This window comes from Giraffa tippelskirchi, chromosome 8, assembly GCF_054371585.1.
Source record: "Giraffa tippelskirchi isolate mGirTip1 chromosome 8, T2T-mGirTip1v1.2.pri, whole genome shotgun sequence".
NCBI lineage: Eukaryota > Metazoa > Chordata > Mammalia > Artiodactyla > Giraffidae > Giraffa > Giraffa tippelskirchi.
The window spans coordinates 3368169-3487435 of NC_137282.1; the positions used below are offsets into that span (position 1 = coordinate 3368169).

At 45.9% G+C, this 119267-nt stretch overlaps 3 protein-coding genes and 1 long non-coding RNA gene across 12 annotated transcripts; 3 read left to right on the forward strand and 1 right to left on the reverse strand.

Moving 5' to 3' along the window:
* The first annotated feature begins 16693 nt into the window (after window positions 1-16693).
* On the forward strand, window positions 16694-79418 carry LOC145517824 (ubiquitin-conjugating enzyme E2 E1). 4 transcript variants are annotated; one of them, XM_081521001.1, is made up of 6 exons: window positions 16694-16787; window positions 17674-17858; window positions 21405-21455; window positions 75847-75979; window positions 77513-77660; window positions 78625-79418. In XM_081521001.1, the coding sequence occupies exons 2-6, from the start codon at window positions 17707-17709 to the stop codon at window positions 78720-78722; spliced, it is 582 nt and encodes a 193-aa protein (XP_081377127.1). In that variant the 5' UTR covers window positions 16694-16787; window positions 17674-17706; the 3' UTR covers window positions 78723-79418. The 4 variants fall into 4 exon arrangements, with proteins under 4 accessions (XP_081377127.1, XP_081377128.1, XP_081377129.1 ...); XM_081521002.1 differs by lacking the exon at window positions 21405-21455; XM_081521003.1 differs by lacking the exons at window positions 16694-16787; window positions 17674-17858 and adding an exon at window positions 20397-20666.
* Window positions 79419-83026: 3608 nt separating this feature from the next.
* Window positions 83027-104973, reverse strand: NKIRAS1 (NFKB inhibitor interacting Ras like 1). 5 transcript variants are annotated; one of them, XM_081520999.1, is made up of 6 exons: window positions 104530-104973; window positions 104317-104424; window positions 101200-101238; window positions 96748-96858; window positions 89307-89548; window positions 83027-83539 (listed from the first exon to the last, which is right to left on the reverse strand). In XM_081520999.1, exons 4-6 carry the CDS (start codon window positions 96839-96841, stop codon window positions 83297-83299), a joined length of 579 nt encoding a protein of 192 aa, XP_081377125.1. In that variant the 5' UTR covers window positions 96842-96858; window positions 101200-101238; window positions 104317-104424; window positions 104530-104973; the 3' UTR covers window positions 83027-83296. The 5 variants fall into 5 exon arrangements, with proteins under 5 accessions (XP_081377125.1, XP_081377122.1, XP_081377123.1 ...); XM_081520996.1 differs by lacking the exons at window positions 101200-101238; window positions 104317-104424 and having other exon boundaries at window positions 104916-104973; XM_081520997.1 differs by lacking the exons at window positions 101200-101238; window positions 104317-104424 and having other exon boundaries at window positions 104912-104973.
* Window positions 98163-101095, forward strand: LOC145517825 (uncharacterized). Its single transcript, XR_014062362.1, has 2 exons — window positions 98163-98223; window positions 98902-101095. It is a non-coding gene; the product is annotated as an uncharacterized LOC145517825 (long non-coding RNA).
* Window positions 104974-105170: 197 nt separating the features above from the next.
* Window positions 105171-109071, forward strand: RPL15 (ribosomal protein L15). Of its 2 annotated transcripts, none has more exons than XM_081520994.1 (4): window positions 105171-105312; window positions 105613-105795; window positions 105922-106058; window positions 107207-109071. In XM_081520994.1, exons 2-4 carry the CDS (start codon window positions 105624-105626, stop codon window positions 107510-107512), a joined length of 615 nt encoding a protein of 204 aa, XP_081377120.1. In that variant the 5' UTR covers window positions 105171-105312; window positions 105613-105623; the 3' UTR covers window positions 107513-109071. The 2 variants fall into 2 exon arrangements, with proteins under 2 accessions (XP_081377120.1, XP_081377119.1); XM_081520993.1 differs by having other exon boundaries at window positions 105171-105196.
* Window positions 109072-119267: the final 10196 nt, after the last annotated feature.

A 119267-nucleotide genomic window follows, 5' to 3' on the forward strand; every position in this document is an offset into this window, starting at 1 on the left:
ATGACACAATATCCTGTGCACATGAAAAAGAATATATATTTCTGTACAGTGAAAATTAACACAACATTGTAAATCAACTATACTTCAATAAAATTTACAAAAACAAACAAAACTAGGTAGAAAGAACTTTCTGACCCAGAGTCTTTGCCCTGGAAGGTAGTTTTTGTATTCATGAGCTTAAAGTAATTTTTAAGTGCTCATCATGTAAATGTGAAGAGAAAAAAATTCAGGATATGAAGGTATACATATAGAATGATCCCTATTTGGTAAAAATAATATATTTAATCACAAACATATACATGGAGAGAAAATACTGGGAAGAAAGTCAACTAAATGTTTCCGTGGTTATCTCAGGATTGTGGATTTACGGGAGAATTTTATGTTTTCTCTGTCTTTATTTTCCAAATCTCCTATACTGAGTGTGTATTACTTCTATTGTCATTCAAATATAGCTTTTTGAAAATCAGGTTTTAATTATTGCTGCCATTTGCGTAGTGCCATTTACTCAAACTTCAAAAATGCTACGCAGAAACCTTTAGAAAGCGGCTGCTAAGTCCCACTGAATCCTCCACGACAATCGTGAGCCCATCTTCTTGTTAGGGATGAGTAACTGAGCTTTCTGAGGACCCAGGAGGGTCATAATAAGAACTGGGCTCAGCGCCAGAGGGGAAGGTGTAGGCGGATCGCCCTGGGGGGCTTGTGTAAACACAGATTACAAATACTGCTGCCACAGGACCACACAGGAGAGGCAGGGCCTGGGGGCAGAGGCCCATGTCAGGACCCCTGCTCTAAGACTGGATCCCTTGCTTCTCTGTGTCTCCGTTTCCTCACGTGTAGATCAGGAAGATTCATTTCTGCCTCGTGGGGTGGTTATGAAGGTCAAACAGGAAGCTCGTGTCTATGGGTTCCCCAGACTGCAGTGGTAAAAGAACCCGCCTGCCAAGGCAGGATTCGCAAGAGACGCAGGATTGATCCCTGAGTCAAAAAGATCTCCTGGAGCAGGAAATGGCAACCCACCCTGGTATTCTTGCCTGGAGAATCCCAAGGAAGAGGAGCCTGGCGGGCGCAGTCCACGGGGTCGCAGAGTCGGACACGACTGAACGACAGAGCACACGCACCCACGCAAGGCACTTGGCACAGGGCGTGGTCCTCGTGCACACACAACTGTGCGATCTTTCTCACAGCTCAGGGCTTGCTCCCTGGGTTACACCATCCTCACGCCTCAATACCCGGCAGCCTTACTGGGAGCTCTCAAAGCCTCTCTTATTCAAAGCGCCCCAGCACAGTCTCCACTCACCCACACGTAGATGTAAATATTGTCTAAGGGGCCTCTGTTTGCAAGAAAGCTTGGGAAAATACTAGGTCTTTCTTTGCTGGAGAAACTTACTTGGCACTCTTTTTTTAAAAAAGGTAAGAGGATCTTTGGTTGAAATGTTTGCTTGGGGGCTGAGAATTAAAACTTATGTTCCTGAACCCACCGAAATCATGTTCTGTGACAATTTCAGTCTTGAAAAGGAGTGCCAGGAACCTTAGAGGAAGAAGACAGCCTTGTGGGTTTTTTGTTTGTTTCACAGATGCTTCAAGGGGTTTCCTCTGACACAGATGGATGCAGAGGGTGGTGACAGGGAGCACGGGGCGGGGACGGGGTTGCAGGGAGGGTAAAGAAGACCCAAGGGAGAGGCAGCGTTTATTCACAAGCTCCCTGCTCCCTGGACTCTCCTTTCTCTAAGCTCTGCCGGTCAGAGCCGAAGCTCGGGGGGGGGGGGGGGGGGGGGGTCACACGTGTTCAGGTAAACCCAGCCAGGAGGAAAGCGTCTTAGGATGGGAGCCATCTGAGTCTTGTTTTCCCTTTTGCTCTATGAGGATGGAATTACCCTAGGTGAGAAAGATGCCCAGTGCAAGTTCGATGCATGAAGCAGGGCACCCAAAGCCGGTGCTCTGGGTCAACCCAGAGGGATGGGGTACAGGGGGAGGTGGGGGGGAGGGGGGTTCAGGAGGAGGGGGACACATGTATACCCGTGGCTGATTCATGTCAATGTGTGGCAAAAAACAGCACAGTATTGTAATTATCCTCCAATTAAACTAAGTTAACTAAATACATTTTTTTAAAAAGGATGGATGGGGAGGAGAAGGTGGGGCGCTGCGTCCCCGTGGCTCCTGGACTGCCCACCTGGGCAGGTGCTGCGCTGGAACCCAGCGTTTCTCTCAGCCTTTGCTGTCTCCAGGGTGACCGCACGGCTTAATTACACAGTCGGGTTGTTGGCTCCATCTAGACAGCGAGGGTGGCTAAGGCTGAGATGGAGACGAGGAAGAGCAAGGGGACTCCGAGGCCTCTGAGGCTTCCAGGCGCCGCTTTCTGGGCCCCCTCCAGGTGTGAGCAGGCTCCTTTGCTCCTGGACGCACACACAGGGCCTGGCTTCAGGGACGTCCTTCTCTGGCCCCAGTCAGTTTTGCTCTGGTGAGTGGCATCAGGGAGCCCTGAATTCTCTCTGAGGCACCGCCCCCCTGGCAGACAGGTTGCCCACCTCCCCGAAAGCACAAAGGCTGCAGAGGGCGGGGGACCGGGAAACACAGGACAGCGTCAGAGCGCCGCCCCACGCGCCCTTATGGGATCACCGGGACAATCTGGGGAGGATAACTTGTTTCTACCATAAATGGTTTATTTGCTTTTTTTAATATTATTATGGAAATATTGGAGATACAGATAAAAAGTAAATAAGTCACAGTTAAAGACAATGGCATCATTATCTTGGTATTTATGATTCCAGATATTTTTAATATTACAATGTGCATTTTTTTAAAGCAGGGTGTTTTTTTTTTAATTTTTGGGAAGGATAACTTAATAGCATCATTTTAGGGGACCTCCTTGGCAGTCCAATGGTTAAGACTCAGCTTCCAACGCAAGAGGTGAGAGTTCGGTCCCTGCTCAGGGAACTAAGATCCCACAAGCCGTGTGGCACAGCCAAGAAAATATTTTAAAAAACAATAATCATAACATCATTTTATAACTGAGAAAACAAGGAGGAGAGGTTAAGTGTCTGGACCCAATTCCCTCGTGGTCCAGTGGTTAAGAATCCACGTTGCGATGCAAGGGACACTGGCTCGATCCCTGGTCAGGGAAGGTCCCGCATGCGGCGGAGCTACTAAGCTTGTGCATCACAGCTACTGAGCCAGCGCTCCAGAGCCCGGGAGAAATACTGAGCCCACCGGTCACGACGACGGAAACCCGAGCGCCCTAGAGCCTGTGCCCCAAAACGAGAGGAGCCACTTCAGTGAGAAGCCCACACGCTGCAACTAGAGAGGAGCCCTCACTCACTGCGACTAGGGCAGCCCTGGTACAGCAACGAAGACCCAGCGCAGCCAGTAAATAATGAAATCAAAAAAGAATAACACCGAGGCAGCCAAGTATGCAATGTGAGTAAATAATACGATATCTAATAAAGAATAAATTAATGTTGCCCAACTTCATATGAAGTTTAGTTAAGTCTATACTCTGGTCTTCAGTTGGTAACGAATCCGCCTGCAGTGCAAGAGACCTGGGTTCGATCCCTGGGTTGGGAAGATCCCCCAGAGGAGGGCATGACAACCTACTCCAGAATTCTTGTCTGGAGAATCCCCACGGACAGAGGAGCCGGGCGGGCTACAGTCTACGGGGTCCCAAAGAGTCGGACGTGACTGAGCGACTAAGCACCTACTCTGGTCAGACTGGGGCTGTTTTATACCGACAGCTTGCAATGTATGAACCTCTGTGAGCTTTCCCACTTGCGGCTGGTTTGACAGCTGTTTGTCCATTCACTCATTCATTCATTCACTCTATTTATTGATGGGCTGCTGGGGGAAACCCGAGAGGGTGGCAGAAGAAGGCACAGCACCCACTCGAGCTTTGAGGGGGAGGCAGAAAGGGGCGGGCACTGCAGACACCCTGGTGGCTCTGGGTCCTCGGGGAGAAAGCCTACCGGGGCTGCGGAGGTCAGAAGGCAGACCCCCCACCATGCACACACCCCGACAGTGCTGAGAGAACTCCATACAGGGAGCGTGAATCTAAGTCCAGCTTCTAAAGCTTTGTTTCACAACTCAGTTCCTTGTGCAGAGTTGTTCTGGGTTCAGCACTGGGTACTCTGTTAGAACTGGGCACATTCCTAGGGGTTGAAATTTAGCTGACAAAAACTGTAGTCACTACTGTCATCCACCGGCGGCCAGGGACACGGAGTTCTGGAGTCAGTCCTGAGTCTGACTTCTGGCTCTGCCACTGAATGGCTGTGTGACTGCGCAAGTTACTTAATCTTCCTTAGTCTCAGTTGCCTCATCTGTAAATGGGGGTTAATAAAGGAAGCTGCCTTAAAGGGCTGTTGTAAAGATTAAGTCAAGGAATGCAGGTATAAAGTGCTTGGCACATAGTCAGCAATCAATACACCCCGGCTGGTATTAATAACACCATGGGTACGTGTGTTCTAAGGCACTTCAGTCGTGTCTGACTCTGTGCGACCCCATGGACTGTAGCCCACCAGGCTCCTCTATCCATGGGATTCCCCAGGCAGGAATACTGGAGTGGGTTGGCATGCCCTCCTCCAGGGGATCTTCCTGACCCAGGGATCGAACCCTCTTGATTCAAAAATCCTGGCGAAGAAAAACCTAAACATCTTTTATAGAAACAGCAGAACAGATCCTTCCAAAAACCCACATGGTCTGTCAATATTGTTTTAGGACCATGTGAAGCTATTTGGAAATCAATATTTAAATGTTTTTATGAAGTGAGCCATATGTCAAATGAGAGAGGACAAAAGGAACAGAATCACGAAGAAGAAAATACAGTGTCTGTTTATGGCCCCGCTTAATATGTCTGTTTTCCTCTAGGCAAAGTTTCTTTATTATTGTTGATGTGATTCTTTTCATTCCATTCTCTGTACCATGAGCAGAGTGCAGGTAAGTAAGAAGTGATTCTGATTGTTATCTTATATCCATGCTGTATGTCTTCCTCTGTAAATACCTATTCATACTGTGGTTATACAAGTAATAGGATAACATCAATGAAAGTCTGAAAAAAAGAAAGAAACAAACAAAAACAGAAAAACATCTTCTCCATCTGCTAATGCAACACCTAATGGTATTTTTGGTCACTGCTTCGCTCTTACATGGTCCTTTCATATGGTGACTTCCTACCTGGGCCTTGCGGTCAGGCTGGTTGAGTTTGCACTCATCTCCCCTTTTCACCAGCAGTTTAACCACAGCTAATCTGAGTTTGAGCAAGCTCTAGGAGATGGTGAAGGACAGGGAAGCCTGGCGTGCTGCAGTCCCTGGGGTCGCAGAGTCAGACACGAGTGAGCAAGTAAAGGGAAATTGCTTAAATTTTTTGTGCCTCAGGTTCTCAGCTATACAACGGAGATGATGAGAATAGTACCTCTTGGGTTTTGAATCAGGGGATTCAACCAAGTGCAGAACAGAAATATTGGGGGAAAAAAGATTCCAAAAAGCAAAACCTGATGGATGGACACCAAGGAAGTGGGGGAGGGGTGGGAGGATGAACTGGAAGACTGGGATTGACTTATATACACAGACGATTGATATTATGTATAAAATAGATGACTGATGAGAACCTACCGCATAGCACAGGGAACTCTACTGGATGCTCTGTGGTGACCTGAATGGGAAGGAAATTCAGAAAAGAGGGGATATGTGTACTGCTGCTGCTGCTAAGTTGCTTTAGTCGTGTCCAACTCTGTGCGACCCCATAGACGGCAGCCCACCAGCCTCCCCCGTCCCTGGGATTCTCCAGGCAAGAACACTGGAGTGGGTTGCCATTTTGCCAATTCACTTTGCTGTACACCTGAAACTATCCAACATTGTAAAGCAACTACACTCCAATAAAAGATAATTTAAAAAAAAAGCCTAAATACTAGGTGAAAATTTTAAAAATTAAAAAAAAATGTTTTAAAAAACTTGAATTTGCTGTATCCTGGCAATTATTTACATAGCATTTACAAGTATATAGCATTTATTTATTATTTATATAGCATTTACATTGCATCAGGTATTACAAGTAATCTAGAGATGATTTCAAGTGTTCGAGAGGATGTGTAGGTTATACGTATATACTACGTCATTTTACATAAAGAGACTTGCGCATCCTTGGATTTTGGCATCAGTGGGGGTTCTGGAACCAATCCCCCAGCCATACCGAGTGCCAAATGTATTGGCTTTGTCTCTTGAAAGAAATCTGAAGATCAGAGAGGCCAAATGACCTTCGCAGCTCTGCATTCAGGTCCAGAGGTGTTTTTTAAGACACATGAGAAACGGTACATGTTTCAGCTGCTCCAGAGATGCCTTTGAAGGAAGAAATCTTTGCCTCCTGATGTCACACAGCACGAAGGATCCAGTGTCACCCAGGTCTGGACTGTCTCACTCCCCATGTTTAACTGGAATGAATCGCACCTTTCTAGGGAAACTCAGGTTTACAAGATACAGAAGAGATAAAGGAGTCATGTAAACAGTACCACGAGAAAAACAATCAAGCAAATCTAAAACACGGGACATTCTGCCAAACAAACTGGCTGAGTCTTTTCAACAAGCCAATGCTGCGGTTGAGGAAAGGCAGGAGAGGTGGAACAGCTGGGCGTGGTTCTGGGTTAAAACAGACAAAACAAACCCAGAACGTGTGGTCTTGAATAGGACTGTGATTTGACCCTAAAGGGAAATCAGAGAATTGAACATATACAGAATATTTAGACAAAACTAGAGAATTATTGCTAGTTAATAATGAAAGTAAAAGTGGCTCAGTCGTGTCTGACTCTTTGTGACCCTATGGACTATACACCATGGAATTCTCTAGGCCAGAATACTAGGGTGGGTTGCCTTTCCCTTCTCTAGGGGATCTTCCCAACTCAGGAATCAAACTCAGGTCTCCCGCATTGCCGGCAGATTCTTTACCAGCTGAGCCACCAGGGAAGCCCAAGAATACTGGAGTGGGTAGCCTATCCCTTCTCCAGCGGATCTTCCTGACCCAGGAATTGAACCGAGATCTCCTGCATCACAGGTGGATTCTTTACCAACTGAGCTACCAGGTTAATAATGTATAACTGTAAGTGTAATAATGGTATGTGGGGTTTTTTTGTTTTTTTTTAAGAAGCAGTTTGAAGAATTTAGGGTAAATCGTCTTGACATCGGTTTACTTTAAACTATCTTAGTATATTAAAAAATAAATATGACCAATATTATCAATTCTTGAATGTAGGTGTTGAAGTGAGTGTAGAAGGATCCTTGTACTATGCTTTCTACTTTTATGAATGTTTCAAATTTTTCATAATAAAAAGGAAACAAATGAAACAGACAAAAAAGGACTTTTCTAGAAAGCAGAAGTTGTGTGTTAGAGATGTTGCAGAGACGGCCTGGCACCGCCCATGACCAGATGTGCACCACGCGGTAATGGCGACCCACGCAGCTCTGCCTCCACGTCTTCCACGTCACGTGTATTCCTTCCACACTTTCCACATCACGTGTATTCCTTCCACGTCTTCCACGTCACGTGTATTCCAGAAGTGCTGCTTGCTCAGTCCTGTCCGACTCTGTGCAACCCCATGGACTGTAACCCGCCAGGCTCCTCCGTCCGTGGGATTCTCCAGGCAAGAATACTGGAATGGGTATTCCCTTCTCCAGGGGATCTTTCCAACCCAGGGAAGGTTTCATAAGGAGAGGACACAGAAGTCCCATTTAAAAAACTAAACTAAAACACCCTATACTCCTAAGGAAAGCCTCTCCAGCCATTCCTATAAAGGGCCAAACCTAAATATCTGTGTAGCATTTATGTGCAGTAAATAAACAATGGGGTGGTATTACGATATGTGTTCATAATGCAAATATATTGGAGTACCAATAATTATTTCTTTAAATAAGAGGATGACGGACAATTTTGGTAACGATGGATCCATAAATGGGGACAGAACTAAGAAAATATCTATAGAATTTGAGCTACCGATTCTGGGCTCTGCTCTAAGCCATTAATTTACAAGTTAGAAAGTCTGAGCAGAGTACATGTATTCACCCCCAACTTCATAAAATCTTGATCTTACTCTCAAGCCAAGTTCAAGGAAAATCACAAGTTTTCATTTCATTCTCTAGCAGTTTCCAAAAATAACATCTTAAATATATACCTCTTTAGACCAACCACCATCCCAAGGATTTATTTTAAGCTAAGACACAACTGGAACTAAATAAACTCCAAATATCGGAACATAAATCTCAGGCTTAGAAAGGATCCTTCTCATTTTCCTGCCTCTGTCGCTGAAGGACACAGCAGTGCCGAGGGGTGACCCAGAGTTGTGAGTAACCAGCTTTTCCACTGTTGAAGGGTTTCCAAATACAAATTTCTATACAACTATATAAAAAAAAAAATCTGTTTTCAAAAAATGTTATGCTCTCAACTCCATAATATAGTAAACATTTAGAACTCGAAGAGGACAAATATTCCCCCCAGTTACCCAGTTCTAAATCTCTCTTTTAGAACAGATGGAACCTAAATAGCCCATAGAAGGTGCAAAAAATGACCTTTTCAAACCCAAAATGCTACTGCTGATGGTGTAATTGCTTCTGGGAATCCAGTGTGCAAATCTGACAGCAGAGAAGCATGTAAGCAGTGACACGGTTTCACCACCATTTTCCACACTCGTCCACACTGTGATCCACAGACTGCCCAGAGACACTTCCTCGAGTTTCAAGCTTCTTTGAAAACCCCAGCTTGCCCACCACCAGTTTCCTTTCAGACCTTGATTTGACACTTTGAAGAGGCCGGACTAACCTGTCATCTACAGAGAAAGAGAATGAATTCTGCGTAAGAGACACAAATCCTCTGGAATGATCCTTCACCTGACAGTTCTCCAAACAATTGAAGCAAAAGAGTCACATACTCAGGCCATTCTGATTCACTCACGAGAGAGACGAGCGCTTCTGGGCAAACTCAGATGATTTCTGACTTACCTGTTTGTTCAGCCTCTCAGACACTCTCGTACTATGATGACCCCCACTCAGCAGGTGGCCACGCGGCTCCCTGGACGTGGCCTTGGGCTTGAGCTAGAATGGGGCAGAGGTCCCCCCGGCAATGTCTCCTGGTGACAGGAAGCAACCAAAATAGTGTACAAGTACAGGGTTGGCTGTGTGTGCTTCTAATTTATTAACTCTGGAACAGCCAAAGGAAGTCTGAGGTTGCTGGATTAAGTCCTGAAAAATACTAATTAGACCAAAATAATGTGTTAAATTCAATGATGATAGCTCTGGTCATGCCAGGCCCTGGACTAAGCAGTTTACAGACGTTTCTCGTTTAATCTTTTTAAAAAAATCTTATGTGGACAAGCAACAAGGTCCTACTGTATAGCACAGGGAGCTATATTCAAGATCCTATGATAAACCATCATGAAAAAGAATATGAAAAAGAATGTGTATAACTGAATCACTTTGCTGTACAGCAGAAAGTAACCCATTATAAATCAACTATGCTATTGTTCAGTCGCTCAGTCATATCCGACTCTCTGCGACCCCATGGACTGCAGCACGCCAGGCTTCCCTGTCCTTCACCATCTCCTGGAGTTTGCTCAAACTCATGTCCATTGAGTCGGTGATGCCATCTAACCATCTCATCCCCTTCTCCTCCTGTCCTCAATCTTTCCCAGCATCAGGATCTTTTCTAACCATCAACTATACATCTATAAAAAAATGAAAAAAAAAAAAAAGAAATCAGTTTTATGATCCCAGTTTTACCTAGGCAGCAGCAAAAGTTGGGCAGGTTGAAGAACTTTCCAGACGTCACTGTCTGTCAGAGGGAGTGTGGGTCTGGAAAGAGGCCTGCTTGTTCCCTAAGTGTGTTCCTCCCCGGGGGGGAGAAGTGGGGAAGGTTGGGGCCGTGGAGAACCTGGCATGGCTGATTTACAGTGCTGTGGTTATTACTGCTGTATGGAACAGTGATTCAGGCACTCATACACACATTCCTTTTTTAAGAAATACATTCTTTTCTATGATGGTTTATCATAGGACTTCCCTGGTGGCTCAGATGGTAAAGAGTCTGCCTGCAATGCAGGAGACCCGGGTTCAACCCCTGGGTTAGGAAGATCCCCTGGAGGAGGCATGGCAGCCCACTCCAGTATTCTTGCCTGGAGAATCCCATGGACAGGGGAGCCTGGAAGGCTATAGTCTATGGGGTCACAACGAGTTGGACACGACTGAGCGACTAACACACACATAGGACTTTGAAGATTCCCTGTGCTATCCAGCAGATCTTGTTGTTCAGCCATCCTACATGTTAAAACTTACATCTGCTGACCCCAACTTCCCACTCCATCCCTCTGGGCAACCACAAGTCTGTTCCTAAAGAGACTTTTCAAGGAGACTGAAGTCAGGGATGGGGAAGGGCTTCTAGCCTCACAGTCACGTGGGGCCAACATCCGTCCCCACTCCACCATGAGATTAAAGATTGCCTTCCATTCCATGAGTGGAATTCAGGAAGCAAGGGGTGTGTGTGGGCACGCACACGCGCTGGAGAGGTGAGTCTGTGCCTGGCCTGATGGCCATGGCAGAGGGTCTGTGAAGAGGATGACCCAGCCCGGTCCATGGAGAGCGGAGCCGGCCGGCTAGGACGAGGGCACGCTCACTCCTTGGAGGTTCCTTCTGGCTGTGGGTGTCCCCACGGGCACCCCACGTTTGAGGCGTGGCGATGTGGACGCCACCAGACCCCACAGTCCACTTGGATTCCTTCGAGGGAAAGTTCTGCGGCTAACCAGTTGCCTGACCTTAGAAAACTCATCCAGCACTTCCGGACTTCAGCTTCTTCATGTGCTAATAAAACGTTGAGGGATGCTCTCGAGGCCTCTTCCAGCCTGGAATTCTCTAACCCTGAGGTCAAGACTTGAGATTCCTTTCCATGCGGGGCGGTGGCGGGGGGTGGTGGCTAGGAGTTGTTTCAGGCCTCACCTTGGGGCCACGCATGCTTTCCTGGGAATAGCAATACAGACCCCACATGTCCCTTATTGAGAGCTTGATGGTATCATCCCACACCTGTGAACCATGGGCCACTGGAGGAGGTGGGAGAACAGAAAGAGGGCACTATCGATGCCAAGGATGATGTCCATCCCCTGCCTTCTATGACTGCGTCAGCTCAGTTCAGTGGCTCAGGTGTCTCTGACTCTTTCCGACCCCATGGACTGCAGCAGCCAGGCTTCCCTGTCCATCACCAACTCCCGGAGCTTGCTCAGTCCATCGAGTCAGTGATGCCATCCAACCATCTCCCGGTCGTCCCCTCCTCCCACGGCTGTGTACTGCTCACCTACTAAGTGCCAGGCACTGTTCTAGAACACTTCTAAGCAGAAATGTTCTCGGCTATCGCGGGCTTTAAATTCCCAGAGCTTCAGCATTAAACGTGATTAATTAAAATGAACACAGAGAACTAGGGCTCAGGAGCAGCTTCCCTAAGCCCAGACTCCCCCAGTGGCTTCCTCCTGCTTTGCGGACTTATTCCTCTTCTTCCTGGCTTTTCTGTCGAACTAATCTTCTTAAGATGCCCCTTAGGCCAAAAGGCCCCTAGCGTCTTTCTCTTGTACTTTTATCCTGCAATGAAGGCTTCTCAGCTCACCGTGGAGCCCTCTGCAAATGCCAGGCGACTTCTTTTCACCTTTCCAGCCACCACTCACTTCTTTTGAACAAATGTGTCTACTTGTAGTCTCTCCAGTAACTTCTGGAGTTTTTCTGCCTGCATATATTGTTTTTGTTATTTAAAGATATAGCGGTTTGATTTTTTAAATGTACTAAGAGAAGGCAAGGGCTTCTCAGGTGGCTCATTGGTAAAGATTCCGCCTGCCAAGCAGGAAACTGGGATTTGATTCCCCGGGTCGGGAAGATCCCCTGCAGGAGGAAATGGCAACCCACTCCAGTGTTCCTGCCTGGAGAAAGAACCCCGCGAACAGAAGGGCCTGGCGAGCCACAGTCCAGGGTATCTCAGAGGCAACACAACTGAGGCACACGGAGAATCTCTCAGACTTTATTTCTGCCACAACCCCTGGCACTGTGCTTAGCATACACAGGGCAGTTGATACATATTTGTTGTTTAGTTGATTTGGGGCTGAGACCTTGAGTCCTGTCTGCTGCCAAGACAGAACTCATGAAGTAGGCTTAGCAAGTCAACATTGGTATCTTTGCTGCCACCCGCTTCTGGGCCTTGCAGTTACTGAGGTAACTTTTGGATTCAAAACTGGATCCCTGACTCGAGATTTGCTACCCCAGGGAACTGAGGGGAAGTTGATCTTTTTTAAAAAGTTTCACAATAGCTACTTAAGAGAGTGAAATAAAAGTAATTTTCCATACATTTTCATCCCTCCAAATTTTAGGAAACTGAAAATGTGTTCTGTTCAAGAAAAGGTTTCAGAAACGAATGGACCAAACTGCTCAAGCTGCAATCCAGTGTGTTCGAATACAGTGTGTCCTTACGTTATCAATGTATAGGAGGCTGAAGGCGAGTGCATTTCGAGAACAGGTCCCTCAGAGGAGATGCTAAATTACAAACTGGGAAGAATGCTTCCATACTAAGTACCAGTCATTTGTCAACATCAAACCCACCTTTTGCTATTGCCTGAGAAACCTTTCGACTCTTATCAAGTCTTGGTAAATTTTGAAAATCACATGGTTGTTCAATGCCTCCATGTGGTAGAAAAAATAATTTAGCTCTGTCCTAGCTTTGTGACAGCAACCTTCAGGACAATAGAGTTGGACAATGCTTAGAGTCCTTTAAAGGGATCAGTGTTTTTTGGAAAAAAAAAAAAGCCTGTGGAAAAAAACAACCCAAATTGAAGATAAAACCCCAGATCTCATTAGGCTTCATGGAGTTGATCCTTCTTTGCAAACCTTCTTTATCCTTCTATCCTTCTGTATAGAGAATGACTTTTTCAAGCAAAGGAGCAACATAAAATAAAACAAGTTGAATGAAACCTGCAGTGAGTCCATCTTTTCGGAAAAGCTTTATAGAAATTCTTTTTACATTCCCAATATAAGGGCTTTTTTCTTTAGACCAAAAAAAAAAAAAAAAAGAAGTCTTTCTATCAAGTCATAAGCTAGCTTTAAAAAGTCGTAGTAACAAATATTAATTTACTTGACAATCCTTTGGATGTGAAACTGGCCAAAGAGAACGATCAGCTTCATGAAATATTTGAAGTTCCGTGCAAGCAACAAACCAAAAACAGGAGTGCTTGAAAGTTAGATGGGGTCTCTTTCTTTTGAATCAACTATGTCATTTCACCTCCTAGGGATCAGTCAATACATTGAACTTCAAGTGCTTCTATTTAAACATACTTGATACTCTAAAGATGGCTTGAGGAAGAGAATTGGATCATTTTGAGAATCAGGAAGAGGTATTACTAAAAACTGGAGCCCAATTTTTCAAAGCCCAGGGATGGCAGAGTGCTGCACCACGTGGGCCTTTTGGCTGAATGCATCTTTTAAATGTAGATTGAGCCTTCTTATCAAAGCAGCCACTATGTATATGCGCATTTGCCTGCCCTTGACTTTCAGAGTTGGGGGGAGGGGTGGAGGGAGATTTTCCTGGCACACCCTTTGGTTTCTTCAGGGTAATATAGCATGAGAATGTAGTATCTACTTAAAATACGCCCGTCAATATGAAATAAAGAAATAATAAGGATTATTCTCAGAGTGGGGAGCAGGGAACTTCCATAGTGATCATTAATTGGTTGAAGTACAGTATGTGTTATAAATTCAGCGATTCCCTTCACTTGCTTCCATTTTTTCCACTTTCCCAACTATGCTGATTGTTAATGTTTTTTAAAATATTATCAGAGTTCTTTATATATTTATATATATATAAAGAGTTCTTTATATATGTTCTTTAACATAACTGAGACTCTCCCTTTTTCCCCCTACCAAACATTGCCAGAAGAAACAAAATCATCTCCAGACACCATGGACCACAGCCGTGATTCTGCCACGAGTTTCTGCTTGACCTTTGATAGGACACTGGGTTTCTTGGCCTGAATTTCTTCATCTACAACATGAGGAGTTTGAACTCAACGATATTATATCTTAGGCCCCATTTGGTAAATAAAATCCTTTGATTCTGCCACTCTTATCGTTCTCCTGAGGAGGTTTCTTATCCTGTCATCAATTCTGAGTCATAAAGACCCCGTGTCCTAACAAAATTCCTGAGAAGTAAGATCAGGGTGGGATTATGAATACTTTACTTTGAGTAACAGTTAATAAACCATCTAATTATAGATACACATTTGTTGTTTCTTACAACTCACCACTCACTATGGCACAGGTATGGCCCTTCATAGATAAGGAAAGGGAGGTTTAGAGAGGTCAATTTGGCTCCTTAGGCCTTGCAGCTAATAAGCTGAAGAGCTAGAAGGTTACAAATGAATTATTATTATTTTTTTTACGACAGAGACAACTGTCAATTTAAAATAACCTGACATAAAGAATAGTCTTCCGAGAGCAGCAGATTTCTTTTCTTAACATTTTGAGGTTTTTATTCCCCTCTCCGCAGGCAGGTCATTCCTGAACCATAAAGCACTAACCAGGGTTAGAGATAAGATAGACTAGGACACAAAAGACAGCTAGTGTCCCTCCAGACTGGTGGTTGGGAAAGCACTCCCCTAGAGAGGAGGGGCCCTTCCATTTCATGATTGATTTCCCCAGGGACCAGTCTAATTCAAGCATCAATGAAATGCAAAATACCACGTTCGGTTTTTTTTAAGAAAATATTATTATAGTTAGTATCCAAACATATGATTTATGCAAACCAAAATTAAAGAAAAAATTCAGCCACCATCCTAGTCATATGAGCAAATCAAACCTTTTCTTTTCCTGCATTCTTTACTGGTTGTACTCACACTGTTCAGTTCAGTTCAGTCGCTCAGTCGTGTCTGACTCTGAAACCCCGTGGACTACAGAACGCCAGACCTCCATGTCCATTACCAAAACTCTCAGAACTTGCTCAAACACATGTCCATCGAGCGATGACACTGAGAGTGTAGACATGTATTTTAAAGAATCAGGAACCCAAATTTTTGTAAGAAGAATTCTTAATTTTAATAACTGTCTTCAGATTATTTTTTTTCATCCCTACTGAGTTCATGTTTGTTTATTGTTTTCTCTTGAATTTATATCTTTTACATCCAAAGTACATGTATACAACCTGGTTTTAAGCAGATTCTTTTGGGTTGTTTTCATATAACATACAGCAGAGAATGTTATTATTTTTATATGCTCTACTAGGACTCCTGAAATCAAACACACATCTGGGATCTTTTCAAAATTTCTAAGCATCTGAGTGACTGAGGGATTAATCTGTCTGGAGAAAGGAGGCTGAAATGATGACCTACATATATTTTCTTTCTCAGCTTTTAGACCCTTTGATTCCATGACAGTTCTTGGTAGGTATATGTTTCCTGGTAAGGACTGAGCAAGAAGTCTGCACAATTACTTTATGAATCTTAATAAAGTTGGAGTTTCATGTTGAGGGTTAGGAGGGGTTTAGGTGGGTAGTTAGAATGCTTGTTTTCAGGGCTAGTGAATATGCCACGGGCTTTATAAATTGTGTTGTACTGTGGTAACTGAAGCCACACTGTTGCCATGGAAAAGGATGGCAATTTGAACGAGATAATTTAGAGTGGCCCATGGAAATCTGACTGGACAGTCCGATTAATGTACTACACCTAGTATGTGTAACATCATACGTATTTCTTCAATTTCCTTCAATCAAAATGAGGAATAAGCAAGAAACGTATCTGTAATTTGGTGGCTTAATCTTAAAAAAAATTAATCTTGGTAAGAATACTAAATGAACAATTCAGAATTAGAGGGACTTTTATAAAAACAGTATGATTATTTGAATGGCATTTCTATTGTAGCTGAAGAAGGTACAGCGGTCCCCCAAACTTTTAATCCAAATTCTGATACCAAAAATTCTAAATCCAGTCTAATGCAGTAATACAGAGTTTATTCCCATTGATTTCTCACATTCCTGAGACTGTCGCAGGTTGGTTGGTTTTACCTGTCACGAAATCCTTTGTATCACTTAAAGACAACACCACCTCCGTCTATAAAAATGACTGGAAATATCTAAAATTGTAAAATGGCACGTGTCTGGGCAGAAAAGTCCCGTTTCTCACAGGCGAGCCTGCCCCGACCTCTGCTCCTAGCTGGTAAACCGTCCGAGGGAGAGGCCAGGTCAGCCCACAGGAAAGCCCGTCGTGGGATTTCTCATTTCCCCTTAGGCTGGCCACTTTTTAGGAGCACTTCCCGGGGGCATTCTCTCGTCCAAAGTCCTGGCTACCGGAGCACCTTTTTTTTCTTTTTTTTAAACCAGTCGGCCACCCTCGGGTCTCCCTGGTAAAAGCCCTTTGCGGGAGGACTTCCTCAGGTCATCTCCCCACTCCGGGCAGTTCTCGGCGCCCCCACCCCCTCCCAGCGCGGGCGGGGGCGGGGGCGGGGTCCCCAGGCCACGCGAGACCTCGGCCCCCGGCCCGGCGCCCGAGGTGCTGAGGTGCGCGCTGGGGGGGGAGGGCGCGCGTGCGGGGGGAGGGGCGCGGGCGGGGGCGGGGCCTGCGCGGGGCGGGGCCTGCGCGGGGTGGGGCGGGGCGCGGGCGAGCGTGTGTGGCGGGGGAAGCCATTGCCTGTTTAATAGTTGCTGCTGCTGCACTTCCGCTTCTCTCCCGGCGAGAGAGAGACACGAGTGGCCAGGCCCAGCCGCAGCCGCAGCAGCAGCCGCCGCGGCGGCACGGAGCAGCCAGACACAAAGAGAGGTACGGGGATCCCCCCCGCCGCCCGGCGGCCCCCGGCCGCGCCGCCGGGCCTCGGGGCCGCCCCTTGCCGCCCGGGCGGCCGCCGGGCGCGGGGCCGGGGCTGGGGGGCGGCGGGGGGCCGGGCCCGCCCGCGGGGGGATGGGCGGGGACCCCGGGCCGCGTGGGCCGCCCGCAGCGGGGGCGGGGGGGGCGCCGGGGCTCGAACTGTCAGCGCGGCCCCGGGAGCCCCCCGTGGCCGCCGAGGCCCGCGGAGGGGGAGGGGAGGGGCGCTCCGTGCCCCCGGGGCGGGGGCCCGCGGGGCTAGCCCCCCGGGGCGGCCGCGCTCATTGTTACCCCTCCGCCGGGGAGGCCCCGCACCCCCACCCCGGCGGCGCCCGCGCGAGTGCTGGGACCCCCGCCCGGCCGCGCCCCCGGGGGCCGGCCCGGGGCTGGGGGGGGGCCCGGTCTCGGCGCCCCCGCCCGCCGCCCGCTCCCCGCCCCCACCGGCGCCCGCTCCCCGCCCCCGTCCCCCCTTTCGGCTTCCTCCCTCGCCCCTCCCCGGCCTCCCCGCCCCGCCGCTTCGCCGAACTCCGCTCCCGGCCCCCGCGACCCCCGGGGGCCGCCACACACCGCCCGAGGCCGGCCGGCCCGGCCCCCGCCCGCAGGGGAGCCTCGGGGGCGGCGGAGGGGCGGCGCGCCGCGCTCCCGGCCGGTCCCCACCGCGGCCCCCACTCGGGGCCGGGAATACAGACAAACAGCCCGCGTCCGACTCGCGGAGGCCGTGATGGGCCTGGAGACTCGGGAAAGCGCGTGGAGGGCGGGGGGCGGCCGGGGCCCGAGCCCTCCTGACAGCGCCCGAGTTCCGTGTCTACACCGGCCTTTCTGTTTTGTCTCCCTCCCCCTGCAGGGGCTGTTTGCGGGGTGGGGCGGGGGGTTCGCTATGTCGGATGACGATTCGAGGGCCAGCACCAGCTCCTCCTCGTCTTCGTCCTCCAACCAGCAAACCGAGAAAGAAGCAAACACCCCCAAGAAGAAGGAGAGCAAAGTCAGCATGAGCAAAAACTCCAAACTCCTCTCCACCAGCGCCAAGAGGTACCGAACCCCACCCCCGCCCCCCAAAGCAGGCTTCCTATTGCCCGCACGGCCTCCGGCTGCATTGGGTTCACCTCCAGTGACGGTAGCTTATACGCTCCTCAGGGCTTCTGTGTTCATAAAAAGGGGAAAAAGGACCTTGAAAGCCCGAATTATTTCTCTCTGTTGCTGCTTCTGTTTTTTCTTCTGATCATTGTCTCCATGCAGCTGTTGTGGCTTGCCTTCGCCGTATCTTGCTGCAGTTTGTAAGAATCCGCATGAGTGTTACTAGTGACCCCCAAATCTGATTTGAAATTATTTGTCCTGTTAGTCACTAATCTGTGACCCTCCCCAGGACTGTCAACCCACTTAATTACTAATACCTGCCCGGACAGCTCTATCACAACGATTTCTATCACCCTCTTACTTCCTTTTCACCTGTTGCACATAGGATCTGTCTTTGAATAGTGCTTTCTCCACAAATTGCATAAGGAATAACTAACTCACATTAGCAGAGTAAAAATTTAATAGGTGGAGATGGATGTTTTCAGATGGGATTTGAAGAGATTTTTCTGATTTAGAGAGTTGAGGCAAATTAATGAACCAATAAATGATGTAAATTAGTTATTCTAGGCTGTTTTGGGGATTCTTTGTTCTTTTTGAGAACTTCCACTTAAATTTCAGGGAAGCTCAAATTTTTTTTCATGCTGTTTTCTTTTATGCTGTAAACAAAAAAACAAAAACACTTTTTTTCAACACAAGTTGAATTCAAGCAGTAGCTCTTTTTCTTTTTTCTCTCCCTCTTATGTCTCTGATAGAAACTGCTTTTAATCTCCATCATCGTTCAGTAGTACCCTGTGATCCCCACGAGCCTTAAAGTAGTGTACAGCAGATTCCTTGGAGCCCCCATTCCTTTTCATAAATCCTGCTGTCCAGTGTACAGTCATTAAACTTTAAAGTGGCAAACCAGGAAGATTGTAAGGAATGGAAATGGTGGCTTAGATAGAGATGTCTGTCTTAAACAAACGTAAAAAAGATGGAACAGGAGGCTTCAGGTCTCTCCACTGAGTAGTGAGCCAAAACTCTTAGTTAGAAAGTTTGTTCTGTCTTTCTCCCTGGCTTGAAATTTGATAAAATGCTTTGGTGACCTAAGCACAGGAGATGAAGGAGAGACTCTGGCTTACTATAAACAGTGTAGAGGTGTAGAGTTAAGTGGCAAGGTGCCTTGGCAAGATTCTCATTTTCAGAGAGGTCGTTTGATTGCATCTCAGCTTCCCAGGAGTCCTGAGCAGCCCTCCGTGGTCAGCCCTGTGCTGGTCCTCCCCGAGCCTGGCGTCTACCCTGCCCACTTTGGATGGAGCCTTCCCTTCATTCCCCCTCCCATTCTCTGGGCACTCTGATCCAAGCTGAGGGCAGCTTTTGGCCTGACCTAAGGCAGAATATTTGCTTTAGCTCAGTAGCATTTTTATATTTTGCTAGATTATCCTGGTGTACAGGAACATATTTGGGGATAAAGGCACAGGTGTCAAATATAAAATTGTCTGCTTTATGTCAGCAAATTAGACTTTTTTTCATTCATTAGACACAATTTGTCCATTTACACTAAGGAAGTTAAAAACTCATTTGCAAATGCCTGGGAAAGAGATGGTAAGTGTAGAATAAATGAAAGGTGGGAAGCTCCCAACAGTAATTTTATCTATCAGGTTAACATCAGCTTTAGCTCGCTGGTAATCTTGCTGAAAGAGTGGCTGTTACCATAAAGCAGAGCTGTGGTTAATTGTAAAGGTGAAAAAACGGGGGCCTCCTATTCACAAAAGAACAAGGGGAAAAGAGGTCACTGGGACCCTGTAGATGCTGCTCTGGGAAATTGATTTGGAAGGTAGGAACAGAATTGGGAAGGGCACATACACTAGGAGATAGAATGAAAGAGAAGCCTGAGTTGACCGACAGAAGGTTACTTAACTGCATATTAGAAGGAAACTGCTTGCTGGTTTTTAGTCCACAGCTGAAGGGAAAGCCCCCATTGCAGGTGGACTGGATAAGAAATACTCTGGAACATGTGTGGATTACTCTTACAAATCTTCCCAGTACTCGAGAAGTAGTGTGATTGTTTGCTGTAGAAATTAAGTGGATAAAGCTGTCTGGTATTATCTTTTTTAGGTATTAAAGAAACAGCTCCCTTCTCAGTGAATATTTTATCAAAGAGATTGGATTGACAAGGAGAATTTATACCAGTTGTGCTTAGGGGGAGGTGATTTTTGCCCCTGTACATAGGCCTTAACATACACAGCCGTTCTAGTAGATGCAGGCAAAGAATCCAGAAGCCGGCGATCCAAACTTTGCCTAACATACAGTAATGAGTCAAACACCGGGGATGCCAAGGTCCCAGAGCTGATAGGATGATCGATAGCAAAAGAATTGAGCAGGACACAGATAAGTAGATATCGGAGATAGCAGAGCCCTTTCTACAGTTAACCAGATTCGAAGGGGACAAGAAATGTCCTCCAATCGGAAAGTTGAAGGAACATCCCTAATCACCGCCCCAATCCGAAGTAAATTTCTCTTATAAATGAAAAAAACTGCCTTCATAAAACCTTTTGCAATCGCAGCTAGCTAGTCCTGAGCATCCATTGGGATTGATTGCTTTTAGACTGTGTGTGTGTGAGTTTTTTACTCCTGTACTGTCTAGGTGGGATTTTTAAGTTGTAACATAGCCCTTTAGGGCTTGATACGATAGGAAAGGCGATAAAGACAGCAGGCGAGGTCTGGAAGGTGGCGGAGGCTTCACGGCCGCAAACTTTGGTCTGAGCTGATGCTCTGGGCGCCTAGGTAGGCCGAAGACAAAGGCCGGGCTCGGCGTGAAGGCCGGGAGGCGTCGGCCCGGGGTGGGGGGGATGGGCTCCGTGCAGTGGCGGGGCGCTGCGGGCAGGGGAGGCGGGGGTGGGGGTCCCGGGTTCAGAGCTCGTGCGGGGTGCTGGCCGGGGCCGCCAGGGAGTGCGGGGGCCGCCAGGGTGTGCGGGAGAGCGGGGCCGGGCCGGGGGCCGGGCGGCCGGTGCACCTTGCGGGCCGCGGGCGGGGTGTCCGGGCGGGGGGCGGGGGTGGGCCGCCGGGTCCCCGGCCGGACCCGAGGCTTCGTCCGCCGCGGGCGGGGTCCCTCCCGGGGGCGCCGCGCGGCCTGCGCCGCCCCCGCCCGACGGTCAGGCGGCAGGGCGGTCAGTGCCCGCGGGGCCGCGCGGGGAGCGGCCATGTTGGCTGCGTCCCGGGGACGCGGGCGGCCTGAGGGGGGCGCCGTGCGGGGCGGGGGAGACGCGGGGCGGCGGGCCCTCAGCCCGGGCGGGTGGGCGGGCTGCGCCCCGCGCGGTCTGAAGCGGGTCAGGAAACCGACCGCGAGCGAGGCGCTCCGGGAGGGTCGCGACGGCGGCGCCGAGCGGGAGCCGTGCGGCGGAGCGCGAGACGGGCCTCGAACCCGGGCGGGGGGAGGGGGATGGCGGGGGGAGGGGGGGTGTCCGCCCTGCGCGCGGCCGCCCTGACGCGCTGTCTTTCTCTCCCCTCGCCTCCCGACTCCAGGATTCAGAAGGAGCTGGCGGACATCACTCTAGACCCTCCGCCCAACTGCAGGTGAGCGCCTCTCCCTTGTTTTCCTTTCTGAACTGTAGGTTTCTTCTCGTTGTTGCAAACTTTTGCTTTTGTTGTTTGGTCAGCGATGGTTTGGGCGCTGACACCAAGCTCACAGCTGGCAGCAGGCCTGAGCTAACGCTCTGGCCGTCGTGTGGTGGGTTGTCCGAGGCGGACGCTTGTCCGCGCGCTTGTCTGGGACACCCCCTTTATGGCTCGTGAGGGTGCTGTGAGACCTTTTAGATGCTCGGGTGCATTTTAGTTCAGAAAACTGCTGTCTTTGTTCTTCAAGCTAATGGAGCCGTAACACTGCATCTTCACAAGTTACGTTATATACATTTTTGTGTTGGACTTTGGGCTGACCTATTCAGGATATAGTTTGTGGTTTTGATAAAAAGGTTTTTACTTTAAATTATTTTATAGATTTAAACTCTTCCGTAGAGATGTTTTTCCTCAAAACTGCTTTACTCGAACTGTGTGTATATAATGTGTGTTTCAGTTTCAAAACAATTTGATACACGCTTTTGAAAGATTTGGTGATGACTTGATTTTATTTAAAATAGCCATTTGGCTTTTGTTGGGTCAAGGTGGAAGACTGGATGATTTTACTAAATCAACGTGAAGTGAGAAAGGATTTACATACTACAATAGTGCCATTTGAGAGAGATTAATTATTCCATTCTGTTACTCCCACACTCTGAAAATTAAGCTAATTCTTAGTTCTCAGGATTGATAATTGGAATAGGATGTGGTATTTTAAAGAAGTGTACTAAACTTATATAGTATAGGAAGAAATTGTTACTAGCAAGTAACAGTGGTGATAAACACAGAATTTAAGATGTGCCTGTGGAAATATTAAGGTTGGAAAACTAAGGGGAATATTTTGCTTATGAACACTGAACTTTCTAAGCTGTGGTTAATGGATTCAGTGGAGGAAGCTCTAATACTGCCTGCCATTTTCGTAACATGGTCTCACTGTCGGTCAAGTGTGGGGTGTTCCTTGGTAATATCTTGTCCTGTTTTCTGAGTTTGAAATGCCCCCAAACTATAGTTTGTAGCCAGTTAATCGTTCTGGAGTGTTTCTCTGTTGGCTATTAAGAATCTTTTCAGACTGTTCTGAAGAGTTGAGAAATGGGCCAGGCTTAGGGCTGGGATATTTTCCTTTTTCATCTCGGTGGCATCCTTGTTCGGATGGAGGCCTGTGGCTCCCCTTGGTTGGTTGTATTGAACCCATGGGCATTCCCCGAGGTACGTCTGCTCCCTATCCTTATTACCCGCATATTTGGTATCACGTCTCTTCCACGTTTGTCTTGTGGGTTCAGACAGCTTTAGCTGATCTAGGTACCAAGTTTTTAAAGCATAGTTTCAAAACTAATAATGTTTATCAAGGCATAAACTGCTTTCTTAAATTTACAGTTTAAAATTGTAAACAATTTGAAGGTTTTCATGAGATTAATCATTTTCTTTAAAAAATAAGTTCTCAGTACACTGTAGTTTCCTACTATTTTAGCTGCGTTCTCGTGTGAGAGATTTGTGTTGCTCAACATGTAGAACTTACCCTTGGAAAACCGTCCTAAAGACCCTTCAAGTTAAAACTTCTGACCGTCAATCACCTGGGGGATGGCTGTTGGGCTGTGGACAGTGGGGAGACAAGCTGTGACACACTTAGAGCGTGTTGGAAAACTTTCTCTTCAGTTTCAGAGAAAACACAAGACATTTTTATTTGGGGAGGAAAATGTGTATTATGTTTACTTTTAAAAGTAAAGACTGCTTTATTTTTCTGAAGACATTTTTCAGTAGGGCTGTTTAAGTACTGTGAACTGTGATTTCGACTTTTGGTTGGTTTACAAGCGTTACTGACAGAATGTTATACAGTACCCCAATAGTCAGCTAACTTAAACGAGTTTGGTTTTATGTTTTGTGTTGGTGCCATTTACTCTTTTAATGTACATTGTTATTTGAGATGGAAATGGATAATTTGAAGCTACTATTTGAAGTTCGTGTCCAACTCTTTGGGATCCCATGGACTGTAGCTCACCAGGCTCCTCTGTCCATGGGATTCTCCAGGCTAGAATACTGGAGTGGGTAGCCTTTCTCCTCTCCAGGGAATCTTCCCCACCCAGGGACTGAACCCAGGTCTCCCACGTTGCAGGCCGATTCTTTACCTTCTGAGCCACCAGGGAAGCTAGCTTCCAATTAAAATGTGTGAATTAAGTGATGCATTGACTGTATGCATGTTTATTTCTTTATAATTTTCTAAATGTTACTCAGCATGAGAGCTTGATTGCTTGGTTCTTACGAATTTTTAATTTTGACAATTGTAAACTGTATTTTGAGTGAGTTAAATAATTAGCTTTCAATTAATGTATATTAAGCTTTTGTAGAACTGCCATTCTTCAGTCACTATTGAGTGTGGCTTTAAATTTAGCTACATTACTTTATTAAAGTATAGTAGTTGGCACATAGTAATCTCTCAGTAAACCATTGATTATTGCAAATCAATGGGAGAATTGCTTCTCCTGAAGGTGCACTGAATGTGTTGAGTAATTTTAGCACTTGACAAATGTATGTGAACTTACTGAACTTCCAAACTTGTATGAAATGTAATTTCTAACAAAGTTATGTTTGAGCACATCAAGTTAAATCCTCAGTGTTTTATATTGAGTAGATTTTTTTTTTTTAAGAACAAAATGAGGAATGTATTTGATGATTGTTGTTCAGTTGTGTGCTACTCTTTGCGACCCCATGGACTGCAGCATGCCCGGCTTCCCTGTCTTTCACTATCTCCCTCATTTTGTTCAAATTCATGTTCATTGAGTTGGTGATGCCACCCAACCATCTCATCCGCTGTTGCCTCCTTCTCCTCCTGCCCTCAATCTTTCCCACCATCAGTTGGCTTTTTGCATTTGGTGGCCAAAGTATTGGAACTTCAGCATCAGTCTTTTCAGTGAATATTCAGGGTTGATTTCCTTTAGGGTTGACTGGTTGGATCTCTTTGCTGTCCAAGGGACTCTCAAGAGTCTTCTCTTGCACCACAGTTCGAAGGCATCAATTCTTTGGTGCTCAGCTTTCTTTATGGTTTAGCTCTCACATCTGTACATGCCTACTGGGAGAATCATAGTAGCTTTGACTAGATGGACCTTTGTCTCTGTTTTTTGAAACGCTGTCTAGATGTGTTACAGTTTTTCTTCGAAGGAGCGAGCATTTTCTAATTTCATGGCTGCAGTAACCGTCTGCAGTGATTTTGGAGCCCAAGAAAATAAAATGGCACTGTTGCCACTTTTTTGCCATCTATTTGCCATGATGGGATGGGATGCCATGATCTTAGTTTTTTGAATGTTGAGTTTTAAGCCAGTTTTTTCATTCTCTTCTTTCATTACGTTCAGTGACCTCAAAAGTATTTTACACTGTATTTTAAAAATCACTGTATTGCCATTTAAATCAAATTCCTTGGTATCTCTGAACTGTTTATTACATTTGTACATATAAATATAACCGTAACTAGTCTCCCAGTTCATGTACTGTGCTTTTGGTTAGGTTTTTTTCCCCTGCATTTTGGCTCTTAATCATTTAGGAGAAGAATGCTATCTAAACTACTATAATGAGTTCCTAAAGCACTGGATTGTAAAATTATGCCTTTTAGATAGCTGGTGAATTCTGGGCCACTATAGTCAGTTTTGTAGCTGTTATTTACAGCCTGGGGCTCAAGCTTTGTTAAATTGACTAGTTACAGCTATATAACTAACCTGTAGCCATAAATGTCTGTAGCCTGTATATCTGCACATAATAAATGACACATTTTGCGCAAGTCCTTTAAACTTAAGATTTCTCGTATTAGATATATAGGAATTTTGAGTACTCATTTAGTGCCTCAAAACCTAAAAATTAAGATTTGAGGCAGGGTGCTATTTAGGACAAAGTGTCTTAGAGAAGTCATTAAACATTTCAGGCATGGGTGAGAATAATAAAAATAAAATTTCCTTTTATATGAGATGACTTTATAACATTTTGAGCATTTTTCTGTTTTCTAAATATATAAACCCAACTAAGTCAGTGCTTTTTATTTTGGGGGGAGACCTAGAATGTAATCAGATACAATGGTTTTAAAGTTTTACAGCTAAACTCACCTTTTTTTAATATGATACAAAGGCTAATATCAGGAGCATTAAAAAATGTAAAGCGGTTTTCTCAACCTTCTTTTCCTCGTTGACTCAAAGGGCTGAACACCTGGCTGACCTGCCTCATAGTGTTGTAAAGTTCACATGAGATTAACAGTTTTCTGATTGTGTTAGATGGTGATACCATTAGAACTGCCCATTTAGCTCCCTTTAAGAGCTCATCTTTTTTCCTAACATTGCGTTTTATTGCTTGTATTTTAAGTACAATTTTAGGCTGTGACGTGGTTATAAGAATGTATGTTTTTGAGAGGCTGAGGTGCAGAAGTTGTGGAGTAAAGAATGAAAGACACTCCTGGTGGTCTCTTCTGACCTTGCCCTTACAGAGGTGCTCTGGGTCAGCACTGATCGTGTCTGTGACTTTACATTGTTGTATTCTGTGGTTTTATAAAATCTCTTGGCATTGGTGGTAATACTAATGCGATGTCAGTTTAGAAATCCCAGGCTGCTAACCTTGGACTGAAAAGAGATGATCCTCTTATTAGAGTAGTAAAGGCTGATCATTTCGTTCAAATTAAGCATGTTTTGTATGCTTGCTTGGGTTTAAGAAAGAGGTTCAACAGAAGTCTTCCTGTACGAAGACCCTGTCTCGCCTTACCTGCTGAAAAATGTCCCTCCTTGTATGTACCTTTGAGTTCTCTGTTGCCTGTTCAAGAGGGAATTGTTTCCTAAACGAGGAGGAACTCTCGTGGGCGTTGTGCTTCCCCAAAGACCACATGTGTGAATTGTAAAACTATACTGCTGTTGTTTCCCATGAAGCGAGAAGGAATTCCTGTGTGACCCAGCAGTTCTACTCCTAAGTGTTGTCCCAAAAGGATTGAAGAGCAGGGACTTGGCATTGAGTCAGTGTTCATAGCTGCTCATAGTAGTCAAAATGTGCAAATAACCAGGTGGCCATCAGCAGACGACTGGATACACAAAAGGTGGTCTATCCGTAGAATGGAATATTTTTCGGCCCCAAAAAGCTGTCCCCACCCACCCCCACCCGCCGCTGCATTGCACAGCCTGCGGGATCTCAGTTCCCCCGGGGGAGTGAGGGGCGATGGAAGCGAGAGTCAGCCACTGGACTGCCAAGGGAGTCCCGTGGAGTGAAGTCCGATTCACGCTACATACCATGGATGGACTTGAAAATGAGCTAGACGAAAGGACAGATATTACATGATTCCATTCACATGAAATAATTAGAACAGGCAGATTCATAGAGACAGATTGGAGGATTCCCAGGGACAGGAAGAAGGGAGAATGGGTAGTTATTTCTTAACAGGGGCAGTTTCTGTTTGCGGTGATGAAAATTTTGCCAACAGATAGTGGTGATAGTTGCATAATGTTGTCATTATAATTAATGGTACTGAATTTTACACTTTCAAGTGGTTTAAAATGGCAAATTTTGTATTATATATTTTACCACACTAAAAGAAGGAAAAAGTAAAAGACTATACTGCTGTTAAAACGTTGTTGGCATCTTAAGGGGAAATTGCCTACGGTTTATTTAGGAAGCAACACTAGTTTTTTGGGATTCGTGTAAAGCAATGTTAGGTTCCTGTCATAAACCTTGAGTGCCTGTCACATTTCCTTCAAGGACTTCGTTGTTTAGGAAGCGTGGTAAGAAATGCACGTACAGATTTTGCATTGTACTTGGAAGTGTCAGTAGTACTTGCAAAGGAGTAAGTGCGTGTGACATTAGTTTAAAGGTTCAGAGGAGGGCGGCGTTACTGTGAGCTGGTGTGAGGGCTTGTGTCTGGGGCCATGCAGGAGAGCAGAAGTGAGTGGGGAGAACGGGCGCCTGTGCAAGCCACGGGCCGCGGAGGAGAGGCAGCCAGGGCCCTGTGGGCGCCGGGGAACCAGCGTGTGGCCAGGGGCCTCCCAGGTGGCTCAGTGGTGAAGAACCTTCCCAACAAGCAGGGGGTGTGGGTTCCATCCTTGGGTGGGGAAGATCCCCTGGAGAAAGAAACGGCAACGCACTCCAGTAGTCTTGCCTGGGAGAGCCCATGGACAGAGGAGCCTGGTGGTCGATGGTCCATAGGGTCGCAAAGAGTCGGACACCACTTGACAACTACACAACAACAAACAAGGCAGTGAGAAGGACAGGGAGAAGCAGCGATGAAACGTGTGCTCCTCAGGGTCACCGGGAGGCTTTGGGTGTGACTTCCTGGTGCTGGAGGGTCGCCAGAAACCCTTCGAACCGGAAGTATGATCCAGTTAGAGCTGAGCATCTGGACAGAGGAGCAAGGAGGCTGTGTGGAACTCCTGCCGCAGAGGCCAGGTGGGAGGGCAGGTGGGCCTGGGATGGGGACGGGGGTGCCCTCGGAGTGGAGAGGGGAGAGCGGTGGAAAGTACTGGGAGCAGAGAACTTGGCTGCTGATTCAGGTGTGGGGGCCTTGAGAGGGCTCAAGGTGCAGGGAAGACGGTGGTGCCGTGAGCACGAGCCGGTGAGGCCGGAAGACTGGCTCCCGCTCCCGGGGTTGACGAGTGCTTTGTGGACCCCTGTACACACAGCGCTGAGCACACCGCTGCTCATTGTTGGCCGTCAGTCAGAACTTGGCTTTTGATGGTACGTTTAGGCTTATTATTATCAGTCATCGAGCTCTTAGGTCTACCTCACCTATTGTAGATTAGACAAGTTAGACTTAAAACTGCCCAAGAGACAGCAACCACAATTCCTGTCTTTATTCTGATCCTACATATTCTTTTCCCCCAACTTTTTAAATCTGAAAACTTTCAAACTACAGAAGAGTTGAAAGACTATTACAGAGAGCCCCAGCCTTCACCCCCATATATCAACTGTTAAAATTTCACCTGTGCTTTGCCTCCGTCTCATCTCTATCTATTTATTTTGCAGAACCATTTGGAAGTGAGCTGCGGGCGTTGGGACCTCTGTGTGTGTGGGTTTCTGGGTTTCTGTGCGTTGAGTCTGAGGTGGGGTGCTGGGGCTGGCCGTGGGTGTCTGCGGTAGATGTGAAGCTGGGTGATGAGGTCCGCCCGATCGCCCCGGGAGGAGGAGAATTGAGGTTTGCACTCTGAGAGAGGAGGGAGCAGTGAGGCCCTGGACAACACAGATGCCAAGTAGGGGGAGAGCTGTGAGCCGTAGGGGAGGGCAAGGAAGTGTTTCCTGTGGACTTAGGGTATAAATACAAGAGCGTGCTTTGTAGACTGAGAGGAAGAAAGGGAGACGGCAGGAGAGGCAGAGGTGGTGTTCTTAGAACACAATTTGTAGGGAAGACAATAGGATACAGAACTGAGATGGCTAAGTGAGTGCTAAGTCGCTGTAGTTGTGTCCAACTCTTTTCGACGCCGTGGACTGTAGCCCGCCAGGCCCTCCTGTCTATGGGCTTCTCCAGGTGACCATACTGGAGTGGGTTGCCATGCCCTCCTCCAGGGGCTCTTCCGGGCCCAGGGATCAAACCCCTGTCTCTTATGTCTCCTGCATTGGCAGGTGGGTTCTTTACCACTAACGCCACCTGGGAGATGGTAAGTGGAAAAGTGTGTGTTTTGGAAGGCTGCTGGCCTGAACCTGATGGTGGAGTGACTGTGTCTAGAGGACGGAAGCTTTCGTGGCCCTCGAGGACCACTCCGGCTGCTTGAAAAGCAGCACCTGGCCCCGGCGTTCTTCTGTTTGTACTTTCCTGGGAGACGTGAAGTTCTTGAGAGCAGGGATTACGTCTTTGCGTACCTACATTGTCCAAGATAGAGTAGATAAACAACAGTACATGTCTATTAAACTAAAACACAAACACAGAAGCCCAATTTGAGTCTAATGTTTAATGGAACGTCCTCATTACCCTCTTCAGAAAGTAGTGGAAAGAGCTGAGAAATGGCTGTTGCATTTTACAGCTGTCCATTGCTGGCAGTTTTTCATAGGTGGCATCCAATCTGTCTTGGCAATTTTCACCTTCCCAGCATCACACAGGAACTCTGTGTGGTACGAAAGACGGTGCTGTGGGCTAGTTTGGGAAGATGTATGCAGAAAATACCAGGACCTTTGTTCACGGGTTTTGACTTCAAAAGATTACTGTTTGCCAAGAGGTGAGCATGGGTTTAGGGGTGCTGAGTAAATTGGGCTTCCCGGAGCAGCTCCCTGTGTCCAGAGCCTTCCCAGATTGGGTTATGTGGAGGTGCTGGCGCCTGCCAGAGGCATCTGAGAAACACCCCACCGTCAGCGAGTGAGGCAGGGCTGCGCGATGAGCCCATTCTTGTCCAGCCTCTCCTAGGCAGTTGTGCCCTAAAGTGAAACGGAAGGCCCAGTAACTGGTATCAGAGTATGTTCCTCACCCTCTGGGAAACCTCCTACTCCAGAGGCTAAGACACTCACCAGGGCTCCTTTCTGGAGAGCTGTAATCTGCGAACTGCCGTGTGCTGGCAGCTCCTTGCTTGAAACACATGCCAGTGATGGTGGGTTGTTGTAGACTCCATGCCACACTTTGTTGTTGTTTAATCACGGAGTCATTTCCCACTGCTTGTGACCCCATGGACTACAGCCCGCCAGGTTCCCCTGTTTGTGGGATTCTCTAGGCAAGCATACTGGAGTGGGTTGCCATTTCCTTCTCCAGGGGGTCTTCCTTACCAGGGAATTGAACCCACGTCTCCTGCATTCTGGGTGGACTCTTCACCGCTAAGCCGCCCGGGAAGCCCTGTGCCACACTACATAGCTTATGATAAACTTGCAGGAGGCCAAAGTGATGTCTCCATCAGGAAGGTCCCGTTAACTTTGCATAACTGAAGTTACCACTGGGTTTTGTTACCTGGGCAGCATACCATTCATTAATACTGGAATTACAAGGGGTGCAGAACTCTCCTGGGCCAGGCCTAAGCCTTTTTTTTTGGTAGTTCGGCGCATCAGTCACCCTCCCTGGTGGCTCAGACGGTAAAGCGTCTGCCTGCAATGTGGGAGACCCAGGTTCGATCCCTGGGTCAGGAAGATTCCCCTGGAGAAGGACATGGCAACCCACTCCAGTCCCCCTGCCTGGAAAACTCCATGGATGGAGGGATCGCAAAGAGTCGGAGACGACTGAGCGACTTCCATTTCCTTTTCAGAGGAGTATCACGGACTCAAGACACAGAGACTTGAGATGTGTACACTTGGGAGAAGTCAGCATGTAGAGGCTCTTGGATGTCTCCAGCTCACCTGGAGGGGAAGGTGTGAGAAGAGGACTCAGGGTGAAGACTTGGACGTCTTTTAGTCAGAGGTGGTGGAGTCTGAAGGAGAAGCCAGAAAAGGAAGAGATGGGGGTCAGGAAGCAGCGAGTGGGAAGAGTTTTGAGTGGCGTGGTCATCAGCTCTGAAGTAGTGCTGCTGAGGTGGGGGAAGTGGACACCAGCACGTGTCTGTTGGGTTTTACACCTTCTCGTTGTTGGTGACCTTGACGAGACAGATCCAGTAGAGGGGCTGACTGTCGAGAAGGAAAAGGTGTTGATTTGTGTTACTCTTCGCAGCTAGCAGATTTCATTGTGTTTATCCAGGGAAGTGATTCAGTGTGGCCAGATTTTTACACTAGTGTAATAGTTAACATCGTGTATGTTATTTCTCTTGGGAGGGGGTCTATCATTTTCAGTGAGTTCTTAAAAGGATTGGGGGGGAGGTTCCTTTTCTCTCCCTCCGCTAGAAAAGTTCCTGCTTTCCTAGATTCAAGGCCTTTGTGATCGTTGCGGCTAACACTGTGGTGTGGATACCATATGTAAACAGTGTGGAGGTTCATATATTGTATTTTGGTAAATCCCTTTTGCTGGACTTGGTTTGGAGATACTGGGCAGTGGATGAATCGGAAAGCCAGTGAATTGCTGCTGCCATCCTTAAACTTTTTTACCTGCTTTGATTTGCAGTGTTTTGTACACTTCACGCTTGTGAATGCACTTGAATAAATGGGTTTATGTGTTTACTTTTAACATAGCGTAAGTTATTCATCATAGTTGATTTTTTTTTCATCCTTTTAAGGTTGACTGTTACGTTGTCTTACATTGAATGTACCTGGAACTCTTAAAGATCGTACAAGCATCACCTTTCTAATCATCTGCCCCTCCCATTTTATTAATTTGTTTCAGATTATCCCAGGCACTCTTGGGGCTGTGTAACTTGATAATTGAAATTGACCCTTTTTCTGAGATTGATTCTCAAGACACATACTTGTAAATTACACACCATAAGCCAGGGACACTAAGACACCTAGAGTTACTGCTGCACGTGGTTAATAGTTTCATATAAGACAGTGCAAATGTTGATCTTCCTTAGTTCTTCCCGTCAGAGCCGCATGTTTAAATAGCAGTTACGTAGAGAAACCAGATGCCAGGTTCCTATTCCCATTGGAGCAGGGGTGGGGGGATTGCACAGCTGTCCTAACGGATCTAGTTGGTGTCTGTTTCTTCACCTCACAAAAGTTGTCAGTCAAAGCACTACATTTTTAGTCTCCAAAATACACTGTATTTCGTTGACATTAGCTTTGTTCAAAAGTGGGATTTTGGATTATGGTTGATATTTTTCACTTTTTAAGACAGTTATTCTAGTAAATGAGTATTTGGAGGAGAAATTGTTTATGATCTCTCTTACTCAGATAATTTTCAAATATTCAAATTTGTAAGTTAAAATTGACGACACAAAGAAACCATCTGTATTTGTGCGGTGGAAGCTTCAGACTTGAGTCCTGGTGCTGGCTCACACAGTGAGCTGGAGGCGCCCAGCAGATGGGGTCGTTTGGGTGCGTTAGTGGCTTAGACCACCTGGAAGAGCGAGAGCAAAGGTCTGGGAGTTGATGACAGAAGAAAGAAACGTCCTTGGTTGGGAGACGTTCAGCTAGTTCGGAGTATTTGTTGGAATCACAGAAGCATTAGGTACTGGCAGAGGAAGACAGACAGTAACTGTGGAACCACAAGGAGTTTGGTTACGTGGCACTTTGCTCCCCAAATAACTGAAATTTCTGCTGCCACCACTCGTAACCCTCCCTCCTGGGTGGAAATGTGCGTCAGTGTTTCAGGAAAGGCACTTGGGCTCGGCTCTTTACATTTTTTATTTCTTAGCTGACTCTGCTAGAACACATTTGCCCTAAAGAGAAGAAGATCGTTAAAGTGGTGTCCATCAAAGATTCTGAACGAAAACATTTGTTTTACAACAAGCACCCAGGAGGATTTGTTTTTAAATATATATAAACATGAGAGAGAACTTTTCCTCTAACCTGAGTAAACAGTTCTGCAAATGTACTGTAAGTGGTTATAGTCATGTGTGAGCAGAGACTGGCAGTAAAGATGGTAGTGCCTTGTATTACGCGATAGTACATGATTCTGCTTTGGCCTTGGTCCTTTTCCTGAGTAACCCTTTTAAGGAAAGTCCTCAGAATGCATACTTTTATTCTTCGGCCTGATTGGCAGGCCCCCAGAAAGCATTGCTTCTTTTTAGCTCAGAATACTTAGATGTTTGCATATCCAAAATCTATTTATTACATAGTAAACATTGCCAAGGGCTTCACAGGTGGCTCAGTGGTAAAGAATTCACCTGCCATTGCAGGAGATAATGGGTTTGATCCCTGGGTAGGGAAGATTCTCTGGAGAAGGAAATGACAACCCAGTCCAGTATTCTTCCCTGGAGAATCCCATGGACAGAGGAGCCTGGCCTACAGCCCATGGGTCGTAGAGTCAGATACAACTGGGTAACTGAACAGCAGACTATCAAATAACGTGGGCCAGTCTTAAAATAAACCATACGTTAAGGACACAGTTCTTGTTAGAACCCAAATTTGAAATTGGTTTTCGTTCTTCCTGGCCATGACTGCTGGATGCTGTGTAGATGTAAGCATTTCTTTCACTGCAGTGTACTGTAACTGTTTGCATTTAGACATACTGAGAGGAAACACTGTCTTACAGTGCCTGCAAGTTAAAATGCACGGCTGTGAAAGAAACCCAAAAAGTCATTAAGGTCTTGGAGCCCAACTCAGTCGTTAGGATGGAAACTCTGTAGCTTGGAGGGCTGGGTGTTCCCCTCTGTTTCTGTGTCCGGTTGACTATGAGATGAGTGCCTTTTCATTCACAGGTGGCAGGTACTATGTCTTTTTCCAGGGCTCTTCTTGAAACCTTTCTGCAGTTAGAGGTTATAGCCCAGCTCTCATTGCTTTCCAGAGGTTAAACTTTGTAACCTGGTAGTAAGCTCCTCCAGTTCTGAAGTTTCTCTGAGGTCCGAGGAGCCCATGCAGTGCGATGCTAACACTTGTTTGACCTGGAGGTGCAGGAAAAGAAATGCTGTCTTCTTTAAAGGGCTAAGTCAAATCTTGAGACTTAATGACATAATGCAGGCTTAGTTGCCACTTCCTTTTGGGCTGAAATCTTTGTCGCTTTGCTCTGGCATTTCTGGCTTCCTTATTCCTTGCTGTGTGCCCTCCCTCCCTCCTGTCCCTTAAGAACAAAAGAGTTAGCTAGTTGAGTGAAGTTTTCTGTTTGTTCTGAACACGTTCACTTGAACCAGAAAGGTTTGTGACACTGGACTTGTTGAGGAAGAGATGTGATTGTGTGTCTCCAGACTCGATATGAATTGCTGTTGGCCTGACCTTTGATCATTCCCCAACAGATGTTCACCAGGCCCAGTAGATGAGCAAATTATGTTTCTTGAATGACTTTTTAAAACATGACATCCTGAATACATGTGATTTGCATCAGAAGAATTGTCGGTGATAATGACAGATTTTTGTTTGTTCCAGTTTAATCTTTTTTTTTTTTTATAAATTTATTTATTTTAGTTGGGGGCTAATTACTTTACAATATTGTAATAGTTTTTGCCATACATTGACATGAATCAGCCATGGGTTTACATGTGTTCCCCAGTTTAATCTTATTACTAGTTTTGCAAGTGTATTGCGGCGTGAGGCGGTTATCAGTGACTAGCTGGGGTGGGAGGGGTGCGCCGCCCCCGCCCCCCGCCTGCCTCTTTCCCTGGGCCCCGTGGAGCCCTCTGCAAGTCTCTGCTCCAGAGTCTGCACCGGCGTAGTCCAGCCGGCAGCCCTTTGACTTAAAACACAGCTGTGTTCAGCTGCTCTACGCCACACTTGGTGCTCATCCTAACATTTATTGGGCATTTCCTGTTGTGCCAGGTACACGAGATAGAGCAGTGGAAAAGTGCTCACGGAGCTTACATACATATGGAGGGAGGAACAATGTTTAAATGTATAAAACAGTTCTCATCACAAGAAAAAAAGTTTTCCGTTTAATTTTGTGTCTGGTATGATATGATGGATATCCGCTTACTGTGATCATCACTTCATGATGTGTTCATAGGTCAGAACATGATGCTGTACACCTTAAACTTATGCAGTGCTATATGCCTATTACTTGTCAATAAAACTGGGAGGAAAGTGTACAAAAAGTAATTTCAGGTAGCAGTACTAAGAAATTAGTATAGAATAATGGCGTAGTAGAAGACTAGACATGATGCATGAGGGTCTAGAGTAGGAGGAGATGAGGTAGGCAGCCATCAGATTGTGTTGATTTCAGTAGAAGGCCATTGGAAAGTTTTAAATAGAGGAGGTATCTATACCACCATGATTGGCCTAGTCTCACACAGAATTTCCAGCTCATAAAAAGAGAGCTTATGGAGTTATTCTTTGTAAATATCCCTGTTGTTTTTTGGGTTTTTTTTGCCTTACGAACAGATTCACTGACATTTCTTTATATAGCTTTCTATTATATCTGGATAGGATAGATCTGTCATACCTATTGTATCTAGATAGATGTGCCACCCCAAGTCTGTGTCTGAACCCAAGCGGGGACGTGTCACGCTGCTCCGCTCGCCTGTGATGGATGTCTGCGTAGCCGACAGAAGCAGCTTCTTAGTTGGGTCTCTCCTGCTTATCCAGCTTCCAGCTGAAGGGCAGGTGGTGCGGTCTGCTGCAGGGAAGCCTCAGGACTTCAGCTTCTCTCCCCAGCAGAGCGGGGGCCGCAGACGAGAGCTGGGCCAGTGCCCAGTGTGGCCCCGGTGGTCTGGGGTGCTGCCTGCTGGTCTCCTCCCAGACCCACCTCAGTTCCCTGCGGTCCTTACAGGCTTGATCTCTGCAGCCTGAAGCCCTGTGTCTGCGTCTGGGGCAGTTTCCTTCATTTGGTAGACTCTTCTGTGAAGTAATAGCTTGCCCTACCTTTTAGTTAATGAAAGTGGAAATACTTGGACTAAAAGGGACATGTAGGCCAAACACAAGTAATATTACTAATGAATTGAATAGTGTTATAATCATTCTCAGATGTGTGTTGGAAACTTGAGCTTCTGAAATTCTGATGTTAGAGAAATGACCTGTAAAATGAAATGTAATTCCAACCTATCTTAATGATTCCGGAAGGTTTGGAGTTGCGTTGATAAGAAATTACATCATTTCTTACAAAAGAGTATGTTTTCTTACTGAAGAAATGGTTCTCATGATTTTTTTCAACTGACTTTAATAATAGCTAAGTTAAGAGGCCTCTAGGAAATTGTTTTTCACTTATTTACCGTTATAGAAAAAATTACACACTTAAAATTTATGCATGTCATCCAAAATTCTTAAAAGGGGACACAATTTCAGTGCAAATGAAACATGGGTATTCGCTCAAAGGGTAGCTACACCAGTAATACAAAATAATCAGAATATAAAAACGCTTCAAGTAATCATGCTTGACTTTTAAATGAACTGTGGTAATTATACTGTAAAATGAATGTGTGTGTCCAGTATTCTGGTTATTGACTATGCAAAATAATGGAGGAACAGTGGGAAGCCTCATTTATGATACTCTGGACAGCTCTCTCTCTTTTTTTTTAATATTTATGTTTTTGACTGTGCCTCGTTTTAGTTGTGGCGTGTGGGATCTATCTCCCTGTTCAGGGATCAGACCCCAGGCCCCCTGCATTGGGAGTGCAGGGTCTTCGCCACTGGACCACCAGGAAAAGTCCCCTGGACACCTCTTTAGGTAGAGTTCACATACATGTCATATCTTAGTTCAACTTCTTTCTGCCTCATACTCTGTGCTGTGGAGATTTAAAAAATAGCATAAAACTTAGTAATGATTGCAGCTAACATGTCAGTATGATTTTTATTCCCATTTTAAAGATGAAGAAAGAGAAACTTAAAATGGTCAGGTAGCTTGCCCAAGATCACTTGGCTCTTAACTGGGGGAGCTGGTGTTTAGGCCCTGGCCCATCAGAGTGTGCTTCCCTAACCATCCTCTGAAAATTAGACCTCACGTCACGATACTGCCCATTCAGTTTTTACTCAGCTAAACTGTTTAGATTTAAAAAGACGGGGTTATTCACAAGTTAGCCACTGGCTTTGTTTCATCAGGCTGGCCATTTACCCCTCTGTGTATTCTCCAGCAGAGGTTTAATCACCAGTGCATTCCTCTTTTAAAAACTGAAGGACTCCAATTGCCCTTCGGATTAAGTACCCCACATTCTTTTTGTGAGGGGTCGTGCTGGTTCTTTGTTGTGGCGTGTGGGTGTCTTTGTTTCTCAGGGAGCTCTGGAGCGCCCGAGCTCAGGAGTTGTGGTGCCTGCTGGTGGTTTAGTCGCTAAGTCGTGTCCAACTCTTGGGACCCTATGGGCTGCAATCTACCAGGCTCCTCTGTCCATGAGATTCTCCAGGCAAGAATACTGGAGTGTGTTGTCTTTTCTTCCTCCAGGGGATCTTCCCAACCCAGGGATGGAGCCTGGGTCTCCTGCTTTGCAGGCAGGTTCTTCACCGACTGAGCCATGTAGAACTCCCTCACAGCCTGACTCCAGGAGACCCGATTCCTGTCTGTCACCTCCCTCTAACCTCGCTGTATTCCCTTCACTCCCTGCTGCATTCCCACTCCTGGTTTCCACCCTTACTGTTCTTACAGCCCAGACGGAGGTGATTGATCCCACGCAGCGCTCTCATCTGTGCCCTGTGGCCCTTTATACCCTCCTCTTTACAGCATTGATCACACTCAGTTACCGCCGTTGATGTTTTCTTTAAGACCTGGTTGCTTTATTTCTTGGGCTTCTCAGATGACGCAGTGGTAAAGAATCCACCTGCCAGTGTAGGAGACACAAGAGACAAGGGTTTGACCCCTGCGTCGGCAGGATCCCCTGGAGGAGGGCGGTAGTCCATGAGGTTGCTAAGGGTAGGATACGACTGAGCACGTGTGCACTTTTTATTTCTTGAGCCTGACACCAGGAGATGCCTGAAAGGTCTGATTCTGAAACAGAACACTGATCAGCAGTAATTGTATAAATGTTCCTTCAGTCACTGAAGAAATTATAGTCAAGTTGAAGTGATGAAACCACAGTCAGTTTTAATCTTTCATTGATAAAAATAGGATTATTTCTGCAACTTTGCATAAATGTAATATATATTCTTAAGATTTTAAATATAGGTTTGGTTTTTAAGAAAATATACAGTGTATCCAGTGATTGAAAATTCAGGTCAAAATGAGAAAATGGGATCATGATTTGGATACTTACCAGTGCTGGTCGAAGCATTTGCTGGTGAAGGCATCGAAGTTGCTGCATTATATTAAAAGACGTAGATGTAAGTTACTTTTTGCAATAAAATGTTGAGTAGCAGGTACCTTCAGGAAAAAAAAATTTTTGAAAAAAAATTAAGACATTTCCTTGGCTGTGCTGCATCTTCGTTGCTTTTGTGCGGGCTTCTGGGTTGGCCAAGTGGCCACCCCTCTGAGGTGCGGAGCAGCTGCGGCTCGTGGGTCAGGGGTTGTGGTTCAGCCGCCCCATAGCACAAGGGGTCTTTCCCGACCAGGGATCCCTTCTGTGTCCTCTGCTTTGGCAGGTAGATTCTTAACCACTGTGCCGCCAGGGAAGTCCTGAAAGTTGTTATTTGACTAAAATTATAAACTGAGCATTTATTTGTGTCTCTGTATGTGTAGCACTGAGTTAGATTGTATGGAGATAGATGTTCTCAACATAAAATGGCATAAACCAGGTAGTGAGCTCGACACTGTACATTAAGGTTCATAAGATAGAATTGTGTTTAGTGTTTTCTTTTTATCATACCTCCCTTCCATCTAAGCCTTCTGTGCTGCGACGGCAGTGATTCCCAGTCGTGCCTCTGACCAAGCACCCCGGGGGTGGGGAGCCCACCTGCAGAGCCCGGCTTCCGAGCTGAGGGTGGAGAGGAGGAGGGAGCAGCGTCTGCCTCTCGGAAGGGAGGGAAGAACCCGCCAGCAGTCCCACAGCCTGGGCAGTCCCACAGCCTGGGCGGGGCCGCCTGAGAGGCAGCGCCCCTCGCTGCTAGGGGCTGACAGGGAAGGTGAGGGGGGTGCACGGCCTGGGGCTCTGGGAGGCTCTGCCCTGAAGAGGGCTGACCTATTTCTCAAGGTTAGAAAGGTTAGACAGGTTAGAAATGGGGCCTCGCTTCGCCCCCCACAGGCCGCGTGTACATCCCCCAGATGCTCTTTTGTATAAATAAGATCCGTGTGACAGAGAAGCAGGAAAAGGTGCCGGAGAAACTGGAGCTGGGTTCCGGAGAGGCGCCCTGACTTTGCCATCACTAGTCTCCAGAGACGCTGGGACACACCTGGCCCAGCCTGCCCTCCCCTGTGCTGCCTCCGCGGCGGCCCGCCTGGGTTTTGGGCTCGACAGTAATTTTGAAAAACAGTTTTGCCAAGAAAATACCTTTGGAAGAAATCGTGTGCGTATGCTTTGTTCAACTCCTTCTCTGGCCCCTCAGAGCCCTTTGTTTTCTCCGCTGCTTTCCCCTCCCCGCTCTTGGTCTCGCTCCTGGTCTCGCTCCTTATTTCTTTCTGGGGCATAATTGACATGCAGCATATTAGCTTCGGGAAGACAGCACAGTGACTGGATGTTCGTGTGTGTTTTGAAATGATCACCGCAGCAAGTCCAGCTAACGTGTTATGGTACATAGTTACGGTTACTTTCCTTGTCAGGAGCACTTCTGAGGTACACTCTGCTAGCAGCCTTCAGTATGCGGTGGTGGTAACTGGAGCTACCGTGCTGTCTGTGACACCCCTGTGACTTCATACTGAAACCTTGTGCTTTCTGTCCCCCTTCACCTGTCTCCCCACCCTTCTCCCAGCCACCAGTCTGTTCTGTCTGTGAGCGTGGTGCTGGGGTGTTGGATTCCACATGTCTGTGAGATCGCATGCTGTCTGTCTGTCTCTGTCGGCTTCCTTCACTTGGCGTCGTGCTCTCAGGTCCATTCACACCATTGCAGGTAGAAGTCTGCAGTCTTTTTGATGGCAGAGTAATATTCCTCTCTGTGTGTGCTTACACATCTTCATACGTCTCTCACGGGGGCACTTAGGTTGTTTCTGTATCCTGGCTGTTGTGAATAGCACTGTAGTGGACATGGGGGTATATTTAGACAATCCCAGAAGTGGAATTCCCAGATCACATGATAGTTCTATTTTTAGTCTTTGAGGAAGTTCCATCCTCAACAGTTGTTTTCCTTCCCACCAATAGTGCACAAGGTGGAACCCTCTAGTTCTTTTTTTGTTTTAATTGAAGTATGGTTACTCACAATACTATGTTTTGGGTATACAACATAGTAGTTCAGTATTTTTGGTAAATTATATTGCATTTTAAAGTTACTACATGTAATAGCTCTGTTTCCCGTGCTGCCCAGTATATCCTTGTTGCTTATCTCTTCTATACATAGTAATCTGTATCTTAATCCCACACCCCCAACTTTCCCCCATATCCCCCTCCCAGCTGGTAACCCCTCACTTGTTCTCTGTGAGTCTGTTTCTGTTTTGTTACATGCATTTTTTTTTTTTTTAGATTCCACATGAAAGTGATAATGTAGAATATTTGCCTTTTTCTGTCTAACCTGTTTCACTAAGCATAATACCCTGTGGTCAATCCATGTTGTTGCAAATGAAAGAATTTCATTCTTTTTTATGGCTCAGTAATAATTCCATTGTGTATTGTACATCTTTATCCACTCCTCTCTTGATGGACACTAATGCTGCTTCCATATCTTGACTCTGGTAAATAATGCTGCAGTGAACACTGGGGTACATGTATCTTTTTGAATTACAGCTTTCTCTGGGTCTGTGCCCAGGAGTGGGGTTGTTGGGTCCTGTAGTAGTGCTTAGTTTTTCAGGGACTCTCCACCCTGCCTCTCCGCAGTGGCTGCCCCGGTTTACACCCCACCACAGTGTGCGAGCATCGCCTCTTCCACACCGTCACCAGCACTTGTTACATACATGTAGACTTTCTGTTGATGGCCATTCTGATGGGTGTGAGGTGCTGTTTCATTGTGGTTTTGATTTGCATTTCTCTGATGATTAGTAATGTTGAGCATCTTTTAATGTTCCCGTTGGCCATCTGGATGTCTTTGGAAAAATTTCTGCTCAGGTCTTCTGCTCATTTTTTAATAGCATTTTTTGATATTGAGTTGTATTAGCTGTTTGTTTATTAGTACCATCTATTTCTTAAATGCTTGATCTCTGGACCGTGCTCGGGCCATGCTTTAGTTCAGTGAGCCCTGCAGGATGGTATTCAATTTTATTCTCAACTCTTTGCGTCAGGTCTTCTGATATCCCCTTGACAGGACCACGAATGGGTATAGTTGTTAGATACTATAAATAGATTTAAGTTTCACAGATGTCAGTAGCCTAATTGCCCAATTCCCAATATATATATGCAAAAATAAAATCACAAATGAAGTAAAGTTTATACCAGTCAGGGATAATTTGTTTTTGGCAAGCTGAGATCATGTGTTGAATCTGAAAACGTGCAGAAATCTTTAGGTTTAGAAAATGAACAGAACAGAAGGAAGGGCAGTGTGACTAAACGTTGAGGTGGAGGCAGTTTGGGTTCTGGTTGTGTGGTGCCCGGGGCTGTGGATCACCCCTCACTGCTCTGCTCCATTCACCAGGTGCGGAACCTGCCCCTGCGTGAGGGTGGCCTTGCCTTTGCGCATGCCCCCTGAAAGCTGCAGTGATGTGTGGTGAGGGCCTCAGTTGGAGCGCTGGCTGCTCCACAGAGCTGTGCCAATGGAACAGCAGAAGCAGGAACTCCTGTTAGGCGGTTGCTATGGGGCAAGCTTTGCTTTAAATGTAGAAAAATCATCTAAACTTTAAAGCATTTGTATTGGTGGTGCTGTTAGGCCCATTTTACAGATGATAGAATCAAGGCACAGGTTCTAAGTGGCTAGTGAGTGGAGGGGCTAGAAGAGGAGCCCAGACGCTCCGGCTCCGGGTCTGTGTTTGCCTCCGTTTCACTGTTACTGCCTAAGACTCTTTATGCTGCAGGTAATGAGAATTCAGCTTTAATGCGTTCAAATAAAAAGAGGTTGTTACAAGGACATGCAGGTGTGTGACTATCATCAGTCTGACCTGAGATGCTCTGGGTGACAGCGGAGGCCGGGGTCCTCGCCCTCCGTCTCCTCTCGGCAGGTCGCTGCTGCCTGCCCCCTGCCTGGAGGAACAGCACCACAGGGACTCAGAGAGAAGCTGACCTTTTTTTTTTTTTTGGCCAGTTCCAAAACTTCTGGGTTAGTGCTGTTTGAATGACTCCTGGACCAACCAGCTAGTTTGGTCACTGGTCCAAATAATACCAGTGTTGATCATTAATTTAAGAAAATGGAAGGAACCCGTTCATTTGGTTCCTAATAACTGGCCGCTGAGGTTCCCGGGCACTCTGCACCCTCTGAGGACGGTGCCATGCCAGCCACCTAGCCGCACAGTGCCTGAAAAATGGTCAGTGCTCAGATGTTTACCAAGTGGGGAAAGGAATAAGTGAATGATTTTCCTGAAAAAGGAGCACATCTAAAAATAGACTTCAGTTTTCTGATGGTTGTCCAGGGAGTGCCATAGATGCAAATAGCCTGTTGGAACATTCTCAGCCAGGGAGAAGGGCTGTTTCTCCTGGGCTGGGAGGTCGGAGCACTTGTTTTAACTGCAGCACCGCCCATCTTTCCCTTCCTCTGCTTTCCTCAGTCTCTGCGTGTTTGTGTCTCAGGACTGCCTAGTGTAAAGTGGAGATGTTTATTTTTTATTTTGTACTACTTGAAGAGAAGTTTTATGCTGTTGTTCCTAAGTTAAAGTCGTGGGTGTGCCTCCCTTGAAAATAAACCATTTGATAGTCATATATTAAAAAGTAAGAATTTAATAGACTATTCCAGTGGGAGAATTTGTTTCCTAGACACCTTTGGAAGCAACTACATTAATTAATTTACATGCGATGCATAAATTAATTTAATTTGACTTCTTATTTTCAAGAACCATTTGTTTCCCCCATATTTAGATGATTGACAGTGATTCAGGCAGCCGCCTGCGGTCTGAAAGCCGTCCTGAAGCAGTGGTCCAAGTACGAGCTGTCTGCTGTAGAGAAGGACGCTGCAGAGCGGTGGCAGTGTTGGCGAAGCTGGCGGGAGGGCGAGCGTCTGCATTCAGCCGCAGATTTTGCTGCCTGTGTAGAGAAGTTGCAGGCAGGAATGAAGAAAGAGGCTGCCTTAAGATACCAAAAGTTTTATATCAGACATTGTCAACTTTTGATGTTGTTGACTTAACAGCTTAACTCTTGGTCCGTGTGCAGATAGTTTTTGCTATGTCTTGGGGTAAGACCCACACTGCTTCATTATTAGAGAGCCGATCCGTTGTCTTTGCTATGAGAAGAGCTGGGTTTTTAGTCTCACAAAATGTGATTCACATCTTAACTCGGCTCCTTAGTGCTCTAACCTGGGGCAGACCACTTAACCCCTGACAACGTTCTCATCTGCAAATTGGAGATAATAACCCCTATCAGGTTCTCCTTCAGAGGGCAAACATTTGTCACCATTTAGGGCGGTTTTTCTAAAACATATCAAGTTGTTCTACTTTGTCACTGGAGTCCTTCCTCTCCCCTTCAGGAACCTCAGGCCTGTCTCAAGCCGCCCCTCTGAGGTCACTGCTAACCTCCCTCCTCTAGTCTTGGAGATGAGAAATTGGATAATTTTTTTTCTTACATTTTTCTTTTCTGAATGTTTTAACTTAAGCTGTTGTCATGATGGGAGAATTCGCCTCGGGGACAGTCCTTCAAGTAGGATGCGCCCTGGGTGCTCATTGCATGCGGTGCTCCCAGCCTCGCAGTTTGAGGCACTGCGCGCTCGTGTGCGACTCTCTGCAACTCTGAGGACCGTAGCCCATCAGACTCCTCTGTCCATGGGATTTTCCAGGCAAGAATATTGGAGTGGGTTGCCATGCCCTCCTCCGGGGGATCTCCTGGACCCAGGGATCGAACCCGCATCTAGGTGCGTCTCCTGCACTGCAGGCGGAGTCTTGACCACTGAGTCACGGGGAAGCCCTTTTGAGTCAGGGTGTCTTTACCTAGTAGGTAAGTGGAAAAGACAGACCAAGGCTGGAACCTGTTTCTTTTCTAACTTTGTAATGTATGAGGAGGACGTGTTTCAGAAACTTAGTTTTAGGAGGGTAATTATGGCAGATGCCATTAGTTGCCTTTGAGTTTCCTAAAGCCATTGACATTTGCCATATCTCGGAGCTTTAAAGAGGAGATACACAGTTCCCTTTCCCTTCTTTTAAGTTGAGAAATTTCTTTTAAAAGTTAAAGTAAATTTATATTGAATTTTGTTTTAGGACTTGTGGTATTCCCTGGAATACATACAAATCAGTATGAGGAATCAGTGTTTGAATCAGTAGTACCTGAGATTTAGAAGACGCTGACTTAATTGCCTGCTTAAAGCAAGTGAGCATGAAGTGTTGTGTGCTTTGCTTTCATATTTATTTATTTATTTGGCTCTGCCGGGGCTTAATTGAGGCAGGCAGGACCTAGTTCCCTGACCAGGGGTTGAACTTGGGCGCTCTGCATTGGGAGTGCAGAGTCTTAGCTACTGGACCACCCGGGAAGTCCCAAGTGGTGTATGTTTAGTGCTGTGGTTCTCGAACCATTTGCTGTAACATTTTAAAAAATATTCAGAAGCCACAGCCCATCCCAGTGACTCGTCATCTCCAGGGGAGTGTTCAGACACTCGCATTAAGACTGCACAGGCTAGATGTCAGAAGGCATATAGTGTATATGTTGCCTGTAGTATACTTCGGGTCCTAATTTCTGTTTTCATGACATAATCATAAATTACTAAACAAAAAGATAGTTGGTGAGTTTGGGAAACTTTTTTTTCTTCACTTTTTGAACTTTTAGAAGGAAAACCTCAGGGTAAAGATGTGTGTAGCTTTAATCAGTTCATAAATAATTGAACCCTGGTGAATTGACACTGTCTTAAATTTCATCGTGTGGTTCTGTGCATAATCAACAGAAACAATCCACAAAGTAAATGGTTTATTTCAGCTTGTAATAGCTTTGTATTTAAAGGTGTTAGGCTGAAAGTGGGCAGGGGGTTCAGTACCTGTTCCCCCTGGGTTCTGAGCTGTGTCTGATGACTTCAGCCGCTGCTTTCATGATCTAGTCGTAGCATAGACAAGATACATGTATCTCAGGAAAAAGTTTTTGAGAGTTTACTATTGATGTTAAGACTACGTTTTATGTTCTGTGGGCCTTTTGGAACAAAAGCTGCTTAGATGTAGTTGAAATATATTGAAACAGCAAGAACTGAAGCATTTTAAAGTCTTGGGAACAAGTTTTTAGGCAGTTTTTATAACTTAAATAGATATATTTAAAGTGAACATCCAGCTAATAAAAGTAGCCATGCATTCAGAAAATTTTGGAAACAGCTGATTTAGAGTTCTCCATAAAAATATTTTTTCATTTCACTTATTGCTCATAAATTTTCACCGATAATGCCTTCACTCATTGAACATCACATACCGTTTGTGTAACATGTTAGTGACACAGGCTAGGCCCAGGCCCCATTGGAGCTCTTAGTCTGGAGGAGGAAGGAATTTTAAACAAGAAATAAAAGGGCTGTAAATTTTGCACTGAAAACTAAGCTGTTTCGATTCTCCTGGTCAGAGGCAACTCTGATTCTTTCTACCAAAGAGTAATACGGGCTTTTCTTGGAAATTTTAGAGCTGAGTTTTTTTAGTCCAGTTCTTCATTTTACAAATGAGAACACTCAGATCTGGGGAGGTGATGTGAGCTTCCTGCAGTGGCAGGGCTGAGGGCTGGGTTCCTGCCCATGCCCTGGTTGGTCAGGGTGACGGACAGGACCGCGCGTGCCCGGATCCATCAGCACCTTCTCCTGGTGGGCTTCGCACTCTCTGTGCTCCAGTCTCCGATTACTCAGAGAGAAGGTAAGGCTTTTATCATTGAAAAGTTCATAGTCTAGAGTGAAAGACTGGCAACTTTGAAAACAGGTTTATAAAGGAGTTATTTGTTTAGCGTGTGGACTAAGATGACAGGTTCTGAATTAGACTGAATTAAAATTGTAGCTCCCCACTTAGTAGATCTGTAAATTTGGGAGAAACATAAATCTCTGCACCTCGGTTTCCTTATTTGTCAAATGGAGAGAAAAGTGCTTATGAGCTCATAGGTTTTAGGATTTAAGCATGTGTTGTACATAAAACACTTGTAACAGGGCTCTATTCATAGTGAGCACTTAATATGCAATAGCTATTGATACTAAAAAAGTATTCTTTTTAAATTTTATTGGAGTATAATTGATTTACAGTGTTGTGTTAATTTCAGGTATGCGGCAAAGTGAGTTAATCATGCACATATATCCACTTTTTTTTTTAAATATTTATTTATTTGGCTGTGTCATGCGGGACCTTTTGGTGCAGTTAATATTTATTTGGCTGTGTCACACGGACTCTTTTGTCTTTGGTATTTCTTTGTTTGGCTGTGTCATGCGGGATCTGTTGGGGCAGTACAGGAACTCTGGTGGGAGTGCTCGGGGTTTTGGGGTGGGCGGACTCGGGAGTCGTGGCGCTTGGGCTTCCTTAGCCTGTGGCATGTGCGAGTTTTGTTCCTGGACCACGAATCTGAACCCGTGTCCCCTGCATTGCAAGGCAGATTCTTAACCACTGGACCATCAGGGAAGTCCCCACTGTTTTTTTTTTAATTAAAAAAATTTTTTTTTATCAGAGTATAGTTGATTTTACAATGTTGTGTTTCAGATGTCCAAGAAAGTGAATCAGTTTTCCATATACGTATATCCACTCTTCTAGACTCTTTTCCCAGATACGTCATTACAGAGTATTGGGTTGAGTGCCCTGTACTATAAATAGCCCTTAAATAGATAACTAATGAAAGCATTCTCTTTCTTTTTTTTTGGAGATTTTTTTTTTTTTTAATCTTTATTGAATTTGTTACAATATTGTTTCTGTTTTATGTTTTTGGTTTTTTGGCCACAAGGCATGTGGGATCTTAGCTCCCCAACCAGGGATCGAACCAGGCACTCCCTTCATTGGAAGGCCAAGTCTTAACCACTGGACCACCAGGGGAGTCCCCAGCATTCTCTTTAAAAAGTTACACTATTCTGGTTTTCTTCCATCTTACAGAAGAAGAAGTTGAAGCATAAAGTTAGGTAACTTGCCCATGATCACACAGCTAGAAATTTTGGGAGCCAGGACTTACAAACCGGAAATCTAACCAAGTGCTCTCCGTGTAGACTCTGGGGCCTAGGCCAAAGTGTGTTCCAGACTTACTACCAATACTAGGAACGTATTTGGTTGGTTGGTTTTGGTTTTGGCTTTTGTTTTGTTTTTTAATAGGGTCGCCTACATCTGATTTAAGTGAGAATGGTTTTTTGATAAATAGCATTTATTTTTTGAGGAACTTTTGACTTAAAGAGGATTAAATATTGATAGTATATGGTATGTAGTTTCAATAGAAGACAGACTCGGATAACGTGGAAAATTGAAAATTAATCCATCTCTTGCAGATTTCCCTTTCTTTCCACCTACCCATTAATCGATGTTGCTTTATACTACACATTGATATTTTTAAGTCTCTGCAGGGGAAGTTTTTCATATTATTAGTATATAAGTGATAGCTGGTGCATGACTTTTAATATTTAATAAGGGTTTCTTTTAAGCAGCCTATGGCTCCCCTGGTGGCTCATTCAGTAGAGTCCACCCGCAATGCAGAAGACCTGGGTTTGATCTCTGGGTTGGGAAGATCCTCTGGAGAAGGAAATGGCAGCCACTTCAGTATTCTTCTGGACAGAGGAGCCTGGTGGGCTACAGTACTTGGAGTCACAAAGAGTTGGGCACGACTAAGTGACTTTCACTTTTCAGGGGTTCCCTTTAAGCAGTACCGAGTTGGGATTTCTTTTCTAATCTGACCGTCTTTGTATTGGAATATTTAGCCCATTTTCATGTAGTTATTGTTGACGTGATTGGGTTTAAAATCTGCTGTCTTACTGTTTGTTTCCCATTTACCCCGTCTGTTCCTTGTTGCCTAGTTCCTTTTTTCATGCTTTTAGCTTCAGTTTGTCTTTCAGTGATAACATGTGGTTTGTTGGGTTATTGGCTGTAACTCTTTTGTTTGTTTTTTTAGTGGTTGTTTTAGAGTTTATAGGATTCCCTTGTGGCTCAGGGGGTAAAGGGTCTGCCCACAATTCCAGAGACTTGAGTTCGATCCCTGGGTGGGGAAGATCCCCTGGAGAAGAAAACGGCAACCCACTCCAGTATTCTGCCTGGAAAATCCCATTGACGGAGGAGCCTGGTGGACTACAGTCCATCGGGTCGCAAAGAGTCAGACATGACTGAGCGACTTCACTTTCGCTTCCACGTTCACTTAGAGTTTATGGGCCACATCTTTAGCATATTTCAGTCTGCCTTCAAGTGATCTTATGCCCTTTATGGTACAGGGTCCTTCAACATTTATTCCTTCTACTGATATGCTATTGTTAATCATAAATTTTATTTCTGCAGGTTATAAACCCCATAATACTTTGTTACTATTTCCACTTTAAATAATGATCCTTTTAAGAGATTTAAGAAATTAAAATTTTATATTTTCCAAATATATTACCATTTCCGGGTGTTATTTATTCCTTTTTATAATTCCAGATACACACCTATTATCATTTCCTTCCACCTGAGAGATTGCCTTTTAACATTTCTTATAATCAGGTTTGCTGGTGATGAATTCTTTCAACTTTTGTATATCTGAAAAAATCTTTGTTTTGCCTTTGTTCTTGAAACATTTTTGCTGGGTATAGAACTCTGTGGTAAAGTTTTCTCTTGACGTATTAAACTGTTGCTCATCTGTCTTCTGGCTGGCTTTGTCTCCTGAGAGAAGTCTGCCTGCGTCCTGATGTGTCGCCCCAGCACACTGGAGCGTTTGCTGAGCGTCAGTCCCACAGAGCTTAGAGGACGGTCGCGACAGTGCCCACTGTCTCTGTCGGCTTTGCTGTCTGTGTCGTTTCTGGGTTTGTTTTTTTCTCTTAAGTATTTCTTTTTGGCTGTCTCGAGTCTTCGTTGCCGTGTGCGGACTTCTCTAGTCGTGCTCCGGTTTCTCATTGCAGAGGCTTCTCCTGTTGCAGCGCACGGGCTCGGGCGTGTGGGCTCAGCAGTTGTGGCTTACAGCCTCAGTTCCCACACACATACGGAATCTTCTGGACCAGGGATCGAACCTACGGCCCCTGCATTGGCACGTGAATCCTTAACCACTGGACCACTCAGAAAGCCCTTAAATATATTTTGAACTTTATGCTGAGGTACCATTAAGTTACTTGGAAATAATATGATCCTTTTGAGACTACCTTTTAAACTTCGTTTAAAGTGGTAAGAAGAGCTGAAGGCTTGACTTTTTGCCCTCTCTGCAGAGGCAGTACCATTCTGAGTACTTACCAGTGCCCTGGGGATTAGGAGATTTTTCTTCTCTGACAAGTGGAGACACGGTCTTCGCCCTGAGGGAGCCCTGGGCCGTCCCCCCTTCCCTGGGTGTGTGCTCTCCCTGCTGTTGTAAGGTGGCACCTCTGGTGCCTGCTGGCAGGTGCTCAGGCAGACCTCCGGGTTCTCTCCCCGGGCAGCACTCTGCCTTCCAGCACCCGTGTGCCCTGGCTGCCAGGTTCTGTCTCTGCACCATAGGGAACACTGAGTGTCTGTGTGTGTGTGTGTTTCTCTCAGGAAATACTGCCCTGAGCTGCCTGATGTCCAGGGTTTAAAAATCCTTGTTCCATGTATTTTTTTCCTCTGTTGTTTACAGTGTTTGGGAAAATTTGGTCCCTGTTTTATCCATGTTGACTAGAAGCTGAAGTGACATAAAAAGGCCAGGATATTTTTTTTCATGAATAAAATTCACTAGAAAGCAATACTTTTTATGTTGTTCCAGTTTTTGTACATTTATTATGGTAGTACTTTTAGAAATGCAGGTGAACTGTTTTGAAAAGATATAAAGTTACTGGATTCTTGTTGCAATGATGGAGGGATGGGAATTAAGTTCATCTTAAGTGGCTTGTGTTTCAAATTTTATCTGCTGTAAATGAATAAAAGATTTTATTTAAAATTTATCTTAAAAAAATAAATAAATAAAATTTATCTTAATATTTGGAGACTAGTACTGTTTTTGGCCAGATCAACTGCACATTGCAGTTAGAATTTTCAGTTATTTCAGACTGTTGGTTTCTTTTTTACTCCTACTTTTACTGACTTAGCATTAAGTGTGCTTTGAGTGTATACTAATTCTAATATGATTGTAGGTCAGATCACATCAGGAAAATGTGTGTTGATTATAATAAGACATTGTAGATGGCTACATTGTTAGAGATTACAGTTCTTTTTTCCACGAATTTCTGTTGGATTTGCAGATGAAGTGTTCTGAATCCGATAGGAGATGTAAATGTCAGATGCTCACCTCTTGCACTTCTTTCATTTTTAAAAATCGCCTCTTCTAAACCAGTGCCGTCCGGCGGTGGGATTCTGGGGCTCCCTGTGGTCACCATCAGCCCAAGAGCCCGCATGACTTCTGCTGTGAGCACAGTGTTGTACTGTACTGTTCTGACTCAAATTTGAAATCTATGGGCTGGTGAGTGAAAGAACTGCACGTAGCCGAGTCCTAGTTTTATATCACCGTCCTAGATCTGCTTGTTTTGTGGAAGTGTGTTTGTGGGTGGCGGTTGGGGTTCTGGTAGGAGAGGGCTGAGGGCATTTTGAGGGGAAACTACTGTCGGGGGGCAAAAAAGAAGGCTTGAAGCCATGACTTCATGCTGTGATTATTCTAGAGATTGTTACACTGGACCAGAAAGTTACTTTACCTTAGAACATGTCACTAGATAAAAATAAGTATGGTGTGACTTGTAGTTTAGCTCTAACAGGTGGTAAGTCTCATGTAATAGGCTTGATGTTTCTAGGATCAGGTAAGAAGATGGGGTCGTGCTCCTTCTGGGAGCTCATTCTGCAGCTCCTTTTGTGGTCACCTTTCATGGCTCATTGGGGTTTTTTTTTTTTTTTTTGGTTTGGGGTGAATAGCAGTTTTTATTACATGAAGTTGAAAAAACTGTTAAGTGTATTTTTACTTGTTTTTTGAACTTTTTATTTTACGTTGGAGTATAGCCGGTTAACATTGTTGTGATAGTTTCGGGTGAACAGTGAAGGGACTCAGCTATGCATATGCATGGATGCATTTTCCCCCAAACTGCCCTGCCATCCAGGCTGCACACGGCGGTGAGCAGAGTCCCCTGTGCTGCACAGTAGGTCCTTGCTGGTGATCCGTGTTAGACACAGCAGCGTGTGCACGTCCATCCCAGGCTCCCTGACTCTCCCTTCTCCCGTGTCCCCCTGATCCGGCAACCATAAACTTCTCTAAGTCTGTCAGTCTGTTTCTGTTTTGTAAATAAGTTCATTTGTCTCATGTCGTTTTAGATTCTGCATATAAGGGATGTCATAAAATATATCTGCTTCTTTGTCTGACCGACTTCACTCATTATAATCGCTGGGTCCATCTGTGTTGCTGCAGATGGCATTATTTCATTCTTTTTGATGGCTGAATAGTATATTCCATTGTATATATTTTAGATTTTCAAAATTTTGATTCTTGAAGTCATGGGTAAGATTTATACTTTTTGAAGGAAGGAAGATCCCTTATCGCAGAGGACTGGATGGGATAGGCGCCTACAGCTTATGCTTCTAGAATAGGTGCTCAAAGCTTTTATTTTGCATACTTGGTAGCTATGACCTCTGAGGAAAGCAGTGGCTTGTTTTACTAAACAACCCTTATGATACTATGGTTACAGTAAAACAACCATGAAGTATACCATGCATTATTACAACATAGCATATATCCAATAATATAAATATGTAAGTATAATACTTATTGCTATAATATACCATAGTATATATATTTTTTAATGTTTTATTAAAATATAAAGTATGGTATAAAGCTTTTTTTCTGGCAAAAGCATAGTTTGAGGACCACTTTCTTCAGATTTCTAAGATTGAAATTGACTTTCTTTCTATCAGCCCAGAGTAGGTATTGTTAGGGGTGGAAAGAGGGACCAGAGGGTTTCTCATGACACCTTGACTTAGTCTGTGTAGCTGTGAGGCTCGTGCCAGCCTTGTCAGCTGTGATCCCTAACGTGGGGTTTGCTTAAATTCCAGTTGTGCCCAGGAGTGCTGCAGAAGGGCTGGACCATCTCCGTGCCCCCCTGGAGCAGGGCATGGGGGTCTTCATACCCACGTATCTCTGTGGCACGTTCTGGTTTTCTGAATTTTGCCAGTCTGCAAGCAGAAGGTGGCATCTGTAGTTTGACATGTATTTCTCAGATTATGCCACTAGTTAGCCTCTTGGCATATCCTTGTCAGATTTTTGTGTGTCCTGTTCTGTATATTGTCTAATCAACATTTGTCCACTTTTCTATTGGAAGTGCTATTTGATATCTTAGATAGGAAACCTTTGTTGTAGACTTTGCAGATATGTTCTCTCTGACCACTGTTAACTTTACAATACAGTATATCTCTTATATCTATTCTTCCCCATTATAAGTTTAAGTCAGTCTCAGTCTGAATTCTGAAGAAGGAAATGGCAACCCACTCCAGTGTTCTTGCCTGGAGAATCCCAGGGACGGGGGAGCCTGGTGGGCTGCCGTCTGTGGGGTCACACAGAGTCGGACACGACTGAAGTGACTTAGCAGCAGCAGCAGCAATCTGAATTCTGATTGTGTTTTTTTTTGTGAGGCAACCCTGTAAACTTACTCTGAACTTACACATGGAGAATATATCCAGGCAGCTAGGTCAGTCTTAGAAAAAAAAAAAAAGACGTTGGGTGGAGGGCAGGAATTGTTTTGCCAGAGGTGAAGGCATGCCACAATATTAAGCTTTTTATTGCCCTGGCCTTGTGGTAAGGTAAGGAGATGAAGCAGATTTAGGGTGCTTAGAGGTAGAGACATGTAGGAACTTCCCTGGTGGTCCAGTAGTTAAGACTCTGTGCTTCAATGCAGGGAGCACACGTTTGATCCCTGGTCAGAAACTTAAGATCCTGTATGCCATGCAGTACAGCCAAAAAATAAATAAGTAAAAGATAGAGATGTGTGTGTATATAGCATGTTAATGTATGTTACAGCAACACAGGAAAACAGTGGGAGAAACAGTAGATTGGTTTAATAGATGATGTGGGGGAGACTGGCTCACCCTGTGGAGGCAAATAAAAGAGGGATCCTACCCAGCACCGCGTGTGAAGAGACCCGGATGGATTAACGGCCTGCGCTGGGAAGGTGAACTACAGAGCCAGAGAAGAACATATGACCCACAGGCTAGGAAGCACCTTTTCAGCACATCTTCAAAGGCACAGACCTTAAGGTGGAATGAACTGAATTTATCACATGGAATTAAAATGTTCCGGGTCCTGGGCCTCTCTTTGCCTCAGGCCCCGAGGCCAGGCGGGGTGCACGGCGTGCCCCTCGGGGAAGGGCCTGGGCTGGCAGAGCGTGGACATACTGTGTGCAGCAGGTGGGAGCCTCTGAATCAGTTCTGCCATCCTGCTCGGCTCTGAGCCTAGAAGCCTGCTCGTGGCCTGTCCCCCTTCCCACGAGCACCTGTGGAGGAGTCGTCCAGATCAGGCTTTCTGAACAACACAGAGTCTGCAGCGGAATTGCTCCTGGTGGCTGTTTAAAAGGAATATTCCTCTTTTCTCCATGTCTCCCTCCCCTGTTGTCTCAGTATGTGGAGTGGAAAGGATCTGCCTTTTTTCTGAAAGCCTCAGAGCAGTGATGGCAAAACTTTTAAAGTAAAGGTCCAAATGTAAGTATTTTAGGACTTGCAGACTATGTTAAAACTTGCAGGCTGCATTAAAACTATTCAGTTCTTACCCATAGTATAAAGGTGTAGCAGCAGACGTGGGTTTGATCCCTAGGTCCGGAAGATCCCCTGGAGAAGGAAATGGCAACCCACTCCAGTATTCTTGCCTGGAGAATCCCGTGGACAGAGGAGCCTGGTGGACTACAGTCCATGGGTCGCAAAGAGTTGGACACGATTTTAGCGACTAAACAGCAGCGGTAGCAGCAAAGGAACTATAATTTGTGTGTGTGCTGTGGGCTGAAGCCAGTTCTTGTGGGTTTTTTCAAAACCTATGAATCCTATTAAATACCTAGATTTGTGGTACTGCTTTTGTGGAAGTCTGAATTAAGTCCCAAGGATAAATGAGAATTAACTGAGAAGTACATCTTTTAAGTATCTGCTTTTAATGAGTATATGGGTTAATTATTCATTTGACTAACCTCTTGATGGCATTTTATGGGAGAGTTAAATGCTTAATAGACGCTTCACATTTATGAAAGCAGAGTATTCCCTGAACAGGTTAGGATTTTTGAGTGTAGTTTCTACTACTTTAATTATTTTGTGAAATAATAGCTTGAAATTAAAATGAGAGATACTTTTTTGCAACTTACAGATTCACAGAGCAGTTATTGGGGGTATGTAGCTAGTGCATGATTGGAGTGTTCATTCAGTTCAGTATTGGAGTTTCAGCTTCAGCATCAGTCCTTCCAATGAATATTCAGGACTGATTTCCTTTAGGATGGACTGGTGGGATCTCCTTGCAGTCCAAGGGACTCTCAAGAGTTCTCCAACACCACAGTTCAAAAGCATCAATTCTTCGGCGCTCAGCTTTCTTTATAGTCCAACTCTCACATCCATACATGACTACTGGAAAAAACCATAGCCTTGACTAGACAGACCTTTGTTGGCAAAGTAATGTCTCTGCTTTTTAATATGCTGTCTAGGTTGGTCATAACTTTTCTTCAAGGAGCAAGTGTCTTTTAATTTCACGGCTGCAGTCACCATCAGCAGTGATTTTGGAGCCCAGAAAAATAAAGTCTGTCGCTGTTTCCATTGTTCCCCCATCTGTTTGCCATGAAATGATGGGACCGGATGCCATGATCTTAGTTTTCTGAATGTTGAGTTTCAAGCTAACTTTTTCACTCTCCTCTTTCACTTTCATGAACAAGCTCTTTAGTTCTTCACTTTCTGCCATAAGGGTGGTGTCATCCTGCGTATCTGAGGTTATTGATATTTCTCCCAGCAATCTTGATTCCACTTTGTGCTTCCTCCAGCCCAGCGTTTCTCATGATGTACTCTGCATATAAGTTAAATAAGCACGCTGACAGTATACAGCCTTGACGTCCTCCTTTCCCGATTTGCAACCAGTCTGTTGTTCCATGTCCAGTTCTAACTGTTGCTTCTTGACCTGCATACAGATTTCTCAGGAGGCAGGTGAGGTGGTCTGGTATTCCCATCTCTTGAAGAATTTTCCACAGTTTGTTGTGATCCTCAGTCAAAGGCTTTGGCATAGTCAATAAAGCAAGGTAGATGTTTTTCTGGAACTCTCTTGCTTTTTTGATGATCCATCGGGATGTTGGCAATTTGATCTCTGGTTTCTCTGCCTTTTCGAAAACCAGCTTGAACATCTGGAAGTTCACGGTTCACGTATTGCTGAAGCCTGGCTTGGAGAATTTTGAGCATTACTTTACTAGCATGTGAGATGAGTGCAGTTGTGTGGTAGTTTGAGCATTCTTCGGCATTGCCTTTCTTTGGGATTGGGATGAAAACTGACCTTTTCCAGTCCTGTAGGCACTGCTGAGTTTTCCAAATGTGCTGACATATTGAGTGCAGCACTTCCACAGCATCATTATGTGGTGGTAAAAATCAAACATGCTTAAAGCAGTCTTTGGGCTTAAAAAGGTCAATCTCTGAAACATCTCCTTTTCTGTGTTTGGGTAGCTAAAGGGTGTGATATGTAGCCCTCTCTATAGGAATCAGTTCCATGTTCTTACTAGTTTGTCTTTTATTTAAATTTTATTGAATTAGTGCATATCTTAATAGTTGATGTGAGGTAAGGTAGCTTTTATTATTTGATTTCAGTATAATGCCTTCATTAATTATGTGGAATTTTACTGTCATTTTGACCTTTGAAGTGAAAAGATTAACTTGATTATTGGAAAGCTTTAGAATTTTATGACAGCAGTTACTGATACGCAGGTAAGCAGTCACTATTTCTGTGGAGATTTGATCACTTACTGCTTTTAAGATACTTTTGTGGGTTCAGTAGTGGTTAAAGGCCCAGAGCCCCGTTATGTAGTTTTCCTTGACTTCTCAAGGCTCCGTTCAGGGCCGCGTCATCAGCCACACCCTCCAGATTCGCATGCGGTTCTGATTTTCAGGTTCCTTGTGTGTTCAGTTGTTTCATACTGTGAAGTGTATCTGTAAAGGTTTTGAAAGCAGCATAACCCTTTCTTGAGACAGATTTCAGGGAAGTAAAGCATTTAGAACAGTGAAGCCTTCTCTCCACTTGGGGTACAGTTTGAACGCTGTTGCTCTGCAGTGGGTCTTTGTGGTGCATCACCAAGGCTAACGTGCTGTTAGGACAGCAGCCTGCGGCTTCTCACTGAATCTGCACCAGGTTCTGACCTGCTTTCTCTCTTTCTCCTTCCGTTGATGCTGCTAAAGCTGCTCTGGACCTCACATGGATCCAAGCCTTTCCCTGAAGGGCACCTCCATTGCCTGATGAACTGGCTGGGCCCCTGGGCCCCAACAGATGAGATGAGCGAGAAGGGGGCTTTGGAAAGGGGAGCGGGGAGTTCGGAGGTCAGAGGAGAACAGGAAAGTCATGTCGTGATGGGCAAGAGGAAGAAAGTGAGAAGTGCCTTTTACTTTTGACACTGGCAGGTTGTTGTTCACCTTTCAGTTCGTTCACTTCAGTCGCTCAGTCGTATCTGACTCTTTGCGACCCCATGAACCGCAGCACGCCAGGTCTCCCTGTCCATCACTAACTCCCTAAGTCCACCCAAACCCATGTCCATCGAGTCGGTGATGCTATCCAGCCATCTCATCCTCTGTCGTCCCCTTCTCCTCCTGCCCTCAATCTTGCCCAGCATCAGGGTCTTTTCCAGTGAGTCAGCTCTTCGCATCAGGTGGCCAAAGTATTCGAGTTTCAGCTTCAGCGTCAGTCCTTCCAATAAACACCCAGGACTGATCTCCTTTAGGATAGACTGGTTGGCAATGGCACCCTACTCCAGTACTCTTGCCTGGAAAATCCCATGGACGGAGGAGCCTGGTAGGCTGCAGTCCATGGAGTCGCGAAGAGTCAGACACGACTGAGCGACTTCACTTTCACTTTTCACTTTCATGCATTGGAGAAGGAAATGGCAACCCACTCCAGTGTTCTTGCCTGGAGAATCCCAGGGACGGGGGAGCCTAGTGGGCTTCCGTCTGTGGGGTCACACAGAGTCGGACACAACTGAAGCGACTCAGCAGCAGCAGCAGGTTGGATCTCCTTGCAGTCCAACGGACTCTCAAGAGTCTTCTCCAACACCACAGTTCAAAAGCATCAATTCTTTGGTGCTCAGCTTTCTTTATTGTCCAACTCTCACATCCATACATGACCACTGGAAGAACCATAGCCTTGACTACACGGACCTTTGTTGGCAAAGTAATGTCTCTGCCTTTTAATATGCTGTCTATAGTTGGTCATAACTTTTCCTTCCCAGGAGTAAGCGTCTTTTAATTTCATGGCTGCAGTCACCATCTGCAGTGATTTTGGAGCCCAGAAAAATAAAGTCAGCCAGTGTTTCCACTGTTCCCCATCTATCTGCCATGAAGTGACGGGACTGGATGCCATGATCTTAGTTTTCTGAATGTTGAGCTTTAAGCCAACTTTTTCCCTCTCCTCTTCCACTTTCATCAAGAGGCTCTTTAGTTCTTCTTTGCTTTCTGCCGTAAGGGTGGTGTCATCTGCATATCGGAGGTTATTGATACTTCTGGCAATCTTGATTCCAGCTTGTGCTTCCTCCAGCCCAGCGTTTCTCATGATGTACTCTGCATATAAGTTAAATAAGCAGGGTGACAATAAACAGCCTTGACGTACTCCTTTTCCTATTTGGAACCAGTCTGTTGTTTTAAGAGGCGTTTACTGTGGACTGCTGAGGGTGAAGAGGGGTTGAATCTCAGGTAGGAGGGTGTGTGGGGGGAGGGCAGAGAGAACGCTGCACTGTAGCTCTCAGGGGATAGCGGTGTTTGGGGGACTATTTCAGCCTTTGTCGAGTTGTTTTTCTTTCTCATGGGGAAGTTTGAACAGAATTTTTTTCCTTTGTTGTGCCTCACGGCATGTGGGATCTTCATTCCCCAACCAGGACCAAGGTGGGGCCTGTGCCCCCTGCAGTGGCAGCGCAGGGTCCTCACCCCTGGGCCCCAGGGGAGGCCCAGCCTTATGTTTCAATAGTTTGTTGTCGGCCCTTCTCTGGGCTGGCACTGTCATGGAGCAGGCACCCCCTTTGACACTTTTGTGAATCTTGTAAGAATTTTGAACAAATAACTCCTGTCTAAATAGGTAGTTTCTAAGTGGCTGATGTGTGAGCGCACTGCGGTTTATTCTGTCAGGCTCTCCTGCCCCATGCCAAGCAGCCCCTGCTGCCGCAGCTGCTGAAGCACTCCTTCCTCCCGGAGGTCAGCCGTCCTCCCAGAGCGCGGCCTCCTGAAGAGGAGGGTGGCTCGCAGCCGTCCACCGATCGGGTTTCTTTGGGCTTGGGACGGTGCTCCAGGGCCGCCACCGCACCTCCCTCTCTGGCTGCTCTGACTGGGTCTACTTGCTCCACTGCGCGTGGGTCGCTGCACCGGCTGAGCGTCGTGGGTTGTGTCTCGGCTTACGTGGTGTGGACTGTGTGTGTCTGCGGGTCTCTTACACCTGCAGCCCTGGTTCTGCATCAAGGCCCAGCCCAGCCACGCTGCCAGGTGAACTGGCTAAAAGGATCCACTGTGCTCACAGCTGTTTCCTTCCGGCATTGCTTTACCTGCTGGAAGGCATAAGCCCATTTAAATAAGTGTTGTTTTAAAAAATGTTAAGCCTGATATGTTTTTTTTTTAATTTATTCTTTATTGAAGGACAATTGCTTTACAGAATTTTGTTGTTTTCTGTCAAACCTCAACATGAATCAAAACCTGATGTTTTTAACTTCTTGAAATAAACATAGACAATAACATGTTTGTATATTTTAGCTATTGAATATAATAGCAAATCAAGCATATATCTAATGACATTTTCTGAGCTAAAATCAGGGTATGTTACTGTATGAAGCATGCTAGATTATATACATAAACTCAGCGTTTTATTTTTTAGCAGATAAAATAATGACACGCCTGCATGTGCCGGGGCAGTGCTGGGGCAGGCACTTGGGATCTGTGCTGAAGAGACTGGGCTCGCTGGGGGGACAGCTTGGGTTTTGTGTTTGTGTGTGTTGATGTATCCGAGGCTCTGTGCTTTATTGATAACCCTTCAGGGTTGCTACCATGAAGTAGCTGTGATTTTCCCAGGGACCGTTCTGTGTTCCCTGCCCCTGCTCTAATCCAGGTGGTTCGGTTTCCATCGCCCCTTAATTAGCTCTCGGCCCTGTTCATTGAAGGTTGGACGTGTAGCTTCCAGTTTCTGAATGGGTTGATGTTTTCTCTGTTTGGGGTTTTCCACTTCTTAAGACTGTGACTGTGTCTTCACTGTACTGCCATAGGCAGTACAAAGCCCTTACAATCTACGCAGCTTGCTAGGCCTTTAAGGTTCTCTGTGATCTGTTCTCCTTGTTTCTGCAGTTCCGTTTTCAGCTACGTTCCAGGAGATGTCCATCACACACACGTACCTCTGTGCAGTCACCCCTTCCCCCGGAGAAAGCCTGTTGGGCCTCTGAGCATGGCTTGGATGGCACGTCACTACAAAGCCTGCCCAGTTCTCTTTGGGACGAACTTCTGCACCACGTCTGTTCCAGTTCTCTGTTTTTCTAGCCAGTTTATGCTGTACTATAGTGATACAGTGTGCATTAAACTATAATGCATAATCTTAGGCCAGTATTTTATGCTTATTTTCTGGGAGCTAAGTGGATGATCCCTTGGAAAAATTGCCAATACATACCTTGGAGGAACTTGAATTGGTAAAAAGAGGCTTGTGTCACATGGTTTTAAAATGTTGTTTTCCCTTTCTTTCTTTTCTTGGTTTTTGTTTGTATTAAAAGTATACACCAACATAGTTTAAAGAATCTAATGTTTCTTTAAGGTTTGTTTCGAAGAAACAACTGTTGCAGCCACTTTCCCCACATCTTGCTCTCCAGAGGCAGCTGCCTGTGTGTTAGCCGCTCAGCCGTGTCTGACGCTGTGGGACCCGGACTGCAGCCCTTGGGGCTCCTCTGTCCTGGGATGCACAGGCGGGAACACTGGAGCGGGTTGCCCTGCCCTCCTCGGGGCTCTCCCCGACCAGGGGTCAGACCCGGGGCTCCTGCCTCGGCAAGAGACTCTTCACTGCTGGGAAGCCCCCAGAGGCAACTGCCCACACTTTTTTTGAGTTGGTTGTTTCGCTGTTTACTTCCCTGTTTTTAAATTGAGTCTCCTTGCGACCTCGTGGACTGTAGCCCACCAGCCTCCTCTGCCCATGGGGATTCTCCAGGCAAAGAAGACTAGAGCTGGCTGCCATTTCCTTCTCCAGGGGATGTTCCCAACCAGGGATGGAACCAGGTCTCCAGCTTAGGTGGATCAATGTGTGCATTGCGTGATGGTTACTACAGTAGGTCCAGGTAGCATCCACCACCGCACAGAGGGACAGATATCTCTCTTGTGAGGAGACCTTTCGGAGGCTGCTCTCTCAGCAGCTCTCAGATGTACGGACAGGGGTGGTAACCGTGGTTGCCCTGCTGTCCAAGACGCGCCGTGGCTCATTTGCTGTTGAGGTCCGTGCTGCCTGATCACCTTCACCCGTCACGCCCCCTCCTCCTCCGTCTTCTCCGAATGGCTTCATCTCAGCCATGTTCTTCTTTGCTTGGTGCAGCATCTTCTGTCTCTGGATGGTGATGGTAAGTTATTCCGGACTTCTTTGTGATCTCTGTGTGCTCTGGTTGTGCCTCTTCCCATCTGTCTTGCTTTCTGTTTGCCGTGTGAGAGGAGCCTGCCCTTCGGTCACAGTTCTTGAGGCGAGCCCTGGTGTCAGTGTTCGGGGTCTCCGGGGCCTTTGGTGTGCGGACGCCCTCGGCTAGGCTCAGAGCCCGGCTTCAGAGCACCCTCCGTTTTAACCTCTCCAGAATGCGACCCCCTGTCCGGTGGGGTTTCTGTCCCATGTGACAGATGACCGCGGCTTCAGCAGCCCGGAAGAGCACGCTGTGGTTCTGCAGTGAGGGGGCTGCTGGGCTCTGGAGGCTGCGGTCCAGGGGCCCGGTTCTGTTCTGACTCAGAGGCGGGGAGAGAGCTGGGCTCCTGCCGCTGTGGGCCTGGCCAGCAGGGTCCCCCCGTGGGTCGGCTGAGCCTCGGTCTCAGGCGCTGGGCACACGCGGCCTGACCCTGTGGGGTGAGTGTCCTGGCGAGCACGGCCTCACAGACGGCCCTGGGACGCAGCTCCTGCACGTGTGCACTCTGCCCCAGCCCTTCCCGCCTCGCCTGGCACTGCCCCAGGCCCAGACTCCGGGTCTTCAGGGAGGGCACGTGGCTGAATAGTCCACATCTCGGGGGTTATTGGGCTTGATGTGAACTCTCTTTTGACAGCCGTGTAAGAATCAGTCCTGGATGGCACATGCTTGACCACTATTCTGTTAGCCTTCCAGCTTCCCCTTGATATTGTCTCCTTTCCTGTTTGTCCCATTTTGTAGGTTTTTGCCTTTTTAGAAAATCTTGCTCTTGTGCAGGTGCTGCCTGGAGGAGGAGGAGCCTCTGCTGCACGTGTTCACTCTGCCATCTTCGTGCACCTGCTCTGAGATGGTGGTTTCCCTCCTCTGGTCCAGTATTCACATTAGGTTTGGGGTTTTTTTCTTTTTCCTTAAAAGTGAGAAATTGAAAGTGTCTCCTTCACTTTTCATGTTTGTCTCTTCTTCAGCCTTACTTTTCCAGCCGCGTTCTGGGCTCTCAGCTGCACCGTGCTCTGAGCCTTGGGCTTGCAGCAGGTGTCTCCTTTGTTCTTCATCATAACTTCTCTTGCCTTTTGATCTTTTCTCTGAAACTTTATCCTGAGTAGACATGTCCTTCAGTAGTCCGTTCTCTGAAAGTTGATCCCATGTGAGATGGGCAGTCACCAGCCGACGGTGTTGTCAGGACCCTCTTCTGTTTGGGGAATGCCCTTCGGTGTTGAACGCTTAGAGTCCTTTTCGGAGGCGACTGGTATTAGCATGAGGTACATGTGTGGGCGCTGCTTGTGGCGATTTGTGAACCAGAATGGTGGCCGGCCAGTGGCCCCGGGGGAGAGCCCTGCTCTCCAGCCCCAGCACTGGCCGCTTGTGTCTCTGGGAGCTGTGAAATGTCGCATGTGGACACCACACCTGGGCCTCCTTAGCAGCTGCTGCAGCATCTGACTCCGTGAAAGCTTCTGTCTCTGTGCTCAGCCAGGAGGGTGTGTGTAGACAGCAGGATGGATCTGGCGATGAGATTTTGCGATGAGAAAGGAGCCGGAGGCTCCCCTCCAGCCCTGTCTGTTCAGTCTCTCAGCCCTTTGCAGATGTCAGCAGCCTTCCCTCGTCCCCCCCAACCAGCTGGGACCGAGAAAGAAGCCGGCGACTCCCCCAGTGCAGTAAAGAGCTCTGCTCACCTCCTGACCTGAGATTTCCTGGTGGCTCTGAGTGGCAGTGGAGAGGGGGGGAACAAAAGGCCTTGGAGGCCCGGCCTCACAGAGCGCTGCACAGGGGGGATCCTGTGCCCCCAGCGGGGCTGCCCTGCGTGTCATCGCAGTCAGTCCAGTGATTTCCAGCCCTCCTGGCCCGCCGGAAGCCGGAGTGGATCTGAGCTCCTGGGACCAACTCACTTCTCAGCTGCAGAAATAGGTGTCATGTGCTAATATACCTGCTTTTTAGTTTTGTGGAGGGTTTTTTTCTATTTCCCCCTGAAGAATTGTTTTTTTCTGTTTGCAGTTGAGGAGCATAACATTTAGACTGTTACTCAGTTGAACTGATGCTCGTTTCTCAAAACCATCTTTGGTTTTCATCATACTGGGGATTCTTACCATTTTTGGAGTTGTCTCATTGTTAGCAAAACCACCTGTCCTCCACACTAAGTATGTACTGTGTGGGGTGTGTGTGTTTTCAGTTAATTCATTTCTGCAAATACAGTGAATCCATTTTTAAGAAATTTTAACAGCACCTCTTAGCAGATCACAAGATTTTCTTGTTCCTGTTTAATTGCAGCCTCCATCAGGTGTGGACGAGGAAGGAGATAATTAGGCAGCAGAGGCAGACTGGTGAGTGTGATTGAGTGGAGGTGGTGGGGGCCCGGAGGCGGGTGCTTGTGTTAGAAGCTCCATGGGTTACAGCGGGAAGAAAATGCGTGGTAGGAAACGCACTTCAGTAGGAAAGCGCAGATTGCATTTTCCGGAGCTGGGACTTTCCCCCTTAGGACTTGGTTGTTCAGGCACATCACTTCACCTCTGGAATCGGTTTCCCCATCTTTAAAATGGGGATAATGTGACTTTTTCTGATATGAAAGATTTGGGTGAAGATCAAAGAATTCAAAGTTTATGAAAGAACTGTGGAAATGATATGTTCCTCTGCAAATGTTGGGTATTTTTCTGCTTTTGATTTCTGTTGGTTCTTGGAACGATATTTTAAATGTGCATATGTTAGGTCAGAACAAACTAATACCTAATAAATCCTGGAGAATTGAATTCAAACTTTATTTTGCTTATTATACTTGGAGAAATTTTTATCTACTTTATTGAGGCATAACATTACATAAAATTAAATTCACCCGCTTCCAAGTCTTTCATATTTCGACTCTTCAGCTGAACTGAGTGTTTAGATAGGTATTTAGGTGACGTGAGCAGATGGTCTTAGCTGATAGTCGACGTTTTTAACGTGTCTGCTGAGTGGCATGTCGGGTCCCTTCCTGCTCTTGGGGCCTCTTTGGTTGGCACTGAGCCTTCTCTCTGCTCCACACGGGGGGCGGTGGGGCAGGGTGGGGAAGGGAGCTGGAAGGAGCCCCTGGCTGAGGGGGAAGAGTCCCAGGCTTCCTCAGGCTCTGTGTTGAGCATCAGGAAGCCTGGTCACAGGGCTGAAGGTGGCAGCGACCACAGTCATCTCCTGTGAAAGACCGTTTCACGTCGTCACCCGAAGATGCAGCAAGTCAGTGGGTCCCCAAGGGACATGCATTTGGGTTTTGACACAGGAATCAACTTGTCAAAATCTCTCCACCCCTTGGTGACTCTTCTAAACCACAGTCTGTGAAAACTGGGCTTCGGTAGCACAGATTGAGGACTCCCACCCCCTAAACCCTTAAAGCACTGGTTTTCTCCTCAGAAACCTGTTCACCCAGGATCACCACCTTGCTCACCTTCTCTAATACTTTCTCTGTGACTCGGTGGGTTCGATTCCGTTTCTTCTACTCTTTCTAAAATGGTAACACGTTACTATGAAAGTTACACATGATTGTTTTTTTAAATCCCAGTAATTTAGATCTGTTTAAAGGAGAAGGTAAATCCCCTGCCTCATCTTTCAGGTTATAACCACTGTTATAGTTTGGTTGTATGGTATGTCTTACAAAAATGAGATTGCTTTACATCCCTTTACAGAACCTGCTTTTTCAGTTAACGCTACACTGTGGGTTTCTTTAAATCTTACACAGGATGCGTGCTTCATCTCATTTAAGAGCTGCGGAGTGTACCTTTATACGTTGTACCATGGTCTCTTTAACCTCTCTCCTAGTGATAGTTTAGTTCATTACAAATACTTTTCTATCATACATAAGGTTCTTATAAATATCCTAATACAATAGCCATGCGCACACGTCCAATCATTTCCTTAGATTAATTTCTGAGAAGCAGAATTTCTGTGTCAAAGGGTATCCTGGATTTATATTTGAGTATGTTACATCTAATCACAGTCTAAAAGGACTGCTAATTCACTGTCCCACAACAGTGGAAGAGAGGGCCTGTTTCCTCATACAGTTAACACGGAAGATTGTCAGTCATTGGAATTTTTGCCAGTCCTTACAGGTTAAAATGTGCTTCATGTTTAATTTGCATTCCCTTGAGTCTAAATAAGATTGAGAATCTGTTTATTGGCCACACGGGTTTCTTTTGAGAAGTGCCTGTGTACTTTGAATGCTTTTCCAAAGTCAAGATATTAACCCTTTGTCTTGTATTGTGGATCTCTGCACCCACCCTTTGATAAACTGTTTATGACTTCTTTCTCTGACGGGTCTTCAGTTTTTCTGTCATCACATCTGTTTGTCTTTCCCTGTGTAATTTCATTGGTGTCTCAGCTTTGGTTCCCTGAGAAGGAGACCCTTGAGAAATGGAATACAAGCCGTTTCTGTAGTGTTAGGAGCGGAGGGAGAGGCGGGAGTCAGACTGGGAAGGAGGGACTGTCCACGAAGGACGCCTCTTGGCCAGTGCCCACCGGGCGAGAGTCCTGAGGGGACCCACCGGGGACAGGTCCCGCCCAGCCATTAGCCGGTGGTGAGGCGGCTGTTGGAACGTGTTCCAGCAGTTGATTCCTGCCTGACAGGAACATCCTAAAGGGTGCAAAACCACCTCCACCATAGGGTGTCTGGGGCCGGAGTTGTCTGAGGCTTCCTGCCACCACCTGTCTGGGACCGGGGGCCAGGCCGGACGCCGGGGCTTCCCAGGCCTTCTGTGCGTACTGTGCGGTCTCTGCACAGGGTCTCTGCAGCGGTCAGACGGCCTCTGCCGCGTGTAGGGCTTCCGGTCCCTGCAGAGTCACAGACGGCAGCCGGGGGAGGGCAGGACCCCCCTTTAAAAAGACCCTAGCTTGGGGAGTCCCGCAGGCTTCCCCCAGTCCACACTCAGAGCAGCCGGGGGAGGGCAGGACCCCCCTTTAAAAAGACCCTAGCTTGGGGAGTCCCGCAGGCTTCCCCCGGTCCACACTCAGAGGGGTGGGAACCAGACGCCTGGGGGAGGCGTGTCCAGGAGTCTGTGGATTGTTCAGGGAGCATCCGCCACACCTCCTGCCTGTAACAGTTAAGAGGAGCAGCAGTGCTTACACCGAGGGCGTCTGGGGGCTGACCCAGATGAAGCTGGAGGGCTGCCTGGAGGCGCCGGCGGCCTCTGTGCAGGGCTTGGCATGATATGTTCCCCTCCCTCAGGCAGAAAACCCTCACGCATATTTTCTTCCAGTTCCTGTTAAAACTTTTAAGGCTTTGAGGTTTTGTTTGTTTTAAGTAGCTGATGAAAGTAAGGGTCAAACACTTGTTTCAATGGTTAGCCAGTTGTGTTAATATGATTTTAAAATAATCTCCCCAGGAGTTCTCAAGTTTTTAAAAAAGTTTCAGGACCCCGTTATACCTTTAAAAATGATTATAAGCAAGAGCTTTTGTTCATGTGGTTAATAATTACGGATTTTTACTACATTCAAGATTAGAGCTGAAACATTTTTTAAAAAATAGTTCATTTAGAAACAATAAAAGACGTGTTAGCGTGTAACCGATTTTCCAATCCCAAAAGCCTAGATGAGTGCACCGCTGTCTGTGTTTGCAGATCCCTCAGTGTCGGACGAGAGGAAACAGCTGGTTTACTCTCTCCTTCTGCACTGACGGTCCTCAGATCAGCCTCGGGCAGGCTCGGGAAAGCTCGATGGGGCAAACGCAAGAGCTGGAGGGGAGAAGAGGCAGATGGTGGTGCAGGGTCGTGCAGTAGTCCTGACCTGTGGGCTGCTGCAGGGGACTCGGGATACTGCTCGTCTGGTCTGTTCCCTGATGGTGTCAGAGCCAGCGTGAGCTGAAGGCACATTTGTCCTCCAAATCCACCTGGGTTTGTGCTGAGGGAAGAGGTAGGGGCTGGACCAAGGACGCGCAGCACCTGCGTGGGGTGTTTTCTCAGAGCCCGGGAGGGGTGCAGGAGGAGAGGAATCAGGAGCTGGGCCGGCGAGCCCCAGCCTGGTGGGCCACTGTGGGTGTATGGTCTGAGATGCCCTCTGTGGATTAACCACAGACGATCCACACTGGAATACGTTCATGGGCAGTGAGAATTTTTAATTACTAAATAAAACTTTTTATCAAACAATGCAATTAAAATAATTGTAGAATTCACACCACATAATAAATGACCCAGAAAGTCCGCTGCCGCGAGACAGTTAAGGCAGGTCTCCCTCTGACTCTGGAAGGGCGAGGGTGGGCCTCGTGCTCCCCTGCCTGCAGCTCCCTGCTCGCCCACCTGCAGCGTGGAGGCGGCACAGACGGTCAGTGTGGGTGGCGGGAAACCTCAGTGAGGGCTCTGTAGCCAGAGTGTGTTCTAGAGTCTTCTCTTGGAACGAGGAGAGCCCGGGAAGTTCTTCTTTGAGAATGTTGGTGTCCTGTAAGTAAGTGGCTTCTCCTTGTGGCCCTGTTGCTGTTGCGGGTCAGCGCTGAATGTGTGGAGGGTGCATGTATTAACAGGTGTGCCTTACCCCCCACCCCACCCCCCTGAAGTCTTAAACAGGAGATCCTCTCTCCACCGGCTGCGTCTCACTGACCCGCAGGATGGTTATCGTCTCAGTGGACAAGCTGGCTGTGCTCAGCTGCCCCGGGGAGAGCCCGACTAATCACTGGTTTCTAGTGACAGTAGCCCCTTGAACAGTGCAGGGATTGGGGGTCCCAAGTATAACTTTGGACTCCTCCCAAAACTTCTAACAGCCTGCTGTTGACTGGAAGCCTTACCAATAACAACCATCAATTAACATATTTTGTATATTGTATGTATTCTCAGTCATACATACAGTATATACATACATACATACAGTACATACATACATACATACTTACAAGTCACTCAGTCGTGTCTGACTCTTTGTGACCCCATGACTATAGCCCACCAGGCTCCTGTGTCCACGGAATTCTCCAGGCAAGAACACTGGAGTGGGTTGCCATCTCCTCCTCCAAGGGATCTTCCTGATCCAGGAATTGAACCCACGTCCCTTACGTCTTCCAGCACTGATAGGGGAGTTCTTAGCACTAGCGCCACCTGGGAAGCCCATTGTATGTGTACCTACATTTGTTTTATGCCTTCATGACGTACCTGTTTCTTAATTTTTTGATATTTCTAGGCTATGCAATTAGGCTGTGAGTTTTTTCAGATTGTTAGAGATCCTCCCAAAATTTCCCAGTGTATCTGTTGAAAAAAATCTGTGCGTAAGTGGACCCCCACAGTTGAAACTCATGTTGTTCAAGGGTCAGGGGTCCTTACTTGAATAGCAGTTTTATAGATGCGGATGTAAACACTTCATCTGAAAACTCAGGACTCAGCCAGACTCCAAGGCTGATGCCCTCCCTGGCTCTGGCTTCTTTAGTGGGAATAGAGGGGTAACGGCGTTAGAGCTTGACCTGCTCAATTTCTCTTATTTCTCTGGGAAAAACAAAACAAATTAGAATTGTTCTAAGTCAGGCTTGTGTGGTTCCTTCAGAAAAGAGCTATTGTCTGATCCACCTTAATCCCGAATAGCCACCTGTTGAACACCGTATAGGAACGTGGCCTTTGAGACACGGGCCGTGCTGATCTTTTAATTCTCTGTAATCCTTCCAATGTGTTGTCCGCCCCCCACATCCTCCACAGTCTGATTTTTTTAAGGCCCTTCGTTTGGGACTAGTTTGTCATTTCACATGCTCACTGCCTACCCTCACTCTTGACTCAGTAGTTCAGAGGTTAAAGCCCAATTCTGGGCTCAGTTAACTAAAAGCTCTCTTTGGACTCAGCCACCCTTCATTGAGAGTAAGTGATCCTTGAGGACCATGGTTTCTCAGGTCTGCAGTTTTTTCAGTATCCCTACTGGAGTCTCTTTCAAATTGTCTTAAACTAGTTTGCTTTAAAAAATTGTGTCCTTCTTGTGTATCTAATTGTTTTCAGTATTGGAATGTGAATTTCCAGAAGGACTGGATTGTTGCTTTTTCCTAAAGGAGTAGCATGTAAGATAAAACTACAGCTGGTGGCTAGTTGGGCAAGATTGAGCTTTGGTGGGGTTTTGTTGTGTCACCTAACTTGGAAACATTGTCATATAATCCTGAACAGTGGTACATATTTTGACCAGCTAATTCAGTGTTAGTTGCTATCAGGCCTACAGACCTATACTGTATGCGGGAAATCGCTCCTCTCTAGAGACACACAGTCTGATGTGAGAGAGGCTATGCGCCCACGCAGCTTGCAGCGGTTTACGTGATCCACAGGCAGGTCTTTTCTGATGGAAACACGTTTCAACAGTGAGCTTTCCAGGTTCTGCAGGCCTCGGATCAGCCCCATGCTTCATGAAGAGTGTGCCATGAGTGCCTTTGACAGGCCGTCTGCTCTCTGCTGCAGAAGACAGGAGGCCTCTGTCTGCAGCGTTGGTGCAGCAAGCCTTGGGGGCTTTGCGGGAAGGCCCCTCCCCTGGTGGACATGGATCGTGTTGTTTTCCGTGGACGTTTGTCTGAGTTAGTTCCCCCTCCTGTGCAGGACAGTGTGCCCCCTGTTGGACCCACTGTTCCAGAGTGACTGCCTGGGTACACAGATGTGAGCCCCTGCATGGACCCCGGCTCTTCGGGGGAGCCCTTTAGGTTGGCCCTTGGTCTGGAAGTCCCTCACGAGGGACGGTGGCCCCGCCGTGTGCGCCCGTGAAGAGCTCTTGGGGCTCCCAGGAGCCGGCCGGGGTGCCCAGAACAGCATGGTTTTGGGGTCTGTTTTTATAAAACGCCTCTGGATGTGTTCAGTAGCTGTCACCAAAAAGGTTGCTTTCATTCCCTGGACCGATGTCTATTGGGCAGTGATTGTGGGGGACAGGGAGTCCCTCTGGTAAATTGAGAAAAGATTCCTGCTAATCTCTCATATTCATCTTGAATTTCTTAGCAAAAGGAGAGTAAGTTAAGAATGAACTGTGAGTCGCATGTTTGTAGGGAACACAGCTTTGACTGCAAATCTCTCCCTGTACAGTTCTGTGTTTGGTTATTGACTTTACAGACTGAACAGAGCTAAGCATCACCAGGGTTGATAAAGATTGAAAAGTAGGGTTGATATGCGTTGCCGTTTGTGTCCTCCACAGCTGGCTTCTCAGACTCTGATGTGCGTAGGCATCATTTGGAGGCCTCGTTAAGATGCAGATTCTGATGCCAGTAGGTCTGGGGTGGAGCCTGAGACTCTGCTTTTCTAACAAACACCCAGGGGATGCTGATGTTGCTTTTGTTCAGGGACCACATTTTGAGTAGCAGGGGTCTATAGAACACTGGGGTGTGTGCAGATCTACTTTTTTGGGCTCAGGGGGGCACCTTTTGGAATCTCAGTTCTCCAACCAGGAATTGAACCCAGGCCATGGCAGTGAAAGCACCAAATCCTAACCACTAGACCACCAGGGAACTCCTGCAAATCCAACTTTCATTGATAACAGCCATCTGGATCGCATTTCACCTGCTTTTTCTGTACCAGGCACTGGGCCACACAACAGCGGTCGGGGATGGTGGTGGCGTCTGACAGCGTGGGGCTGCGGACGGACGCGTTCTCTCTCCCACTGACGTGCACGCTCCCGCCCCACCTGTGACATCCAGAACCCTCCTCAGACGGAGCGTCACCCCAGGGAGAGCATGGCCCTGAGGCTCCTGTCGGGTGCGGGCATTCGGGGCATCTATGGCGGGGGCGCTGGGCCATGGAAGGAACTCGTTGCTCTGTCACATCCCCTCCGCGGGGAGAGGAGAAGAGACACGAGCCAGTCCCGTCTTCCAGTTTCCTGGGGGCGGTAGTTGCCTCCGGGCGCCAGCTCTTACGGAGCACGGGTCACTGTCCTGTGGGACGACACCAGGGGTCCGTGGCGACTTCTGGGAAGAACAAGCCGCGCGTGGGGCTGACCCGAGCCTCTGCTGCCCCAGGACCCTCCTGACAACCTGCCCCGTGTCCCCCCCACACCCGGCTGCCTGTCTGCGGCATGCTTGTTGTCTCTCTGTCTGTCCGCCAGCCTCTCATCCCTCACTGTTTCCTAGGGTGTGAGACCAGATAACTAAGTCTTTTAGGATTATGTCTAAAATACCATCTCAATTAGGGATTTCTGTGTTTGTAAGCAGGGATCATCTCTCCCAATAAAAATTTTAAAAATTGATTGTAATATTTGCCTTGCTTTCAGGATGTTGTTTGTAAGAAACTAGTGATACCTTTTGAAAACTGACGTGCAACGTTGGTTTCTTAACTGTTGAAGTGGAAGAATAGTCTTAATAAATTGATACTGAGTGTGGGCATGGTGAGGACTGAGAAAAACATCTTGAAGTGAAAATAAAATTTTGTTTCATTTGAAATGAAGTTTAAACATTCAAATGTGTGGTTTTCTTGGAAAAGTCAATCCAGAGAGCACGTCAGATTCTATACAGTAAGGCTGCTCTCATGACAGGTTTTAAAGGTTGGTTTTATTAGTTTCTTAGGATTACACCTTAAATGACTTGTATTAGTTAGGTTTTGTACTGTTCACATTAGGACCATATGTGTTACACAGAAGTTAGGCCAACTGATAGCTTTTTGCTGTGTAGCTCCCCGGTCAGCGTTGGTGAGACGTGAGGACTGTGGCCACGCTGCCCCGCGCTCTGCAGGAAGGCGAGGGTCCGGGGCTCTGAGCAGGGCCATCCCCGCCCCCGCCTCGCTGGATCCGTGTGACCTCAGAAACCACTACAGAAATAAGAAAACAGCATCAAAAGGAGAGAGAGGGTCCTCTCGCTTTTCTTCCAGTGTTTCCTGAAGCTGTCGTTATTTTCTCTCTGTGTCTGTTTATGTTCGTGTGCTGGGTCCTTGTTGCCGCACGGCGAACCGGGGTGCAGGGCGAGGACTCCCTGGGGTGCAGGGCCTGGGCTCAGGCGCCGGGGCACGGGCTCATTCGCTGTGGCCCTCGGGCTTGGTTGCTCTGCAGCATGTGGGATCACTGAACCCATGTCTCCTGCACCGACAGGTGGATTCTTTACCACCGAGCCACCAGGGAAGCCCTAAAGCTGTATTTATTTTGACCAGAAGGGGAAAAAACGGAATTAAGGGCACAGTTCTTCCCTTTGGCCTTGTGTAAGACTTTATACAAAACAAAAAAAAAAGCATTACACTTTTATTTTCCCTTGGCCACGTTGCATGGCTTGCGGGTCTTAGTACCTCGATCAGAGATTGAAACTGGGCCCTTGGCAGTGAAATCGAGGCGTTCCACCCACTGGACCCCCAGGGAATCAGCATGAGCTTTTATTTTGAAAAGTTTCTGTTACAGATAAAACTGAATTTAACAGAATCTGAAAGGCAGTCTCAGCCACTTGCGGAGATTGTAATCACCAAGCAAGGGAGTGTGTTGTGGTGTTCACATCTTCCCTCAATTCCTTAAATTCAGCCTCCCATCTCCCAGTTGAGAACTTCCCATCCCTTCTGAGGCCTTAGACTGATTTGTATACTTGAATCGGTGTTTAAAACTGGAGTCACATTTCTTACTGTACAACCGAAAGTATCTTCTGTTACAGGGAGGGGACGGGAGGCTGGTGAAGGCGTGTGCTGACCTGAGGAGGCAAACCAGTCAGTCATTTTATGGAGGAAGCGGGTGGGGTGTTCGGACGCACTTCCCTGAACAGTCTCACTTTCGGAGAGCTGGAAGCTTGTGCCCTCAAATGTTGCCCCCTCCCCCACCATGCATCTGCCTACCCGCCACCTTCTAGACCAGAGGGATCCTTTTTCCAGTGAGAATTAGAAAGAGGGAAAAAGGCAAAAGTATTGCAGGCTTCTTACCATAATTTTTGTTCTGTGATCAAGAAAATGCATATGACAGAAAGCTGTGTGACTTCACTCAATAACAGGCAGCATTGCTTGGTCTTTCCAGTAGATTCTCAGATGCTTCCCAGTAATTTCCAGGCCCCCTGGTTGAGGACTCACAGGTTAGGGATCTGTGTTGTTGAATCTTTTCCAAAGCTCTTGTTTATACTTTATGATTTCAACTACTTTTGATATTACTTCACTTAGACAGTTTTTCTTCATTCTCCATTTTCTTAGTATACAGATGATGTTAATTAAACAATTTCTCTTCCCATTTATGTCCAGTTTATCTACTTGAAACTTTCTCTCTAATATTTATTTATTGATTAGGCTGCACCAGCCTTAGTTGCAGCATGTGGGATCTAGTTCCCTGACCAGGGATTGAACCCAGGTCCCCTGCATTGAGAGACTGGAGTCTTAGCCGCTGGACCACAGGGAAGCCCTCAAACTCTCTCTCTCCATACATTTTTCCTGAACTTTCAGACAAGTTTACACCCGAACCAAAAGCTGCTTACAAACAGGCAGCAGTCTTGATTTGAATTTCTAGCTGTCTCACAGGTGACAAGCTGTGAACTGTTGACGCTTGCATTCTGGACGGTTGTCCTCCTCCCAGTGACCTGTACAGGGGGTCCCAGATGCAAAGCACCTGCTCTGAGGTCACCAGAAGAGCTTTCTAAATATGTAGAGTCTTGGTTCCCTTTCTGGATAGGCTAAGCTCAGTAGTAGTAGCTCTGGCATGACGCTCAGGATTCTGTCATTTTTAAAGTTCCTCAGATGATTTTGGTGATGAAATTTAGAAGCCACCAATTTTCTTTCCAGTCATAAAATCTGCTTGTGGTGGCATGTTGTTAGACTACTGTGCTTCTATCTTTTTTTCTGTATTAAGGGCCCAGCAGGATTGGGCCTTTGCCAGCATTTCCCCACCAGGGTGGGACTGACTGACTGAATCGTTATTTTCTCGGTCTCTTAGCACCACTAAGCTGACTAGGAGGAAAACAGTATGGCTGCTTATGCACCTGGAGAAGGAAATTCCCACTCCAGGATTCTTGCCTGGGAAATCCCCTGGACGGAGGAGCCTGGCGGGCTACAGTCCATGGAGTCACAGAGAGTAGGATACGACTGAGTGACTCAACAACAGCAATTGATGTGGTAGTGTTTTGGATGGCCTTCTGCTGGTGCCTCTCATCTGTAAGAAGGGGTTTAGAGTGAATGACAGCCTTTCACCTTCAAGTCTTAGATGTTGTGAACTCGGTAAGAGAGGACAGTTTGTCTTCTTCACCTCTGTGTCAGTGTCCTCTCCATCTGCTTAGAGAGGAGTCATAACTGCACCAGCTGGAATCTGTAGAGTTTCTGCAAACCTATAGGCAGGGCGGCAAACTTAAGACGCCTGAGGACCAGTTCTCATCTCAGGACATGAAGCAGCAGTCAGACTCGTATCCCTTGGCTCAGAGGGGTTACTGCGTGTCTCCAGAGAGAGCGCGCTGGCCAGGGGCCCTCCTTGCATCCCTGCTTGTGGTAGCTGTGGTCAGACGTCTTGCAGAATCGGAAATCGTCTTTTCTTTTTTTAAATTCAAAGATGGTGTCTGCATATATGTGTGACTTAATATTAGAGGTGGTGTTAATTAAACAGTCTCTCTTTCCATGCATGTTCAGTGTAAAACAGCTTTTTAATAGTTCTTGGGACTATCCATCACAAGGAAGTATGAAGGGGGACCATCCTGTGTGAGCCAGTGGTTATGGTCAGGTCATTAGTAACAGAGGTGACCGCTACCCTTTAAAGCGCGATCTCTGTGGACCTGTTGCTCTGCAGAGGTGGTCGCCAGCACCTCCTTCGTGACGGTGTTGAGCTCGTAGAATACTGCCGTGAGGCAGGGAGGCTCAGCCGGTGACTTGCTCGAGGTCACACAGCTCTAAGGGCTCAGTTCAGGGTCTGGACTCTGTCTGCCTCTTGGCCAGTGGGGGCCCTGGCCCTCCCCACGGCCCCTGTCCTTTGTCCGTGTTTTCTCCTTCCTTTTTGGCCACGCCGTGCTTTCTTCCCCAGCTTCTTTCTTTTCTTTCACAAGCTTGTTCCCCTAACCTCTGTTGCTGCTGTTTCTTCTCCAAACTCCAGACTGAAAGAAGAAATCTCCAGTGGGTTTGGGGAAAGTATGGGTCCACAGGAAGGCTTTCACTTTTCCTCTTCTTCTCATCACCCTTCCTCTTCATCTCTTTCTCTTAAAAGGAATTGAACCCCACCTCTAACCAGTTAGCAGAGGGCAAGATGAAGATAAGCAGTCTTGTCTTGTTCATTATAGGAACCCCCGGCATTCAGCATCTGTCTGGTGTGTGGGCTGTCAGCACGTGTGTGAGTGAACGAGTCCAGTTCACACAGAACGTTTGTTTAAAAGAGTTTTGCCTGCTCTGTAGAAAGTCTTTTGTGTGTTGACTGGATCTGCAAGTCTCCAAGTAAAGATCTTTTTCTGTGTTTGGCTAACACACTTTACTATCCTCAAAGCAGCAGTTAATAGTTAGGTTTGAGACTCTGAAATGAAACATGTGAATTAACCCCTCCACATCATCGCTCATGTCATCCCCATGCTGTGGGAAGGAACTGAGACTGACCACCAAACTCCTCTTTTCTCTTTTCTAAATACCAGAATTACACTGACTGTTCGGACAGGCGTGTTAAGCTTTCGGAGGTCTTGGTTACGTTTTTGTTTATTAATGTGCTTGAATACAGAGATGCTGATCGGTCAGGGCTGTGGAGAGGTATCACGGCATGGCTGCATGTAATCAGCAGGGATCTGGTGTGTAGACAGCCTGCTTGTGGAATTGGGTTCATGCTGGGAAGAATCCGAATGACTTGTAACTGGGTCATTGTGGGCCCCACACGCCCACACATGGTTTACGCTGTTCGGAGAACTGTGATCCGTGGGACTCCTTTTTGGTTAGGGTTATGAATCCCAGGGACGGTGGAGTCTGGTGGGCTGCCGTCTCATGGGGTCGCACAGAGTTGGACACGACTGAAGCGACTTAGCAGCAGCAGCATGGAGAAAGGAGGGGAAGAGCCCCTGTCAGAGGGTCAGAGGTGACGTGGCCGTGAAGGGTTCTGTGCTGAGAGGGGTTTCTCTTGCTTAAAGCGTGGTTTGCGTTCCCCACGGTGCACGGAGGAGAGGGTCCGGTCCGGTGAGGGGCTGCGGTGCCCCTCCCCGTCGGAGGCCTGCCCCCGCGGGCCGAGCGCCCCCTGGGACCCGGGACCCGGGACCCGGGACCCGGCGCGGGGCGAGGCACCGGCGCGCTCTCACCACGGCTGTGTTGCTCCGCAGCGCTGGTCCCAAAGGCGACAACATCTACGAGTGGAGGTCCACCATCCTCGGGCCCCCGGGCTCCGTGTACGAGGGCGGCGTGTTCTTCCTCGACATCACGTTCACCCCGGAGTACCCCTTCAAGCCTCCGAAGGTAAGGCGCTCCTGACTGACGCGGACATTCAGATACTCCTGTGAGAGGCGAATCCGGCTTTTAAATGCAGGTTTTAATCACAAAAAGCAGATCCTGACAAATCTCAAGTACGTTTGAACATACATAAAACACGTCTTTGGCTTGACTGCCTCTTCTGGCAAAGACCATTTCTAAGGAAGTGTTGTGTTTCCATGGGGCTTAAAATCCTGCCATTTATAGTGACATAGCACCCCATAAATAATCTATTTCCCACTTATCAGCAAAAGTTTCTAACGGATAAAAATGGTGCCCCAGTCTCCACGCACGGAGACCGCTGGCGTGCTGGCCTCGGCAGCACTCGGTACCGGGAATATTAGCGTGGCCCCAGGGCGAGGATGACAGGCAGATTCGTGAAGTGCCCTGTGTTTAAAACAAGGCAGCTGGAGACGCTCCTACCGACCAAGCCTCGGACTCGCCCTCGGGTCCTTCAGACCCCGGCGCGGGCTCTCCTCCAGGGTGGGGGCTGCCCGGTCCCTGCTTGAGTCTCAGGGCCGCCTCCGGCACGGGGCGCACTGCTGGGTAAAGGTGCCACGAGGGCTGATTGACAGCCCTGTCACTTTAAGAAGGTGGTGAGGTTACAGGCTGTGTTCACTTTGGAATGATGCAGTGTATGTCACAAGTGAAAATTAAGAGACCAGACAAGACAACCCAGGCTCGTGTGGCAGATGTTGCTTTGTCTGCTGCTGTGGGCCTTACTCGATTCTGGCTCCACCCCCGGAAACTGTTAAAGTGAATTCTGTAATGTAGGCCGGCAAGACCGCTGCAGGATCTGATATAAAGGTCAGAAAAGAGCAGAAACAAACTGCATCTTTTGACCCACTTTTCAGCCTTTGAGGTGTGTGATCGGTGTTCACTAAGCAGTTCGTCTTCATGTACCCACTCCGCTGTTTGAATTAGATGCTGAACTTTGCTTTGAGGCCATGTAGTTCTACCAGCTAACACAAGAGGTCAGCAAAGGACTAGCTAGCCAAACGTGAAAACGTTAGGAAGATATTTACATTAAAACTGCGAAAGATGAATTCAAGAAACATACAGGGAACTATATATCCAGCCTCCTGGGATAAACCATAATGGAAAAGAATATTTTTTAAAGAATAATGTATATATGTGTGTGTATGTATGTATAATTGAGTCACTTTGCTGAAAAGCAGAGATTAACACAAAATTGTAAATCAACTGTAGTTCAGTTTAAGAGGAAAAAAGGAAAAATTGAAGTTGCCTTGCTTTTTGTTGGCAATTACTTTTTAAATGAGATTGAAAATCCCTGAGATTATATCTATGAATACTTTATAATCTAAATTTTATTAAATAGTCTCTTAATACTTACTGGCGTTTTTAGTTAAACTGTTACCTTATTCACTTTTTTTAAAAAAAAAAAAACCAATGTCTATTTCTTTAAAGTTTTAATTAGGGCCATTTAATTGAAAAGGTTTTTTAGTAAAAAGTTTCCTTGTTTGCTGTTTAAATTTCATTTAACACTACCTTATTTTTTAGGTTACATTTCGAACAAGAATCTATCACTGTAATATTAACAGTCAAGGAGTTATTTGCTTGGACATTTTGAAAGATAATTGGAGTCCAGCACTAACCATTTCTAAAGTCCTTCTTTCTATCTGCTCACTTCTTACAGACTGTAATCCTGGTAAGCTTACGGCTGTTTGCCTTGTTTTATTATTCCTCCTCACCTGGGAAATAGTTGTTTTTTCCATTTAAACTAAGATTTTCTAAAGTTCAGGTTTTATTTTTGTACAAGCTTTCAAAGGAGAAAAACTTCATTGTTTTTCAAAGAAATCTCTAATCAAGAGTTGTCTACTAGTTGAAAAACGCAGCCAGCCGCTTCACCGTTAGTTGATGTGCCCTAGGAACAAGGTGTTTTAAACTGCAGACTTCACATCAGACTGCCTTAGGTTTTTACATCTTTAGTCATTCCCGCCTTTATTTTTATTCTGCTTTTGCATATTTCCCATGCAGTTCTCCTAAAACAACACACTTGTGAGTGTTGGGTCATTGCCTCTGACCTGCCCTCTGTCTGCAGGTCCACTCAGCAGCTGCCCCTAACTGAACAGTGGTTCCCTGCTGTATACTTAGTGATTACCAGACTGTGGTGGTTTCTGAACCTTCATTTCCTCTTATTAAATTTTTTTTCTAGATAAGCCAAATACAAATTTAATTACTAAAGATTCTGTTTAGGTATCAGAGAAGCACTGCTTAACTGAAAGTAGAGGTTTTGACCTGGCAGCTTTGACCCTTCCTGGGTGATCAGTGTGGAGGGAAATAGTTTTATGTTGCAATAGCCTCAAGGACCTCACCGTGTTCAGTGTCAAGACGGTGGTGCCATTGAGCAGAAGAAGGTCCTGTGAACAGAGGTGGATGTTGACAGTAGTCAGGGCCGTGAGCCTTCTGTACCCTGACATGGAGGAGCAAACCCTCCAGTGGTGGGGTGGCTCCTGGGGGGTAGGAAAGTCTAGAACGGAAGGTATCCAGGATGGAGGAGTGGTTTGGTCACAACCACCTGTCCACATTCTCCCAGGCTGTCACTGACCTACTGGCTAAGATTTAAACGTCCTTTTCCTTTCTTCAAAGTAATGCACGTTCTTCTCTTCCAGCCGACCCCTTGGTGGGAAGTATTGCCACTCAGTATATGACCAACAGAGCGGAACATGACAGAATGGCCAGACAGTGGACCAAGAGATACGCTACATAACCTGGGCGTTCACAGCGCTTCCCACTGTTTGTCTGTCACAGAGAGAGCTGCTTACGATTTTGAAGGGGTGGGGGAGGGTGGGAGTTGGTAAAGAGTAGGGTATTTCTATAACAGATATTATTCAGTCTTATTTCCTAAGATTTTGTTGTAACTTAAGGTATCTTGCTACAGTAGACAGAATTGGTAATAGCAACTTTTAAAAACTGTCATTAGTTCTGCAATATTAGCTGAAATGCAGTACAGAGAAGAATAGACATTTGGGTTCAGTTGCTTGTAGACTGTAAGTTTAAAACAGCTTAATTTCGTACAGGTTACACATGGCCATTTATGTAAAGTCCTTCCAAGACTACACACTTTTTGTTTTGAAAAATTGGAATTTGTTTTCCCTCCTTGAAAGGGAACATTGATATTTAACAGCTTTTAGAGACTGTCATCTCATATATAAAATGGACACGTGGCTATAAAACACCAGTATAGAAAATGACTAGTTATGTATTTTATTTTATATGCCAATCTACTTGATTGTGAAGAGAGAGAGGTTTGAATCACGACTTTTGAAAACCTGTAGTAAAATACCTTAAGCTGTTAACTGTCAGGCGTGGAGTAGGAGTTGCTCAGTGGATTGGTTCTATGTTGTGGACTACTTAAGTCTGCATTTGTTACTGTGCTAATAAACAATATTAAAACAACCACCAACACTGCTGCATTCAATACTTTCTTTTGCATTTTTTTGGTAGTTTTTCTTCTTCTTAGGTCTTTACTGTTAAAACAATCTAGAGGTCATGCAGACTGAACACGTTAGTTTCATTTACCCAGCACCAACTGGGTTTGGTATGTTACTCTTAATTTATCCAACAGCCTTGCAGGATAAATACTGAGGTGCCTTAGAAAAGGTTAGATAAGCTAAGTCATTTTCTTCCAAAGATAAGAGTTCTGCTACATTTTTTTAAAAGCGTTTTCCATTTGTAGATGTGGTGGTGGAATTAGGTTGGTGCAAAAGTCACTGCGGTTTTGCAAGGTAGAACTTTGCCATTTGATACTGGAATACATTCTTAAATGTGGTTGTTATACATCATTTTAATGTGCATGTCTCAATTTACATTTTTTTGCTAATGACTTATTACTTGCTAACAAAATGATGTTAGACAAGAAATAAATAATTTTCTTACTTGATTTGAAAATGGGTTGTAAGCAGCAGAGACAACTCGCAACATCAACGACACACTTGGCCCAGGAACTGCTAACATACAGCGTGGAGGTGGATCAGGAAGTCTTGCAAAGGAGACAAGGGCCTTGAAGACAAGGAGCACAGTGGGCGGCCAGCGGAGGCTGACCACAGCCAACCGAGAGGATCATCGAGGCTGGTGCTCTTACAGCTACACAAGAAATTGCCGAAGAACTCAACGTCAACCTTTCTATGGTGACTTGGCACGAAACAAACTGGAAAGCTGAAAAAGCTCTATAAGTGGGTGCCTTATGAGCTGACTGCAAACAAAAACTTAACCATTTCTCAATCCAGGGCAACAGTGACATGCAACAAAAAGTGGATTTTACACAACAGCTGGCGATGACCAGCTCAGTGGTTGGACTGAGAAGAAGCTCCAAAGCACGTCCAAAGCCAAACTTGCACCAAAATAAGGTCCTGGTCACTGTTTGGTGGTCTCCTGCCGGTCTGATCCACTCCAGCTTTCTGAATCCTGGTGAAACTATTCCCTCTGAGAAGTATGCTCAGCACATCGGTGAGATGCACCGAAAACTGCAATGCCTGCAGCCGGCATTGGTCCTCGGAGAGGGCCTGGTTCTCTCCATCCGACACTCGACTGCACGTAGCACAACCAGTGTTTCATAAGTTGAACGGATTGGCCCACGATCTTGCCTCACCCGCCATATTCACCTGAAGTCTCGCCACCCGACAACCACATCTTCAAGCATCTTGACAACTTTTTTGCAGGGAAAACTCTCCCACGACCAGCAGGAGGCAGAAAATGCTTTCCAAGAGTTCATGGAATCCTGAAGTACAGATTTTTACACTACAGAAATAAAGTTATTTTTTGTTGGCAAAAATATGTTGATGGTACTGGTTCCTATTTTGATTAATAAAGATGTGTTTGAGCCTAGTAGCAATGATTTAAAATTCACAGTCCAAAGCCAGTTACACTGGCACCAACCTAATACAAGGGGTTGAATACAGCTCCCTGTGCTATACAGTAGATCCCTGCTGGTTACCTAGTTTATATGTAGGAGTGTCTTATCTGTTCATCCTGAACTTTTACTTTATCCCTCCCCACCTTGCCCCTTTGGTAACCAGTTTGTTTTCTAAGTCTGTGAGTCTGTTTTTGTTTTGTAAATAAGTTCATTTGTATCATGTTTAGATTTCACATGTTAGTGATATTGTATTGTCTCTGACTTACTCAGGGTGATAATCATCTATAGCTCCTTTTTTCTCTGTGTGTGGTCTTTGCTGAGATCGCTATTTCTGAAGAGCTGGGGCCTGCTGTTTTCTTTGCAGCTTTTCTCTTGATAAGAGTCTGTCTCACATTGCCTTGTGACTTGATTCAGGTTGTGTACCTTTGTCGGGAATACCCTGGAGGTGATGCTGTCCTTCTCAAGGCACCATGTCCATTTGTCCCCTTACTGACAGCATCTACTTTTTGTCATATTTATTTGGTCTGGATCTTCACTTGTGGCATGTGGGAGCTAGTTCCCCAACCAGGGATCGAACCCGGACCCCCTGTATTGGGAGCAGAGTCTTAGCCACTGGGCTACCTGGGAAGTCCCATGTTTAGTCTAGGGAGAATATAAAACCATATATATGTATAAAATGATTTACGATAGTCACTGCGTTCAAAGAGCTCATTGTTTTGTTGGGGTGACAAGTCCCAAATCTCATGGGTTAAATTGTGTTGAGTGTAATGGTTCCTATTTTGGTTAATAAAGATGTGTTTGGGCCTAGTTAACAGTGATTTGAAATTCAAGGTCTGAAACCAAATTACATTTGCACCAACCTAGTATGGCCACATGAGAAGCAGGTTCTCATGGAGAAGTGACCACAGCCACAGTAGAAGGAGCTGTAGGGCCCAGAGTGGAGGTCCATGTCCACGCATTACACGTTTGGAAAGAGCCTAGTTGTGCTGCGCGTGTAACAGCCCAGCTGAGTTCAGCAGAGGAGCAAACTGCAGGATGGTTTTTTGCGGTTTTTTTGGCCATACTGTCGCATGAGGGATCTTAGTTCCCAGACTTGAACCTGTGCCCCCTGCAGGGGGAGCATGGAGTCTTAACCACTGGACCACCAGGGAAAGCCCCCCACCCCCATATATTCCTTCTAAATACTGTGTGCTGTGCTCAGTCGCTCAGTCGCGTCTCTGCAACCCATGGACTGGATCCCACCAGGCTCCTCTGTCCACGAGATTCTCCAGGCAAGAATGATACTAGAGTGGGTTGTCATTCCCTTCTCCAGGGGATCTTCCCGACCCAGGGATCAAACCCTGGTCTCCCACATTGCAAGCAGATTCTTTACCATCTCAGCTTTAAATAACTGTAGAACTATTTATCCGTGTTTAAAAAGAAAAAAGCTAGAGGTTCAACACTCAGTAACTAGGAGAGAAGGCAGGGAATGATTTAACCATCTAAATGACAGTTCTTTTACCAAAAAAAGAGGGATGAGAAACATTAATTATAAATCGGCCAGTGCTGCCACCATGTAAGTTTTGTATCTTCTATATGCAGTAGTTCTTGCCTTGAAGTCACTGAACTGAGCCAGTTGAGTTTCAATTCACTGAACCTCATCATCCTAAAAAGTATTCAAGATAACTGTTTACTAGACCTTTTAACTTTTTTTTTTTGCTGGACCACTTATCTCATTTAAAACCAATAGTTAACTGCTTTCGTGGTTGAAATGACTAAGTAGCTTGCTTCTTACTTTACAAGTAGTTAGGGTAAATATGACTTGTGCAGAATGGAAGCTTTACTAGCATTTAGCAACTTCCTAAAGAAGAACCAGTTTGAATGTATTTACACCACCTACTCAATTCATGCTAAACATAATTTCAACAAAGTTAAATCATACATTTTGTTCTGTTTAGCAAGATCTCCACCAGATGAAGTTTAGCCTAACTCAGTACTCCGATTGTTTCCTGTTTGTGATCCAATCTGACTCCCCTTGTTTACTGTTTGTGATCCAATCTGGACACATGTGAGTTGTCATTTTAGAACCCTAGACATGAGACGATTGAAGTCTGCATAAAGTGACACACGATGACTGCTTCTGAGAAAGGGTAAAGGTGAGCGGAGCTACACGGGTCATCTGCACACAGGCAAGCTTTATTCTTTTGATAAGTACAACATCATGTAAATAGCACAGGTGCTCAATTCAGGGACAAGTTTCAAACAATGAGGGTGCAAACACACGATTTCAAATCAGGCAGTACACCTTGGCCCGAGTAACTTAAATGATAACTGAAGGTGCATCAGGGGTTTCCTAAGGACCAAGGCAGACAGAAACGGCCTAGCTTGAACATGTTCACAGACACCCAAAGGCAGTCCCGACTGAAGGGACGGCTGGCGCGTCTCAAGTTCTAGTTCTCAGAGCCCGAGTTCCCTTTGTTTTTCCTGCCGGGCAGAGGGAAGCTGGATTTGCTCTGGGGCTGGGAGAGCTTGCTGGCCAGCAGGGTGAAGGGCTCGATGAGGGTCTTGCGGTCGGTGACCGTCACCTCCCACAGGCGCACCTTCTCGCTCCTGGCCCACTGCTGTGCCACCTCGGCGTCCACCTGTCTCTGCTCCGAAAGGTCGATCTTGTTTCCTAGAACAACGATTGCCACCTGGAAGAGGGACAGAGGGCAAGGTCACACTTTGCAGCGTCAGCTCCTAGACCAAAGGGAGAAGGGAGGCTGGACCATGTAACCGCTTCATCCAAACCGCTTCTCAGATGCGACCCTAGTGGTAAGACGGCGGGGCAGCACCTCCCTCCCTTCCTTCCTTCCTTCGTGCATTTTGTTAAAAACAGAAATGCTCTCCGGGCTGCTGTGAGACACTGTAACCGGTGAAATAACTCGGGTGTGAATGGAAGGTAGACTGGGGAGATCAACACCTGGGATACAGGTAACGGCCTGACGGAGACGTGCCTGCATTTCAGCTTAGCGCTTACCTGCTGTCTGGGAAATCTGTGAGATGTAAAACAACAGGGCGCCCGGAGCCGGGAGAGGTCTGCACCTCGGGGACCTGACTCCGTCCACTCGACTCTCGTGAGCCCAAATCACAGCAAAGCGCCTGAGGCAGGCACTGAAACCCCTGCTGAGCGCGCGCCCCAGCGGGAACATGTACACTAAAGGCAGGGCGAGCGAGCCTCACTCAGGGTGGAGCCCTCGCTACGCCAGGCGCACTGGCGACGCGAGCCGCAGCCACAGGGCAGCCAAAGCCGGGGGTGGGGAGGCGGCGGGGGAGGCAGCTCGCTGGAACCGCGGCCGCCGCTGCCGCCCGTCAGGGGCGCTCTGTGGCCGTCCCGCCGGGACGGACCAGCGCCCGGAGCCCGGTCTGTGACGGCCGTTTCTCGGCAGGAGCCGCCCTCCCGGCGCGCTCCCACCGCCCAGAGCTTCACCAGCGCTTACCCTCGTCGCCCTCCCCAAGCGCAGAGGCGGCCTCGCTTTGCCCGCAGACGTCCCCGCGGTGGCCGTCTGCACGGAGGCCTCCCCTGCGGCCAGCGGGACGGGCCGAGCCCTGCGGTGCCGGCGGGGGCGGGGAGGCGGTCCCCTCGGCTCAGGGCCGCCCCCGCCCGCGTCCTTCCCCGACCCCGCGTTGAAGGCGGCGGCCGCCTCCCGCCCGCCCATCGCCGAGGGCGCCTGGTCATCCCACGCGCCACCCTTATCGGGGTGCGTTCAGCCGGGTGGGTGACCTGTCGGTAGCCGCCTCTCTCAGCACCCTCTCCAAACCCCCGCCCACGCCGGGATCACAGCTCCCCTCCGGTCTCAAGTCCAGGAGGCCCGCTCGGCCCTCTGCCCGCCCCCAACACCCTGACCGCGGGCGCCCTGAACGCCGCCGGCCCCGCTCAGCCCAGCTTCCCCTAGTTCACTGCCCTGACATCCTGATCACCCGTGTCACGCCCCCGCCCCCGTTAATTAGAAGCTTTTTTTCTTAAAGGGCCTGTGTGTTTTTGGCCGAGCTGAGTCTTCGCTGCTCCGGGCTTCTCCCCGCGGAGGCTTCTCTAGCCGCGGCTCCCGGGTTGGAGAGCACAGGCTCAGGACTCGCAGTGCACGAGCTTAGTTGCTCCAGGGCATCTTCCTAGATCGAGGGTCGAACCCTTGTCTCCTGCACCGACAGGCAGAGTGTTTACAACCGAGCCCACCAGGGAAGCCCCAAGTTGAGCTCAACTGCACTATGTGCCAACAGCACCGACCTCAACTGGAGAACAACCTGCTGGCGGGTCCCAGTTCGGAAGCCCCGATCGAGAGCGGCGCAGGCTCCCAGCGGGCGCGCTCCCCTCACGCCCTCGTCAGCGCAGCGCCTCCCGCCTCGGCCGCCTCCTCCAGCCTCCACTGTGCCTCCGCCTTCCCCGCCTCTCCTCCGCTGACGTCCACCCTTTCAGCAAGAAGACAGAAGCAACTGGAAGGGGACTTCCCTGTGCTTCCACCACGACACCTAACCGCCCTCCGCATCCTCTAAGCCCACCTCCACCCTCTAGGACGGGTGTCGCTCCACCAACCATCGCCTCGCTCCTGCCCCTCTCCACTGAGCCACCCTTCTGCACAGGCAACAAACCCTTCTCAACACCCTTCTCCAGCTCCTGTCGCCCTTCAGTCCTTTCTGACTGTGACCCCATGGACTGTAGCCCGCCAGGCTCCTCTGTCCATGCGATTCTCCAGGCAAGAGTACTGGAAGGGGTTGCCATGCCCTCCTTCAGGGGATCTTCCCGACCCAGGGATCGAACCCGGGTCTCCTGTGTCTCCTGCACTGGCAGGCGGGTTCTTGACCACTGCGCCCCTGGGAAGCCCTGCCCTAGCTTCTATGGGACAGAACATTTACCCTCTGACTGCAGGCTCTTGAAGAGCTGTGTTTGCTGTGCTCAGCTCCCTCACAGCCGGTCCATCAGACTTCGTCTCAGTTAACTGCTCCACGTTTAAACACTCCTTGGCTTTTTAAATCCACCTTCAGCATCTGACAGAGCCTGGTCGCTTCCTACTTTTTAAAGCGCTGACTGCGCTTGCCTTCCGGTCTCTTTGCCCTCATCCCTTGCCCTCCTCCTGCTTCAGAGACCACATCCTGTGCAGACTCCTCCGCCACGTTCTCCTCAGTGCCAACCACTACAGGTCAGCATGCTTGAGAGCGCGCTATTGCACTAAACACGGCTTCACACCTTGTCCCCCAAGGTCAGAGTCAGCATAGAGCAATCAGTTTAAAACTAAGTCAAAAGGAAGTTCAACTTCCTTCACATGAAGGAAGAACGAAGCTACGAAAACACCCTTCACCCAGAAGAGTCATGAAATCCAGACATTTAAGCACAGTGTTGTCAAGACTGCATAACAGGCGTTTTCACCGTATTCCTACCGAGGGCAGCTCCGCACCATCTTTACCCTTGACTCAAGATCCTAACTTCTGCTGATGGATCTTAAACTATATGCTAAAATGTACAAAATAATAAAAGTCTAAGATTATTCACTGTGGCATGGTTCATAACAGCACATGACCAGAGGTAACCCCTGTCCATCAACCGGAGGCTAATTACATATGATACATCTATAGTCACACAATGAATACTAGGCATCAGCTTTAAAAAAAAAAAAAAGGAATCCTGAGTACTGCTATGGAACAGACTCCAAGATGTATTACATGAAAGATACAAGGTGCAGAACAGTAAGCCACCTCTGGTATAACAGAAGAAGAAGAAAAAATATGTACACTTCTGTTTGCTTGTATTTATATGAAGAAACTCTGGAAGGGTGCCCCTCGACTAGGAAGGTGGGGAAATATTTCAAAAGCACACTTGGGGTACCAGAAATGGATGATGGCTGAGGACAGGTGGGAACCGAGTTTGCTGGAGTCCTTTAGATGTATCCTTTTTATTTTTGAACCATGCGCAAACATTCCCCATTTCATTTTCTTAAAAACAAACATGAAAATGTCAGTACAACCCAGGCTATGCCCTGTCCTCCCTTTGCCGCCACTCTCCCCGCCCGCCGTCCCCAGGGTGACAGGCGCCGCCCTGGAGCATCGGCCGGGTCCCCCCCGGGGCAGCCCCTCTGGACCTGCCAGGCGCCCCTGTGTCTCCGGATCTCAGCGAGCTGTCTCCTCCGCAGGGAGGCCTTCCCGCATGACCCCCGCCTCCCGCCAGCAGCTCTGTGGGAGCGGAGACTGTTGCATTTCTCCTGTTTCCCCCACCCATCACCAGAACAGTGCCGGCCCACAGCCCAGTAAACATCTGCTGACGAAACCTGTCTACACTGAGCTACCACCTCGCCCAGGGCAGAAGGGCTATCACTAAAAAGTCTGTAGATGGGCTTCCCTGGTGGCTCGGCGGTAAAGAATCCGCCTGCCAATGCAGGAGACACGGGTTCCACCCCCGATCCAGGCAAATCCCACCTGCCACAGAGCAGCTACGCCACACGGCCGCACGCCCTAGAGCCGTCTCCGCAGGAGGAGGAGCGCAGTGAGAAGGCGGCGCGCACCTCCAGAGCGGCCGGCTCACTGCGACTACAGCAAGGCCGTGCGGCAACAAGACCCGGCAGGGGCAAGAATAAAGGAATAAAAATGTTAACGTCTATGCATAACATGCTGGGGAGGGCATGAGAAAAAGGAGCCCTTCTACACTGCCGGTAGAAATGTAAGCTGGAGCAGCCACTGTGGAAAACTAAAGATAGAATCATCAGAGGATTCCACATGCTCCGGCCTGGGCATGTTTCTGGAGAAAACTCTAAAATTCAAAAAGATGCATGCACTCCTGTTACAAGCAGCCAAGACCTGGGAATCACCGAAATGTCCATCGACAGCTGAATGGATAAAGACATGGTATATACATACACTGGAATACTACCCGGCCACAAAAAACAAAATAACACCACCTGTAGCAAGATGGGTGCACCTAGACACTGTCATACTAACTGAAGTAAGTCTGAAGAAGACAAATACCACAGGAAATCATTTATATGTGGAATCCAAAATATGACACAGAGGAACCTGTGACACAGAAGCAGACTCGGAGAGCAGACGAGTGCTTGTCTCGGGGAGACGGCTGGGGGAGGGGAGCGGGAGTCGATCAGCACATACGAGCCTTCACGTACAGGACGGGGAAACGAGGGCCTACTGGACGGCACAGGCTGTGACAAACTGCAGTTCCACGTATGGTAACGTTCGTGAAACGACAAGGTTACAGAAATGGAGAACAGGTGAGCCGATGACTGAGGAGGGAGAGGTGGGCGGGGAACGCGTGTGGACATAGAAGGTCCTGAGGGGTCCCCGAGATGCTGGAAGGGCCCCCAGCTGGATCCTGAGGGGTCCCCGAGGTGCTGGAAGGGCCCCCAGCTGTATCGACGTCAGTATCTCCGCTGTGTCATTCTGTGATGCTGCTGCAGTCGTTTAGTCACTAAGTCTTATCTGACTCTCTGTGACCCCATTATCTGCAGTCCACCAGGCTCCTCTGTCCATGGGATTCTCCAGGCGAGAACACTGGAGTGGGTTGCCAGTTCCTTCTCCAGGGGATCTTCCCAACCCAGGGATCAAACCCGTGTCTCCTGCATTTCAGACTGATTCTTTACCACTGAGCCAGCAGGGAAGCCCTATTCTACAATAGTTTTGCAGGATGTTACCAGCATTGGGGAAAACTGGGTGAGGGATCTCTGCTGTTTCTTAAAATTGCATGTGAATCTACAATCATCTCAAAATTAAAAGTTTGACATGAAAAAAATATATAAAAATTAGGTTAAGACCATCTAGTGCTGTTAACAGGTTCATGACATGGTTTCCTAGGCCCTGAGAAGGTGGTCTTGACTTGGAAAAAGACCTGTAACAAGAGCGCTCCAGACAGGGGAACCAGTGACTGAGAAGGACTTTTAGGGGAAAAACTATCCTGCTGAAAAATTCTGCAGACAGTAGACCCCTGGAGAGTCATTGGGGTAGAGACGGGAACAATGTTACGTGGACAGACAAGGGCCAGATCATCAAGGACGTCACAGACCACAGGAAGAATCTTATTTTCAAGTGGTGAATCAATAGAATCCAGTAATTATTCATTTTTTCCCATTTCTTTCCTTTTTTTTTTTTTTTTTAAAGCCTGAAGACAATCCTGTTTATCCAAGGAGACAATAAAAAGCTCTAGGAAACAGTGATCCCAAATGATATGAAATGAACTATGTATGTGAGATATGGAGTCATTAAAATTCAACTTGTTCATGGAAACGAGCAAAGGCAGAGAGTCAAGTGCTGGTCTTGTTTGAACCCAGTCACTCCTGTATTTCCTGGGCTAAGAAAAAAAAATCATGAAGATTACAGATATTATGAGCACAACTGAATGCTTTTAAAACATTTTAATTGCCCAGAAGTCCATGCTAACAGTTAGAATTCACAGTTGGCTTTTTTTTTTTTTTTAACATACCCACTTACCTCTTTTTTATCTTTGAACTTATCAATTTCCTTCTTTAGAAGCTCCACTCTTTGAAAGGATTCAAGGTTATTCACACTGTACACAAGAACAAAGCCATCTGCAAATGAAAAATAATGCTTGGGCAGCTCCACGCCTTCCTGTAGGCCTCTGGTGTCGTACAGATGCAGCTGCTCCTTGACTCCTCGGTCCGTCTCCACGGACGCCATGTACACATCTTCCATCGTCTCACAGTCCTCTATTCCTGGGATCAAAGACAAACTATTATTTTTTAAACCTTTACTGAATCTGTTATGGTACTGCCTCTGTTTTTTGGCTGCCTGGCATGTAGGATCTCAGCTCCCCGACCGGGGATTGAACTCACAGCCCCTGCACTGGAGGGCGAAGTCTTCACCACTGGGCCACCAGGGAAGTCCCCAGAAATGACTTTGTATATACCAACACCAAATCATTGCATGACTTATCTGAAACGAGTATAATGTTATGTCAATTATATCTCCACTTTTTAAAAAAGCTATTGCTTTTTGGACGACTCTACCCATTTTTGAGTATTTTCTCATCATGCACAAGTTGGCTTTCTAGTTTCCTTACTATACCTAAGAATCATATTTCCACTTACTAACTTCTTTAAAATGAAAAGTAGTTTAAGATTCTTTCTTCCATATAGGAATATTCACAAATAAAAGATACATGTTTTATATCTATAAAATATATATGAGATTATATATTTCCATATAGGAATAAAAGATAAAAATTTAGCAGTGAGATTTACTATTACTTATTTTTAAAAAATAACAAAAGTCAAAGAACTTAATGTCAAAAATGGAAATTAAAGTCTGATTTTTAAAGTAGTTTCAACAACTAAGTGGCCCTATTTTCTTCTTCATCAGAGTCAAGGACAGGACTTGGGTAATCTTGATTTTTCTCTGTACAACTTCCACTATTTCCAGGGTCTGTTTAAAGGACTCAAAAATGTACATGTCCAGTCTGGGTCTAAGCACCAGGCCTTAATTCCCAAGTACCTACTGTGCACTTTTGTGTGACGTCTTCCATGTCCTTCAAGCTAACAAGCCTTGTTACCCTTCCGCCCACACCCGCCCCGTGATCACCATCTATCTGCTCAGTCTCAAGTGTCCTCGCTGAACGAAGGAAGTACGGGTGAGCAGGGTCCCACACCAGCCCCGCGACTGCTACGATCTCTGCTCAGCTCCCTGCCTGCCCCCACTGCCCTGGCTCGGGCCCTTCTCCTGAACCACTGCCAACAGCTCATCCTCTCCAGTCTCTGCTGAAGTGTCTGCTCTGTAGGTTTTCTCTGGATTATCCACTACCCTCCATCCTGCGCTTCCTGTGTCTTGCACAGGTAAGACCATTTCACCGTCCATCTTCTCATATCTGTCCCCTCCGAAACTGGAGGGTAAACTCCTCAAGAGCCAGGACTGTGGCTAACCTCTCTCTAGTTCTGAGGACCAACAAATCAACGTACGGACGTAAAGTCCTCAGTGAACATCTGAGTGGCATGAATGAATGAGGGAGCGCACGCCTGGTGCCCCGATTTCATTCCCCTGCTCGCTGGAAAGATGAGCCTTGAAACGGGCATCTTACTCTGCTCCATCTGTGTGCGTTTTGTCTCTGCAACTCATCCATAACTTCCTTGAGAGAAACACCCATTCGGTGTACACGGCAAGTATTCAATAACAGTTTGTTGACAAGGAGGTTAAGATGAGAAGATGAACACTCTGAATTTCAACGACTAGGGTGAGAGGCAGTCCATGAAGACACAAACTTGGCCGGGCTTTGATTACAAAAAAATTTAAAAACAAAAACTACCAAGACTTTGGTCATGGTGGATGTTTTATCCACCAAAACCCAGTCTGGTTCCCTTCCTCCCATTAAGCTTAGACCTTTTGAGATTTTGTCATCCTATAAAGCGTGTGAAGTCAGACTCCTCGCCAGCTCTCTGATCGCCTCTCCCACTCCATGCTGCCCCACCCCAGTGGGAGACTAAGCTGCACTCCTGGAAAGGATAAAATCGAGGCTGCTGGGAGGGCAAACAGGGCACAGTGAAAACGGGGCAATTCAGTGACCTGCTCCCAAACTGTGGGGCCAGCTCTTTACCCTCTGGGCAGAGGGATCTGGGGAATATGACCAGCGAAAAAGTTAAAAACCCTAAATATGCTAACCTCTCAGGTTAACTATTAATGACAAATGCCCCACCCAGGTCACCTTGTAATGCAGCAAAGTCACGAATCCTACCCACGTGCTTAGAGCTTTAAATTAGCTTTTCACTTCGCCATTCTTAATTATTAAGCAGACAACCAAGGATGACCAGACACCTGAGAAAGAGACCAAAAATCAGGAAAAACCACCTGAAAAGAAAGAGACTATGCAAAGAAGAGAAAACCAACAAACAAAAAAACTTCCATAAAGTAGAACCAAACACTGAGAGACAGAAAACAGGAGAGGAGAAATTTTAAAAATCAGAGGGTTAGTCCAGAAAATCCAGCATCCAAAAAAAGAGAGTTCTGGGACTCCCATGGAGGTCCAGCGGCTGAAGACTCGGTGCTTGCAATGCAGGGGGCGAGGGTTCGATCCCTGGACAGGAACCAAGACCCCACACGCCATGCGGTGTGGTCAAAGCATTTAAAAAACAGCACGTTAACCACAGGAAGACATTAGATTCGGAAAACCACCTCAGTGCGTGTGTGCTCAGTGTCCGACTCTGCGACCCCGTGGACGGTAAGCCCTCCAGGCTCCTCTGTGCATGGGATTCTCCAGGCCAGAGTACTGGGGTGGGTCGCCATTTCCTTCTCCAGGGGATCTTCCCCACCCAGGGATCAAAGCCTCGCCTCTGGCCTGGAGAATCACAGGGACAATAGTAAACAGCTTTATTCAGAAGCCCTAGGATTACGACTGTGCACTAGGGACAGAGGGCAGTCTGAGGCCTGTCATCGCCCAATGCCTCCTTTCATCGTGAAACATTTTAAACCCCAAAAAAGGACTGGAAGATGTGCTCCAGCAAAAGAAGGGTGTAAACAAAAGAGGACAAAAGGTAAAGAAACAAAAGACTTATATATATAAAAGTATAAAACACTGGTGAAAGAAATCAAAGAGGACACAAACAGATGGAGAAATATACCGTGTTCATGGATTGGAAGAATTAATATAGTGAAAATGAGTATACTACCCAAAGCAATCTATAGATTCAATGCAATCCCTATCAAGCTACCAATGGTATTTTTCACAGAACTAGAACACATCATTTCACAATTTGTATGGAAATATAAGAAACCTCGAATAGCCAAAGCAATCTTGAGAAAGAAGAATGGAACTGGAGGAATCAACCTGCCTGACTTCAGGCTCTACTACAAAGCCACAGTCATCAAGACAGTATGGTACTGGCACAAAGATAGAAATATAGGTCAATGGAACAAAATAGAAAGCCCAGAGATAAACCCACGCACCTATGGACACCTTATCTTCGACAAAGGAGGCAAGAATATACACTGGAGAAAAGACAATCTCTTTAACAAGTGGTGCTGGGAAAACTGGTCAACCACTTGTAAAAGAATGAAACTAGAACACTTCCTAACACCATACACAAAAATAAACTCAAAATGGATTAAAGATCTAAACGTAAGACCAGAAACTATAAAACTCCTAGAGGAAAACATAGGCAAAACACTCTCCGACGTAAATCACAGCAGGATCCTCCATGATCCACCTCCCAAAATATCGGAAATAAAAGTAAAAATAAACAAATGGGACCTAATTAAAATTAAAAGCTTTTGCACAACAAAGGAAACTATAAGCAAGGTGAAAAGACAGCCTTCAGAATGGGAGAAAATAATAGCAAACGAAGCAACAGACAAACAATTAATCTCAAAAATATACAAGCAACTCTTGCAGCTGAATTCCAGAAAAATAAACGACCCAATCAAAAAATGGGCCAAAGAACTAAACAGACATTTCTCTAAAGAAGACATACAGATGGCTAACAAACACATGAAAAGATGCTCAACATCACTCATTATTAGAGAAATGCAAATCAAAACCACAATGAGGTACCATTTCACACCAGTCAGAATGGCTGCTATCCAAAAGTCTACAAGCAATAAATGCTGGAGAGGGTGTGGAGAAGAGGGAACCCTCTTACACTGTTGGTGGGAATGCAAACTAGTACAGCCACTGTGGAGAACAGTGTGGAAATTCCTTAAAAAACTGGAAATAGAACTGCCATATGACCCAGCAATCCCACTGCTGGGCATACACACTGAGGAAACCAGAATTGAAAGAGACGCGTGTACCCCAATGTTCATTGCAGCACTGTTTACAATAGCCAGGACATGGAAGCAACCTAGATGTCCATCAGCAGACGAATGGATAAGGAAGCTGTGGTACATATACACAATGGAATATTACTCAGCCATTAAAAAAAATACATTTGAATCGGTTCTATTGAGATGGATGAAACTGGAACCCATTATACAGAGTGAAGTAAGCCAGAAAGAAAAACACCAATACAGTATACTAATGCATATATATGGAATTTGAAAGATGGTAACGATAACCCTATATGCGAGACAGAATAAGAGACACAGATGCATAGAACAATTTTATGGACTCTGAGGGAGAAAGTGAGGGTGGGACGTTCTGGGAGAATAGCACTGAAACATGTATATTATCATATGTGAAACAGAACACCATTCCATGTTCGATGCATGAGACAAGGGCTCAGGGCCGGGGCAATGGGATGACCCAGAGGGATGGGATGGGGAGGGAGGTGGGAGGGGGGTCCGGGAAGGGGAACACATGTAAACCCATGGCTGATTCATGTCAATGTATGGCAAAAACTACTACAATTTTATAAAGTAATTAGCCCCCAACTAAAATAAATAAATTTATTTAAAAAAAAAAAAAAAGTCTAGAAACAGGAACTGAAACCCGGAGAGAAGGAAAAAGTCAAGGGAAGTCCTATGGTGACAGCTGTGCAACAGGCCCAGAGAGTGCCAGCTCCCGGAAGATCTCACCAAAAAGTGTGTGTGGGGGGGTGTGTGTGGGGGTGTGGGTGTGTGTGTTGGGGGTTATCTGATACAGCAGGCCTCACAGAAAACAGAAACATCTGCACATGCATAAGAATTAGGTAAAGGTATAAACAAAACTAAAGAAATGGTAAAGACGGCAAATATTCGCCTCCATAAATAGAAACAGAAATAAGGAAAGCCAGCACGTGGCGCTGCTCCGCCGAGAGCAGCCCGTGTGCCGGCAGGTCTCAAGGCGCCGTCTGACAGAGACCCCTGAGGTCTCCTTCCAGGGACCCCACACGGGCCGAGAGTCAGACACAAGTGAGCGACCAGACACAACAATGTGGGCAAAACTTTTTTCGTAACAATACTAAGGTGTTCACCTTTTGCACTATGTTGACATTTGCTGATGATGCAAAAGTAATGGTGGGTAAAACCACTGTTGGCTTAGTACAGATTCAGGCAGGGGCACCAGCTGTGTTAGTGGCTGAATTCCTCACCACCTCCTATTGCAGTTTAAAAAGAAACAGTCAATTTCATTTAAGAATGTCCTTGATAAAGCAGGAAAAATTACCAAACTTATTAAATCCCAATCTTTGAGTATGTATCTTTATCTTTTCAATATTCTATGTGATTAATGGGAAGTCTGCATTAAGTAGTTCACTGAATGAATAATGGGGACTGTCTGGAGGAAAAGTCCTTTCTTGTGTCTGAGTTGCAAACTGAACTAGGCTTTTTTTTTTTTTAAGAAATGACACAAAATACACCATGGGTCTTTAGGGCATCTGACAGACATTTTCTCAAAGATGAATAAACAGAGTCTATCGTTTCAAGGAAAATAACTGACAATATGTGTGGTTAATGATAAAATTTGTGAGCTTTCAAGCAAGAAGCAGAATTCTATCCATCGGCATAAACTTGATAGCCTCCCAATGGCAATGAGATTGGTGATGACATTAACAAATGTAATTCGGAAGGTCTGCTTATCTAAGTTAACCGGTCTTTTCCAAATGACCCATTCATGATAAAAAACCATGCTTGGGTAAAAAACCCATTTGACGTGCAAGACAGATCAATGTGATTTTAATGTAATGCAAGCTCAGTGGTGTGGTTTCAGGGTTGGCACTCTGCATAACCTTTAAGTGACCAATGACCCAAGTTTTAGTGAAAGACACCAAAGAAGCAAGTCCTGGACCATCTGCAAAGCTATTAAAATACTCCTACCTTTTTCAACCACATATTGGTGTGAGGCCAGATGTTCTTCACGTATTGCAACTAAAACAATACACAACAGCAGGCTGAATGCAGACACAATCGGTTACGATAATCCAGCGGCCTTCTACTAGGCTGGACGTTTGATTTTCAGAAATGTAAATCAACAATCATCTTCTCACTAAACTGTTTTTGAAAATATAATTATTTTTCATAAAAATGTGTTAACCTTAGCATGTAATAAATTTATTGTTCTTATTTTAAGTTAAATTTTTCCTCAGTTTTAATTTCTAACGTAATAGAAATGTCATAAGACATAGCCTACATAAACAAAAGCTGTGGGGGTTTTAACAGGATAAAGGGATTATTTTTTCCCCCTTGGGCATAATTTGTTTTTTGTACAAACTAGAATCTGAAGGTAAAAAATTCCGAACCGTTAACGCAGGATTTATGAGAGGAGCAATGGTTTGGGGGAAATCAAAAGGTTTTCGGAATTTCTGACATAGGCATCATAATAAAAACCAAATGTGGAGTTAACCAAAGTTGTTAAATATTATTTTGGGAAGGTAGAAGAGAATCAGAGCTCATCAAAATGGTTAATAAAAATAAGACAGAAACGTGCTCCATGGTTCTTGCCACAGAAACACTTCAAAGATCCATGACTCTGCCTCAGAGAAGCCTCATTGCATTCTGTTATGTCTGTGACCTCCTTACAGCCAGAGAGGCCTCATCATAGCCTGGGTCACAGAGGAAGTACAGAACAATTTCTAACTCAATGAATGGATAAATGAATGAGACAATCCAATTCACAAAAGTAGGTCATACTGCAGCAAACAGCTGTCTCTTCCATTCTTAAAACCCATACAGCAGTATTGGAAAGTCGTGTATGAAATGAGAGATCAATGTATTCTGAAGTCAGTGAGTCTGTGACTCCAAGACTGCTATTCATGATGTAAATAATCTACTGGAAACCACAGACAACACTGTCTTGCCTGTTAAAACTCCTGAGTAAGTGCGAGTGCTCCTGAACGGCGACAATATAAAAACGTTTTCTCCTTGCCCCTAAATCCCTGCTTCAGTCTCTGTTGACGTCTACAACCCTCCTGGTCCCTCTAGATGACACTTCACCCATCTCTAGGTCAGCGCAGCCAACCAAAGATCCCAACCAGTTTCCAGAACCTACAGAGAAACTAGAGAAAAAAAATCTTACCAATAGTATGATTCCCATAAAGGAGCTGCTCCAAAATCGCCGTTTTCCCTACAGATAACAAGCCACAGACCACCACCTTGCAGCCTTTCCCCATCTTCTCTTCGGAGATCACTGTGAAGAGAAGAGAAGATCTTTAAAAGAAAAAAAAAAAATCCTTTCCTGTTTCTGTGTTTAAACGTAATTAGTAATATGTACACAGGGGGATACTGGGTATTGCAAGTATAAAAAAAGAAGTACAGGATAAAGTTTATTCTTCCAAACCCCATTCCCTGGTTCCCACATGCTCCCTTAGAGCAATCGATGCTATGGTTCTGTATATATCCCTGCAGCGGTAACCTAGAGAAACGCAAGAATACACGTATAAACACGCTTGTTTTCGAAAAGAACAGACACATCTTACATAAAGAATTTCAATATTAAAGTCTACAGCAATCCAAACAGAATCCTAGATAAATCCAATCCTTGAAGGACTGCCTGCTCATCAATATCTACCTGGAAAAACAAGCATTTAAGTAAAACTTTAAGGAGCCACGAAGATAAAAATTTGGATAGAGAATGGATATCATTAAAAGTTTGGATAGAGAATGGACGTCATTTTTTAAAAGCAGCATTAAAACCATCAATGCCGACATTAGCCCTCTCTCAGGAGAGGAAGAAAAGGGGCTGTCAGTCACAATTCTTTCTGAGTCATGGTTCTTCACGCTAGAAAAATTGCTCAGGCACTTTAAACGGAAGGAAAAGGAAAACGCATTCCCCCTTGCTTCCTCACATATCCAAGGAAGAGAGAGATCAGGTAACATTTTACTTAATTTTCCTCAAGGTTTTTTTATCTTCCAGAAGGCAAGGCAGCAGAAGACAAGACAGCAACGAGAAAGACTCATTAAACCGCAACAAAGTAGCCTGAGGAGTCAGGGTTCCACATCGCCTTCTGCCACCTTCCAAGACAAACCTTACTCATCATGGCCTCCAGTTCTCTTACCTAAAGTGCGGAGGGGCTTCCCAGGGGGCTCAGTGGTAGAGAACCCACTTGCCACCGTAGGAGACGTGGGTTCAATCCCTGGGTTGGGAAGATCCCCTGGAGCAGGAAATGGCCACCTACTCCAGTATCCCTGCCTGGGAAATCCCATGAACAGAGAACCCTAGGGGGCTAGAGTCCATGGGGTCACAAGAGTTGGACATGACTGAGTGACTAAATGACAACAAAAACAGAACTGTGAAGGATGCCACAACTCCTTCAAGGCAGAAAAAGACAAAAATGTTCAAATAAGCATCCAATAAGAGAGACCCGTGGACATCTCTCTATATGCACATGTTGCACACCACTCGTTTTTAACCAGTATCTAAAGCACTAAGTGAAAAAGAACTTTCCGTCAGCCTTCTCCACTTTCTCAAAGTCTGTAATTTTTTTTTAACAGGTATAGCGATTTCCTTGGGACTTCCCAAGTGGCACTAGTGGTAAAGAATCCACCTGACAAGGTAGGACACACAAGAGCTGAGGGTTCAATCCCTGAGTCAGGAAGATCCCTCGTGGCATCCTTGCCTGGGAAATTCCACGCAAAGAGCTTGGCAGGCTCTAGTCCACAGGGCTGCGAAGAGTCGGACACAACCGAGCATGCGCAACACGCATAACTGATTTCCAATATTAGTTTCAAGCGTACAAAGTGATTCAAAATTTTTACAGATTATACTCCATTTACAGTTATTATAAACTATTGGCTGTATTCCCTGTACTGTACAATATATCCTTTTAGATTACTTATGTTTACATAAGTTGTATAAAAGTTGTTCCTCTTAATCCCCTACTCCTACATTCCCCCTTCTCCCTTCCTTCTCCCCACTGGTAACCACCAGCTTGTTCTTTGTATCTGTGAGTTAGATTCTTTCCTGTTACACTCACTAGTAAGTGTGTTTGTCCTTGTCTCTTATTTCAGTAAGCATAATACCCTCCAGGTCCACCCACGTTCTGGTAAATGGCAAAATGTTATTCTTTTTTATGGCTGAGTAATATTCCATTGTGTGTGTGCCATGTCTACTTTATCCATTCATCTGTTGGTGAACACTTTGGTTGCTTCCATATTTCGGCTGTTGTAAATAATGCTGCAGTGAACACTGTGGTTTACGTATCTTTTCAAATTTGCGTTTTTGTTTTCTTAGGATATAAACCCAGGAGTGGAAATGCTCGCTCATACGGTAGTTCTACTTTCAGTTTTTTGAGAAACCTCCACACTGCTCTCCCCAGTGGCTGCACCAACTTACATTCCCATCAACAGAGGAAGAGTGTCCTCTTTGCTCCCGTCTCTCACCACCATGTCTATTTGTGGACCTCCTGACGACAGCCATTCTGACAGAGAAGAGGTGATCTCTCACTGAGCATCTTCTCATGTGCCTATTGGCCATCTGTATGTCTTCTCTGAAAAAGTGTCTATTCAGATCTGGCACTCATTTTTAAATTGGATTGTCTGGTTGTTTTGGATAATGAATCGTTCTATTTTGGATATTAACCCTTATCAGGCATATTATTTGCGAACATTTTCTCCCATTCAGTAGGCTGTTTTCACTTTGTCAGTGGTTTTCTTTGCTGTGCAAAATCTTTCAGGTTTAAACAGGTGCCATTTGTTTATTTTTGCTTTTGTTTCCTTTGCCTTAGGAAACAGATTTAAACAAACATTGCTAAAATTTATGTCAGAGTGTTCTGCCTATGTTTCCTAAGAGTTTTATAGTTTTCAATCTTACATCTTTAGTCTGTTTTGAGTTTATTTTTGTATATTGTGTTAGGGAATGTTTTAATTTCACTCTATTATATGCAACTGTCCAGTTTTCCCAGCACCACTTACTGAAGAGACTTTTTTTTTTCTCCATTGTATATATTCTTTCCTTTGTCATAGATGGTCAAAGTCTACAACTGTGTATAACCCAAATCAGCCACAACACTAATGACATGAAGGATTTGAATGCTACTATTATTCTAGTGCAGTAGTAACACAGTCCTCATTTCCAGAGCAGTATGTTACATTTTACCAGTAGATAAATAATCATCACTTACATGATACAACCATTATTTCTTAGGTGGCATGCACGGAATCTTTCTGATAAATCTTCCCAAGAATATTTATCACCTACTTCCAGGAGAACCACTTCTCTTAGGGGACTTTCTTTTCAATTTCAGAGTACTTGCAACAGAAAAATTCTCAATCTGTCTTTATAAGGGTAGAGTTTTGTGTAACACTAATCATCTATGGTATGGTAACACCTGTGTCAGCGACTATGGCCTGTATTAAAAGGTTTTCCACAGATACTTCTGAATTTGTGATTAATGTCATTTCCTCTATGATAGGATTCTACTCTCTCTCCATATTGTGGTCTCCTGTAAGTTATACTACTGAATCTTTCTTTCAAAGGGTTTTTAATATTAGTTAAAATTTGGGACTTCCCTGGGGGTCTAGTGGCTAAGACTCTGTGCTCCCAATGCAGGAGCCCTGGGTTGGATCCCCGGTCAGGGAACTAGAACCCGTATGCCACAACTAAAGATCCCACATGCTGCAACTAAGAGCCGGTGAAGCCAAATAAAAATTTTTTTTAAATGGGATTTGCATGCCAAGTGAGAATTATTAAAAGTGATAATAATAATAGTTAAAATTTAAAGAAAGTTGCCACCTAACTATGAGAGAAGAGAAGAAAGTGATGGCAGCACAAACTAATTCTGTTGTCAGACAAGGTTGCCGCTGGAATCTAAATTCTGATTTTTCTACTATTTTCTATTGTTACTTCCCTTCCTCCAAAACATCTCAGCCCCATAGAATTTGTCAATACCAATCCTCACCTCTTCTCCCCTTACTGTTCAATCAAAAAAGTCCCCCATTACCACATACTATATCAACCTTCAAGAAAATTTCAAGTGCTTTAAAAGGGTAGGTACATACTGTAGTTGAGGGAAGCCGCTGTTTTAAGAAAAAGAAAAAAAGCCCAATGATTAACAGCAATAGACTCTGCGAAAGGGATGCGGGTATGAGTGCTAGGGACTGCAGAAAACTGAAAAAATGCTGAAATCAACAGACTCCTGAGAAATCCAGAAATCAAATATTCCTGAAACTCTTTGGAAGTAGTCTTAATTATCTGCTTTAAAAGTGGTATACTCCCAGAGGGATGGCATGGGGAGGGAGGCGAGAGGGGGGTTCAGGATGGGGAACACATGTAAACCCATGGCTGATTCATGTCAATGTATGGCAAAAACCACTACAATATTGTAAAGTAATTAGCCTCCAACTAAAATAAATAAATTTAAAAAAACTGGTATACTACAATTGTACTTTGATCACTTGTGACTGGCAGATAAAGTATGCTAAAAATATGCATTATTTTGTATTTGTGTATAAGAAATTTCAGGAGTTATTTCAGTATTTCAGAGGAAAACTTCATCAAGGGTGTAAGAAATTGCAGGAGTTATTTCAATACCTTAGAGGAAACATCATCAAGGGCAAACAGCAAAAGGAACTGAAAAAGAGGTAATTCAAACACTAGATAAGGATTTTAAGGTTTTTTAGGAAGGAGAGAAGGAAAGAAAGAAAACAGAACAGACCATGGTAAATATTTTACACCACCAAAAAGAAAACCAAGGTGAGAGTGTGATTACTTAAAACATACCTGAAACATTCTAGGTTCTTAGTTGTTTTCACATGGAAAACAATACTACTACATAAACCCAAAGATCAGTGACCTGCTTTGCCATCAAATAAAAAATATGAATTCTGAAGCACAAACTACTGTGTGTAAAATAAATAAGTTATAAAGCTACACTGTACTGCACAGGGAATACAGCCAATATTTTCTAATAATTATAAATGGAATATAATTTAAAACTGCAAATCACTGTTGTACATCTGAAACTCATATAATATTGTACATCAACTATACCTCTATAAAATTAATTTCTTAAAAGTATGAATCCTTCAAAAAAATAACATCTAAGGTAAGGTTCTGAATGAATAATATTAAATACACACAAAAATACTTCATTTTCTATGCATGATCATGATGGCAGGGACTCTCATGACATACAAGGAAACTGTTCTCACACTTATTTATATATACTCATATTTACAAACAAAAATTACTAAAAGCTTAGTTCTCTAAGCATTATAATATTTCATAATCCCGAAACATAATAGATATGCACCATTTCCTTCCAAACATAAAAGGAGGTCATCTGCAACGCCCTGGATGGGCCGGGAGTCACAGGAAGAGACACGGGGTGGCCAAGCCACTCACTAAAACCAGGCTTTGAAAGTCTGAAAGGCTCCAGAGTAGACAGGTGACCTCTATGGTTCCTTCTAACACTCTAAAGTTATGAGCGCGGAAACTACTTACCCAGAAACCACATCAACACGAGGTGAACACCAAAAGCAGTAGCTAAGGATACTTGTACAGTCCCTACCTTAAGAAACTGGTGGACAACAAAATTCAATCTGGGATCTATGCATCCCTGATATTCTGATGTAGTAATAAATGACGAAGAAGATGTGCTTAACAGACAAAATCCGATAGAGTCTTAAATACACATTGCTTTGCCTTCCTGGCTAATCAATAATGTGGCTAGAGAATAAAAACGTGATCTACTCCATTCTGTTGAAAACACTGAGCCCTGTCAGCATTCTCTTTGAAGAGCCATCGGAGACAGCAACCCCAAATTGTCAGTCCGGCTGTTCTAAGGAAATCATTCTAGCTTTAAAGTAAAACACAACTTTTTTATGCAACTGGAAAAATATTAACACTGAAACACTGTTGACTTCATAAAGAGATGCTATGGATCTTATAATGTAAGCATAGCAGAAGGAAAATTTCTACTCCTGTGCATTGGTTTATGTAAACATAATGGATTGTGTGCGGTACTTCCACTTACCCGTATATAAATACATTTTACTTACATAAATACATATTAAGAGTTTTGCAAACAACATTACACATAATAAATACAATGAGCACATTCCAGCTTACCATTCTTCTACTCACTCAGTAAATATTTACTGAGGGATTAGCATAATGACAAGCATTAGGGATAAAGCAGAGGGCAAAACCAGAAATGATCACTGCCCTCAGAAATCTCAAAATCAATTGAAAATACCAATCCAAATCTCGCAAAAGTACTACATGAGACACTGCAAATTAAGAAACAAAACTGCAAAACCTAATTAAGAAATTAGCTGTGATTAATCACATTGCCAGAATCCTCTTTCCAAATGATGATTCCAACTTTGCAATCAATAGTTCTTGACTAATGTTTCTCACACCCCACATCTGATCCATCAATAAACCTTCTACCTTTGAAACGCATCCATGGCTGGACCAGTTAGCGCCTCCATCACTAATGAAGTAGCCCAAGGCACCATCTTCTCTCACCCGGTCTCAAAGATGCCCATGTCATATTCCCCAAATCCATGAGTATTCTACTTTACATGGACTCCTAGGTTACAAGTCTTCTGAGGTTGTGACTAAATTAAGAACCTGAGAGGGGGAGATCACCCTGGATTATCTGAGTGGACCCAACATCATCACAAGTATCTTTACAAGGAGGGACAAGAGGGTCAGAAAGGGAGAGAGACAGAGATTTGAAGATGCTACAATGCTGGTTTTTCCAATGAAGGAGTAAGGAGCCAAGGAATGCAGGTGGCCTTTAGAAACTGGAAAAGAAAGGAAATGGATTCTCCCCTAGAGCCTCTAAAAGAAACACAGCCCAAGTGACAACCCGACTTTAGCCTAGTGAGATTCCTGACCTGCAGAACTGTAAGACAACAAATGTGTACTGTTTTAAGTCTGTAAAGTTGCTGTAATTTGTTTCAGCAACAATAGAAAAATGAGTACAACTTCCTAATTGGCCACTTTTTCCCTTCTTCCTTTTAGCCTCAAATGATCTTTTCCTTTTTTTTTGGTTGTGCTTGCTTGTGGGATCTTTTGATAGTTCCCCCCAATCAGGGACTGAACCCCGGCCATGGCACTGAAAGCACTGCAGAGCCAGAGAACTCCCCCAAACGATCCTTTTTAAAATGTAGGTCACATGAAGTCACCCTTCTGCTCGAACCCTTCCAGTGGTTTCCAATCTCAGAAAGTCTGCAAACCCACAGTCCTCGTAAGAACCTCCACCTCTTTGATGTCACTTGCTAGTTTCCCCTGTGGCTAGATTCCAGCCACGCGGCCTCTTCGCTGTTCTCGTATTAACGCAGGCACTCGCCAGCTTGGCACTGCTCCCTCTGACTGAGATCGGCCCCAGGGCTCAGGTCTTTCCTCAAATGTCACCCTGAAGATTCCGGCCGAAATTTCTACCCCCATCCCAATACTCCCTACCGGTTTGCTCCCGTTAACGTCTGTCCTTAGCACTTACGACCGAATACGATATATGTATGCTGATTGCCCTATTCCAAGACGCTAGAATTTTTGCCACGACCCCAGGCACCTTCCCAGCAACTGGGCGCACACGAGGTACTTCATAAATCAAAGCCCCTATCAGGGCTTTTACAGCGGCACCACTGCAACTAGGGAAGAAAACAAGCAAGATCGGAAATGAGATTGGAAACTAACCAAACCCGTTAATTTAGACGACAAAGGAGTCTCTTACACCTTCGCCCCATTTCAACTTAGAATGTGCAAAAGAGTTAAACCACTTCATTTCTCTAAAATGAAAATATTCTGGAGGTGCAAAAAAAAAAGCCAGTAAATAAACTGTCAATGAAGAGCGCAACACAGAATGTCTGCATTTTCTCGGCTTCCCCCCACCCCCGAAAACGCTCGCACCTGCCGACCAGATTGTGGCATATAAATAGGCTTTTCCAAAAAAAAAACCCAAACCCGTGGTTCTGACGGAGCAAACCCCGGGCCAGACCTGCACGCAGGAAAAGCGCCACCCGAGCGGGCGCTGAGCCCCTGGGCCCCGTCCCTGCCCCGCGCCCCCCGCAACCCTCTCTGGAGAAAATCCCTCAGAGCAGGGTCTGCGGCCCCAACTGCTCCAGGAGGGGCGCAGCTGCCGCCGCGAAGCCCCCGCGCCTCCAGCGGCCCGCCCGGCGGGACCCCCGGCCTGTGCGCGCGTCTGTCCAGGGAGAGGGGGCGCCCGCAGCCCCCCGCAGACCCAAGCAGGGCCGCCCGGGAGCGCCGCGGACCCGGGAGCCCCGCCCCCAACCTGCCTCTCAGCCGCAGACGCTCGGCTGCCCGAACCTCGCCGCGGACGTCGCCGCCGGCTCTGAGGCGCGCGCCCCGGGCAGCAGGGGGCGGGACCCTGAGGCAGGTAGCGCCCAATCCCTGCCGAAGCCCGCCCACCCGGGCTCGCTGCCGGAACTACGTATCCCATGAGGCCTTGCGCCACAGCAGCTTTCCACCGGAAGGAGGCTCGCTGTCGTAGGGGGCGGAGCGCCAAAGGGATTGTGGGAGAAAGGTTCACTCCTTTCCGTCAGGCGGCAGCCATCAGGTAGGCAGCGTCAGGATATTCGCCGCTTCATCCGCCGCCGATCTCCCTTCACGTCGGCCATCCAGGCTCGGGGGCCCTGCGTCCTGGGAGTTTCTCCTGCCTCCTGCGCGGCGCGGGTTCGATTGGGACGCGGGGCAGCGCTGGCGCGGAGAGGCGGCCCCCCGGAGTGGGCTGGGGGGGATGCGGTGATGGCGGCGCGGACCCGAGCTGGGCCCGGGGCACGGTGGAGAGGGAGGCGCGGGGGCAGAGGAGCGGGAAGCAGGGCCTCGGGCGTCCGCGGGCGAGGCCGGCGGGCCGGGCGGAGTAGGCGTTTTCACCCGCGCCGCTCCATCACCGCGCCTGCCTTGAGTCCGGCGGGCGCTGAGGCGGGCGGCTGCCCGCGGCGCGCGCCCTGTCTGACGCCCGCCTGTCCCCAGGGTGAGCCGACATGGGTGCCTACAAGTACATCCAGGAGCTGTGGAGGAAGAAGCAGTCGGACGTGATGCGCTTCCTGCTGCGGGTGCGCTGCTGGCAGTACCGCCAGCTCTCGGCGCTGCACCGCGCCCCGCGACCCACCCGGCCCGACAAGGCGCGCAGGCTGGGCTACAAGGCCAAGCAAGGTGAGGCGGCCCCCGGGGTGGGGGGCGCAGGCTGTCCGACGGCCGGGGACGCGCCTGAGGTGGCGGCGTGGGAAACCCGTCCCGAGGCCTCCACCGCCACGGCCTGTCTGTCCTCCTCTCAAATAGGCTATGTCATATACCGGATCCGTGTGCGCCGCGGTGGCCGCAAACGCCCAGTTCCTAAGGGTGCCACCTACGGCAAGCCTGTCCACCACGGTGTCAACCAGCTCAAGTTTGCGCGAAGCCTGCAGTCGGTTGCGGAGGTAAGAGACTTTTTGTTTGGCACGCGTGTTGGTCACCTCCTGGAGGTGATGGAGAAGGATCTGGGCTGCTGTTCGGTGGTTCACTTGTATCTAGGTGAGCCCTGTTGTGTTTGAAATGTGGCTTGGTGGTTTTTATTACTAATCTCAGTACATCTTTTCCAACACCTACTTAGGAAAAAAGTGCAAGATCTTTATAGGTGCAGTATGTTTTTAAAGACGACTCCCCATCGACATTAAGATTGGACACATGGCGAGATAAAGCCTTTTGTAAGGGGAAGAGGAATACCTAACATTGTGTTCGGTGTTATCCAGTTTGGTTTGTAATGATAGAATTCCCATTTTCTAACACACAAATAGGTGGAAGTAGGTTCTGACATGATACAAAAAAGGGTTTCTCACCCATCTCTACCCCCCCCCGCCCCAGCTTAAGTGGTAAAGAATCTGCCTGCAGTGCAGGAGATGCAGGTTTGATCCTTGGGTCGGGAAGATCCCCTGGAGGAGGAAATGGCAACCCTCTCCAGTGTCTTGCCTGAAAAAATCCCATGGATGGAGGAACTTGGTGGGCTACAGTCCATGGGGTCACAAAAAGTTGCAAAGACGACTAAGCCCAAACGTGCAATATAGTTTGAGTTGCTATCAAAATTTAGTTTTCATTTGGGAATCTCCCATAGGTCATATAAACTAACTTGGACCTGTGGAGCCTAAACTTTTGAAGGGCAATTAAACATCTTGAAGAAGTCTCCCCAGGTGTTACTGGTTTTGAGTTGTCTTTCTTGGGTAGTAAATTAAGCTATGCTCTGTTGAAGAGGTTGGCCAACGTAGGCCTGTTGCCCTCCATAAGCTAAAAGTATTTTGTTTTAAAAGAAAAGGCATAGAAGACCATGCATGAGATCTTTGTTGCCTTCAAAATTCTCTTTAAGTTTGCTAACACTTCTGTTGTACTAGAAAAATGCAGGGTTCCAGAATAAGAATGTTTGTTATTTTATAGTAAGTCTTCCTTCATACTTGGGGTCCCAGCCTGTGGGGAGATGCTGAGTATTTGAGTGGTTTAAGTCAGAAGCCTTAGTCTCTTGTCTGGTGAATTTGCTGTCTAATTTGTCACTGGGACGTGTGGAAGGCTGACCTTGGGTCTTTGTTTCCTGTCCTAGGAGCGCGCTGGCCGCCACTGTGGGGCCCTAAGGGTCCTGAATTCCTACTGGGTTGGTGAAGATTCTACATACAAATTCTTTGAGGTTATCCTCATTGATCCATTCCATAAAGCTATCAGAAGAAATCCTGACACCCAGTGGATCACCAAACCAGTCCACAAGCACAGGGAGATGCGGGGGCTGACATCTGCAGGCAGAAAGAGCCGCGGCCTGGGCAAGGGCCACAAGTTCCACCACACTATTGGTGGCTCTCGCCGTGCAGCTTGGAGAAGGCGCAATACTCTCCAGCTCCACCGCTACCGCTAATATAAGTAACGTTTGTAAAGTTCTTACCTAATAAACAATTTAGGGCGTTGGTTTGCTTTAAAGTGTTTTTTAATTTGTCTGTTAAAACTAGTTGTGTGCAGATGGCTTCATTGAATGCTTTGTCAAATTTTGAAAGTTAAAGTGCAATAATGTTTGAAGACTTATTAAAGTTACTTACACATATAAGTGTATATGAAGTGATGGTGTATCTTGTTTTTAATAAGGGAAATGCCTTTGTTTTTGCTTTATTAGGGAGTTGATGTGTCTGTGTTTAAAATGCTCTTCGGTACAATAGGTGTAAAATTCTGTAAAAGAGGAGTGCAGAAACTTAACCTGTAGATTTGTTGATGCATGTGGTGAGACCTGCAGCTTGACTGGGGTGATGTGATGCTCTGCAGTTTTATGGAGTTTGGCAGGGACAACGTTACCAGTTGGATTTTCCTTGGAAATGTGAAGGGTGTCCTGATCCTTTCTCATGATCATATGCAGAAAAATAATGAAATTTTTGACTAGGGCCTAAGTTTAGTCTTAAGCTATTACTACATTTGTGTAACTGCTGCTTCTGAAAGGCAAAAAGTAAAGTAATGGCCACCATTTTTAAGAGAACTGAATAGACCTGTTGGAAGAGGGTTCTGACGAATCAAATCCTAGTTTGCCTAAATTAAATTGCCTTGGCCTCCGTGGTACCACTGAAGTTCTTATGAAGCTCCTGGTTCAGGCTTTGGGATCTGTAGAATACTGAACTTCGTGTAGAATGGTCGTATTTACACTGGTGTCGATTAAAACTGAACATGGAACATCAGATGAGGGGGGAGGTACTAGTCCTAAGGTTTGTAAGGTAGTGATGTGAGGATTGGGAGCTTGGTGTTATCAGACCCCTTTCAAGTGTAGGACGATAGGAAAAACTTGGATCAAAAAGTTAAATGTTTTTCTGTAGTATTAGTTTGTGACCATCATGAACTCTCTAAGCCACATGAGGGGATGGGGGAAATAGGGGTGGTTATATTTAAAAGTATCAGTGGTAAGTGTAGTCTGTTCTCTAGGGTCAAGTCACTCCATTCTTAAAAGGCTGCTGAGAAAACTCATGTCGTTGGTGTCAGTGCAAGTTCAGTTGGCCTCCAGCTTTGTGTTGTCTGCAGTTCCACCCCTGCTCAAACCAGCCTCAGCGTTCCAGACTTGATGGGCCGCCGGCTGTGGTTGTCCTCACCACCTCCTTCTGCGTGTTCCAGCATGTCTTCCTGTTAGACTAGGCTTGTGTTTCCCTGGGTGGATTTGAGTGTAGGAAGTACAGAAGACGAATTACCCCAGTTCTTGGCTTGCTGTCTTCATAAATAGTTTGATTTTGAAATTTAATTGCTGGTTTTCTTGAACCAATTTTTCTTTTTCTTCAAGGGTCTTTAAAAAGGCCCACTTAAGTGATTTCCAGAAAACAGGCTTGCAAAACCTTAAATTTAAGACCCAAATTCCTTCCAACTCAAAAAAATCTTAAACCATATTATTTTGTGTGTAGAGGTTGTTCAACTATATAACAGAATAAATGTCTATTAAACAAAAACAAATGGACCTTCTGTTATCTTTTGTCATTTAATACTAGTAAGCTTTAATGCAAACCAACCTGCAAGAAGACACAACAAAATGATGGCAGAAACAGTCAACAATTTCAGGGGAAATGTATAGTACTTAGTTTTTCTCGCACTTCTTTGGTCCTTGCATGAATTGAAAAACTTGTTTGAAAGGTTTTTTCCAACTGTTGAGGTTGCCAGTTGGAGAGAGGGGAGGTCAAAGGTCGGGGTTCCCTATATTCAGATCACAGTTTCAATAGCTTCCATGGTCTTCCTCACCCCACCCTTTGGTTTCACTGCTGACCTCATTCTGTGATAGTTCATCCCACTCTCCTGGCAGTTTCTCAGGCATTCCAGGCCCTTTCTAATGCCTGTATTATAGGAACACTCACAGATAATACATGTCACCTCAGAAGCTTTCCTTGGCAACCCCTAAGTTGTACCCATTGGAAAGATGAGCAGTTGGTTCAAATATACCCCAATTGATTATTAGAATTTTCTTCAGCAGTAGGGCAGTTGGATTTTTACAACCCCAGAAGATGGGGACTCTTGTCATTAAGGAAGCAGACATGAAGCAATTGCTCGAGGTCGCCCAGTGGCAGTCTGAATTACTAGCCTCTTAAACATTTAAAGTTTGGCTATGTAATACATTGACATGGCTAAAAATTCAAAAGATAAAATTAAGGACTACAGTAGAAGTCTAGCTGCCTCTCCAGTTCCCATTCTGGAGGCAGTGTAATCAGTATGTTCTTCCCATCAGGAGATAACTCATAAGTATATAAATACAATATATATGTATTTTTTTTTATTCAAATGGTAGGATATTATACATGTTGATTTTTTTTTCATGTAGTTATGTATCTCTGAAGGTATCATTCACTCAATGGACATGAGTCTGAACAAGCTCCGGGAGATGAAGGATAGGGCAGCTTGGGGTGCTGCGGTCCATGGGGTTGCAAAGAGTTGGACACGACCGAGTGACTGAACAACGTATCTTTGAGCTTATTCTATTGCAGTTCATCAAGAGCTTCCTTGTTCTTTTTTATGAGTGCACAGTATTTTGTCATATTGATGTACCATAAGTTGTTGAATGTGGCCCCTACTGATGAATATAATTTTTTTTCCAGTCTCTTTTACAAAAAGTTTTTTGCATATATCTTCATTTATCTGTAGGATTAATTCCTAGGAGCAGAATGGCAGAATTAATATACAGTATGTGTATTACTGTATGATTCCATCTATATGACATTCTGGAAAAGGCAAAATTACAGAGACAGTAAACAGGATCTGTTCAGTCACTCAGTCATGTCCTGAAATATTTCCTGAATATTTCCTTCCAAAGAATATTCAGGACTGATTGACTAGTTTGATTTCCTTGCAGTCCCAGGGACTTTTCAAGAGTCTTCTCCAACACCACAGTTCAAAAGCATCAATTCTTTGGCGCTCAGCTTTCTTTATGGCCCAACTCTCACACCCACACATGACTACTGGAAAAACCATAGCTTGGACTAGATGGACCTTTGTCAGCAAAGTAATGTCTGCTTTTTAATATGCTGTCTAGGTTGGTCATAGCTTTTCTTCCGAGGAGCAAGCGTCTTTTAATTTCATGGCTACAGTCACCATCTGCAGTGATTTTGGAGCCCCAAAAAATAGTCTGTCACTGTTTGCATTGTTCCCCATCTATTTGCCATGAAGTGATGGGACTGGATGCCATGATCTTAGTTTTCTGCACATTGAGTTTTAAGCCAACTTTTTCACTCTCCTCTTTCACTTTCATCAAGAGGCTCTTTAGTTCTCTGCTTTCTGTCATAAGGGTGGTGTCATTGGCGTATTTGTAGTTGCCAATGGTCAGAGTGGGGAAGGAATGAATAGGCAGAGCACTGAGGATATTTTACAGCTGGAAGCTACGCTGTATGATACTCTAATGCTATATAATATCACTATACATTTGTCTAAGCTCACAGAATGTACAGCTCCAAGAGCAAACCCTACTGTGAACTATGGTATTTAGTGACAATATTGCAGTGCTGGTTCATCAGCTGTAACAAATGTACCATGCTGGAAGAGGATCCTGATGATGGGCGAGGCTATACGCATATGAGGGCAGAGGGTTTATGAGAAACTTAACTGTGAACTTAAAACTGTTCAAAAAACAGTTTATCATAAATAGCAAGCAAGCAAAACAAACAAAAAAAATGTATGTACTGACAGAGATTCTGCTCGTCTGAAGAATTGTCTGATAGAATTGTCATCTACTTTTATTTTTACTCTTCTGAGTGTGGCAGAAGCAAAGCCACACGCCATCGCTTTTTTTCCTGGACGTACAGCTGAACTGCGTTTCACCCAGTGCCTTGTACTTTAGGTAGGGGTCTTAATGACATTCTTGCCAATAGATGAAAACAAATGACCTATCTCCTTCCAAGGCAATCAAGAGCTGATAAGTCAATGAAGGCCAGTGATTCTGATCTCCTAGCTAGAAAATGGTAGAAAAATCTGCTCAACCCCATCAGCCTGCACTAACCAGAAAGCTTTGTTGTGTTAAGCTACTGTTAATTGCACTTTTTCTTAGGATCGCATAGCCTCATTTGACCCTGACGAATTCAGGAAGTCGAGCCTGCTTTTTATATTCGTCTTAGTTTGTCTTATGGTGACCTTCTATTGTAATCCTTTGGCCATTTTTCTATTAAAATCCATACACCTTTAAGCACCATGCTATAGTAAATGAACTGTAGGGTGGCTGCTACCTTACTGTTGCTACAGTTCATCATTTCTCTGCTCTTAAGTTTCTTGAGGGTGACTTTATGTAATGAGCTTCCCTGATAGCTCAGTTAGTTGGTAAAGAATCTGCCTGTGGTGTGGGAGACTCAGGTTCAATTCCTGGGTCGGGAAGATCCACTGGAGAGGAGTTAGGCTACCCACTCCAGGCTTCCCTGGTGGCTCAGCTGGTAAAGAATCCGCCTGCAATGAGGGAGACCTGGGTTCCATCCCTGGGTGGGGAAGATCCCCTGGAGAAGGGAAAGGCTCCCCACTGCAGTATTCTGGCCTGGAGAATCCCATGGACTGTCCATGGGGTCTCAAAGAGTTGGACACGACTGAGCTACTTTCACTTCACTTTACTTCACTTATGTAGAATAAGTTTTCAAGAGTTCAACTGTTTGTTTTATCCTTTCAACTCTATGTTCTCATTCCATCTCCAAAGTCTGAAATTCCTAAGGGAAATTAGTTAGGTATATTGCATCAGTCATGTAGACTAGATTCAGTTCAGTTCAGTTCAGTTGCTCAGTCGTGTCCGACTCTGCGACCCCATGAACTGCAGCACGCCAGGCCTCTCTGTCCATCACCAACTCCCGGAGTCTACCCAAACCCATGTTCATCGAGTCGGTGATGCCATCCAACCATCTCATCCTCTGTCGTCCCCTTCTCCTCCCGCCCCCAATCCTACCCAGCATTAGGGTCTTTTCCAATGAGTCAAACCTTCGCATGAGGTGGCCAAAGTATTGGAGTTTCAGCTTCAACATCAGACCTTCCAATGAACACCCAGGATTGATCTCTTTTAGGATGGATTGATTGGATCTCCTTGCAGTCCAAGGGACTCTCAAGAGTCTTCTCCAACACCACAGTTCAAAAGCATCAATTCTTCGGCGCTCAGCTTTCTTCACGGTCCAACTCTCACATCCATACATGACCACTGGAAAAACCATAGCCTTGACTAGATGTACTTTTGTTGGCAAAGTAATGTCTCTGCTTTTAAATATGCTATCTGGGTTGGCCATAACCTTCCTTCCAAGGAGTAAGCGTCTTTTAATTTCATGGCTGCAGTCACCATCAGCAGTGATTCTGGAGCCCAAAAAAATCAAGTCTGACACTGTTTCCACTGTTTCCCCATCTATTTCCCATGGAGTGATGGGACCAGATGCCATAGGCTACAGTAACAACCTCTACATCTCAGTGGCTTAAAACTATAAAGGTTTATTTCTTGAACAAACTACATGTTCATGGAGGGCTGGTCCTGGTCCTCATCCCAGAAACTAGGCTACTGAAACAGCCACTCTAGTGCATCCCCAGCTGTCCATGGCAACGTGCAAAGGGAGCATGGTACAGCATGCCCGGCTTTCAGAGCTTTTTCTCAGGAAGTCATCTGAAGCAAGTTCCATGGCTCTACCTGAGTTCAGTGTGGGGAAGTGAGATTTCACCAGGTAAGAGAGAGAACCAAATGTTTGTGAACAGTTGAGCTTTTATAAATATCCATCATTTGGAGAAAAATACGCATTATCTGGATGTGTCCTGGAAGCATCACACAGCCTGACATACCAGCAGTGAGGTGACATGCTACGTCTATATGCCACCAGCTACATCTTGACCACCCCACAGAGACTCACCCAAAGTGGCAGTTTTTACCCAGGAATCCTTCCTCCATCATCATCCTCCAGTTCAGCCTTGGGAATGTTGGTTGGACATTTAGCTTGTTCATAGATTTTTAGCTATGGTTATTCATGCTGTAGTGAAAATAATCAGTATACATATAGTTTTCAACCATTTTCATATAGGAAAAATAAACTTAGAGCCTGCTAGGAAACACTGATCTAGTTTCCTAAAAAAAATCTGCAAAGGTGGTATAGTTAGCCTGTACCTTTAAAACGCAACATCAAAGCATTCAAATTTAATGAAGCAGCTAAAACTCACCCTTCACAGCTCACTCTCAAATCCTGGGAAAGGGCAATTCACTGCCCCCGCCCACAGAAATTGATTAATCGTTTAATATAATTAGTATGCTAGGAACATCTGAACTCATGTGCTTGCAATTCTCATCGTCATTTAGAGAGAGGTTCATTATTTGGCAGTCCTAGTTGGTTTAGAAACAGTAATAGATGGGTGATATAATTACCTAATCACTAAACTTCTTTCTACAGAGACCGCAAACATACTATTTAGGCTCCAGAGGTTGAGTGAGGAAATTTCACTTATTAGAAAGGAAAATTGAAGAACTGATCATCCACAGCCCACTGGCTTCTAGGTAGGTAGATTCTGTGGGGAGGACCTGTTAGAATCCATTGCTGTCAACACATCTAGTATAACGTTGTGACTAGAACGAAAAATGTGTGAATTCTCTGCCTTCCTCCCAGTTTAGTAGTTCTCTGATTTGTTCATTCTTGTTTCGTTTTTGTATGAGATACGTTGGTACAATGACTGCTTACAGATTTTGCTCCTCTATGCTCCATTCTATTCTTTTTCTTCTCTTTTTTTTTACACAGTCTGTCAGTGGAGAACTGGAAGCCTCCAGGGTCAGATCAACAAAAAAGCCTAGGGCAAGACTAGGGAGGGCCAAACCCAAAGCTAGAAACCACCATGAAAGCCGATAGCTGCCAGCGGAAAAGCTTTAAGCTTTCCTAATGGAACGATGTAACGGTAGAAATTAATATGTTTAGTTATGCAACAATATCATTGATTTTTTTTTTTTCTATTTGGGTGTTTTTCGTGTTTTCTTTTTTTTTTTTCCCCACTGTGCAGCATGTGGGATTTAGCTCCTTGACCAGGGATCGAACCAGCGCCCCCTGCATTAGAAACAGCCTTAACCATTGGCCCACCAGGGAAGTCCCTCACTGATATTTTTCTGTGATTTGTAAAATACGTCTGAAGTTCTGGAAATGCTTTGAGTAACAGCATTCTCATTATTTCAAAGTGGTGCTTTTGGTCTTCATGAATGTCACCAGGTGTTAGAAAAGCTGCTGCATTTTTTAGTAAAATAAAACTCTTATCTGGAAGTCTGGCAGATTTGTGACAGATTTTAAGTAGGGTTGGGAGGCTGGACTAGTCAAGATTCCTTTGACTTTCAAGGGCTGTTAGTGATCACCATGGCCACCTCCTTGACAGCCCCCCTAAACTCCGACAATACTCTGTAGTGTAGATGGGACCAGGAGAAATTATTTAAAGAAGATTTTTATTGAATCTAGAGTGTTTAATTGGTTTGGTTTAGTCACTAAGTCGTGTCCGACTCTTGCGACCCCATGGACTGTAGCCCACCAGCTCCTCAGTCCATGAGATTCTCCAGGCAAGAATACTGGAGTGGGTTGCTATTCCTTCTCAAAGAGGGTTTAATTATGAGGGTTTAATTAATTAGAAGAAGGAAAGGCATACATCCAACTAGTTTTACAAGAGAAAGAATACTATTTGGGACCCACTCTTGAGGGTTTCCCTGGTAACTCAGTCGGTAAAGAATCTGCCTGCAATGAAGGAGACTCGGGTTTGATCCCTGGTTCGGGAAGATCCCCTGGAGAAGGAAATGGCAACCCACTCCAGTATTCTTGTCTGGAGAATCCCATGGACAGAGAAGCCTGGTGGGCTATAGTCCATGGGGTCCGAAAGAGTCGTACACGACTTAGCAACTAAACCACCACCTGATGCCTTAGGCAAGCTTCTTTGCTCCGGCGCCTCGTGCGTACACCTCTCATGATAAATATGAGACAATGCTGTGAGTTTGGGGGGCAGCAGTTAAAGACAAGGACACCAGAGTCAGACCGCTTGAGTTCAGCCCCTGCACTCCCATTTCCTGGACAAATTGTCCTGGGGAAGTGGCTTCACGTCTTTCAGTATAAATCCTGTCATTTGTAAAGTAGATAAACAGTCCACCCAGGGTCAGTCAGCGTTTCTCCAGTGCTACCTGGGGAGAAGGAACACTCCAGGAGTCTGGGTGTCTAGCCAGCCTTGGTAGAGAGAAGCATTTCTGCAGGGGAACAGAGGGACTATTACGTCATGACGGCCTGAGTGAAATTTCTCTAAAGAGCTGATTCCTTTTCTTCTGACTCTGCTTTTCCCCAGGTTACCACTTCATCAAATACTGAGTCTTCCAAGTGGACCAGGAAGAGCCCTTTTTCTGCAGGTCTCCTGCAGGTTTTCTGCAGGAACCCGGGTCTCCTGAATTGTAGGCAGATTCTTTACTGACTGAGCTATGAGGGAAGCCCCCAAGAGTGGGTCCCAAGGGCCCTTTTTCTATAGACCAAAGATCTGGATTGTGGATTTATGGATCACTGATATAAAATGCTCTTATACAAATGTTGTTAATTCTCACTAACCCTCTAATCCTTAATAATTCCTCGGTGAGCTAACATTGTTTCTAAATATGTAAAGTGTCTTTAACTCCAGTGTATGTCATAATCAACTTGGATATAAAAATAAATCCTGTTGCGCCCTCAGTACGATCAGAAGAAATTTTTATACTAACATTTTTCCCTAAAGAAGCTGAACTTTGAGACAGAAGCGGGTTCCAGCTCAGGAGTCCCTGTGTGTGGTTTATCACCCACGTGCGTGCTGTCCGGGAAGTGGACAGGGAGAGAGAAGCCAAGTCCCAGGGGTCTCAGTCTCCCGGGGGGGGTTTCTGCCTGATTCCATGGGGAGCACTGCAGAGGGAGTGATGCCTCGGAGCACATCCTGACACACAGCGGGGAAACTGGGCTTTCACACTCTTCCTGCGCCAGCTGGTCACGGGCCGGGGTTACCCCGGGCAATGGGGCCCAGGAGGCCAAGCGGCCCCTGTAAGTCCAGGGCGACCTCGCTGAGGGTCACAGGCGCCCAGAAGTGGGGGGGTGGGCATCAGCGGGATCCAGACGGCTCCGGCGGAGCATCCACAACTCCACCCCCAGCAACGCAGGAATTCCATTACCCTCTCGGTAGCTGCTTTTGTTTTTGTTTCTTAATGAAAGCATTGTCATGATCAACAAGTTCTGTGGCCAACGTTTGAAGTATAATAAAATCAGCAGCCCTGCATGAATTAACTAGCTTTGGGTGTTTTGAAGCTGTTTGTAAAAGTAACCAGTTTTAGGTAAACATTTGAATGTGGTGTTTCCACAAATATGTTTACATTCCTGCCTCTAGTGGGGGAGTAATTATTTAGGTACATGTAGTCTCTCCTACATAGGATGAAGTTTTTTTTTTTTTAACTGGAGTGCAGTTGACTTACAATGCTGTGTTAGTTTCTGCTGTACAGCAAGGTGACTCAGTTATGCATGTATATGTGTGCTTTTTTGTGTCATTTTCCTTTATGGTTTATTATAGGATATTGAATATATAGTTCTCTGCGCTATACAGGAGGACCTTGTTGTTTATCTATACAATAATTTTATAGTCAACTAAATATTGTAATTTCTAAGCCAAGGATGTTCACAAAGCTCTCACATATCTCAAAATGAATGAGAACATTCTTAACAAGCTTACCGTAAATCACTTTTAATTTTGAATAAGTGGTAAACATATGTTTGACTTACTGGCCAATCAAGTGTGGAGAATCTTCTAAGGAATAGTTCAGTTACTTTAAATTTTTCACATGAATATTTAAGGGAATATTTAAAATGTAAATTAACTTTTAAAACCATGTTCTAGATTATCTATAAAATTATTTCTATTTTTAAATATGCTTACAATGTTCGGGCCTCTCAAACTTCTTAAATATAATGCTAACAAGCAAGTGTTTTTCTTAATTATAGAAAATACGCAAAGTATAGAAAATAAAAAATTTGTGAATGCCATTCTTCAGAGAGAACCCTGTTGTTTTGGTTTCTTTTCTTCCAGTTTCTTTTTTATAAATTAAAAAATATTATAAAATTTCCACCTGTCATGATGACAGTCAATAATTGGTGGAATAGGTGATCTGGACAAGCTCTCTCTCTGAGGACAGTTGGAGACGTAGAGTACAGTTTTCATGTGTATAATATTCTCTCTATACATAGATCCATGTTCAGTAACTAAGTCATGTCTGACTCTTTATGACCCCATGGACTGTAGCCCACCAGGCTCCTCTGTCCCTGGAATTCTCTAGGCAAGAATACTGGAGTGGGTTGCCATTTCCTTCTCCAGGATATATATATATACACACACACACACACACACACACACACACACACACACACACACACGTATACATAAGTATGTAAAATAAATATAAGCACATAGACAAAGTAAATATATGTGTATATATATGCTATACACATACACACATATGAGCTCAGAAGCAGGGGGGAATCACAGAACCCAGATCCAGGATGACACAGGGAGCTGAGAAAGGGGGAGCGTGCAGAGCTGCTTCTGGAAGGGGCAGCCGAGGGCAGAGAGGCTGAGCGGTGCTCTGACATGCTTGCTGGGTGACGGGGAAAAGACGGAGAGACCCAGTCCCAGGCCTTACTGGAGGAGGATGCCGACAAACTGTCCACACTAGCCCAGGGCGCCCCCCAAATCTATTCTCCGCAAAAGCAGCAAGAGTGACCTTTCTGAAACGAGCCACACCATGGCACTCTTGGGCTTGAGACTCTCCAGTAACTTTAAGTCTCAGAGTAAAATAGAAGAAAAAAAAATGTTTAAGGACAAAAGGACTACAGGACTCCAACACTAGCAGTTTTCAACCCTACTTTTGTGTCGAAAGGACTCAACACCCTCTTTCATAATAGGAATTGATAGTGCTCTCTTGACTATCATGATATGAAATTTATATATGACAACTAATCTACAAGTACAATTTCAGAAAAATCAATATAGTGCCCAAGCTGTAATATGAGGAAAAGTAAAAGTAAGCTATAATAAAACTATATGTATTGCAAGATATAAATTTGTGCATACAGCTAGATCAGAATGTACTATGAAGCACTAAGAAGGTATTTATTCCTTCGTACAGAATTCCTGTGAATATAAGCTGATACAGGTCTCTTTAGCTGCTCAGATATCATAAAAAAAGTGTTGCCTCCAGTGCTCTGATTTTTGAATGGTTTAAAAATTCCTTGTCAGGACTTCCCCGGTGGCCCAGTGGTTAGGAATCCACCTGCCACTGCAAAAGACATGGGTTTGATCCCTGGTCCGGGAAGATCCCACATTCCTAGGAGCAACTAAGCTCAAGCACCACAGCTACTGAGCCTGCACTCTAGAGCTCATGCTCCACAACAAGAGAAGCCCCTGCAGTGAGAACCCCGTGAGCTGTGACCAGAGAGGCCCCCGCTCGCCCCACCTGGAGCGCAGACCCCGCTCACTGCAACTGGAGAAAGTCCACGTGCGGCAAGAGCCTACGTGCTCGAAATGAAGACCCAGCACAGCCACAAAAAAATTAATTCATTTCAAAAAACTCTTGGTAAAGTTCCAAACAAAATCCACAGGGAGCTTCACTGGCTTCACAAGGAAGTCACACTCCTAGAAAACACAGTATACATTCAAACTGT

Coding starts and splice junctions, on each gene's coding strand:
- LOC145517824 (XM_081521001.1), top strand. CDS start 17,707: ATGTCGGATGACGATTCGAGGGCCAGCACCAGCTCCTCCTCGTCTTCG. Junction 21,456..75,846: donor GACCCTCCGCCCAACTGCAG/GTGAGCGCCTCT, acceptor GTTGCTCCGCAG/CGCTGGTCCCAAAGGCGACA. Junction 77,661..78,624: donor TCTTACAGACTGTAATCCTG/GTAAGCTTACGG, acceptor CTTCTCTTCCAG/CCGACCCCTTGGTGGGAAGT.
- NKIRAS1 (XM_081520995.1), bottom strand. Junction 89,549..96,747: donor TTATGGGAATCATACTATTG/GTAAGATTTTTT, acceptor CTTTGATCCCAG/GAATAGAGGACTGTGAGACG. Junction 83,540..89,306: donor AGTTCAAAGATAAAAAAGAG/GTAAGTGGGTAT, acceptor TCCCTCTTCCAG/GTGGCAATCGTTGTTCTAGG.
- RPL15 (XM_081520994.1), top strand. CDS start 105,624: ATGGGTGCCTACAAGTACATCCAGGAGCTGTGGAGGAAGAAGCAGTCG. Junction 105,796..105,921: donor GGGCTACAAGGCCAAGCAAG/GTGAGGCGGCCC, acceptor CCTCTCAAATAG/GCTATGTCATATACCGGATC. Junction 106,059..107,206: donor GCCTGCAGTCGGTTGCGGAG/GTAAGAGACTTT, acceptor TTCCTGTCCTAG/GAGCGCGCTGGCCGCCACTG.